We start from the raw sequence: 122,749 nt of genomic DNA, 5'->3' as shown, positions 1-122,749 counted from the left end.
TGTAATAAAATTATTCACATCAGGTATAATAGAGTTCAGTTCTAGCTGCATCCCATAGTATGCATTCTCATACTTTAAACGACTTGTTTTTTTCCAATAGACAATCTATGTAAATTCCAAAGACAGAAACTCATCGTTTTAATAGTAGAAAAAAATAACCTTACAATTTCTACTTTTTAATTTGGTTTCTGTATCTTCTATAGTATTCTTTAGTCTCAATGCATGATCAAACCAACCATTGTCAGTTCTTTTAAGAAATCATCCTTTATAATTTGATCTACGATTCTTTCTAAAGAACAAATATCCGGTATTCCAGCTATGAAATACACGATTTTCAGACCGTCTTTATCTTTGAGATCATCATATGCATATTTGCACCACGTTTCCAAGCACCTTCTCTTTGAGTTTTGCTCTTTTATCGATTGCTTTCCATGTCTCTGATGTTAACCATTGTTTATTACTGCCCATACGGAAACCAATGATCTTTTCACTTGTGTTTTGATGCACCTCTTTGATTTTTTACATTTCTTTTCTATGGAATTGTCTCCAGTTGGATCAATTATTTCTAGAACTCGAAATCTGTTTCTGAGTTCCATGACACACTTTTGTTTGATTTTAGGTTCTTTCAGACGGTTGATATTGCGTATCTTTTTCCAGGTTTGTTATTGTCTGGTACCTTTATCAGCTGTAGTTGAAGTTTAGCTATAACTAAATGATGGGCGCTGTTCACATGCACACGTATAAAAATTGTGGTTTTTATCCAACGCAACCATAGGTTTGAAGTTCTTTTTCAATTTAGAAATGTTTATGTGTTTTCGTTTGGGCTTTTAATATAAATATTTGCCTTACAGTTTATATGATCCGTTCATCCTAATTTTATTTCGACTCTTTCACCTTCCAAGAGTGTATAGTAAATTTAGGTGCATAACAGTCCTTTTAAATACAGTTTCAATTCCTAACATGGAGAGACATTCATATTTACGGTATACCACCTTTTCCGCAAGTTTATTGTTTTCTGTTTGGTAATAAATTAATAATAATATTCATATTGTTACATCTGGTGGTCTGTTAATTTACCAATAGCAGATGGCAGTCAGCAGGGTTTAAAAACATCAGTTGTTCGACCTCGTGGATGAAGTTAAGAATTCGATCGACTCTAGCATCTATCGTAATATATGACAGTAGCATTAAATACAGGGTGTTATAATGTCGATATTCAAAATGTCTCAACCATTTTCATTTCAAAATATATATACATATATCATCATCATTTGGAAGAAAGTTTAGGTTCAATATGGTCTGGTTTGATTTAAAGTATATTTTAGACAAGGTATCACTATAAGTCTGAAAATTACATTAGTCACATATAAAATATAGTATTTAACAAGCCTTTTCATACTTTAATGGGCTATTAACATATACAATAAAGTAACATCTGTAAATTTTGTTCATGTTAACTTGTAATATAATATCATATATTTTAAAATCTTTTAAATTCTTTTGATCAAAACATTTTTTGTAATCATGTTTTCCTTTAGAACTAAACAGATTTTTTAAAGGTATATCCTACCGGCTCTGATATGAATTGATAAAAATCTATATTTGATATATTAAGGATTTATTCGACAAGGTCTAACTCTTATTAACAATTGATAATATAGGGTTATTGCATGAATATTGGGGAATATTGTCCCGAGTAGAATTTTATATTGCATGAACTTGCGAGTGCAATATATGTTCTACGAGGGACAATATTCCCCAATATTCATGCAATAACCCTTTTATTGTATAGCAATATAATATTTGAAAGTATAAATTGGTATAAACTAACGTTTTGTCGTTGATGACGTCATGAATTTTGAAGATTTATTGCACTAGTGCAATAATAGAATTTATTGCACGCTAACTTTTGGTTACTTTCTGTGGAAAATATTATATTGCTATACAATAATATATAAAACCAGACAACAATATGGTTCCACTGCATACATAAAGATAGTTAAACAAACATTTAACTACAGTTTTTCGAAAACAGTTGTGTAAATGAAAATATATATGATTAAAACACACTCTGCGCCCCTACCTCCAATTATTTGTCAGTTTTAATGAAATCACCATTTAGATAGTATTCGCACAAATGCACAAGTTACATACACAATAAAACTACATACAAAAGTTATTCGTGTACAATTGACAACATCAAAGGTGAGTAATTTGGAATTTTGCAGAGAACTGTGGGAATTTTTAATAGAATCAAAAGTATAATCTTGTGAAATTTATGAATCCCTTCAAGAATTTTGAATTTTAATAGGGGATTTTAACTTGTTAAGACTTTCTATGAGGCATTGTGTTTACACTTAAGATTTCGAATAGACATGAATGTGCAATACTAACTAAAACGAACATTTTTTCTAAGGAAAATGCCTATCCGTAAAATAGATAATGAACAATAGAACACCCCAAGGAGTTATGTCAGGAACTCATCATGCTGCCTTAATATTCGTAACATTAAACAACATTTTTTTCGAATTTGGGCGTTTTCCGTCAAGTTTTTTTGTACGACATACCAAAATGTTTACGTGTAAATTATTAAAAGAGGGACGAAGGATACCAAAGGGACAGTCAAACTCATAAATCTAAAACAAACTGACAACGCCATGGCTAAAAATGAAAAAGACAAACAGAAAAATAGTACACATGACACAACATAGAAAACTTAAATTAAGTAGACCTCTTGCATTATGTTTTCTATTTTAGATATTTTCATATTGAACACACAGATGTGCAGATACAATAGAAAGCCCGAACACAACGTACATTTTACCAATTGTAAGACGTTATGTAGAAAATATATACAAAATGATAAAATCAACGGGATACCTATTAGAGGAAGAATAAATACTGATGATTCGACGATGAAGCAGAATTTTCCATTTTAAATGTTAACTAGTTTAGGTTAAAATGTATGATTTGATATTTTCTTGAAGAATTTACTGTAATCATTGTTAGCAGAAAAATAAAAGTCAAAACTACTTGATAGCTCACAAAAAGTATTAACCTAACACATTGGACTGAGCTTTATTGTGCGCGTTGTTGTGTATATGTATATTCTACGTTGGTTGAGTGTATAAGGTGACGGTTTAAATCTCAGAAAACATATTTTACTCTTGTCTCAATTGAGGAGTCTATAGTAGGTTTATTTTGATAATTTTTATACGTTTATCGTTTGGATTTTAGTGTGACTTTTCACTGAACAAGTACACATTTTGTTAAGGTCCAGATAAAATAATATCTCGCTGTGTCGTAAGCTGCTTTCTGTTCATCCCTTCGTAAATTTTACGGACGCAATCACGAGTTGGTTGACCGTTATGGAATAACCCTTTCACAAATGATATCGGATATGTTCCTTACGTCGTAACTACAATCCCCTTCCCTTTCATGAATTTGACCTACCGAATTAGACTATTTACCGGATTTGTAATCACATAAGCAACACGACGGGTGCCGCATGTGGAGCATGATCTCCTTACCCTTCCGGAGCACCTGAGATCACTCCTAGTTTTTGGTGGGGTTCGTGTTGTTTATTCTTTAGTTTTCTTTGTTGTGTCATGTGTACTATTTTTCTGTTTGTCTTTTTATTTTTAGCCATGGGGTTGTCAGTTTGTTTTAGATTTACGAGTTTGACTGTCCCTTTGGTATCTTTCGTCCTTCTTTTGATAGGGATGCTGTCTCTTTTACATTTTTATATTTTCATTCTCAATCGTGTCATATAATATATATATATAAATACGTCTGAACCAGTGACAACTCTCCAACATATTTTATCAATCGGATTACCTGTGAAGGCTGAAACACATTCTGTATATATAATTCGTCTAAATAACAGCCCAACAATGTGAGATCTGTACATTAGCGGATATATACGGGTTTTTTTGGCTTGTTCCACACACATATAGGTGTACAGTCATGTGATATGTGTGTAAACTACATAAAAACGTCTCATCTGTTTGGTCCTTTTCGTACTTTTAAGTATACTATTCATGTTCGGAATTAATTTATACCACACACAGTGCACACGTATATATCTTTAACAAGTTTTCAAAATATTTTGCTTAAAACAGGGAAAAAGAAAGGAAGAAATTATAAAAAATAGTGTCGACAGCTTAAAATTAAAAAAAAAGCTTTATTGAGACAAACTACATTACGTTCTACTTACATGTATTACAAATTGAAAGAATGATGCTGATTGGATCATTTTTCAAATTCTAATATTGCAACGTAAAATTAAACTTGCTCTACCTCAGAGCATTTTTCATTTTCAGATTTATAATGGCAATATTAAATTGAAAAAAGACCCAATCTGTATAATTCTTTTAATGAAACAGTTCATTATCTATTGTAGAAGTAGGCTTTTCCCCTAGAAAATTCGTTCATTTCAGTAAAGATGGTATGGTCACGTCTGTTCGAAATGTGAAGCGTGAAAAGCAATGTCTCAAGGAACGTCTAAATAGCACACCCTTCGATGTTGTCAACCAGTTTTGCATGAATTAATTTTAAATGTTGTTTGTTTATCGAATAGTTATGAAATGAAGACCACTGGACATGATGCGTGAACAAAACAGACATTATAAATAAAATAGTCAAAATATGGGTACAGCAGTCATTTCTGTGTTACAATCTTAAAATAAACAAATTTACAAAAAAGCACAAACAAATCTATCAATTTTAAAACACATGCATGGCTTCGCGTGTCTGACGTCAGAAAATTTTACGTTACATAGAAAAAAATTGTGTTGTTCAATGTTTATAAAAAATTTATATTGCTAGTAAGGTGAGGGAATTGATAATTTCTAAATAGTCCCACTTGTTACATGTATAGATCCTGGTGCTGAGATGACTGTGTACGTCAAATTCGAGATAGAGAATGGTCTTTTAATAAATATATATATGATGATAGAAAATTTAAAGGGCATGCGTCTAATATGCATGCCATATCGCTGATCATGAGGTAAGGGATTATTCGCCTCACTTTGAACAACCTCTTTAAAGATACGTCCTTGTATTTATTTCCAAAGGATAGTGGCTTGAATCTGTAATCAGATTTGACGAGAAATCGCTTCTCATATCCCAAACTTATATATGAAAGTGATGGAGCTTTTAACTCTTTATGATTACGTTATACACGTTATATTATTATATCAACGATATAAGTTGCATTCAGATGGAACATATTTTTAATATTTAATTTTGTTTTTGGTCCGTCTTGTCATACTCAAATTCCGTTTAGTATACGTCAAATGTCTGCTAATAAAAAAAATGCCCCATAAAATACCGATAAAACGATTCGTGTAGTATTTTCTTGTGACTGTGATATTGATGTATCTATTATACTAAAATTACGAGGTCCAATTTGTCAGCCGTCATCACGTAAACACGACGAATCAAAGAATTCAACTTTATATATAACTAATATAGCACAAAGGTGTAGATTAAAAATTACACCACTCCAGGCCCTTTTGTTTCCACGTAATTAATATTGCCAATAATTAAGAAGTTCCGGGTCGAGTCCTATACCGAAACCATGCAATAGTATATTCACCTGTTACTTATTACCTTATCTGTACGTTCCGCATCTGACAGGCGCACCAACAAACGGTGTATTTAGGATTAATATGCTATATACACGGGTCATAATCACAGGGTTGACACTACTATATTGTCAAATTGTTACCTATTGTAGTATTTTACAAAACATTAGAAATTATTGGAAATTAAGGAATGTATCTCCCTCATGCAAAGCTCTGATTCCTTTCAAGGATTTGGCTATTTTTTTTGGACCTTTTGGATTATAGCTTTTCATCTTTTATATAAGCTTTGGATTTTAAATATTTTGGCCACGAGCATCACTGAAGAGACATGTATTGTCGAAATGCGCATCTGGTGCAAGAAAATTGGTACCGGTAATGTTATTAATCAGTAAGGTTTTCTAAGATAACAATACGAATACTAAAAATCTGGACTAAAAATAAGGCATAAGAAGTGCTACCCAGAAAACTATTTACCCTGTATGCATATGTTCACCAAAGAATATATTGTGTCAACTGTAGCAACTGAGGTATACTGTTTTACATTGTTATTGCGGTAGCGATGACTAATAGTAAACTAACCCTTTGAGCCTTCCGTAAGCATTGAATTTTACCCAAATTCCTATTGGTTCCATTTGTATCTTTATATAAACTAACTATCTGCATAATATAAGAAAATTGAGAGATAAGGCAGGTCTTACCTTCACCCTGTCTATAGTAACTGACTTTTTGATATTTTTTAGCTGAAAAGTGACAATTTCAGCTTTTTATTTTCTTGCTTTCTATAATTATTTATTTTTTAATCTTTAAATATTACTGAAGTGATTGTTCTTGTTTTATTTCTAGAAATATCATGTATAAAAGAACATCTCTGATTGTGATTTTTGCTTAAAAAATATATTTTATAAAGATAAATCAATAGATACTTCTTTTATCTATGAAAATCAAATCTATTTATGTTATCGAGTTCCTAAAGTTTAGTGGTTTTTATTACCGCAGTCCCACTAGGCCACGATCGTGTATCAATGCAGAGAGACTGCACTACGATCTCATAGCGATGTTGTCACGACCTCTCTGCGACCATTACGTTCTCACTGCAACCCAACTATGCTTCTACTACGACTATATCTTGTTTACACCATGCTTTGGTAACGTCTCCAGTACTTTTCATTTGAGAATATAACTGAGGACAAGTACTAGTACTTTATTTCTTCCATAAATATCTAGAAGCGACCTTAAAAGTCGGAGGAAGTTGGAGAGAACTGTCTGAAAACCATCTTTAATTTGTAAGTGTTTGTTTTACTTTAACTATACATGCATTGTTTTAATCAAGCTTCATATTATGGAGCAACACATATGTTGAATCTTACATATAACAACTGACTTATTTGGACTTTTATACTACATGTCTGATATTTTTTCTGATCTTTCTGATTACTTATATATTTCTATTTCGACTATTGTGACTTTTATTGTTATCGATATTCACTCTGTGGCGCCTGTCCGTTGTACGCACAGGAAGCATATGTGTCTGTTATTACAAAATGCAGCCTAGTATATGTATCCTGTCTTCCATATTCTGAATCTCTTTTCTCTCTTCTGTTTACGTTTATTTTTATTCAACTAGAACACACCCGTGATATCGCTGGTCCGTGACTGAATTAAAGAATATAACTATGTGCAAGCCTTATTTTAGTATGAGTATTGTCATCTGATAAAGTCAAGCCGATTATAAGGTACACAGCTTTCAATGCTTTCAAATCTTTCTGTTTGAACCCGTCGAACTGGAACTTATCAATTATAGGTAACATTAACTATTTGGAAAACATAAGGTCCTGGAATGGAGTATTTGTCTAATCAAGAGCATTGTCCTATATTAGTAATAAATGAAATTAAATTCTTTGATTTGCTATTTTACGTCATGCCGCTAACAAATTGAAAACTGGACCTAAACTGTACCGATACACCTTATTTTTAGTCCAGATTTTTAGTATTCGTATTGTTATCTTAGAAAACCTTACTGATTGATAACATTAACGGTACCAATTTTCTTGCGCCAGATGCGCATCTCGACAATACATATCTATCCAGTGATGCTCGTGGCCAAAATATTTGAAATCCAAAGCTTATATAAAAGATGAAAAGCTATAATCCAAAAGATCCAAAAAGTATAGCCAAATCCTTGAAAGGAACCAGATTTGCATGAGGGAGATACATTCCTTAATTTCTAATAATTTGTAATGTTTTGTAAAATACTACAATAGGTAACAATTTGACAATATAGTAGTGTCAACCCTGTGATTATGACCCGTGTATATGTACTGTATGTACTCTAAAAGACCTTTGGAATTTTTAAGGATCCACATCTGATTCACGCCACCTCTAGAATAGGCAGTTTCACAATAACTTTGAAGCCCGTCTTTGATTGCTGATAAAATAGATGTTAATAATTTAGAAAGGGGTTTCGTGGATCACTTGGAATACCCAGCAATATACCTTTGTTTGTAAGGAAACTTATGTAGTTTATGTATCCAATACAGTGATGGAAGATCCAGTTCTTCATCTTTGGTTGAAATACCAAAGGAACAAAGAACAGACCTATGATTATCCAGGATTTCCTCTTTGGTAAGTGTCGTGAGGGTATATGTTGGGTTTCCAAGTGAATTGTCAATACCTAATTCGTTTTTCAAGCAATTAATGTAATGACTTTTACAGACAAAAACGATGTTATTTGGGGCTTTGTCTGCGGGGACAACAACATATTTATCATGGAGGTCAGATAGGTGTTTAGCAACATTTGGGTCTTTGAAGATTGACGTAGCATGGGCATTGATGGACCCATTCAGTTTCTTAATTCTGATTTGTATTAACGACCTCACTGCCTTAATCCATTCGGATAGAGTGTCTACGTCTTCCTTCTCGCGCTTAGCCCATTGCCTGGCATAATCCTCGACTGAATCCATCAAAATTTTAAAATTGTATTTCCAATTGATGGATTTAGGCTCACGATATTTCGGACCTTTCGATCACACGTTTCGTAGAGAAGTGTTATTAACAATGTTAAGGTCACCGGTAATAACGTGGCCAGCACGATTATATGTGAATTGGGAACTAGCACAAGTGCAATCAGGAGGTTTAGACTTGAAGTCGTCAATGTAGAGATCCTGGAAAACGCGTTTGTAATTGAAAATTTTAGTTGCAATAGGTTAAGTTGTGTACAGGTTAGGACTGCACCCATCTGTATTCATTTTCTTAAAATTCAGACGACCAAGTGTGGACTTTCTCGTCACTGGGCGATCGTCGTTCGTTGTCGTCCGTTGAATTTTACAAAAATCTTCTCCTCTTAAACTACTGAACGACATAATACCAAAATGAGACTAATTTGTCCTTATGGTTTTATGGTATCTAGTTTAAAAATGTATCTGACGAGTGGTGATCCCACTTATTATCTAAATTGGCCACAATGACTAAAAGTAGAACATCGGGGTAAAAAGCCGGATTTGGTTTTTTTCTCTGAATCAAAAGCAATTTGATAAAATTTGCCATTTGCGTTATATTGATCAATCTAGGTCTATCTGCCGTTTAAATTTAAGACACACCAGACACCCCTTGTTGGTTTCCTGCCCAGGAATAAGTTATTTTGAGGAAATTTTTCTGTCGTTAGTTTTTATTTGGAATATTATAACATATAGATATTAACCGCAAATAGCAACACTGTCCAGCAAAGTCAGCTCTATAAAAAAAAAAATCGGCGTGATCAAAATTTTGAATTGGCCTCATCCTGAGTTTTTGCCCTTTTGTCACAATTTTTTGCATTTTTTATGTAATTTTTAAAAAATGTTGTCCTCATAAACTACATGTGTATAGAGCCAAGTTCATTATAGATAGATATAATTGTAAACAACCAAAAGGTTGAGTAAAGTGAAATTACAACCTAGTCACCGCTACTAAAACAGAATTTTGTAATAATTTCTTTTCTTGACTATAATATTTGTGTATTATTGATGTGTGTGAAAGAAAGTGTGTAATTTTTATACGGAAATATGTTTGCTTGATTTGATTAAGAATAAACAATGAATATCAAACTAAGCAAAGATATTTTAAAATAAGGAATTGTAGGTATATAATATTCATTGTAAAATAAACAACAACAACTAAATTAGTTGATTAGATTTTGGCTGCTTAGTTGTCATGGCAATTTAATTTTCTTCAAAATAATAATACTAATTGTTAACAATTTACATTAAGATGACTATCAAACATTGACGGGTATTTTAGTCAGTGTGTAAGAAATGTCTCTGCTGGGTCAACCAAATAGTGAATTACGAAAAACCCGCCATCTCAATAGTCAATAAAGTCCAAGCAAGTTCTGTCATGACGATTTTTTGATGATCTTTTTTATGTTCATGGCTAGAATGTCCAAAATATTAATGAAATCTGCAACCTGCAAAATAAATTTAGAAACAGCAGAAATATGTTTAAAGGGAAGGATTGGAGGGTATTTTCGTCCGACTCTTGAATGATTTTCTAACAACTAACAATATGTTTCACTGAAACTGTGTATGTCTATTTTAATTTTAAAGCAAGAAACGCGTGCTTACATTTAGCGCACAACATAACGGCCTTGTGCAAAATTTAGACATTGTTTGTATAATTTTTATCTGAACATAATTAATGATAACAATGTGTAAAAGTTAAGCTTGTTTGAATTTGACAAGTAATACAATAAATAAATTAAATAAATGAATGAACGATTGAATTATATCAATACACGCATATACAAAGGTGAGAGACCAAGGTTCTTTGTTGCCTCATGTTTTTTCCTTGGGGTTCAGTGTATTTGTTTTATCTTTTTAATACCAATACCCATATATACCCATATATACTTCTAGGATTTCGATTTGTTAATGATGCGTCGTGATATATATATAACCGATGGTTACTAATTCGTATATTCTAGCGTTGTCAATGGCACGACGATCAATACCTTATACATGTAGCACATTTTCAATGAAAGCATGGAAAATTCTACATTATGGCTAAATTGATCTATCATAGTAATATACACTCATACAAAAACTTAGGTTTAGTTTCAATGAATTTGGCTTATTTTTTTCGATTGTGTTCTGTGTCGTTGATAAATGTAAAAATCTATTGTGTGTTCATAATTAGTATTGGTTATTAATACAAATATAAATTAATTTACAGCAGCATATACTATCCCTTTAAATACTACCAATACTAACGTCAGTCCCAGGTCTGGTGAGTAAATTTCTTTGATAAGAAACTTATTCTTTCAAGGCTGACGGTTTAACATGGCCTGTTATAACATCACGGAATCAATCCTTCTTTTGTGTGCTGGATTAATGCTGCAGTAGCAACATAAATACTTTATTTTTCACATGTGATATAAGTGCAAGGTTTAGCTAGCTATAAAACCAGGTTCAATTCACCATTTTCTATATAAGAAAATAAATGTTCCAAGTCAGGAATATTACAGTTGTTATCCATTCGTTTAATGTGTTTGAACTTTGCATTTTGTGATTTTTTTTTTTTTTTGATAAAGCTAGTGATTAGGTTGATTTTCGATAACTCATTTTGATTAATTTGGTGATGTTGTAAACGCTCTTTCGGTCGATCGATCACGATTGAGAGAAAGGGAAAGGGAGAGAGGGACGCATAATTAGTTTTCATGCCTCCAGTCAACGATGATGTGTAATAACATATTAAGGTAAATGTTGTTAATTGCCTATTTAGGTAGAGTCATGGTATACTACCATCTTGGTTAACAAATATCAATTTTTGGGGTTTTAAAATTCTTTTTTTCAAATGAGCCATTTTAGGGGAGATTTATACTGGTCTAATATGGATTTTTTTAATTTTAATTCTAGCAAGAAAACAAATTCGGTAACACCATGTTTTCTCTTTATTTTCTTAAAACATATTATTAAACCTTTCTTCTCACAATTTATTTCAAATTCTATCTCATAGAACTTTTTTTATACACACTAATGTGTTTTTTCATGATCAAACTAACCAAATTTTTTTCAATGACTCATAGCTTGAAAAATAGCACGGTGACCCATATTTTTTAATAAACTTTTGAAAAGAGCATAGTAAAATCTTCATTTTTTCTATTTCTTTTCTTAAAACATATAATAAAACCTATATTCTCACAATTTTTTTCCAAATTCTATCTCATAGAATTTTTTTGATGCACACAAATTGGTTTTTTGCATGAACAATCTTACAAAATTTAGGCAATTTTCAACAACTCATAGCTTGAGAAATTGCATGGTGACCCATACTTTTTATTATATTTTTGAAAAAAGCATAGTAAAATCTTCATTTTGGCAAATTATAAGAAAATTCTGTCTCAAAAAGTATATACATATGATCTACCTTAATAAAGAAAAACCAGACATGTGAAATAAGTGTTTCGTTTTTTGACAGGTTTATAAAACGAAAAATATGACATCGTCAGATTTTCCTAAAATTACATTGATTTAATGTCATTGATGATGTTGTGAAAAAACTTGTTGACGGCAAAGTTTGACAAAAAGTTTGTTGAAGGCTTTTTCAACAAACAAAAAATATCAAATTAAATATCTAAATTCGATCCAATTAAGGTGATTGCGAATTTCAACTATGACTTAAAGCCAATCTACGTTTTGAAGGCAGCACTCTCACCGACTTCCACCCTGCGTCAATTGATGAAGTGTCGAAAATAATTCTAAAAGCATCAAGTAAATCTTGTGAACTCGACCCAATCCCGACTACGCTTTTGTAAACAGCATTGCCAGCAATATTACGATGATCAAAAACAAGTCATTATCAACTTCTACTGTACCAGTATCGTATAAAGGGGGCTATTGTGCGACCTCTGTCGAAGAAACACAGTTTAGATAAAGACACATTGAAAAACTATCGCCCGGTTTCAAACCTTCCTTTCGATTCTAAAGTTCTCGAAAAAGTTGTTGAAAGTCGTCTAGAAGAGCATCTATTGTCAAACCCTCTTCATGACCCTGCTCAATCTGCCTATCGTGCGGGACACTCAACCGAAACAACGTTACTTCGAGTTCACCATGACATTGCAAGTGCGCTAGACAAAAACTGTTGTGCCGTTTTATTGATGCTCGACCTTTCTGCGGCGTTTGATGTGATTGACCATAACATTATCGAAGCTAGATTAGAATATGCTTTTGGAATCTCAGGTTCTGCTCTGAAATGGTTACTCTCTTACCTCCGAGATAGGACACAGCGTATAGCAGTAGGCTCGGCCAACTCCAATCAATTTCGTCTTAATTGCGGTGTGCCGCAGGGCTCCATGCTTGGCCCACAGCTATATACTATATTTTCGAAGCCGATCGGCGAAATCTGTAGACGTCACAACATGTCTTATCAATGCTACGCCGATGATACGCAGATCTATTTTTCGAACCTCTTGATAACTGGAAAAACACATCGAATCGAATTGAGGACTGTTTGGCCGATATAAGTTCCTGGGTGTGTGTAAACATGCTTAAACTGAACGAGGACAAAACGGAACTGATGCTTTTTGCTCTGAAAAACCGAGTGGAGGATTTGAAGGATTGCAATCTCACCTTTAAAGGAAACATCATTACAAGTTCTGAGTGTATTAAAAATCTGGGTGTTCATTTTGATAAGACTCTGTCAATGCACCAACAAGTCAGTTCAGTTTCGAGATCATGTTTTTATCAAATACGTCCTTACATCAACGAGGATGCATGTAAAACTCTGGTCAATTCGTTAATCATTTCTAGATTGGATTATGGCAACGCTTTACTATATTGACTACCAGCTTACATGATTCAGAGACTACAAAGGGTTCAGAACACTGCTGCGCGAGTGGTTACAAAAAAAAGAAATACGACAATAGAAGATTTGATCAAGCAGCGGCCATCCTTTGGAATGCATTACCAAAAAAACTTCAAAATGCAAAGTCGGTGCCTGTATTCAAAAAGAACTTAAAAACTCACTTTTTTTGACAAGCATTTTTAATCCCTTAAATTCGTTTCTGTGATACATTGTGCCATTGACGTTAGCCTGCTTTTGATTTATCGAACCTTTCTTTTAACTGGAGATATGTTTCATTTATAATATGTACATTGTATGTTTTTAGTAGCACACATATTTTTCATTTTAGTAATTATATTTTTACATGGTAATATTCCTTTTTCATCTTTTGAATACGTTTTCAAATTTTTAACCTATATTTGACAATTTTTAATAGCAATCTTATTTTAGACTTTTTTGGCTATTTATTTTACCAACTTTATTCAGTTTAATTTTATTTTGATTCATTGATATATATATATTCCACTTTTTTGTAAAAATTTCCACATTATTAATCCTTTTATCTAGAAAAGTTTTAACACTTAAATATTTATTTTGTGTGTTCATGTTTTATATTTTTATCACTGTCTGTGTGTATATTTCGTTTAACATGTGATGTAAAGCGCTTTGAGTAATATTGTTTTAGATTTAGCGCAATAGAAAAATTGTAATAATAATAATAATAATAATAATAATAATAATGAAAAACCAATTGTTCAGAGAACAATTGAAGGTCTTCCCGCCAAAACAATGTATTTTAATATAAAAGGTGTAAAATAGGTTTAAAATGTCATTTCAATCGTCAAATGATAGCTTATTGAACGCTGATTCCAAAAATATATGGTTTCTAAACAATATTTTTTAGATAAGGGAGATAATTTCTTACTTCCGGTTTGAGAAACTCTATTTCCGATAATATTTGACTATTTACTGGACACTGATTCCAAAAATATCTTGTTCTATATACTTTTATATAATAAAGTACAATAAATAGCTACTTCCGGTTTACACAAGGTCACTTCCAGTTGTTTTGTCAAGGTCAAATGGTTTGATACCGTTTGTCAAAGGCTCATGACTTTATTATGTATACAAATGAGGTAAAAGCTAAGGTCAAAATCTAGAACGTCAAATTAAGCTATGACCTTGAGATCAATTTCAAGGTCATTAACCAAGAACCTCAAATCAAAAGACCATAGGTCTTAATTATGTTTATTTAATGAGTTATATCACCATACGCGTATTTTTAAATACCGAAGGGGAGAAAACTCCCTTTTACATTCAACGTACCCTTGCAATCAAAATTTACGTGTTACGACATTCGCAACAAACAATTTAGAAAAATAATTTGTAGATATCTTATACATTTTCTGGAAATGAGTGGAAATGAGCCTTATTCAAAAATTAGAATATGACCTTGACCTTTGACCTTGACCTCATTTTCATTTTTTTGGACCAAGGACCTCAAATCAAAAGATCCTAGGTCTCTATCAATTATGGTTTACCAGTTAGAAATGCAATTCACTTATATCAAATGAATAAGGGGAAATAACTCTCATATGGAGCATTCATATCACTTCGGTCAAAATAGGACAAATCATGCGAAGGATATAACGAGCAATTTTGTAAAATAAATTTGTCATAATATTTTACGGTTGCGAAGGAGTTGCGCTCACAAGGAAAACAGTGTTTGGGGAGATAACTCCTACAAAGAAAAGTTTTTGGTTATGCAGGGTAAATTTCAAAAGCGCATCAATTGTTCGATATCATATACCAAATATCTAAGCGACATATTGCGAAACAAATGTTTATCGCAAGAACAAAATTAGGCGGAAGAAAAAAAAAATAATCAGAAGAAAAACAATAGGTCTTTCCACAGAAAAGTGGAAAGACCTAATAATAGTGTGAATCTTATAATTTTTATTAGCAAATAATCATATTGTACAGACAAAAATGCTATTTTTCGTACATGTATTATAGACTAAAAGAATTGTGTGATAACCCGATGTACGTAACCCGATTATTTAAAACTAGTACCCAATTGCTAAAAGCTGTTAGTGGGTTCACAGTTATTCGAATTGATATTTGGTAGCTTCTTTATGCCATTTTGATATCTTTGAAATCAAGATTCTTGGTACCTCTGAAATATTTTCGATCATTAGTACAGGTAGTTTTATATGTCTTTGAAACGGTCCCTCTGTGAATGATTCACTAACATATTTCATTTGTAGATCGGTAAGTAAAATAAAAGACTAAGATTATTTATATTTTGTTACCTATTCGACTTTTGACAAAGCATGTGTATTATTTAATAATGCTCATACTATAAGACTTTATTTCATATAGTGATATTAACTGATAACACATTTATATTATTCATGTTTTGAAATCATCTATGTACGCGTTGTGTGTGTTGTATTTAATACAAAGTGCTGATGTGACAACAAACCTGTGATAAGTTTATCAATAATCGACATGATATATAAAGTCCCATAAAAACTGATTATTTCGGAATGTTTTCTACATTATATTTTGTATTTCAATCATAGGCTGGGAAAAGTTTGGTCAAAAAGCATGAAGAAGAAAATTTACAAACGATATTCCTGTTATAAATATTTATCTTTAAAAGTCGGAAACACGATTATTTGAAAGCAGAAAGATAAATAAACAAAAAGTGGTGTCTGTCAAAATTTAAAATACATGTATCATAAAGATATAGATATCAACAGAATAAGAGAAAATTCATACAAAAAATATTTAATCCTGACATTTGTTTAGACAGTGCTATAATTGGCATTATCATTTTGATCAACAATATACAAAAAAAAAAGAAATGTGGTTGATATGTAAGTTTTAGCTGAGACAATTTATCCTGGCATCTCAAAAAAACTTAGTTAACGTTTTACAAGAAAAAAACACACATTTTTTATTTACTACGCTAATTATGCTATACTTTACATTTTATTAGAGATTTCCAATAAAAAACAACATACATTCGTTACTAGATGTATGGAAATAATTGGACTAGTTATTGTCAACATTTGAATTTGATGAAATACCTCGCTCCGGTTCAATCAAAATATTTTGAGACTTTCAAAATCACACATTCTAGTTTTTGTCCTTCAAAAATAATTTTATCATGATGAAAAAACATAGCAATGTATCATTTTTATGTGCACGTGGTTTTCCGGATTTCTGCCTTTATTTTCAACGATATATTACCTTAGCCGTATTAAGCACATTTATTGTAATTTTGAGTCCTCAGTGCTTCTCTTCAATTTAATACTTGTTTGTCTTTGGATCAATTTTGATCTGAATGTCACTGATAAGTCTTATATAGATGAAATGCACGTCTAGCGTATCGATTTATAAGCCTGGTACCTTTGATTTTTTAATTATATTTGTTGTTGGGAAATATTTAAAAGGATATTTTTCTGACAATTTCAGAAATATCGAAGCATTGATGAAGCTTTCATAAACTCAATGAGGCAACAGCCTCTCCAAAATTTGACCATAAAAAAAAGGAAAAAAGAATTTTCAACCATGTATAACATAGTATAAAGTATACTGACTGTCGATGTTTTAAAACGTTGACTGGTTTACTCTTTACCCACTCATTCCTCATTATTTACGTCTTGAAAAGTTTCGTCCATTAATCGACCATGGTAGATGCAAATATCTTTTTCAAGTAACCGACAAAGTATGCCATGAAAACCCCCTCTCAAGCATGATGCCATAACAGTGAAACTGATATCATGATTGATTTGTTTTTACAACGCACTTGTTACTTTTTATTACAAAGTTTTTGACAGCCACTTGGAATCCCCACATGTTCTACCTTGTTTAATATAAGCATGACTAAATGTTTCATCCAGTGATTATCATCCATACATTATGACAAAAATTAAACATTTAAAGTTAAAGACATAGTAGATCTTTAACTTATTATTTCCAAATCCGTACAAAAGCTTTTAAGAGAAAGTCATTCATATAAAAATGTCAATTCTTTTTTTTTTGTGTTGACCTCTCTTTTATTGAATATATATTGAGAATATAATCTTTATAATTAACAGATATTGATAAGATGCGCACTAAAAATATTATTTCATAATAAAATTCTAAAAAATCTTGATTTTGCATCGAGCAGATTTTTTTGTCCAGTGTGTGAACTATCAAGAATATGATCACCACACCTACTTAAATATTACATGCCTATGCAACAGGCATTGGTATATACATCTTTGCGACAGTTTTTATCCGGGTCAAACTCTAAGATGGTATATAATTATAAATGTTTTATATTTTGAATAGAATAAAGAACGGACTGTCACTAGTAAATATAATATCTCCTTGCTATCAAAAGTCATTAAACAAAATAAAAATCATACTTAAAATCAAATACTAGTATTCCGTACAAGTATTCAGTACTTAGTACTACTGTAATAATTAGCGTAGCAACACCGATGTTGTGTGAGTTCGAACACCGCGATTGCAAGTGCACTCGACTCCGACCCTTATTGACTAGAATTGTCAGTTTTCCTATCGAAGGTCGTTGCTTTTATTCGGGAACTCTACTCATAAACACTGACCGCCATGAAATATCAAAAATTTGACGTTTAAATTGTCGTTAGAACACCAACAATCAATCAATTAATTATAAAATTCAGGTATCATTATAATCAAAGACAAAGTATTAAAAAACAACTGATTAAATAAAGTGTAATTATATTTTTCTTTAATATGCGTCCTCATAAATTCCATTTGATAAAATAGAACGGACATGTGAAAAGTACTATCAAAATGATGAAACAGTTATCTGAATGTTACCTTTGATACAAGTGTCTTGAAAAGTATACTTAAGAAAATGAAAGAAGAAGAAGCGAGTCGTTAACCATTTACATTCCGGTGTGTTTGAAATTATTCTTTGTTAAAATATAAAAACTTTTTATCATTATTGATAATATGATTTCGATTTGATCCTCTATTTTTTTTTATTTTTCCAAGCTTAATTTTGATTTCAATTTGGTAGTTTTTTTAAAAAGAGTTTTGAGTAATAATTATATGGGTCAAGTGAAATGGGGTAGCATTTTATTATCGTTACCTTAATGAATCATTCCCTTTAAGGGTTGCTGTCAATAAAATAATTTCCGATTTAATAAAACAATATATATATATTAAGAATCAAATAGTAGTGTGTGCTAAGTTTTAAATGTCATCTTTTCCAACAAAGTATGTGTTTTCAAAGAGCCCCGAATTAATGCAGTTTATACTCGCTTCTATCATCTTTCAAATACAATAGAAGCGCTTTCTTAGATTGACCTTCATCAGAAACGGTCAAAGCCAACCATTTGAAATCTGAGGATGTATAAGTAACGAAACCGTTGAAGAGCTATATGTCAGAACAAAAAAACCTACAATAAATAGATAAGTTCAACTTTGCCTGAGGGGTTGAAACCTTAGTTTCTAAATGTCAGATATACCTAAAATACCTGGAAATGTCGAATATTGACATGTAATTTGAAATCTCTATTATGTGTATTTCTTAAGTCTCTGCTAGTATAGGAATTTGTACTATATATATATTTATATATACCATATAATTGAAAGATTTTAGAAGAGATTAATTTGACCAATAAAAATATCGCCAAATAAATACTTGTTTGTGTTTCTTGATAGTTTATTTTGAATTATCGAGAAAGTTTCATTATCAGTACTAAATGTTATTTAGTTTTTTTTCATTGTTATTTTATTATTATTGTTATGAATAATAATCTTTGCAATATAGAACAATTTAGTAATTTAAAATGGTAATGAATCCGGAGTCAAAACACTTAAAGTCGGTAGTTTGACATCCGAATTCAACTATTAAACATTAGGTTTAAGTCAAGGTTAAATCTGGGTCATTAGTGCTACTGCTTTCTATTTACTATTTCTTGATCAAGGAAACCAGGAACATGCATAAACATTAATGTCTTTCGCGAATGTGAACTTTCGCAATTCTAGTCAAAATTCAGTAAAAGAGGGACGAAAGATACCAGAGGGACAGTCAAACTCTTAAATCGAAAATAAACTGATAACGCCATGGATAAAAAAATTCAGTAAACGGCAGTAAGAGCTTTATGTGTAACTTTCAAGCATAGTCCTTTAAATTTTATGAATTCTGATCTTTAAATTTTTCTCTTTTCTTTTTTAATGACTCTCCTATTGTAACTCGGAAATACTAAGGATTTTCTTCAGTAATAGTTATACACCGAGGGAAAGGTCTGTCTGGATAAGAAACCCCGTCGGCCGGAGGCCGTAGGGGTTTCTTATCCAGACATGCCGTATCCCGAGGTGTATAACTAACTTACACCCCATTCTAAACTCTATATTGTTAACATTGATTATAAAATTTAAAAAAAACGAAAGCATATATCTTATTGATAATATCAAACCATGATTTATAAGATTTTTTTGTTATTACATCAAAACCCAATAGTAACCCTTTTTGGTTATCTTCGTTTACACTTTGACAAGTGAGTATGTTTTACCAATGTCAAGGTTGTTTTGCATATTCCAAATAAATCCTTGGGTTGATGTGGATCAGCAGGTCAAGGTTGACTGTATCGTGTATTCATATGAAAAACAAAAAATACGTCATGCTCCTTGTATGCATATGTCAAAATGGAAGGGTATGAGACAGACAATATTTCTTAGCAAGCGTTGGATTTGGTAGATGAAACTAATTTAAAAGATAAAGGCTATATTATAACCAAAAGTACTTACCTGTATCAGTTTAATAAAGGTAATCATAACTATAATTTTTATTTTACGGTTTTATTGGAAAAAAAAACCTCTTCTCGAGAATGAATTAACATTCATATTCGGACCTACAAAGGGATAAGTGTGTCTGCAATAGAAACCCGACTTCCAGGCACGCTCAGCATACAAAGATACAGATTTAGTTTTTCGTAACTCTTTCTTTTGCGGAAGAGGGGCTGATCCAGCTGGGGTTCCCAACTCAAAAGAAAGGGGCCGGGGTTCCAATAAGTCAAATACATTCATTTGATCTTTTAAATCTGGTCCAACAATCAGACACCTACCCCGGGTCGGCCACTGGATGACGGAGGGGGGGGGGGGGGGGGTCGAGAGTTAGAATCCCCCCTTTTTTTATAATAGAAACATATGACTGGGTTAAAAATATTACTTTCAGCAAAGGAGTAATTGAAGGGTTTTTGTAATTTAAAATAAATGCTTAATTTTTTTTCGCTATTGGAATTTCCTTAAATGTTTTTTTTTTAATATCTTGAAACAATTTGTAGTGAACACTGTAAGTAATTTCTTATGGTCATGCTATTTAAAGAATAATCAATTTCTATTGTTACGAATAACAATGGACTTTGTTTGCGGGATGTAGAAGCAGGGGTTTCCAGAAACCCCGCTTGTCACAGCCTGTGGTAAAAATCCATTGTTATTCGTAACAATAGATCTATTCAATTTACACGTGTTATAAAAATAGAAACTATGAAGTATAACAATAGAGCTGGGGTGTAAGCAGAAATAGATCATTCTTGATGAAATTACATAACCATTGTTTCGAGTTTTTGCGTCCTTAATGTCTTAAAAATTAGTTACAAATTCGTATTCATTCGCGCGTCGCTGGTTTTTTAGACATAACTCACGTCTAGCGTACATGTACAACATTTCAATGTTTGTATTTCAATAAATATAAGTATCTTTATATAAATTAGTTCTTTTGTGAGTATGCTCATGTATATAAACTATGAAAATTTCTTCAATTTCTACTGTGGTATAACTTTAAAAAATCCTGATGATTTAAGATGTCCATGAGTAATTGTCAGTGTATTAGAGGTCCGAAATAAAGCCTATATATTTTTCCTCTAGGAAAAACATTTTATAAGTAGAATACCGCAGTTTTCACTTCACGTATTTGTTTTTTATTTAAACAACATTTACTATGTTTACATACGGTCTTTAGAAGCCTCACAGGATACAAAAAGGTAGACATGAAAGGATAAAGAGATGCAAGTCCATCTCCGAATTTTCGCGCTGTGTTGAAGATTTATTGCTGGCCTTCGTCTGTTTTCTGCCCTTTGGTCTTTTTTATTTCCCTTTGACAATAATGAAAAATTCATGTTCAATTTGTTTGTGCAATTTGCCCAAGACACACGGATGCAGAAACTGGGATTTTCAATAGGATTAAGAAATATCATATACACTTCACTGTCATAAATAGAATGATGAAGCTTTAAAAGGTAAATTGAAATAGTAAACTGTATGTATACACTTTTCTATTCACAACTGAAATCAAATTTTGGTTTCAATAGAATCTACACACAATTACATAATTTCAATAAATTGTTTAAGCATCATCATTACGATACCTTTTACTAAAAACAGTCAATTATTTGAAGAAAACCAAACTAATTCAGAAACAACATTTAATGACCAATCAGTTGTATTGGGTTCATGTAGTGCTTCATTTTTTAAAGAATGCATCTTTTTGTCGACTTTGACTTTATAAGTCGAACATTTGAATTGCATGGAAGACGAAATTAATTTTATATAATATAGAAATGATTGGAAAATAAATACATTTTAGACATTGATTCGGTTTTCAAGTATATATTTTGAACACGATAAAATATGCAGACGGAATTATGTTAACACAGAAACAGAGGTTCAGTCGGTAAGCTAATAAATAGACATTATCAGATGTAAACTTTTTTAGAATTAAAACCTTAAGCAGATGTCAATAACTTTAAGAGTCAACATAATAAAAAATCTTTTTTTTTTAATCTGAATATTTGATTATAAACTATAATTTAAAATTTAAAAGAAGACGTAGTACGATTGGCAATGAGACAACTCTCCAAAATAGACCAAATGACACAGAAATTAAAAGCTATAGTTCACTGTGAGACCCTCAACAATACACACAGCGCAAACCGCATAGTAAGCTATAAAAAGCCCCAAAATCACAAAATTAATGTAAAAAATTCCAGACGAAGAAACTAACGTCCAAATTAATTTACAAATATATGAAAGAAAAACAAATTTATCACACTCCTTGTAATTCATTTCATGGCAGCTGAAACACTTTCGTACTGTGAAGTTTTAATAAGTTTAACGAGAGATAGTTCTATTATTTGGGAAAACCTTTCGGAAATTTGGGTCTTCAATTTTACTCAACCTGATGTTGAGTGGTAGTCGTTTATTGATGTGATCCATAAGTGTTTCTCGTTAACACCCTGTTTTTATAATATAGATTGGACCTGTAGGTTTCCTGTTTGAATGGTTTTGTAATAGTCTCTTTTCTTGCTTCGGAAGAGGGGGGTCCCCACGTAGCTTTATGATCGGTGTAAGACAATGCTTCTCGTTGAAAACCGTACTTTGACCTATAATTGTTTAATTTTATAAACTTGAATGGAAGGTTGTCCAGATGGCACTCATGCCACATCTACTTATATCTATCTTCAACGTAAATTCTTTGAAGTTTTAAATTTGTTTGATTTGAGCCTCACTGATGAGTATTTTGTAGACGAAACCAACTTCTGACATACAATCTCTTAATCCTGGAATCTATGATGAGTTTATATATATTAACCCATGTGCATTTCCTAACTGTCAATCAAAAATTCGCTTATTTTCAGATAATTCTTGCACTAATAATATTGTTATTGCTCTGACGATCCATTTCTTGCTTTTATTGCCTTTATTATCAAATTAGTTTACTATCAAAAAGAGAAAGAAAAAATAAGACACTGCCATAGACGGAAATCATCAGTAAATCTCGTCCTCCTGCTATTAAAAAAAACTAGACTACAACAGGAAGTTAGGAAGACTTCATATTTCACTCTGAAAGATTTTCAATATTTAATGGGCAATTACAATTTTAGCAATATTTGTTTTTATTATGTTTGCTCCCAGAGTACTATAGCAATTAATTCTTGAATATAAGAAAAGATATTAACTACTTTTTGAAGCCTCAAATGATTATTGCGATGCTTTGTCTGTCTATGGTTGTAAAATGAATACATTTTAAAAGTGGACTGAATATAAGTTGGACTATTGTCTTATGAAGCTATTCATGTATAGCGTCATTTGGTGTTGTCGGTTGTGCACGTTTATTGTGCTTTTCCCAACTTTCTAAAATCCCCTAAAGCAGAGTATATTAATTCTTCTTCGTAGATATACGTATATTGCTATCGTCTTGTTTTTACTGCAAACTCTGCACAAATGTCCAAGGGAAAATCCGTACTTTAACTTTCAAATACTTGAGCAAAATCTATATCTTCTTTTTCTTCTTCGATAAGCTGTTTACATATTTTTTCCAATAACAGATTAAAAGGAAGCTGTGGTGTAGTGGTTAGGTCATCGGACTACTAACACAAAGGTCCCTGTTGCGATTCCCGTTCTAGGATGAAATTTCAAGGACTAAATTTTCGGCTCTCCCTTGACACCATTTACGAGTATGGTCTCTATAAACCGATTATGGGCCGTCGGAATGGGACGATAAATGGCTGACCCGTGTGATGAGAGAGTCATATCTCTTGCACGTAAAAGACACCTTGTAGATTTCGAAAGAGTACGCTATTGCCGCAAAGTGGAAAGAGAATAATATAAGTTGCAAGACGTGTTTCCCAGTCCACTATTAATAAATATGTGTAAAAGAGGGACGAAAGATACCAAAGGGACAGTCAAACATATTGAAAAAAATGTAAATGGAACTTTGCATATCTTTGTATCAATGTAGTTTGTTTAAAGATGTCGAACTGTCATTTTCTTTCTCTGACTATTATAACATAACAAAGTGTCAGCATGCAAAGTCAATCCGATGTTGTCAGTTAAAGAACAAATTTCTGTATATTTTGACAATACTGAGCTACCCGGAAATTCGTGTTTAATTATAGTCAATTGTGTAAAGATGTTAATATCAGTGAAAATACACCTACTTCAGGTAATTGTAATAATTCCGAATATATTTATGGACCCATTTCTTCGAGGGTATCACAAGCCCAGTAGTCAGCACTTTTTGTGCTGACATGAATCGTCATTGATATTGTTATATTTATAAATTTACTGTTTACTAATTTTTGAATTTTTTGAAATACTAAGGCTTTTTTTACCTCAGGCATATATTACCTTAGCTGTATTTTAAAATTTTAGGAATTTTGATCCCCAATGCTCTTCAACTTCGTACTTTATTTGGCCTTTTTAACTTTTTTGGGTTCGAGCGTCACTGATGAGTCTTTTGAAGACGAAACGCGCGGCTGGCGTATACTAAATTTAGTCCTGGTATCTATGATGAATTTACTTACAACCACTGGGTCGATGTCACTGCTAGTGCAGATTTATTTCCACGAGGGTATCACAAGCCCAGTAGTCAGCACTTTTTGTGCTGACATTAATTTTCATTGATATTGTTATATTCATATTTAACTGAAACTTATAAATTTTTGAACTTTTTTAAATACTAAGGCTTTTCTACCTCAGGCATAGATTACCTAAGCTGTTTTGGCAAAACATTTAGGAATTTTGGTCCTCAATTCTCTTCAAATTTATTTGGCCTTTTTTTACTTTTTTGGATTCGAGCGTCACTGATGAGTCTTTTGTAGACGAAACGCGCGTCTGGCGATTACTAAATTTAGTCTTGGTATCTATGATGAGTTTACTTCCCATGTTATAAATGGAGATCTTAACATCGTTCAAGACCGAGAGCTAAAATCATTTCTCAGTAAAGGACCTAAATATCGTCCCCCCGTCAATTATTAATTGGAATGAGTGTCGTAATATCATCTGTATGATATGGATAAAACGAGTAAATGCTGACAAAACATCTGTGGACTCTTTTTTTAATTCAGTAATGAAGATAGTTGATTTACGTATTCAACATTTTAAAGAACATTTTACGATCAGCAATAACTACAATAAACATATTTCTCGTATCAAACATAAACTAAAAGAACTAGCTAAAGAATTTGTTTCTGTCCCGGCCTTAAAGCTGCTAATAATATTATTACTGTTTGACATACAATTTACACTGAGGTTCTAAAAAAGAAATCAGCAATTCCGCAACATTCCAACTGACTCCATTTTCAGAAAACGACATTTGTAACAAACATAAACTTTTAGCTACCGCTCTACAAGCAGAACCAAATACAATGAAAGTCCCAACTATGTGTTGGCTTCCAAAGCTACACAAAACACCTGACAAATATAGATTTATTTCGTCTGCAAGCCCATGTTTCACTACTAAATTGTCTATTCTTCTTACCAGCACACTTTGTACAATCAAAAACTGATAATAAATTGTTCAAATAAGGCTTTAGAAAATAGTGGAATTAATTACTATTGGACTGTCAAGAACTCGTTGGAAGTACTTGAGAAATTGTATGCTTATATTGGTGATTTTGAATCTGTCCAAAGTTTTGATTCTTTCTACCCTGTATACCACATTGCCTCACATTCTCATTAAGAAAAAATTCACACACCTAATTAAATGAACATTTAAAAAGTCAGAATGTGAATATATATGTTCAAACTCTTTTAGATCATTTTTAGTAGCAATAAACAAAAAAACTATGTCAGTTGGACATGCTTTGATACTATAGATGCCCATGAATTTTTACTAGATAACATATTTGTTCGCTTTTGGGATTCTGTATATCATCAGGTTATCGGAATTCCAATGGGGACTAACTGTGCACCACTTATTGCGGACCTGTTTTTGTATTGCTATATTGATAGGACTGTTATTAAAGTGAGAGTGTTAGCGCTATAGAACCAGGTTTAATCCACCATTTTCTACATTTGAAAATGCCTGTACCAAGTCAGGAATATGACAGTTATTGCCCATTCGTTTTTGATGCGTTTTGTTTTTTGATTTTGCCATGTGATTATGGACTATCCAAATTGATTTTCCTCTGAGTTCAGTATTTTTGTGATTTTACTTTTTACAATTGATGACAAAAATCAGCAAAGACCCATCAAAACAACATCTGATAAACAAATTAAATAATACTTTTAGATATTTGGATGATATTTTGGCTCTCAATAATGACAACTTCAGTATGTATACTAAAGAACTTTATCCTGTTGAACTTACTAAAAATAAAGCTAATACTAACAATGACCACTGCCCTTTCCTAGATCTTGATATCTATATCACTAACGGAAAGCTGAATACTAAAATTAATGATAAAAGAGATAATTTTTCATTTTCTATCGTTAATTATCCATTTTTAGATGGTGACGTCCTCTTGTCACCATCTGACGGTGTTTATATATCTCAACTTGTACGATTCGCTCACATATGTAACAATGTTTTAGATTTTAACGAGAGAAATTTATGTATTACTGAAAAAAAATTACACCAGGCTTTTCGATATCACAAACTAGTCAAAACATTTACTAAATTTTATCATCAACTATAGCTCAACATGCAGACTTCTTATACGTTCAGGTATTTCACATCAATTTTTTTATGGAAATATTCTTTTTAAAGCACAAATGTGTCAGTATTCACCTCAGAAACTAACACAACCTTTGAATGCACTTATTAGGAAGGGATATAGTTACGATACTGTTGTCAGGTCATTAAAGATTGCATATTTTGGCGTTAATATTGAGTCACTTATAGGGTCTTTGCATCGGAACACATATATTCAAAAACCAGTTGTTGGCATGACACTGATGATGTTCTTCTCATATGTTATGATGGTATGATACTAAACCCCTAACGGGAAGGGTTGTGCCTGATGTTCATATGATGAAATCATAATCTTTCAGTCAGTTTAATGGAAGTCTGGAGCTGGAATGTCAGTTAACTGCTAGAAGTCTGTTGTTATTTATGTATTATTGTCATTTTGTTTATTTTCTTTGGTTACATCTTCTGACATCAGACTCGGACTTCTCTTGAACTGAATTTTAATGTGCGCATTGTTATGCGTTTACTTTTCTACATTGGCTAGAGGTATAGGGGGAGGGTTGAGATCTCACAAATATAATTAACCCCGCCACATTTTTGCGCCTTTCCCAAGTCAGGAGCCTCTGGTCTTTGTTAGTCTTGTATTATTTAAATACACACAAACTGATCATAAATTAAAATCAACATACAAAGCTAAATGTCTTTGACGTTACCAATTATCTTTGAATACACACAAACTGATCATAAATTAAAATTAACATACAAAGCTAAATATCTTTGACGTTACCAATTATCTTTGAATACACACAAACTGATCATAAATCAAAATCAACATACAAAGCTAAATGTCTTTGACGTCACCAATTATCTCTTAATACACACAAACTGATCATAAATTAAAATCAACATACAAAGCTAAATGTCTTTGACGTTACTAATCATCTTTAAATACACACAAACTGATCATAAATTAAAATCAACATACAAAGCTAAATGTTTTGACGTTATTAATTATCTTTAAATACACACAAACTGATCATAAATTAAAATCGATATACAAAGCTAAATGTCTTTGACGTTACCAATTATCTCTAAATACACACAAACTGATCATAAATTAAAATCAACATACAAAGCTAAATGTCTTTGACGTTACCAATTATCTTTGAATACACACAAACTGATCATAAATTAAAATTAACATACAAAGCTAAATATCTTTGACGTTACCAATTATCTTTGAATACACACAAACTGATCATAAATCAAAATCAACATACAAAGCTAAATGTCTTTGACGTCACCAATTATCTTTGAATACACACAAACTGATCATAAATTAAAATCAACATACAAAGCTAAATATCTTTGCGGTACCATCAGACAAGGAACTCTCATATAAATAATATCACAAATAAAGCAAATGCGTCATTAAGATTTAACAAAAGAAATGTAAAAAATTGCAACGTGCTTACAAAACATTTGTCAAATCAAAAATTAGAACTGGTCGAGGATCAATAACAAGGGCAATGCAGAACTAATTAAGTAATGATATCTTAATAAATTAACAGATATCTTAATAAATTAACAGATATCTTAATAAATTAACAGATATCTTAATAAATTAACAAACAGGTTGATTTTAAAAAAAATTTACAGGGGGTTTCCTTTCAAAATATTTTAATATGTTTTACCTAGAAATTGAACTATCAAAATCTGGGTTTCCTTTTATGAGCTGCAATGTCACATGATATGGTGCTGTTTGGGGGTCCTGTTTGGAAGTGTCTTCGACGATTATTGATGTTTGGAAGGGTACAGAAAACGTAATTTTACCGTGTGTTTACTTATGTTTTATAAGTCCCAAAACAGACTTCATTCTATTAAGAAACTATTCGGATACATACACACTTCTACATTTTGCAATGTTTCATCTCCCAATTTAAAAGTTGAAAAAAGAAAAGGCTTTCTCAATATGTACAAGAGTAATTAATGGAGTGAAAAAACACTGCCGAGGCTTGTCGCATGGTTGTCCAACGATTTAAACCATTTACCAACGAATATACCACCCTTCAACGATTAATACAAAACAATATGGAGAGCTGATAGAGACTGTGTCCATCAACATTTAATGCATAAAAGATTTTTTTTTAAAACTAGGCCAAACATTTATGCAATAGCAACGTTAACATATCAACACAACAACAAACATAGCATACGTCAACTTTGACAATGATACGATAATAACCATTTAGTAACTGGTTATTGACTTGTGGACTATGACACTAAAGTAAATGTAAGGATAACAAGAATGTGTCCCAATAACACGGATGCCCCATCTGCACTATCATTTTCTATGTTCAGTGGACCGTTAAAATGGGACACAATCTCTAATTTGGCATTAAAATTAGAAAGATCATAGCATAGGGAAGATTTTTCAAGTTGATTGGACTTCATCAAAAACTACCTCGACCAAAAAATTTAACCTGAAGCGGGACATACGAATGGACGAACGAACGGACGCACATACCAGAAAACATGATGTCCAAAAATGGGGAATAAAAAAACATATTACTCTTTGTAAGATGGGGGAGGGTCATCATAGGTCATATGTTGTGATTTAAAGTTATCTCCTCCTTGGTCATAGTGCTCCGTAACCTCATACTGGGATGCCCGGCTGTACTCTGATTGCCTCTGGAACTGTTCAGTGTTTATGTCATTCCCGGGTATATGAGTTTGTGAAGAACTCATTATCCTTCCTTGCTGATTAGAACTGAAGTAAATCACCTTAAGTGCAAAAGGAAAATTGTTACAAAGAAACAAAAACAATTTTAACCTTATACGTACGCCAAAAATGTGCATTATGGTTTTTTTTACATAAATTTAATATTAATATTGACCTGTGGGTTAAATGTCATTTAGATAGCGCACAAACAATTAAGTGCTCACAAAAATGCTTTAATCGTCAAATTCTATATGTGCATAGCACATGTCTGGGGCTTGATCATTGGTTGATGTTGGTAGCTGTATGTCATATTTATTTTTCGAATCAGACCTTTCGATTTTTCGTTTTAGTCTCACATTTCACGATTGCTTATACTTTTAATGCTCACTAATCGGTATGTGTTTTACTCATAGTTGAACTTCGTACAAAAACCTTTAATTGCTTACATCCGCGTCGTTTTGACTTGATGGATTTTTGTTTTTTGTTTTTCCCGTTTGAATGGTTTTACACTAGTAATTTTAGGGTCCTTGGGAGACAACAACCCGACCAAATAAAAAAACAACAGCAGAAGGTCACTAACAGGTCTTCAATGTAGAGAGAAATTCCTGCACCCGGACTTGTTGTTTTCTTAAATCATTTATCTATTTCTATATTTACAGATGACATCTTGCTTCAAAATATAACTTCAAAATATAACTTCAAAATAGTTTTGTCGATGAACAAGTGATACATCTTACTTGTATTCGGCATTAATTCTCCACTAACAATAAATTTAAAAAAAACATGTGAAAAACAAAGTGACATTAAAACTCCTAAAATCATGACAAAAAAACAAACAACAGTATACGAAACCCCACATAGAAAACTCCTAACATCATGACAAAAAAACAAACAACAGTATACGAAACCCCACATAGAAAACTCCTAACATCATGACAAAAAAACAAACAACAGTATACGAAACCCCACATAGAAAACTCCTAACATCATGACAAAAAAACAAACAACAGTATACGAAACCCCACATAGAAAACTCCTAACATCATGACAAAAAAACAAACAACAGTATACGAAACCCCACATAGAAAACTCCTAACATCATGACAAAAAAACAAACAACAGTATACGAAACCCCACATAGAAAACTCCTAACATCATGACAAAAAAACAAACAACAGTATACGAAACCCCACATAGAAAACTCCTAACATCATGACAAAAAAACAAACAACAGTATACGAAACCCCACATAGAAAACTCCTGACATCATGACAAAAAAAAACAGTATACGAAACCCCACATAGAAAACTCCTAACATCATGACAAAAAACAAACAACAGTATACGAAACCCCACATAGAAAACTCCTAACATCATGACAAAAAAACAAACAACAGTATACGAAACCCCACATAGAAAACTTCTCACATCATGACAAAAATACAAACAACAGTATACCAAACACCACATAGAAAAAAAAAGATTAAGCAACTAGCTATGAAAAAGAAGATGTAGTTGTCAATGACACATCGTCACAAGAGACCAAATGCTGCAGAAATTAACAATTAAAGGTCTTCGCCAATGAGCAAAGCCCATACCGCAATGGGACATATGTTAAAAATCTTGAACCCTGCCAAAATCTAATGTGAACTATACACAGCTACTTTTGCAAAGGTACTATTTCCGTACTAAATAGTTATCAAAAGTACCAGGATTATAATTTTATACGCCAGACGCGCGTTTCGTCTACATAAGACTCATCAGTGACGCTCAGATCAAAATAGTTAAAAAGCCAAATAAATACAAAATATGTAGTACTGGAAATTTACTTTTAATATTTAGTACTATTTCTTTACTCTAAAATTATTGTAATATTTAGGTACTTGTATTTTACAGTACTTGATTTGTATTAAATATTTTGGTACAGAAACAATACAATATTCCATGTTTGAAAATCATAATTTTAAGAGATTTGAAATAGAAAAACTTTCAAAATGCTGAAAATGTAACGGTAGTAATCAAAACAAAAATCTGTAGTATCTAAATTCAAGTACAAATTAAGTACTGTAAAATACAGATACCTAAATATTACAATAGTTTTAAAATAACAAAATAGTACTGAATATTAAAAGTAAATTTCCAGTTCTACAGATTTTTAGTACAGAAATAGTACCTATGCAAAAGTAGCTGTGTAGTGCTCCGTGATGACTTTGAAAGCAACGAAAATATATATTATTTGGAACAGGATGAGTAAAGGAATTTGTAGCATCCTGTTTTTAATACCTGTAAAATCTAAAATACTAGTAAATGTATATAACGTAGGAAGACTTCTAAACTTACGGTGGGTTCTGAAACTTCCCATGGAGAACAACAACAGCAATAAGACGCTGAAAGTATGCCCACAACAAACTGAGCAGCAGAAAATATGGTCAAAAAGGCTGACAACACTACTACTTTTCCATTGTGGAATTCTCGCTGAAATAAAATTTATAATCATTTCTGTTATATAATATATCTTTTTGAAACACGTGTGTTATTATAAATTATAAAAAAATATATAGATAAAGCATTTATATTTCCAAAGGTAAAATATTTTTTAAATGTATTAAATATATCAATAAATTAATGTATAAAATTGAGAATGGAAATGGGGAATGTGTCAAAGAGACAACAACCCGACCAAATAAAAAAACAACAGCAGAAGGTAAAAGTAGGTAAAGGAGGCGGCGAAATATGTTTTTTTCTCCGAAATCCATCTACAAAAATCATTTGTACAAAACGAAAATACAGAAATTCCCAAATTGCCATACTCGTTAATTCAAATATTGTGCTTAATATCTGCCACTGAATGGATACCATCTGGTGATTTCAAGTGTTATTTACGTAGTACTTGTAGTTTAAAGATTTAATATGCTTGCTTGCTTCATTTCTATAAATCTTTGCTCAAGCATTGAAGTTAAGGCATCTGCAGTCAATAGAAAGGCAGGATTTCAGCTTATACTGCTATTAAAAAACAAAGGACTACAAAGGAAAACATCGCGCCCAAAATGACAAGGTCGTTTTTAGCGTGGGTGAAGTCGGAGGTCGTTTTTTTTCCAAATTTTACAGGTCGCATGTCGTTTATAGAAGGCCCTCAGGTCGGAAGTGGCCTCTAAAAAGTCTAGAGATCGCAGGTCGTTTTTGACCCTGTATGAGCCTCAATAATGCATATAAACTGACGCCCCACCTATCTTTTGATTGCAGATGTCAATATTAATTACCTATAGACATAATCGTATTGTCGACTCATACTTACGTAAATGGCTCCAATGACTCCAAGACTGAATATGATTGGGACAAATAGAGCCGATCCAATAATACTACATACCATAAAGGCAATTTTCTGAATAATAAAGCAAGTAACGTTGAAAGAGCAAAATAGTCGAGCACAACATAATACAACATAATCAGGCAAGTTTTATTCTTTACGTGTCTGGCGTTCTAAATTATAATCCTGGTACCTTTGACAACTTTTACACCACTGGGTCGATGCCACTGCTGGTGGACGTTTCGTCCCCGAGGGTATCACCAGCCCAGTAGTCAACACTTCGATGTTAAAATGAATATCAATAATGTGGTCATTTTAATAAATTACCTGTTTACAAAACTTTGATTTTTTTTTAAATAAGGATTTTCTTATCCAAGGCATAGATTACCTTAGCCGTATTTGGCACAACTTTTTTGATTTTTGGATCCTCAATGCTCTTCAACTATTTACTTGTATATTTGTTATTCTCATCGGATTTTGTCTAATGCTTAGTCTGTTTCTGTGTGTGTTACATTTTTTATGTTGTGTCGTTGTTTTCCTCTTATATTTAATGCGTTTCCCTCAGTTTTAGTTTGTAACCCCAATTTATTTTTTTGTCTATAGATTTACGAGTTTTGAACAGATATGAGCGTCACTGCTAAGTCTTATGAAGACGAAACGAGCGTCTGGCGTACTTAATTATAATCCTGGTACCTTTGAAAACTTTTACACCACTGGGTCGATGCCACTGCTGTTGGACGTTTCGTCCCCGAGGGTATCACCAGCCCAGTAGTCAACACTTCGGTGTTGAAATGAACATCAATAATGTGGTCATTTTTATAAATTACCTGTTTACAAAACTTTGATTTTTTTTTAAACTAGGAATTTTCTTATTCCAGACATAGATTACCTTAGCCGTATTTGGCACAACTTTTTTGAGTTTTGGATCCTCAACGCTCTTCAACTATTTACTTGTTTGGCTTTACAAATATTTTGATGTGAGCGTCACTGATGAGTCTTATGTAGACGAAACGCGCTTCTAGCGTACTAAATTATAAACTGGTACATTTGATAACTTTTACACTAGTGGGTCGATGCCACAGCTGGTGGACGTTTCGTCCCCGAGGGTATCACCAGCCTAGTAGTCAACACTTCGGTGTTGGCATGAATATCAATAATGCGTTCATTTTTATAAATTACCTATTTACAAAACTTTGATTTTTTTTAAAACTAAGGATTTTCTTATCCCAGACATATATTACCTTAGCCGTATTTGGCGTACCTTTTTTGAATTTTGGATCCTCAATGCTCTTCAACTTTTTACTTGTTTGGCTTTACAAATATTTTGATATGAGCGTCACTGATGAGTCTTATGTAGACGAAACGCGCGTCTGCCGTACTCGATTATAATCCTGGTACCTTTGATAACTTTTAAACCACTGGGTCGATGCCAATGCTGGTGGACGTATCGTCCCCGCGGGTATCACCAACCCAGTAGTCAACACTTTTGGTGTTGACATGAATATGTGGTCATTTTTATAAATTACATGTTAACAAAACTTTTATTTTTTTTTAAACTAAGGATTGTCTTATCCCAGGCATAGATTACCCCAGGAGTAGATTACCTTAGCCGTATTTGGCACAACTTTTTGGAATTTTGGGTCCTCAATGCTCTTCAACTTTGTATTTGTTTGGCTTTTTTAACTATTTTGATCTGAGCGTCACTGATGAGTCTTATGTAGACGAAACGCGCGTCTGGCGTATAAAATTATAATCCTGGTATTTTTGATAACTATTTACACCACTGGGTCGATGCCACTGCTGGTGGACGTTTCGTCCCCGAGGGTATCACCAGCCCAGTAGTCAGCACTTCGGTGTTGACATGAATATCAATTTTGTGGTCATTTTTATAAATTTTCTGTATGCAAAACTTTGAATTTTTCGAAAAACTAAGGATTTTCTTACCCCAGGAGTAGATTACCTTAGCCGTATTTGGCACAACTTTTTGGAATTTTGGGTCCTCAATGCTCTTCAACTTTGTATTTGTTTGGCTTTTTTAACTATTTTGATCTGAGCGTCACTGATGAGTCTTATGTAGACGAAACGCGCGTCTGGCGTATAAAATTATAATCCTGGTATTTTTGATAACTATTTACCTTAGCCGTATTTGGACAACTTTTTTAATTTTGGATCCTCAATGCTCTTCAACTATTCAACTATTTACTTGTTTGGCTTTACAAATAACGATACATTTATAATAATTTGTTTTTATATGGCAACCAGACTGTTTGATTCGAACACCCCTGATAAGTCGTATTTCAACTCGTCAGGTGTACCAATATGTGAGAGATCCGTGGTGCAGTGGTTAGTACATCGGACTACTAACACAAAGGTTCCTGGTTCGATTCCAGTCTCGGATGAAAATTTCTGGGACACCATTTGCGATTATGGTCTTCAGGAAACGATGATAGTCCGTCAGAAGGAAACAATAAATGGCTGACCCGTGTTAAGAGAGAGCCATATATCTTGCACGTTAAAGACACCCTTGTAGATTTCGCAAAAGAGCAGACTAATGACGCTACAAGCCCGCACTCTTTTGCAAGAATTTGTAGATACCAGAATGGCAATAAGAGCATATTTATAAGCAGGCCTGTTTACTCACCAGGTTTTTCCAGTTATTTATTTTCTTTCGTGACATACAAATGGGAAAGAATCCGGTGAATAAAAACTAAAAAAGAAGTTAAAATTCATGTATTTTAAATGTAACACCGGCTTGCTTTTTTTTTTACTGTTTTACTCAATGTGAACGAACAGCTAGTCACACTAGAACTTACAAAACCTTTTTAATGAACTAGAATGCACGTACAAAATGTTGCTAGATTAAACAATTTAGCAGAAGCCAAACCCTATGCCTAGCATCGGACAGTGGGATAACAGCACAACACATTACAAACCTGTTCCTTTACTATCTTGAATCACTGTTTTGGCTAAGCTTCATATAAATCCATAAACAAACAGCTACAACTTAGTATTGACCTACCCATATCAAATCAAAGTCCGACATATGGTAACTGAACAACAAACAGCTACAACTTAGTATTGACCTACCCATATCAAATCAGAGTCCGACATATGGTTCCTGAACAACAAACAGTTACAACTTAGTATTGACCTATCCATATTAAATCAAAGTCCAACATATGGTAACTGAACAACAAACAGCTTCAACTTAGTATTGACCTATCCATATTAAATCAAAGTCCGAAATATGGTAACTGAACAACAAACAGCTACAACTTAGTATTGATCTACCCATATAAAATCAAAGTCAGACATATGGTAACTGAACAACAAACAGCTACAACTTAGTATTGACCTATCCATATTAAATCAAAGTCCGACATATGGTAACTGAACAACAAACAGCTACAACTTAGTATTGACCTACCCATATCAAATCAGAGTTTGACATATGGTAACTGAACAATAAACAGCTACAACTTGGTATTGACCTATCCATATTAAATCAAAGTCAGACATATGGTAACTGAACAACACATACCAAATCGTGAGAAAAGCTTTAATGACATCTAGAAAGATAAGTTCGTACAGCTGCCATTAGAAAAAAAAACATTATTTTCTCGTTCAAATTATTCATAAAATTATGAACATATTGTGTATGTATCTATGCGTGTGTCACGTGTGTGTGTTTGGTTTGTTGAGTGTATGTTTTGTTCAATTGTATAAAGTAGAAAATCCACATGTATTACATCAAAATCATGGGAAGTAGTTAACTAAACATACCCATCCTGAGCATATCAGACAAGTAAGATCAAATGCAAGCAAAGGTTCTGTGTATCTTCTCCATATCCAGCACTGCCAGAACCAGGGATCATGCACACCATAGTAACTTTTGTATGAGTGACGACAGTTCCGGTTCATTTCAATGGCATCTAGAATTACACCAATGAAGCTGTGAACCATACAAACAATAGCTAGAACAATCTGAGATCCTCCAAGAATCCGGAATGTTCTCACAGGAAAAATCGGTTCTTGACTAGGTGCAACCAAATTGTGGCCTATATGAGCAACAGATGGGTGCGTGACAGTTTGTACGACTGGGTCATGTATTATAGCTGCAAATCCAGGTTCATTGATAGGGTGTGAGATCATACTGGTAGCTAGAATTAAAGAATACATGGAAAACATTAAAAGTCAATTGTTCATGAACAATTGATAGGTCTTTCCTTTTTTCTTTTATTAATTGCCTTCTTAGTTAAAAAATATATGGTTTCTAAGGACTTTTATGTTCATAACAAGTGGTTGCTAAGGACAAAAATCATTCATAAGGATAAAAATATTACTGCAAGTATTAAAAATGTCATATGTACTATTCATAGTATTTAAAGATAAAAAAAATAAGTGATTGTTAAGGACTTATATGTCGTTGCTAGGGACAAAAATGTCATTTCCAGTGTTAAAAATTTCATATTTATATTATTCATAGCCTTCTAAGTTCAAAAATATATGGTTGCTAAGGTGTTTCATGTCGTTGCTAGGGACTTGACCTCTGACCTTGACCTAACTTTGTAGTTCTTATTATGCTAATCATTTTTGCAATTCAAAGTTTCTTTCTATCTCTAACCACTTTTGGGTTATAAGCAAACAATCATCATTTCGGACCCCAAAAACAGTTTTGGTGCCCTAGTTCCATAACAGTTGGTCCAATAATTTTAAACCAAACATAACAAATGTAGATCTCGACAAGACACACATTTTCTTCGTTACATTTTATCAGCCATCTTTTACGGTTATTGAGTAAATCCGATAACAAGCTAAGGTCAAAATCTAGGTTATGACCTTGACCTTTGACCTTAGGTCAATTTTCATGTATATGTGAATTGATGATCATTGGTGATAATCCTAGGTGGCTACAACTTACAGTTTCTGAGTTTTAGTGGCCAACCGACTTTTGTTAATTTTCAAAGGGGCATAACCATACCAATGAGTCGTTAAATCTTTTCAATTCAAATGTAACAAAGCACCAGGGTCTGTTCTTGAACAAATTCCACCCTTTGTTTTTTTTGTACCTATTATGGTTATGGAGTTAGAGTGATAACAAGGTTTTCGGTGTTAGGGGAGATAACCCCTATAAAGGAAATGTTACGGGGTCGTGCCCTCACCACAAGATAGCTCTTGGTCAACCGATACTAGATTCCTAATATCATTTCAATATGTCGCGTACTTTTTTTGGGAAATTTCGTTAAAGTTTGGCGGAAAGAATAATAATAATAATTAAACTGTCAATTGTTCTTGAACAATTGAGAGGTCTTTCCTTTTGTAATGTAAAATACATGTTCAAATAGACGTAGAATGTATTGAAAAGCTTTAAAACACACTGAAAAACCTTTAAATAAGGTTAAAAACACCAAATTCGCTATATGGGACATGACCTTGACCTTTGACCTTTTGACCTTTGTCAAGGTCATTAGTCCCCAATGTCATTGCCGAAGACCCCATGGGTCTAGGACCTTTGGTTATATAGTAAAAGATGATTTTGTCTTTCCAGAAACCTAAAACAGGTGTTATGCCCCTTAAAAAAAGGTCAAATCTCTTCGGTCAAAATGTAACAAAGTTGTGCCGTAATGACCCAAACATTTTCCACTATTTAAAACTTCTGTAAGTATAATGGTTTCTGAGATTATCCCATAACAAGGTGTTAGGTCAAAGGTCAAGGTCAACATACAAATTTGACCTTGAGGTATTTTTCAAAGATACATAAATTGATGATGATTGGTGAAGATCCTAGGTGTCTACGACTTACGGTTTCTGAGTTTTGGTGGTCAACCGACACCGGTTAATTTTCATAGGGGCATAACCCTACCAATGAGTCGTTGAATCTTTTCGATCCAAATGTAACGAAGAACCAGGGTCTGGTCCTGAACAAATTTCACCCTTAGTTATTTTTCTACCTATTATGGTTACGGTGTTGGAACGATAACAAGGTTTTTTGGTTACGGAGGGATTACTCCGAACCGACAAAATATTTCGACTAACAGGGTGAGTTCCAGATAGGTATTCATGACACCGATACAAAGTGTGAACATGAAAGCGACACGTCTTACGGTTTAGGCTGCTAACTTCGTCAAAGTTTGGCGGAAGAATAATAATAATAATTAAAACGTCAATTGTTCTTGAACAATTGAGAGGTCTTTCCTTTTGTAATATAAAATAGATGTTCCAATAGAAGTAGAATGTATTGTCAAACGCCCCCCTTTTGATCATCCACTGAGATCTGTACTTTCTGTAGCTTTTGTTTTTGTAGTATATGAGCTTTCGTACATGGTCCGAGTTGTTTTAGAATTGGTCCGAGTGTTCGTGGTCCGACTTGAATTTGGTCCGAGATGTGATGATTATCTATCCCAGAATTCAGCGTAGAACTTCCTTTCTGAAACGCCATTGTAAGTGGGAACCCTGCACATTTTTTTCTTGGACTTATTCAAGTAAAACCTCCCCTTGTGATTTGTTAAATGTGCTTGAAACAAAGCAAATAAATTATTTCTAAAGGCCATTGATATATTATCATAAATTAGTGAACAGTGTATGTAATATAAAAGAAAGGATGTGAGGTATCCATCCATGACACAAAAAAATCATGATTCATGCATATCAAACACACAAAAAGCAAAGGAACAGTGCTTTTATTGCTGTTCTTCATCTCAAAGTCATAGTGAGGACTTGAACAAGGAATAAAATCTCTCACTTCGCTGCAAGTTTAAGACGGCCCCTAGCACCAGTTTGAGCGGAATTCTTGGCAAACTGACGATCATAACACAACTGTAATTTGAAGAACAAATTAATAAAGAAAATCAAACAATAACTGTCATAAATTATTTAGCCCGCCAATCACAATCAGGCGTGCAAAAACAAGGATCTCCTGTACTTGGCATTCGTAGGCGAAGATAATGAATTCTGTGCTTTTAACTTGAGTAATGTTTTACCAATTCTTACGAAATTTTAACAAATGTTAATTGCCACAATAATGACAAAATGTGTTACATTCTCTGCCTATTTTGTTCGGCCATATTGAATCTCGTGGTGACGTCACGAAAAAACAAGAAAAGATAACTCTTGTAGGAAAGCACGTGTTAGTTTGTTTACGTTGTCTTTTATTTTATTTTCATGACTTTTTGAATGAAAGTACGTTTAATTAAGATTATAAACTAACGGAAATAATAATTATTTCATTGAATTTAAATTTTTAGTATGAATAAATGTTTTAAAGTCTTTTAAACACTTGATTCTCGCTTAGAAATAAGTAAACAAACTAACACGTGTTTTTCTACAAGAGTTATCTGTTCTTGTTTTTCGTAGGCGTTCCTCACCTCCAACATAGGAGATCAAGGAAATTGGAGTTATCTTTTCTTGTTTTTCGTGACGTCACCACGAGATTCAATATGGCCGAACAAAATAGGCGGAGAACGTATACAAATGGAAATAATTAGATAATATATAGTGTTAAGGAAATGAATATTCAAACATAAATACGTACGTCATATCCTAGAAAAATATCTAACGGAACGAACTAGATATATTGACAAGCTTTGCATGGATTCTAAAGAATAAATTTTAGGGAAATAAGTGCGACCTGAACCTGAGTCGCAATTCCGAACGTTTTGAAATAGGAAAAATCCGTAGCTCTATGGTCCGCAAATAGTCAAAAAATAACATAAGGACCTAAAGAGCTACGATACTGCAGCTAGTGAGCCAATTACAACTAATAAAAAAAATCATGCATCTAAAACTTAATTATCAATCAGTACACATCCAACATCCAATGAATTTAGTGTAAAGACGTCATTAACAGTCAGAAAAAACAAGCTTGGGGTGATTTGTTTGCATTTTTGACATGACGGGAAATAAAAATATAAAGACTTACACTAAGCAGTAAATGCATGAAAAAAGATGATAAATACTTGAGCAATATTGAACAACATTTTAAACAAATCTGTTTATTGTTTAATTTAAAAGTACTGGTCAAGGAAAAATTAATTTATTTATTAATACATGTAGATAATGTCTGGTTCTTTTTTTCTTTTTTCATGTACTGATAGACAAAAAATAGACGGAATGTTATTTATAAACTTTATTGAAAGAATAAAATCAATGATGTATTAAACAAATATATTTGATTGAATTCAACATTGAAATCTGGATCATAGCTCTTCATCTTTTTAGCTCACCTGGCACGAAGGGCCGTGCCAAGTGAGCTTTTTCAATCACTTGGCGTCCGTCGTTTTTAATGTTTACAAAAATCTTCTCTGAAACTACTGGGTCAAATTTAACTAAACATGGCCAAAATCATCATCAGGGTATCTAGTTTGATAATTGTGTCCGGTGACCCAGCCAACCAACCAAGATGGCTGCCATGGCTAAAAATAGAACATAGGGGTAAAATGCAGTTTTTGGCTTATAACTCAAAAAACAAAGCATTTAGAGCAAATCTGATTGAGGTTTATATCAGGTCAAGATCTATCTGTTCTGAAATTTTCAGATGAATTGGACAACTGGTTGTTAGAGTGCTGCCCCTGAATTGGTAATTTTAAGGAAATTTTGCTGTTTTTTGGTTATTATCTTGAATATTATTATAGATAGAGATAAACTGTAAATAGCAAAAATGTTCAGCAAAGTAAGATCTGCAAATAAGTCAACAGAACCAAAATGGTCTGTTGACCCCTTAAGGAGTTATTGCCCTTTATAGTCCATTTTGAACCATTTTTCGTAAACCTGTTATCTTTTACAAACATTTTCTCCTCTAAAACTACTGGGCCGAATAAAATCAAACTTGGCCACAATCATCATTGGAGTATCTAGTTTTAAAATTGTGTGCAGTGACCCGGCCAACCAACCTCGATGACCGCCATGTCTAAAAATAGAACAAAAGGGTGAAATGCAGTTTTTGGCTTATAACTCAAAAACCAAAGCATTTAGAGCAAATCTGATTGGGGTTCATATTGTTAATCAGGTCAAGATCTACCTGCTCTGAAATTTTCAGATGAATTGGACAACGGGTTGTTAGAGTGCTGCCCCTGAATTGGTAATTTTAAGGAAATTTTGCCGTTTTTTGTTATTGTCTTGAATATTAATATAGATAGCGATAAACTGTAAACAGCAATAAATAAAGCAAAGTAAGACCTAAAAATAAGTCAACATGACCAAAATGGTCAATTGACCCCCTAAGGAGTTATTGGCCTTTATAGTCAATTTTTATAAAATTTGTAAATTTTTACTAACATTTTCCACTGAAACTAATGGGCCAATCATTATATATAGGGATAATTGTATGCAGCAAGAATGTTCAGTAAAGTAAGATCTACAAACACATCACCATCACCAAAACACACATTTTGTTATGAATCCATCTGTGTCCTTTATTAAATATTCACATAGACCAAGGTGAGCGACACAGGCTCGTTAGAGCCTCTAGTTTACAGGAATGTCCTGTACTCCCATAGTTTTCAGATTTTGTATATAAACATAAGCCCCTTAATTGATTAAGATAATCGATAGAGAGGAACAGCATATAGAACATTATATAGCAAAATGTTCAGTACAATAAGATCTACAAATAAGTCGACATGATTTCATCTGACCTCATTTTCAAGGTTCATGGGTCAATGTAAATTTTTCGTGTTTTGGTCTGTTTTTGTAATACTATAAGCAATAGGTCAACTATATTTGGTGTATTGACTAATTGTGAGGTAAAAATGTCTCTCTGGCAGGTGTCATTTGTCCTTGACCTCATTTTCATGGTTCATTGGTCAATGCTTAGTTTTTCTGTTTTGGTCTGTTTTTCTAATACTATAAGCAATAGGTGAATTATATTTGGTGTATGGAATGATTGTAAGCTGTACATGTCTTTCTGGCAAGCGTCATTTGTCCTTGATCTCATTTTCATGGTTCATTGGTCAATATTAAGTTTTTATGGTTTGGTCTTTTTCTTGTATACTATAAGCAATAGATCAACTATGTTTGGTGTATGGAATGATTGTAAGGTGTACATGTCTGTCTGGCAGGGTTCATTTGACTTTGACCTCATTTTCATGGATCATTGATAATTTTAAGTTTATGTGATACTAGTATTAAACTTTTTCTTTAGGACTATCAACGTAAAACCAATCATGGTTAGTAAAGCAGGCGAAAAATTTCAGCGTGTGCACTCTTGTTTTTCTTATTTCTATTATTTTGCCAATTATTATGAAAGCTTGAATAGATACATGTAAGTATAAACTGGAAACAGTAAAAATGATCATCATTACAATATCTACATAAAGTCCACTAAATAAGATTTACAAATAACATGAACAAGGAAACATAAATGATTACAATCACAGAAAAATAAATATCAAATAGCATATTTTTACAAGGTGAGTGATACAGACTCTCAAAAGTCTGTTGTTTATTAACTTGTTGATTTTCTATTTTGACAGAAAATGGGTCGTAAAAGAAAGAGCAAAGCTACTGTAGCTAGAGAGCAGAAGGAGAGAATGAGAAGTAGACGACAAAGCAGTGTTGCCTCTATAGAGTTGGCACCTCTAGGTGAGGAAGAACTCTTAGCCAGAAGGTTGGCTTCTCCTTGTGAGAAAAATCCTTCAAATGCCCAGAGGTTAGAACCTCCTCTGGGAAGCCTGTCTATCCAAAGCATGGATATGCCACTGAGCTCTGACTCCCCACCGTGGGTTTGTACTCCGCCGAGAGTACCCTCACCAAAAGTTGGTGTTGCAGGACAGACGAAACTGGTGGTAGAAACATCATTAGATGTCACCAGTATAATTGAAACAAAGCAAAAGGTTCAAGAATACAATACTGAAACAATACTAAGAATAAACAGTACTGAACCAAATACTAGAATATACAATACTGAGTCAAATACTACAATATACAATACTGATTCAATACTAGAAATCAATACTGAAGAATGCAATACTGAATCTAAACAAGAAATTAACAATGAACTAATGCAAGAAATGCAAACTGAACCTATACCAGAAGTAAAAACTAAACCCAAATCTGTGTACAGAACACAAGAAATAAAAGACATAAACATATCAACATTACAAACAGACCAGTCAGATTGCGAGATCGAATCCAAAATAAGGCTAACGTTAGAATTTGATGAACCACCAAAAACAAAAAAAGCAAAGTTAGAATCTGTATGTAGTTCAGGCTTTAAAATGTTGCCTCCTGATGTTCATTTAAACATAGCTTCAGGGAGTGAAGAAAGCAATAATATCAAGTCAGTAAAAGTGAATGGTAGTTCAAAAAATAAAATAAATTTTATAGGTGGCAAAGTTGATATTAGAAACAATAAACATTCCTCTGATTCTTCTCATTATAGCAAAATAAGATCAAGAAAGCTGATTCAGGGGAAAATAGAAAATGAAGAAACTGACCTTAATTTAGTAGATCAAGAAAAAACTAGAAATGAGGTAAGGAATTTAGAAAATACATGTTCAGTTAATCAACCATTTATGATGCAAGGTAGTTTCCATCAAGGTGATGACAGGTTCAGAAACAATAGTGGTAAACAATGTGTAGCAAATTCATTAACAGCCATAGCTTACAGCAAACTCAGTTTGATTGAATATTGGAATATGACTTTCTTGGACAAAATCTTGATAGAAGGGAATATTTTGTATACTTGGATTCATGGTGATAATGAAGAGTTGTTAGTAACAGAATTGCCGAAAATGGTGGAAATAAGAGATATGATTGTTAAGTGTAACAGAAAAGAGTCTATATTTGCTTTGATAGATAATAATGGTAAAATTGAATTTAATGTTCTTTCTTTGGATCATGCTCTTCAAGAGGCTCTTATTGATTCAGATGGATGTTTTGTTTGTGTAAGGGGTTTTACTAGTGCCATTATTAGGCAAAATGGGAAAATGTATTTATTTGATTCACATGCTAGAAATTGTTTTGGCTTACAAGACAGCTGTGGTAAAAGCATTGTTATTCAGATTAATGATGTGAACAGTTTGTACCAACACTTTTACAATTTTGTGCAAGGAGATGTAAATGCAGAATTTGAAGTAACAGGAATCAACATCGAAATTCAAGATGAAGATTCTGCCACTAACAATCTTGACAAATTAATTGGAAATATTAACAATAGAGAGGTTTTAGAGGATGAAAACAACTCTGACGTAGAATTTATTGGTGTCCCAACTCAAACATGCTATTTATTTAATCCAATTGATTATTATACAAAAAAAAAACTTTGTAATATTTTAGATATTAAATCAAAATTTGTTTTGAAAAACCGGCTAATGCCAACACACAATATAGGTACACCTTTAAAATCAAAACAAATCACTGCAGACGGCAACTGTTTATTCAGAGCTATTTCATATGCAGTATCAAGCAGGCAAGAAAACTTTAAACAAATAAGAAATGAATTAGTGCGCCACATCTTGTGTCATTCACATCAGTTCAATTCTTTTCTTGATTCTGAAACAGTCAATGAGTATATGAAACGTACTAATATGATAGAAGACAATGTTTGGGGAACTGAGTTGGAAATATTAGCTGCTGCTGATTTATTAAAAACTGACATTTTTACATATTTAGAAGGTAAATGGATTAAATACTCCTCAAAGCAAATCAGTAGCAAGAATAATGTGAATGATCAAGCAATTTATCTTAATAATGTAGGTAATCACTATGAAGTTGTTCTTTCTGTTTTACCTGGTGGTAAAGAAGCGGTAACATTAAACAGTAAAGAAAGTGCCAAGAAACGAAATCAATCTGGTGCAGAGAAAGACAAAATGAACTTACACTATGAACTATCTCATGAAGGTACAATGAAGAGAAAATATGAACAACATGAGTTGAATTTTCCAAAGAAATGCTTAAAGGAAGATGAAAATAGTTATGGTTTAATTAAGAAAAAAACTTGTTTGGAATGGCCAGGTAAAGGTCTAGCTGTCTGTAAACCTCGAACACCAAACCAAGGTTTGACAAAAAATGAAAAAGATAAACTAAAGTATCAGTTGGATGGTCAGTTTAGATTCAATAAAATAGAAAAGCAAAATAGTAAGTATGAACAAGACAGATCATACAGGGAATCAAAGAAAAGAAAAAGTATTCAAAAGTATGCAAATGATAAAGAACACAACAGCTATGTCAGAAAATCAAGCATTCAGAAATATGCTGATGATGATGATTTCAAAAGTAAAGTCAAACAGGCAAGCATACAGAAATATGCTAATGATGATGATTTCAAAAGTAAAGTCAAACAGGCAAGCATACAGAAATATGCTGATGATGATGATTTCAAAAGAGAAGTCAAACAGGCAAGCATACAGAAATATGCTGATGATAATGATTTCAAAAGAGAAGTCAAACGGGCAAGCATACAGAAATATGCTAATGATGATGATTTTAAAAGAGAAGTCAAACAGGCAAGCATACAGAAATATGCTGATGATGATGATTTCAAAAGAGAAGTCAAACAGGCAAGCATACAGAAATATGCTGATGATAATGATTTCAAAAGAGAAGTCAAACGGGCAAGCATACAGAAATATGCTGATGATAATGATTTCAAAAGAGAAGTTAAACGGGCAAGCATACAGAAATATGCTGATGATAATGATTTCAAAAGAGAAGTCAAACGGGCAAGCATACAGAAATATGCTAATGATGATGATTTCAAAAGAGAAGTCAAACAGGCAAGCATACAGAAATATGCTGATGATGATGATTTCAAAAGAGAAGTCAAACGGGCAAGCATACAGAAATATGCTAATGATGATGATTTCAAAAGAGAAGTCAAACAGGCAAGCATACAGAAATATGCTAATGATGATGATTTCAAAAGAGAAGTCAAACGGGCAAGCATACAGAAATATGCTGATGATGATGATTTCAAAAGAAAAGTCAAAGATCAGATATTGACTAGAAGAAAGAATGCCAAAGAGGACAGTAATGATGTTACAAAAGTTATTGAAAACTTTAGGAAAAATGTAAGTAAGGGTCCAGAATTTGTTTGTTCTTGCTGCTTTAGACTGTTATTCGAAAATCAAGTTGTACAATGTAGAAGAGAATTGTATAAACCAGGTTGTGGCAAAGATATAGCAGACATATGTATTTCTGAGAAGTATTTACATAGATGTTCAGAAGAATGCAAAGATGAATGTTTATATCAGGGAGCCAGCAGAGCTACACTTTGGATTTGTTACACATGCCATAGAAAGATTCTTAAAGGAAAAATACCTGCTGAATCTTTTGCTAACAACTTGGCTCTAGAGGATATTCCACTAAAACTTAACAGATTAAATCAACTAGAACAACATCTTATTTCATTAAATATACCTTTCATGAAAATTGTTGCTTTACCTAAGGGTGGACAAAAAGCTGTGCATGGTCCATGTGTTTGTGTACCATCAGATATTTCAAAGGTCACAACAACTTTGCCTAGATCAGAAGATGATAATTGTTTAGTGAAAGTAAAACTCAAAAGAAAATTACAGTACAAAGGTTATGAGGAATATCAGTTTGTGGACACTAAACATTTAGAAGAGGCCTTGTCCTTTTTAAAAGAAAAGAATGATTGGTATTCAAATGTTGAAATAAATGGAGAGTGGTTGAATCCAATTCCATCATCGGAGAATATTTGTGTCGCTGAAAAAAAAGACAATAAAAGTTGTACAAGAATTGACAGAGTGAAAGAGGATAACTTGGAGGACAAATCAGATAAAAAAGAACAGGAAAATGCAGTTGATTCATATTTAGATGATAGTTTACAGGGTGTACAGTTGGACACATGCTTACAGCCTGCTGACATTGCACAGGAAGCATTGGATTTATTGTTTGACCAAGAGTTTAATTTATCTCCTGCAGAAGGAAATAATCCAGTCAGTTTACTGAAAGAAAAGGGCATTGAAGCAAAAACCTTTCCAGTGCATTACCCTACAGGTAAAAACACTTGGAATGAGGACAGAGAAGAGAAACTATCTTTATTAAGATATTTTAATCTGAGATTAATGAGTGTCGAAAACAGGTTTGCCAGAGATACTTCCTACATATTCTTTAGCCAGTATATGTCTGAACTAGATAGGGTCATGTCAAATGTACAGATATCGTTACGGAAAGGGTCAGCTTTTTCAGATGGACAGAAAGTAACAAGTAAAATGCTGTGCAATAAGGAGTCATTAAATGGATTATTTAGAAAAGATGAAGCAATCAAGTTCATGAAGCCTGTCCGAGGAACACCACCATATTGGCAATCTATTCAGAAGGACATTTTTTGTATGATTAGACAGTTAGGTATACCCTCATTCTTTGCGTCATTCTCATCTGCAGATTTTAGATGGAAAGAAATTGTAGAAACCATACTGAAGCAACAAGGAGATATTCGTAATGTTGACAGTCTTAGTTGGGATGAAAAATGTAAAGTGCTTTGTAGTAACCCTGCTACAGTGGCAAGAATGTTTGATCACAGATTTCACAAATTTCTTAAAGATGTGATAATGTCAGATGCTGAACCAATTGGTCATGTGATTGACTACTTTTATAGAGTTGAATTTCAACAGAGAGGTTCTCCACATACTCATTGTGTATTTTGGATAGAAGATGCCCCCAAATTTGGAGTAGACGATGATGATACTGTAACAAAGTTCATTGATAAATATATCTCTTGCAAATTACCATTGGAAAGTGATGACCCAGAGCTTACTGACATTGTTAAAACCGTTCAACAGCATAGCAAAAACCACTCAAAAAGTTGTCGCAAAAAAGGAACAGAGTGTCGGTTCAATTTCCCAAGACCACCATCTGAAAAAACTTTTATATCCTGTCCAATTGAAGACGAGGAGGATAAGGAACATGATGAAGATGCTGATGATAGTAAGAAGTCAGATTCTGAAAGCAGTAAACCATCTGAAAAGACATTTATACCATGCCCAATGAAACATGATGATGAAGACCATCATGATAAACATACTGATGGTAATATTAATGAGAAATCAAAATCTAAGGGCAGTATCTTAAAAGCAAAACAGATGTTAGCATGTTTATGGGATGTAATTAAAGAGTGTGAAGATAAAACTTTGACTACCAGTGAATTATTTTTGAAAGCTGGATTGTCTCAAGAGGATTTTCAAGAATGTTTTAGATGGATAACAAACAGAAATACTGTAGTATTAAAGAGAAATAAAGATGAGTTGTTTATTAATCAGTACAATCCTCATCTGCTAAAATCATGGAATGCAAATATGGATATTCAGTACATTTTGGATGCATACTCATGTGTGGTTTACATTATAAGCTATATAAGCAAATCAGAACGTGAACTCGGCTTGTTGTTGCAGCAGACAAAAACTGAGGCAGCTGATGGAAATTTGGATGCACAGCAGACTATGAAAAAAGTAGGTACAGCATACTTTCACTTTCGCGAACTTAGTACACAAGAAGCTGTTTTCAGAGTCATAGGTTTACGTTTGAAAGAGTGTTCAAGAAAAGTGCAATTCATTCCACTAGGAGAAAACCCATGCAGAATGAGTATACCCCTCAAAGAACTTCAACAAAAATCAAAAACATTAAAGATGAAGAAGTCTATAGATGATGGCAGTGATGATGATGATGGTGATAGTGATGATATTTGGCTGAAAAGTATAACTGACAGGTATAAAAATAGGCCTGATTTAGAACGATTTGATCAGATGTGTTTAGCAACATTTTGTTCCGAATATTCAGTGTTGGCAGAGACACAGATACCAAATAAAATTAATGAGGACACTACATTCAAACTTAAGAATGATATGGGGTATATAAGAAAGAGGACAAGGACTTCTGATGCTGTTATCAAATATGCAAGATTTTCTGTAGAGTCAGCTCCTGAACAATACTACCAAAGTATATTACAGTTGTTTTTGCCATACAGATTAAATGAACAATTGAAACCACCACAGTTTTTATCATATGAGGATTTTTACAACTCTGGATTTATAAAGTACAGTCAGATGGAAGACCTCAGTTCAGTTCAAAATATAGTCAACTTTAACATGTCAAAATTTGTGAAGAAAGACAAGGAGCTAGAGATTGCTGAGAAACAATTAGAAGAAAGAGGATATCAAGAGGATGCATGGGCACAACTATGTCCAGAAACAGAGAAAGAAAGACATGAATGTAATGAAGTTGGTGAAAACACAACCACTCAAGAGGTAGATAGTCCTGAATTAGGAATACCAGATTTGAACCAAACTGACAAGTCAAGTGATGAAAATGGAATGGTTCAAAAAACAAGTTTTTCAAGGTCTGAAGTTATACCATTGTTGAGAACTTTAAATGAGAAACAAAAGCGCATATTTTTTAAGATCAGAGAGTGGTGCAATTTAAAAGTGAATGGTAAGAATCCACCGCCATTTCATGTTTTTGTAACTGGAGGAGCCGGAACAGGCAAAAGCCATTTGATTAAATGCTTGTATTATGAGGCCACAAGAATTCTTGCGCACTGTTCCCCAAATCCTGATGATTTGACTGTGTTGTTAACGGCACCAACTGGCACGGCAGCTTTTAATATAAATGGATTGACAATTCATAGTTCACTTTCCATTTTTAAAGGTTTATCTGTTGAGAAAGCTATGCTAGGAGAAGATAAGCTGAATAGTTTGAGGTCCAAATTAGAGAATTTACAAATTCTCATCATAGATGAAGTCTCAATGGTCAACAAAAGGTTGTTATTTTTTATTCATGAAAGGTTGCGTCAAATTAAGAAAAGGCCTGAGAAGTATCCTTATGGAGGAGTTTCAGTGATAGCAGTGGGTGATTTCTATCAATTACCACCAGTAAAATCAAAAAGATCAGATAAACTTTATGTTAATGATCCATCAAATCCTTTGAATTATCTTTGGAATGATCTTTTTTCTGTTGTGGAATTAGATGAAGTCATGAGACAGAGAGAAGATAGTTTGTTTGCCCAGTTGTTGAATAGACTAAGGGTCAAACAGAACAATTATCCACTAAAATGTTCAGATCAAGAAATGTTGAAAGAGTGCATAGATAGTGGACCAGACGAAGCTCTGCACATTTATGCTACTAATAATGAAATTAACATGTACAATAACGAAATGATTATGAAGTTGTCAAGTGAGCCCAAATTAATTGAAGCTCAAGATTTTGAAAAGGATAAGACAACAGGGAAACTTACGAAGAGAAGACAGAATTTTGCAAAAACTAATATTTGTCTTCCAACATCAATCCTGTTAGCAGAAGGAGCTCGTGTGATGATGATAAAAAATGAAGCCGTCAGTGATGGTTTGGTGAATGGTGTTATGGGTACTGTTCTCAGTATTTCAGAATTTTCAAAAGGAGCATTACCAAAAAATATATATATTCATTTTGATAATGATAGAGTTGGAAAAAATGCAAAAGTACAGAAGATAATAAATGGAAAAAGATGTGTTGGATTAGAACCATCTACAGAAAATATACCATTCAGTAATGGAACAAGAAAACAATATCCTCTGCAGCTAGCATGGGCATGTACTGTTCACAAGGTTCAGGGTTTGACAGTGCAACAGGCAGTTGTCTGCTTGAATAAATGTTTTGCATATGGTCAGGCATATGTTGCATTGAGTAGAGTTACTTCAAAAAATGGGCTGACTATATTACCAATTGATGATAAAACTTTGAACAAAAAAATATACAGTGATCCTGATATAATGGAGGGAATCAAATCCATGGATAATTTTTTGTCTCAAAATGACACCATAGTTTCAAATCATAAAGCCGGTTTGTCAATAGTTTACCACAATATTCAAGGTCTAAAGGCTCACCAAAATGATTTGAAAGCCAATTCAGACTTCCAAAATGCAAATTATATCTGTTTGACTGAAACCTGGTTGGAATCTTGTAGTGATGATGTTCACCTTCCTAATTATAAACTTCATCATTTGCCAAGGTCAGCAGCATTTGCATCAAATAATCCTTTGTATGCTTCTTTACAAGAAATGAGTCATGGTGGAGTTGGTGTATATGTTAAATCAGATTCTGAGTATGAAGAATTTGATATATCTCAAAAAAATCTTGAATGTATAATTTTCAAAGTTCCGAAAATGAATGTTCTAATTGCTACAATATATAGAACTCAAAAATACCAAATTGAACTATTTTTAAGAAATGTTTGTGCTCTTTTGTCAGAATTGACACAGCTTTCAAGCAGTATTATTGTTTTAGGAGACTTTAATCAAGACATTATGAAGGGTGGCAGATCAATACAAGATTTTATGGCTTCATTCGGATTTGAACAGTTAGTACAAGAGGCAACAACAGAGGGTGGTACACTGATTGACCATGTTTATATCAAAAGTTGTGAAAAAGTACAAGTAAGTGTTATTCCAACTTATTACAGTTATCATGATGCAATATCTGTCATTTTGGAAATAAACCCTTCTACTTGAAAGCTGTATAGTATTAATAGCAAATGATAAGAGAGCCTTAAACATGTTTAAGGAAAATTCATTTTGTACAAAACGATCAAAAGTTTCCCTACATATTATTTTTCAAAATACTAAGCCAATACTAACAACCTAGTTTTGTATATATGTTCTTTATGTGTTTAAATTTCAAGTTTATTAATAGTTTCCCTTTTTTTTAGCTAAGTATCAAACTCTGAATTATATTATAAAGTGGAATTGTTTTCTTAACTGAATATTTTAAGAGTTTTATATGTTTACTTTAATTTCAGATCAAATTCATGGTCGTCAGTAGTAAAGAATTTAAATCAATTGTCTAACTTTTTGTGCATGCTTTGGTAATTTAAATACAGCACTTGCCAATGGGTTAGATAGTTGATAAATATATATCATCAGCTGAGAAATGTCTATTTATAATTAAGAAGTAAAAAGAAATAGGAGATAGAAGATTAAAATACAGCATTATGTAAAGGTATGTTCGATCAAATAGTATTTACAAAAGATAACTAATGCAAACTGTCTAAGGGCCAGTGTGAGTGTTTGACACAATTTCAACTGTCCTGTGTAGTCTGACATCATATGTTTGAAAGCGTCATCTGTTGTCTGGAAACTTTTTAAAATTTCTCCCCTGAAACTGCTGGGCCAATTTAAACAAATCTTGGCCTGAGTCATTCTAAGGATGTCTAGTTAAAATGGTATGTTTGTTCAGCTCGCCATCCAATTAACATGCCCCATGTTACTCTAAAAAGAACATGGGAGGTAAAACACTACTTTTTCTTTCTCCAAGATATTACAAGGCTATTGAGACCAAATGTTTGTAAGCATGATTTGTATTGAACCGTTTGTTAAACATAGGCTATAAAAAAATGGTTAAAGGTAATGTGTCTATATAAAAGTTATTTATCCCACTTAATATTGCCTCTAGTAAAACTAAATAAGTAGGTTGTTTCATTACAATTTTATTAACAATTGGTTTCATGTCGAATTCAAATTGTAATAATCAATGTTAATATTTATCAAATTGCTTTAACATAGGATGCACTGCTAAATTACTATCACCCCCTGAAAACAGATTTTGAAGCTATATATGTCTGTCTGTCTGTTTCATGGGCTTTGGAATTCAATAAAGCAATGTCAGGTCACACTGACCATAACTTAGACCTTTAATCCCTATTAAAGTAAATGTTTGTCCAATTCATGTCCAGCTCACAACTATTGTTTCACAAAACTAAGACAAGGTGGGTGGGGGTGGGGGTCCTATATCAAGTCAGGTCACTCTGTTTGACTTTGACCTTTGATCTTTATGCAAGTAAAGCATTGTCTGATTTGTGTACTGTGCATAACTTGTACTGTAGAATTTAGGTTAAATAATCTGGTTGCTGATGCACCATGGGATGGGGGTTGGGGGGATCCTATATCAAGTCAGGTCACTCTGTTTGACTTTGACCTTTGATCCTTATGCAAGTAAAGCATTGTCTGATTTGTGTACTGTGCATAACTTGTACTGTAGAATTTAGGTTAAATAATCTGGTTGCTGATGCACCATGGGAAGGGGGTTTGGGGGGGATCCTATATCAAGTCGGTTCACTCTGTTTGACTTTTTGACCTTGACCTTTGATCTTTATGCAAGTAAAGCATTGTCTGATTTGTGTACTGTGCATAACTTGTACTGTAGAATTTAGGTTAAATAATCTGGTTGGTGATGCACCATGGGATGGGGGTTGGGGGGGGGGGGGGTCCTATATCAAGTCAGGTCACTCTGTTTGACTTTGACCTTTGATCTTTATGCAAGTAAAGCATTGTCTGATTTGTGTACTGTGCTTAACTTGTACTGTAGAATTTAGGTTAAATAATCTGGTTGCTGATGCACCATGGGATGGGGGTTGGGGGTTCCTATATCAAGTCAGGTCAATCTGTTTGACTTTGACCTTTGATCTTTATGCAAGTAAAGCATTGTCTGATTTGTGTACTGTGCATAACTTGTGTACTATAGCAAATAAATAGACAAATCTGACCTTGACCCTTGATTCCAATGTTATTTTCTCAAAATTGAATTTACTACAGTAAACGGCTACTTGTATGTCCTGGGTTTTAGATGTGCTCATTTTTTTAGATGTGTGTTTTTTATTGGTCAGATGGACGGTATAGTTTTGGTTGAGAATGGAATGTAATAGATATAATATGTGTATACTTTGTAAATGACTGCATAAGAAGAAATGATGTCCTTATATTGAATAGCTCAATTGTTAGAGTTTTAAAGCTTGTATGCCATGTAATGATGATGTATTGAAGGTTTTTTTTTACAGTTAAAAGACAATGCATAGTTTTGTTTTTTCCAGTAAATTTATTTGTACTGTTTATAAAGCTTATTTCCTGTAGCCACAAGCATTTATATATCAGTTAAAATTTTAAATGTAATTTGCACAATTGCAATTAATGAGTATGTACCATGTTTAAATTTTCAATGAACAAATATTTTATTTGCATTGCTAACTTTGAAGAAATACATTATATAAACATGATTAACTGACTGTAATATTCTTGAAATGGAAAAGTCTAATGAAAGTATCAAAACTGTCAGTAGTATAAAAACTTTAAATCTTAACATAAAATAATAGAGAAATTTTTCCACCTACAAAACAACAGTAACACATTTCCTTTGTTTTCACTGTAATTGATATTTTTCTGTATTTGTTGTATACCATATACTGTTTCTTCACAGCTGTACAACTGTATCATTTGCTATTGATGTATTTGTCTGTAAACCTTTTTATCAGCATGTTTTTTTTTCAGAATATAGCATTTATAACCTATATATATAATATATATATATATAAGTACATTTAAACAAGTGACAACGCTACGACAGATCCATCCATTGGATCATTAGTGAAGGTGATACACAGCTGAAAACACATCTTGAATTCATAATTATTCTAAATATCAAGACAACAATGTTAAATCTGCAAATGTTTGGAAGCAAATTTGTGCTTCCCCTGTTGGGATTCGAACTCATGCTATTGGGATATCGAGACAACTCTGCCATCACTGTATCTAGCGCTCTAGACTACTCAGCCATATATATATACATATTATAGACAAACAGCAATCTATGGTGGTATTTTATTTTAACCTTGATGATTTGTGCATCCTAGGCGAAATGGATTTAAATCCAAAACATCAGATTGTTTTTGTTCAGTAAAATGAAGATAGAAATTGAAATAAAAAACAGACGAAATATACCAACAATAAATTCTGTGGCTTTGTGGTGATTACTGATCGTTTTGTCTACTTTACTTCTCTCAGACAATACTATTCCAATGTTTATCTTGAACAATTTATTGGCATTAAATCTTTATTGAAGATATATATATGCAAAGGAGGAATGGTGGAGCGGTGAATAATTAATTTGAATTTTCATTTTGGACATTGACAATATTCACATTAAAATGTGTTATTACAGGTACAAAGTCCTTTTATACCCAAAGACACCAGACAAAGTATACTATTAAATAATTTTACATATTTTTATTTAAGTAGGAACAATTTTGAAAGTTCGACTAATACTTAAAATGTTTCTAACAAGTACAAGAAATTCAGGAAATCAAAATTTAAGGATGATGTGCTTGTCATGTTATGTATTTAAATTTAGGTGTTTTTCACAATTAATACACAAACTTGCTTTCACTAAAAGAAGAATCATGGTTTAGCTAGGTTGAATGTACACTTTTACTAGGAAAATTATTATGTTTTTACAATAATTTTGTATTTGATTACCATATGATTAAATGTATTAACTGTCTTTACATTTTTGTTATTCATTCACCCTACCAGGATGCTCTTTTGCAAACGGCAAGAACCATTTTTTTTTAAGTATGTCCCTACCATATTGAAAGGGGCATTAAGTTTTACCATTGTCCGTCTGCATGTCCGTACATCCCACAATTTGTTTCCTGTCTCTAACTTGAGTTACCTCAAACAAATAATATGAAACTTATACACTATGCTAATTACCACAAAACACAGATCAAGATTGAATTTTGGTGGTGTCACTCTATCCGTTCCATAGTTATGCCCCTTTCAAATAGAAAAATTACTAAATTTTTGGAATCCATTCTCTAACTTTAGTTTGCCTTAACCAAATGTTATGAAACTTACACACAATGCTTATTATCTTAAAACACAGACCAAGTTTGAAATTTGGTGGCGTCACTTTTACCGTTATAGAGTCATGCCCTTTACAAATGGAAATATTGCTGAATTTTTCGTAGCTGTTCTATAACTTTAGTTTGCCTCAACCAAATGTGATGAAATCTATACAAAATGCTTATTACCACAAAACACAGATCAATTTCGAATTTTGGTGCGTCATTTTTACCATTCTAGATTAATGCCCCTTTACAAATGGAAATATTGCTGAATTATTGGTTTCTGTTCACTAACTTCAGTTTGCCTCAACCAAATGTAATGAAACCTATACGCACAGCTTATTACCACAAATCACAGATCAAGTCTAAATTTTGATGGTGTCACTTTTACCATTCTAGAGTAATGCCCCTCTTCAAATGGAGAAATTGCTAAATTGTTCGTTTCCGTTCTCTAATTTAAGTTTACCTCAACTAAGTGTTATGAAAAGTATACACAATGCTTATTACCACAAAACTCTGATCAAGTACAAATTTGGGTATTGTCACTTATACAGATCTTGAGTTATCTCCCTTTAACATGGGGCATCATCTGTCCCATGAACTCATTCCCCATTTATTATTTCATTTTTTGATACTGTGACTGTTAACACAGCTAGTAATATTTTCACTGTCAATTATGGTTATACCCTCAAGGAAAGGTAAAATATCTTTGGGCTAAATATTACAAAGTTGAGCCTTAATGATCCACCATTTTCCACTTCAAGACTTCCAAAACTATCACAAATGATTATATGATCCAGTCAAAAATTAACATCCTGTATAATCTAAACTCTTTAGGTTTTGTCTACCTATTATGATTCAGGTAATTGTTCTTATTTGGGCAGATAACTAAGCAACAAACTTAAAGGGTAACGCCCACATAAGTAAAAAACTCTTAAGTTCATTATCTTGGACCTGTCTTCTTCATGATGTGAAATATGTTTTAAAAGATATTGAATGTATTGAAAAGAAAAGCATTTAACACATAAAAGTCCTTAAAATATTGTCAAAACCATAAAATTGGTACTCTAGGGTTTGACATGTGACTGTATGAGATTTGCCAAGGTGGTTGGTCCCCTGTATGCTTGTTTAAGACACAATTGGACTAAAAACTTTGTGGTTAAGGAGTTAAAGCTATTTTAAGGAACTGTTAACAGGGTTATGCCACTTATGAAAAGGTCAAATTTCTTCCGTCAACACCTACCAAATTTGCGCCTTTTTGACAAAAACAATATTTCAACTATTGATAGGTCCTATACATATGAGGGTTTCTGGGATATCACAAAACAAGTAGTGAGGTCAAATGTCAAGGTCAACCTTAGAAAGCTTTAACACACACTTAAAATCCTTAAAATAAGGTTAAAAACACAAAATTCGTATCTGAGACATGAACTTTTAACCTTTGTCAAAATCATTGCCATTGGTCCACGATGTCATTACAAAAGACCCCATGGGTGTAGGACCTTTGTTTCGAGAGTTAAAGGTAATGTTTTTTTTTCAGAAACATAACAAGGGTTATGCCCCTTACGGATAGGTCAAATCTCTTGTCAAAATATAAAAAAAAGTGCCTTTATGACCAAAACATTTCTCAGTATTTACCATTTCTGTAAGTATAATCGTTTTTGAGATATCCAGTAAAAGGTTTAAAGGTCAAAAGTCAACCTTAAAAACACACTAAAAATCCTTTATATAAGGTCAAAAACACAATTTGCTTTCTGGAATATGACCTGGATCTTGTGACTTTTGTCAAGGTCAATAGTCCCCAATGTCATTGCTGAAGATCCATGGTTCTAGGACCTTTGGTTATATAGTAAAAGCGGAAAAATCTGGTATTGTCTTTTCAGGAACCTAAAACAGGGGTTATGCCCCTTACAGAAAGGTCAATTTTTTGGTTAAATGTAAAAAAAATGCGCCTCATCCACCTTTACGTTTTTTACTATTTCTATAAGTACAATCGTTTTTTAGATATCGACTAAAAAGTTGTAAGGTCAAAGGTCAAGGTCAACCTTAAAAAGTTTAAAAACACACTGAAAATCTTTTAAATAAGGTCAAAAACACACAATTCGCTATATGGGACATGACCTTGACCTTTGACCTTTTGACCTTTGTCAAGGTCATTAGTCCCCAATGTCATTGCTGAAGACCCCATGGGTCTAGGACCTTTGGTTATACAGTAAAACCTGATTTTGTCTTTCAAGAAACCTAAAACACGGGTAATGCCCCTTAAAAAAAGGTCAAATCTCTTCAGTCAATATGTAACAAAGTTGCGCCGTAATGACCCAAACATTTTACACTATTTAAAACTTCTGTAAGTATAATAGTTTCTGAGATTATCCCATAACAAGGTGATTGGTCAAAGGTCAAGGTCAACATACACATTTGACCTTGAGGTATTTTTCAAAGATGCATGAATTGATGATGATTGGTGAAGATCCTAGGTGTCTACGACTTACCGTTTCTGAGTTTTGGTGGCCAACCGACACCGGTTAATTTTCATAGGGGCATAACCCTACCAATGAGTCGTTGAATCTTTTCGATCCAAATGTAACGAAGAACTGGGGTCTGGTCCTGAACAAATTTCACCCTTCGTTTTTTTCCTACCTATTACGGTTACGGTGTTGGAACGATAACAAGGTTTTTGGGTTTCGGAGGGATTACTCCGAACCGACAAAATATTTCGACCAACAGGGTGAGTTCCAGATAGATATTCATGACACCGATACAAAGTGTGAACATGAAAGCGACACGTCTTACGGTTAAGGCTGCTAACTTCGTCAAAGTTTGGCGGAAGAATAATAATAATAATAATAATAATAATAATAATAATAATAATAATAAACAGAAGAAATACAGTAAGGTCTTTCCTTATAGAAAAAGGAAAGACCTTAATAATAATAATAATAATAATAATAATAATCAGAAGAAATACAGTAAGGTCTTTCCTTATAGAAAAAGGAAAGACCTTAATTACTAATTTCTACTTTTTCAATGTGACATGTTTGTGTTTTATTGACGATTATATCTTGTTCTTACAGTTTCAGTTCATCCCCCTCCCTCCAAAAACTGATTAAATTGCAATTATTCTAAAAAAGGTTAATTTAAAAATACATTTCCAATACTTGTACAATGTGGAATAGTACAAGAAACAACGTGAAAATATAGTTAAGATAAAAAAAAATACATAAGTAGTATTTACACTTCTGTTTGGTGGATTTGGATACGGGCTAGCTAGTTTTTGGCTGCTGCTAAAAAACAAAGCTTTATAAGTGCCAGAAATTACGGATCTTCTGTAGTCCCCAAGGAACTGTAGCTATAAGAGAGCACGAAACATTCCAGACACGGTATACTTTATAGATGTTTTTATACTAAAATTATTCTGTGTAAACAATCTTGATTACATTTATTTTGTGCACAGAAAATACTACCTTATTAATATCCTTGTATATCTTACTTATTATACTACGCATGTAAACATTTCTGTCTAATAAATCCAAAAAAAATATACGCGCTAAAATTAATAATGCTATTTTCACAAATAAAACAAAAAACGTAATTATATATTCACTTACAAATGATTAACTGAATATCTAAATGGAGAAAAGACTATACCAATGAATAAATATATACTATGAACAATGAATGTTTCACAAATAATACGCGACAACAAAGCAAAATCATTTCTTAAAACACTGCAAAAAAATAATTCTGATTGATGCAGTGGTATTGTCATAAATTGCACTGGAGTGAACAGTGAACAGTGGTACAGCAAACGTCGAATTCCCTCACACAATCTTATCACACACTATATAACATTTATTCTGTTTCATTTGTATTTACCTTTTGCTCTGTTGGTATCAACTTGTTACTCGTATGTAAAGTTTGGTAAGAATCAGTAGAAATATATGTTTCCATCTTCTATAAGTATAGATGTAACGACCATTCATACGTACAGAAAGTGTACTAACATGACGTGTTGATGTTAACTAACCTTTCCAATGACATTTTAAATTAATCTCAGCATGATTTCATTTGAAAAAAAAAGTTCAATGTTTTCACACTGTGTTAGGATCGCCAAATGATCGTCATGATTGGAAAAGGATAAGGAGTTCAAGGTATAGATAAATGTGCTGTCACAGATTTTGGGGGAAAAAATCCGTTCAATGTTTTCACACTGTGTTAGGATCGCCAAATGATCGTCATGAAAAGTATAAGGAGTTCAACTTTATCTAATTGAATAGTTTAACCGAAACTAGAAAAAAATATTGCATTTATCTTTTTCTTCTTCTGATATATTATGAATTTGAAATTCTTTTGAAATAGGTACACTGAACAACGAAAGTTCGTCTATCATCAAATGTCCAATAACAAGCTAGTTTTCAGATTTTTCTTGTTTTGTTTAAAGTGCAGTGGAAACTATTGAAAACAATTAAAGATCGGCACTGTATATTGAAAAAGGTCATAGAATATCAATAAATCTGTGTGGTATGGTTGACAATTTGTTGACTCTTGATCCATTTTCTCTTTTTAATTTAAATACAGTATGGATATTTTAACGAATGTATAAACCTCTCTCCCTTATTTTGTACATATTGTAAATATAAATTGGTTGTACTTTTTATCTGTGTATCGATGTAATGCATTGGCTTTATGTTAATAACGATGTCTACGAATCCCGATTTTTTTTTAACATTTGACGCTAATAGTTGCCGAAAATAACCATTTGACCCCTGATGGAATTAAGTTATACTTTTGGATCTAAGTATTTCTGTTTTCGATTTTGGGCTCATGCAGAACGAATTAGAGGTTGCTGTAGCTGTTATTCATATGTCTTCTGATTATCTGTGTCATTGGGTTGTTGCCTCTGCTACAAATGACGTTTACCTCATATCTCCATTCTCATTTCTCAATGACGTGTGATCCACATACCCCACATCTTCTTTCACACCTTATATCTAACATAGCTGTCAGTTGTAGTCTCAATGACGTATGACCCACATACCCCACATCTTCTTTCACACCTTATATCTAACATAGCTGTCAGTTGTAGTCTCAATGACGTATGTCCCACATACCCCACATATTCTTTCTCACTTAATATGCTTAAGATCTTATAATATCTTATAACGGCTTACTTTGTGTAACTATCGATTGTATTTATAATAAATTATATAAATCAAAATAACAATAGCATATGATACACACCTTATTTGTTTCAACTGTGCTTGTTTGTTTCACCTATGCATGATGATGTAACAGTGGCGGATCCAGATATTTTCATAAGATGATGCCCACTGACTGCATAAGAGGGGGTCCGCTCCAGTAATACTTCAGCGATTCCCTTTATAATCGACCGATGGTTTTTTTTCACAAATGGGAAATTTCGGTCTACCTGGCGGCCCCTCTTTATCCGCCTCTGGATTACAAGATCAGGGTAAAAATCAATGAGGATCTTCTGGTAACGTAATATTGCCAAAGTAAAAGTAAGAAATGGTGTGTGGCGATGTGAGGGTATGACGTAACATATATTTCAGACGCAGTTTCAGGTTTTAATCTCCTAACAAAACAAGGGCATAACAAGGCTTTTAACAATTCGAAAATTGCCTGTCATTTTTAATCGGAGTACAGTACATTTTCCCTGGTCTTTTTCTGGTGGTCTCAACCAATATTCTTAGTTATACCAAATTGCTGTTAATATTACACGTGTCGTCTAATAGAATGTATTATGACATCGTGCATTTTCTAATGAGTTGGTATTTATTTTAGCTCTGCTGGTTTTCCCTCGTAATATATTTGAAACTATTTGCACCAAGTTTCTTTCGGATATACAAAAAATTGAATAGCTTAAGGACAGGACAAAAAAGTACGTAAAAAAAACCCAGCAATAATCTATAAAAGAGAAGCGTAAGATATCAAAGAGAAGCGTAAGATATCAAAGGGATATTCAAACTCATAAGTCGAACATAAACCGACAAAAAAGACAAACAGACAAACAGACAAACAACAGTACATAAAACACAACATAGACAACTAAAGACTGAGCAACACTTATCCCACCAAAAGCTGGGGGTGATCTCAGGTGCTCCGGAAGGATAGCTTAAGTAGATCCTGCTTCACATGTGGCACCCGTCGTGGAGTATCATGATTCGTATAATTATCATGTTTTACTTATTTGACAATAAACAATTATTCATTAATTCAATCATTCGATTAACTACGATATGAAGTCGGTCTATATGTTTAAAAACACGATCTATAAAGAAACCCCTTTTCTTTAATATAAGCTTCTATATATAGTTCGTTAATGAGATTCTTTAGATATTAAAATCGGACTATAGAAAATATGAAATAAAGTATAGTTTGAGATAGAAAAGAACCTCGTGTGCGATTGTAGCTGAAATGTTACTTTTGATTTAAAACTGAGATGGAAACGGCACAATGGGAAAATTTAAATGGTATATATTTAGTCAATCTGAGCACACATCATACCTATGAATGTAGACACAAATCAGTGTAGGAAATATAACCCGAGAGCGCGGTTCTATCAGAAAATCGGACCACTAAAAATCATCAACCGATACATTGTAAGAATACATTACATGTTAAATTCAAAAGAAAGAATTAACGTTTTTTATAGAAGATATCTTAACTACAAGTAACTAGGTGCTATATATTTGTTTATATTTTCTAACCGGTGGAAATTAAACTAGAACAATTAACTTTGCCCTTAGTTTGTCTCACACAATATGCACACGGATATGTTTTTCAAAATGTCTATAAATCTTAAATTAATTCACAATATAACATTCGCCCAATAGGTGTAACATGACTTAATATTTTACATATCATCGAATAATAATAAACAACAGTAGTTGTATATATTAACTAAATAGCGAAAGTTTTACATATTTAGTAAGACTGAAAATGTATAAGAAGGAAGTGACTTAGTCGTTAACTTAATCCAAAACTTTGTTTTAAGTTAAGTGTTTGTTGTCTATCTGATCTGTGACAAATTGATACAATTTGGTAAGCGACGTCCTTTTAGGCGCTTTACTCGAGAAAAACTATGCAATTTTGTATTTTGATAAATCATGTATCTGAATGACAATTTGGTTTTATGGAAATAATTTAAGTCAAATATCCTAAAAGAATATGATAAAGACAATTTAAAATTATTTTGATTGTAGGATTATATAGTACTTTCAGATTCTACCTGAATCAATCGGATTAACACAGTGATATTGTTGGCTTTTTTCAAAACTACCTCTACCCTTTTTTATTTGGAAAATATGCGTCATTTTCATCAAAATGGGAATTTAAAATAAACCATGAATTTGACAGAAACTTTAATTTACAGGCCCATTTTCAAGAGTCAAACCCTGATTCAAAATAAGACTCCATTTTGTGAGTGATGATACATAAATAGACCCTCAAATGTGCACGTATAGTCATTTTAGGCAAGAAAATTGTTTAAATGAGTGTTTTTTTGTTTGTATTCATGAACAATTACTACTGAGACTGCACTGTTTGGGTAAAAAGTCTTTTTGGGAATAATTTCAAGCATTTTTTTTTCAAATTGGAATTCTTCTCAAGGGGAAAAAGCATTTATTCTCCATTAATTTAAGGCAAACAATATCACTGTAACATGTAGACCTATTTAAACTTACGTACTCGTACATACAAAAAGTACATGTCACGTAGTATAAGCAATTTTTTCTTGCCTTGTGAATGTCCCTTTTTCGAAAATACTTTATTTTATTGTGTTCTATCCATTTCAATTCTTTTGCCGTTTTTCTGTATTATTTGAACATTTATATCCTGTGTATTTGCTATTCACTATCAATTCCAAGTTTACTATCCACAGCGCTCACTGATATATTATACAGGGGGCGGGCAATATTTCTGCTTATTCAAGTCGATAGCTACTCAATACAATATGCATGGTATGCAAAAAGTAGCCTCCCACTTAGGAATTTGAAGCTTTGTTGAATAGAGGCAGACATTTTGCTTCGAAAAAATCTATCTGCAGAAACCTCAGAGACAGAACACAGAATTAGATCTCGTACGTAAGACGAATTTAATTTTATTGACGATGTAGATTTTTTATGTTTTGACACAATCATTTTTTTTTCAATGTAGGTCAGACTTTGTTTATTTAAAAGAAAAAGTAAAATAACAAAAATACTGAACTCAGAGTACAATTCAAAACGGAAAGTCCGTAATCAAATGGCAAAATCAAAAGCCCAAACATCGAATCTTGTTATAGCTTAACAAGGTATAAACAATTTTGCTTTTACTATCTGATTGTGTATTAAATGTTGAATAGTCTACGGTAAAACTCTGTACATCGAGCTGGTTAAACATGCTGAAGTTCCTATCGACGACTAAAGCGTATAGTTAACAGATTTTATTTCGCCTGACTCACTTCTAAAACCATGACTGAGTAATAACACCACGTCTGAAAATACCCCTGAAAGTTGGTTATCTGTCCAGCAAGTTTAATTGTATAAAGCCGACACTTGTTCTGAATTAAGTTATTAAATAAAAAGTTATGAGAAAGTTTGGATAACATATCATCTGTAGCTGAAACATATGTAAATGTAACATTGTAAATAGAAATGGGGAATGTGACAAAGAGACAATAACTCGAACATAGAACAGACAACAGCAGAAGGTCACCAATAGGTCTTCAAGGCAGCCAGAAATTCCTGCACCTGGGTGCGTCCTTCAGCTGAGCACTCAACAAATATATATATACTAGTTCAGTGATAATGAACGCCATACTAAACTCCAAATTATACACAAGAAACTAAAATTGAAAATAATACAAGACTAACAAAGGCCAGAGGCTCCTGGCTTGGGACAGGCGCAAAAATACGGCATGTTTAATGTGTCCACTTACCCCATTCTCATTTACTAATTATTTCAAGTGCATATGTTAATGGAAACTAGTTCAATATAGGTACCATCATGGATTAGCTTGTAAAATATAATCATGTATGTTCAGAGGTTGATCCGGGATACCCCCCTCCCCAAAGTCCGCAAGGCCAGTCCGTCTGATGAAGAGGGAAGTGGCAGTCAAAAATCTAATGCCGAAAGTAATAATTAAAACTCAAATTTTCCGACAGCAAAAGTCATCAGGCGGCCTGGTCGCCTAGTCCTCCATGATTCCGGTCCCAAATTGTTGATTTGACTCAGACAGTGAACAATTTTCATGATGGTATGTTTACAATCAATACTTCTACGTTCCTCCTCATTTCTGAAACAATGATTGAAAAACATTGAAAAAATATTGATCCGGTAGAAGTTTCGACTGTGCGTCTGGCATAAGAAAACAGAGAGACGGACCACGGTAAACACTTGTTAATGTCAAACAAATTTCACTGCGTTCTCATCAAAATGCTGAAATAAAAGTTGATTAAAAATATATTCCAATCAAGAATGTGTCCAAAGTACACAGAACCCCACTCGCACAATCATTTTCCATGTTCAATGGACCGTGAAATTTGGTAAAAAATCTAATTTGGCATTAAAACTACCTTGACCAAAAACTTTAACCTGACTGAACTCCCACTTTCATTTTCTATGTTCAGTGGACCTTGAAATTGGAATCAAAAGTCATATTTGGCTTTCAAATTAGAAAGATCATATCAGAAGCAACAAGTGTACTAAGTTTCAAGTTGATTGGAGTAAAAATTCAGCTTCATCAAAAACTATGGCTTGACCAAAAACTTTAACATGTCAGTTTAACCTGATGCGGGACGAACGGATGGACGAACGAACAGACGGACGGACGCACAGAGCAGAAAACATAATGCCCCTCTGCTATCGTAGGTGGGGCATAAAAAGAAGACATCGATAATGATCATGACAATGCACATCATACATGTACATAGGCTTTCCGGCGGAAACTTTTTTCACGAACTGAAAGATGAAAACTTTCGGCGTGTAAATTTTCTATTTTGTAAAATAACTTTAAATGCTGTGATTTGTGACAGTTGGTATTATCGTTAACCATTCAAACTAACTAAAAGTGGATATTTGTTTCCTAGTTTGTTTCATCAAAAATATTTTTACCAATAACACATTTTTAGTACGTGTCACATGATCCAGTGCTTCGTTAAAAGTCGGGAAGTCTCGGCACGGATTTAACATGGCTGCTGTGACGCCATGTCGGTGTTGAAAATGACAATGTAAAATCGTAGAAATTTCCAGATGCCAGGCCAACAGAGGCCCCATATGACTAATTTACTTTATAATTATTGTGCAGAGAGTGTATATAGTGGACTAAGAGAGCTTCAAACTGATTTGGGGCTTTCGTTTTCAGTTTAATGGAATAATATGAATCTTGACTCATTATCTTTTGCCTTGGCTGAAATAAGTTATTCAGTGGCCAATTTGACAAAGAAAAATTTTAAATCGAGTATAACAGAAATAAGTCATGTACGTATAATCATAAGATTAATTCCAATATCGCATACACTCTGTTTTTAACCAGTGATTTTGTCAAGAGTGTCGATATCAAGGGAGATAATTTCAGCTCGTGTGATCTTTCCCAATATGTGCACATGGTGTACTTGTGAATACAGCTAATAAGTGATGTTGTTATCACTTTGAAATAAACCATGTCATTTGTTTGTATTGTATGCATTGCCCCATGATAGATTTATACAGCATTTTAGCTTGACTGCCTGAACTTTGTAAGAGGTCAAGTGCTGTGATCATGTGGAATCAGTTGCTCCATAAGTTGGCATAACACAAAATTATATGCACTTGATATGGTTGAATCCTATATTTATTCAAATCTTAGGTTAAATTCATTTTCTTGGATTGTTTTGGAGGGTACAAGTCAAATCGGCACCCATAGAAAAAGTCAAATCGGCACCCATAGAAAAAGTCAAATCGGCACCTGGTTAAATCGGCATCTAGTCAAATCGGCACCTGTTTAAAGTCAATTCGGCATCCAATAATATTGGATATGAATGTAATAAATGTGCCTTGATTTGCCTAGGTTAATTCGCCTTAATTTGGACAGATTAATTATTTAGTATTTAAATGTTTATTTTAAGTTTAATTTTATTTAAACACAGTAAGATAAAAGTAAGGATTGTTAATTTAACTGTTTTAGTATTTAACTTTCGATGTTTTTATAATGTTTTATGAATATTAATTTATTCAACTTTTCTTCAGTACCGTTTCAGTTAAAGTTACCCTGTTTAATGACAACTTTAGAAAATCATTTGTTGTTCAGTCGGTGTTGGCCTAATACTCGCCGGACTGAATCAGTGTAGAGTTAGCCACCAATTTGGTGCAGTTCGCCAGAGTTAGTCACCCCTTTATGGTGCAAATTTCACTACTTTAAAACACAACGCGAAGCAAATTTACATACTTTTAAGACTAACTCTGGGATCACTTCATTTTCATTTTAACTTTGAAATTACTCTATTTTTGAACATCAGTTTAGAAAGTTTTCTAACTCCTATTTATATCTGAATTTGTTTAATACATGCAATTATTGTACTTTTGTGATTAAAATTAGTTTCGTTTGATTCATTGTTTGTTGTTAAGCCATAATCTGATATCAGGTATCCCAATGGTAGAATAGTGGCGAAGTACTGGCCGCTACACGTCCCGGAAGGTGTCGTCACCGACCCCCTCCATTACATAATATATGAGACTGGGACTACATGTATTAATTATAATAGTCCAAGATATTTATAAATAATTATAAAAATTTATAAATTTGATCATGAGGGGTTGGATTTTATCATGCATTACATGTTAAAAAGCAGTAAAAATACAAAAGTTAATCATTTAAAGTTTTCTTAAATTTTGTGACTGATGTTTTGGTAAATTTTCTTATCAATTAATCAATAACTTTAATCAAGTACACCGGCTTAATACAAAAACATTATTAGACCACAAAAAGACTTTTTATGGATATATATGCGATTTGGTATAAGCAGAAAATTATAATCAGAATTTAAACCATTCAGGTATCCTCATTTCCATTGTGAGGACAAGGATAATAGCACGAAATGTTAGGTTAAAGTATATAAATTTAAATTTAAAGATTGAACTAGAACATCTTTAAAGATAAACTTGTATCACCTGGTGTAAGAAAATGTGTGTCAAAAAACTTATAACTTGTACAAAAACCGTGTACAAATTATAATTTGTACAAAGTTACATCTTGTACACAACCGTGTATATATTAAACAAATTTAACATGGGTGCCGAATTGACTACATCAAGTGCCTATTAAACCAAGTGCCAATTTGACTAGGTTCCGATTTGACTATACTGGGTGCCGATTTGACCGAGTGCCGATTAAACCAGGTGCCGATTTGACTAGAATTCGTTTTGGAGATAATACCAATATCATTAATACTCATTAAATATCAATTTGAAGGGCTTATCTCTCAAAAGATGTAGTAACAAAAATGAACAAACACTGAACATTCACTAAACAATAAATTTGATCTATGGTTCCAGGGCTCACGCAACCAGACGACTTGGGCAAAAAAAGGCGCTTTCCCGACTGCCACTTTGCTTTACACGACCTCCAAAAGCGAAAACAAGTGGCCCTGTTGTTTACAATATTCGCTTTCAGTCGCTTTCATCATCGGAAATTTTCAATTTTTACCAAGTCAATGAAACATCAATTTTTTATTGATAATTTAAGAAATTCAGACATAAACGATTCATTATCTTAAGAAAAGAGGTTGAAGCAGGTTATTTGATAAAAATACAACTTTTTATCACTTCGTGGATTTCCGCAAGAACCAATGCTTGTTACTCGAAAACATACATTAATTAACCTTAATCTCGGCGGCAAATTAAGTTTGTTACTTCAATTAAACGTTATAAAAGTTGCCACCAGTAAATGTTTAATCCATTGATTGCATTTAAAACTTCATGTTTCTTTCCAAATAACTCTTCAAACATTGTTTATTTTTGTAAATTTTCTTGCATTTGTCCGCCATTGACTGATTTCTAAACTACGGATCTGAACTGGAACAGCTATGACCAAAATCTGTACTTGTATTTTATGTTTTAAAATTGGTTATTTATTTTCAGCTTGTAAATCAACACGGAGCAGAAGCTGATAGACATTTATTTCGTTGTCTTTTTTCTCATGTTGACTTTAGTGGTGATGGTCGTAGTAGTGGAAAAGACTTTCACCAGGTATTAAATTAGAACGAATAAATATGTACAACTGTGAGTCCAACTTCTGCATGGTGACATTAGAAGATATAAATACATGCTGAGGTTTTGAATAAAAAAATGCATTTGCAAAAGAATGAATAGAACAGTGTTTGAAACTGTTAAAAAAAGATTGAATACTTAAAACTTACAAAAAAATCTAAGGTTCACTTAAGGGTAGGGGAGGGTGGAGTATGATATGAATTAGAAGCATTTCAACAATTTGTTTGCTTAAAATAAGATGCAGCATATAATGCATGTTAATACTTTAATAACCTACATGATCAATTTAGTAATCATTTAGTGCAATCATGGCAATTTAGATCTAAAGTTATTTATAGTTGAAATTAAAATTTTATTTACTAGTTTTCACTTTTTTATTTTTCAGACTCAGTTTTTGATTCAAGAGTGTTGTTCATTGCTGAGTAAACCCAATTTTGTATCCATTTTGTGTTATTCTGTTGACAATCCATTACATCATCAAAAGGTTAGTACTTCTAGAATATGCTAATCAAAATAGGTCAACTTTAGTCAACTTTATTTGATCACTCAGACACAATACATACGTGTTAGAGTACAAGTGATAGGGACACAAAATGAGTTATCACATAGATGATACTAATTAGTATGCCGACCTCACTTGGTGTTAGGACTATATGGCATTAGTATCACTCGTTCTTAGTCTAACAAACAAAATATTTCTGTCACTCTTTTTTTATACCATGCATACTGAATAGAATGATAATATTTGTAATCTAATCTATCTAAAACCTACTTTCTGTTTTGAATACTTGAAATTTCACTACAGATTTGAATGGAGAAATCTCTAGCAAGACACATAAATTCTTGTCAAAATTGCCAGTTTCATCTTTAACTAAATACAGACATTGAGACACTTTTGGAAGCAGAAAAAAATAGAACCCAGGGATCTCCATGGCCTGTTTAACGATGGCGCACCGCCATCGTCAAATGTCTTGCGTCATTGTTGAATGACTCGCGCCATCGTTAAATTGTCTTCGGCCATCGTTCAAAACTTCATCCTTTTTTCTAGCCCGACACCATTTTTTTTATCAATTATAATCAAATGCATGTAATTACATAACCCTTAGGCTGTTATGTTATAATCCAATACAGTTCTAACGCCTGAGGGATATCTGGATTAAGTTCGCTTATCACTTGTACCTGAGCTTGTACAGGTAGATCAACAAACCAGACAGGAGAATACTAATTGAGGATAGACGATCCATTTGTCGACTTAATCAACTAAGTTTCAGCAAATGATTATGATAATTAAGATTAAATAAGTAAATTGATAATCCAGTTACAAAGAAAACAGTTTAACAAGTGGAACACGTGCTTTATTTTGACTAACGCAATCAGCATCCCCCTTTTTAAGAAGTACAAAAAAAGATGCAAACCAGTAAATATTATTTCATCGCAAATAAATCAAGTACTGCCATGACTGCTGTAACGATAATAAAGAATTACATTAAAAGTTTGAAAGTAAAAACTTAAATATTTCCTGTAAAGAAATATCGTATCGTAATTCCGAATTTATTTCGTTTATTACAATCAAATTGATACATTAGCGTTTCCAATTTTATTCAGACTCAAAAGATGCATGTTGCCCAGCATCAATTTGCCAGATAAAGTCATTTAAAACCTTTTAATTTCTCAACGTTTGCTTTACAAATCTCTTTAACCTTTAACATAACCTGTACGAATCGTTTTGTTGTTGCTGCAAATCAGCCATACCGGTAATGAATTTGACAGCGTCCATGAAAAATAAGCTCCACATCATATGATTTTTAACCCCATAACAATTATCAAAAATACAAGAAATCTACATGGGGACCTTCATGACAGCTTTTGGTCATTCTCGACTAAGGGGGGACGATGCAGACTTGGCATTTGAATGGTAAAAAACGGCAATAAATGAAAATATTGATACTTCTAATTCTATAATGAAAATTCAAATAAATATAATTTAAATAAGCAATAAATTAGCATGTTCACCATTCCTTATATGGAGGGATATAATACTTCCGATCACGCTACACTGTACAGCGTAGACATGGTTTGTAATGGTGAAAGTTCCTCCATCGTTCAATTTTCATCCATGGAGATCCCTAAGAACCATCAAGCAAAACAGTTGTAATAAACAACAGTTACCTGAGTTAGAAATCTTAAAAGGTGAACTGAAAAATATTTCAGGGATAATCAGAAAAATCAGATTTGTGACTAGTATGTTAGGTTTTCAAATTTATTGCCTTTATTGTGAGTCGATGCACACTATTGTTCACTACTGTTCAACAATGGTTTAATGTTTAAAACTATTTAGTTACTTTTAGATATATTTTTAGAAGTTGTTATATGTACCCTGTAGCTCAGAAACCAGTACTTTTCTTTTACAGAATTTGAAACCCTCCCCTCATTTGCTGCCACAGATCAGCAAAGTTATAAAATTAAATCGTGTTCAAGAAGTAACATTTGGCATTGCACTTCTCCATTCTTCAAACAGCGAGACTCGTCAATACGCAAGCCAGTTTGTCAGACAGAAGCTTCCTGACCTTATAAGATCCTATGTCGATCCAGGTTAGTAGCTAGCTATACCCAATAATAAAGATTTATTGTGGGAGATAAATCTGTAATGCCATGAAGTCACTTAGCATTGAAAGTTCAAAATTGGAAAATGTTTATTTAAAATGAAAAAAAATATGATTTTCCTAAAATTATTTAATATAAATCCCCAGGATTTGCCTTAATTTGTAAATCAGTTGTAATATGAATTTAATACATTGTCATTCACCTGCTTGACTATAAAATTAAAGAAGCTGTTTAAAAATAGTGCTATTATCATGATTTTTAATATACAAAATGATTTTCTTTTTGTAGAATCAAGTTTAAGACAAGAAGGTGGACTACAGGACGTTGCCATAGAAGTTTTACATCTACTCGTGGTTCACCTCATTCGTAACAAGGATAACTTTGGGATCGGAAACGATCAAAAGGAAGTCTTTTTGTCAACATTAAGGAAAGGTAGAAAGCAGTTTTAAAATTATAAACATTTAGAAGGAGCATTTCATTAACCTATAGATTTGTAAACTAGAGAATACAAGCAGATAATTTATCAATTGTAAAACTCAAGTTTCTAAATTGTTAGATTCATCATCAATTATTAGTGTTAAGTGTTGTTAAATCGATAGTTGCCAAGTTCCAGAAATTTTTAAATTACCTCCATGAGTACACAAAGGATATAGCGTTTACTCAACTCTAGTTCACTTGAACCATTCTTATTCCATTATACCTGGTTCCCTTGCTACAAGGCTTATGGGAAAAAGTTTTGTATTCCCCCCGCTATAGAGAAGTTAGCATTAAGTTTTATCCTTGCCTGTATCTATGTCTGAACGTTCTGAGATAGGTTTCTATTCTCTAACTTTAGTTTGCCTCAATAAAAAATTATGAAACTTTATACACAATGCTTATTACCACAAAACACGGCTCAAGTATGAATTTGTTTGACATCACTTTGATAACTCTTCATTTTAGCACATAAATTTAAATGATCACATCAACAAAAGCTATTTTTATATTGTACAGATTTCCCACACGAAAGAGTTCCAGTTATTTTGGGACCTTTATTGTATCCAGAATCTGAAGATTTAGCTGTTGATAAATTGACAGACATATCAAATATGCCTAAATCAGTGGTATGTAAATCTAACATGCCAAACTCAGTGGTATGTAAAGTTAGAAACATTGTTACACCAGATTCAATTGCTTTCTCTTATTCTTTTCAAATTACATTTTCACTTGTTCTAGGCTTTTTCTTGAAATTAAAAAAAAACTATCGCATTATCAAACATAGTGAAACTGAAATTGGTCCCACCTGAGATTGTTATTTTTAAAAATTATAAAAGAATTCTAAGCATGGTACCCATAGAAGATATTTTGAAAATGAGGACCATGGTCCCCTATAAATGCTGTTTTAAGAAATTTACTGTATGAAAAAACAGTTGAAAACCAGCCAATATAAAGATTTTGAAGTGCCTTCTCTGGGTCAGTGGGTCCCATGTTTGATTTAATGAAACATCTCTAATAATTTTGGTGGATACTGTGGATTCATTATTATTCCTTGGATACCAATTTTTCTGGATTTAGGGGGTTACAGTCAAACCACAAAATTGAACATTTAATGAATGATAAATTACATATAGGCTTGTATGAAGATTTGGGGGAAAATCAAAAAATCTTATATTCCTCAACATGCAATGTTTTCTTCATCCATGATAATTGGAACCAATGGAAATAAATGCTGTACTTGATTTCCTGGTTTTCCAAAATTAACTCATAGGCCTTCATGCTATTTATATTTTGTTGCATCACAAAAAAATCCACTATATAATACCCGATGTATTAATGATAATGAATTGCAAGTACAGTGAAACCTGATTAAACCGAACCCTGAATAAACCAGAAAAATGTCTAATCTAAACTTGTTCTGAAGACCAATCATATCACATTTTATGCATTGTGAACCTGATGAAACCGAATACCTCCCAAAACCGAACAACATCTCATGTCCTGAAAGGGTTCAGTTTAGTCAGGTTTTACTGTATGTGATAAATTGTATAGAATACTTTTCTGATTACTATTGTTCTACTTCAGTTTGATTCCTCCTTGGATTACATGATCTTAGAAAGAGGATACAGTTGTACTCAAAGGTAATATTAACAATAACATTGATAAATACATGTTCTTACATTCAAATGTTTGACAGTTTAAACTACATGGTACAGTTAATAGATTTTTATGCCCTCTCAAATGAAAGTTATTTCTTTTTGTTTACACCTTGGCAAGTCATAGAACAAGTAAGACTTTTGTTCTAGTATAATGAGTCTTTCCCTAGGAGGGGACTATTTTATGCCATGCAATACTCCCAGAATGCTTGTTATGTACAGTACGCCCAGAGAGTTTGTAATCGCGAACTTTTATCACCGATTTCCGAGTGTAGCGGTGTGACACCGCGAATCACGGATTCTACTCCCAATTTCCTCCAAAGATTCTCTCCCAACACCGCGTGGCTGTTAATTGGTTTATTGCCCATCGGATGAACTGAAAATTAATGACGCGTGACAACATAATCGGATTAGCCAGATTTATTACCTTTGTACATTAAATCGATCTTGAATGCACCTGTGTGCTTTAAAATACGTTATTTAAATGTCCATTCATTGTCAGATAAAAGTGTGACATTTTTATTTAAAATAAGATAATTATTCTTGTATGTATATGCCCATGTCATTGTCATATGAAATAAAACGTAAAAACGTAAAAAAATACGAATAAAACACTTTAAAAATTTAGTATTTTCATTATAGTCCGATCAGTTCATAATTTTTGTTTTTTCAACAAAGTTTCAACAAAGATGATTTTACCACAATTAGAACCTTTTATGACCCACTCAGTGAGCAATATCCGGTTCATTAATAGTTCAATATTATACAATTAATATCAACTGGCTTAAAACAAAATGATGTTTTACGGTAATTTGTCCAATCTAAATCAAACCCTAGAGTTAATTTATCGGACCAACAAGTGAACTCTGTTACTTTCAATTTATTTTGAAATGTAAAATATTATGTTTCACTTCCTCGGTAGATTACCGACTTGAAATATTTGAATTTAAAAAAGAAACTGTAAAGTGACAAATAGTTTTGTATGCAATGTGGCAGTCCTATATTCATAAATACTGAGATAATTCCCCGCCCAGACACAACACAATAATCACAACCTTATTTAATTATATGAAGAAATAAAATCATGTGTTCTTTTATCTGTTATGATCTGTTATTGATCTTTTATTATTTAAAATAAAATTGGATTGTCGCAATCCGTATTTTACTGCTCGTTAAAAGTCCTCGGCGAAATATAAAAAGAAGTATTTCAACAATTTATACTATAGAATACTAAAATGAAATTATATCGTACAAGAAAGAAATATGTAAAAAAAAATGTGGATCGGATTTTTACGATCGACACATTTTCACAGAGGATCTCTACCAACGCCCATCAGGAACTGAACGACATGCATCCTGTTTTCATGTACCATTAATGTATAGTGTTGACTATGGAAGTATAAATAATGTCCAGGTTTATGTCCTCTGTTGACTGAGAAACGTATAAATAAATGGCTGATGTTCGTTTATTCAGAAAAGGAATAAAATTTAGAATCCGGTTAATCAATTGTAAAAGGACCTTCTAGAGCCTCAATCTTAACGCACACAAATGTCCATCATTACAAAGCAAGTTTAAACCTTCAATGAATTTTCCCACGGTTATCCAGAAAGGTCACCTGAGTTTACTGTTACATGATACTATTTCCCGCTAAATAAAAATCTCGTGGACAAAATTGATGTCACTATTTTTAGCATTCAATATTGTGAGCGAAGTCAAGTTCAAGTTCAACCACGCACTGTTGATCACTGAGATGCGTGTCGTCTTCCCACGGCAATTAATTGTTTTAAAAATATTTAAAGATCACTGTTCTAAATACAACACAAAAGTTTACATTCATTGTGCGTAAATGAATATTATGCAACGACGAGTTGATGCAGCTATAGAAGTATTCCTGTTGTAGCCGAAATGTATTATATATCCTAAATAAAAGTAATGCTAATCGTGAAGAGAAAATGCCGTAGACTTATTAAGCATAACGAATGGTGAATAGTATTTTCTTTTTTACTTGCATATACAAGTTTTAAGACACGTAATTTTCTTTTAACTCACTGCTCACATTTTATACCTTCAGCGTTAGTTTCCGTTTATTTTCACGCAAGTATGTCTCTTTTCGTAAGTTATATCAATTACCGATAAATAAAAAACGAGGTCATAATCAAGTATAGATTTTTTTTTATAAAACTTTATTGCAATTGAAAGCATTAACAACAACGTTTTGGATTTTAAACAGTCAGAGCTCAGACATAAACAAGTCTATTTTTGTTTTTGACTTAAATAAGTCGAAACATGTATTTATTATAAAAATGTAGTTTCAATTTTAGACTTATCTAAGTCAGAAAATGACAGACTTGTTTAGGTCTATTTATGTTGGTGAAAAAACTTAATGTTATTTTGTGGCCAAACTACACCACCTATGACAGCAAAAACCTGTATGAGAGTTCACAAGGACTTGAGCTATCTATATTTAATTATCTGATTGAACATCCTTACTAAATACAGATGTTTTACCTCATTAAGTGTGATTCCAGGTGGTTGCATTGTAAGGTTAATTAACATTATCTCCGATTTTTTAGACTCTCATTCATATTTTTCTTTAGAAGACAAAGCATTGGCTTTCAATGTTGTCATTATTTGATTTAGATGCATGACCTCCTTATAAATATGCGTGGGTCTTGAAGTTAACCAATTTTGATCACTTATCGACCTGTAGGAGTCGATATTTGCAACTTTTTGATTCTGGTCAATTATTTCTTGTTTAACAATATTGGACTTATTCAAGTCGTATTTTGTCTTACATTAAAGGGAGACAAATCCTAAAACTTACAAATTTAGACCTCTATGAGTCAAAAGCAGATTCAGACTTGTTTATGTCTGAGCTCTGACTGTTAAAACTTTTATTTTGTAATCTAAAATGGAAATGGCGTAGAATTATTAGCATAACATATAGTGAATAATATTTTATTTTTTACGTGTAGTATAAAAAACTTTGAGACGTGTAATTTTTCTTTAAACTGCCCTCTTTTATTCAGCGTTAGTCTCCGTTTATTGTTGCACAATTATATCTCTTTAAGTAAATTAAATATTTATTTACTGATAAAAAAACGGAAGACAAAATCAAATATAGTTGTTTAAAAACTTGATTAAAATGTACAGTGTAATTGAAAGAATTAACAACAACGTTTTGCTTTTTATTTTAATCTTTCATTTGTTTCAAGCAATCAGATATAACCTGATAATCAATAGACAGGAAATACAATTGTTTAATTACATTAGAAATCTCACATACCTTGACTGTCGCGTGCCGGCATAGATCAGACGGATTAGGGCAATTAATTACCTGGTGTCACACCGCGTCACACCAGACTGGGAGAGATGTCGCTAATACAATAAACAAAAGGTAGCGGATTTACGCGGAAGTCGGAGGGAATACTCCCAAATTTCTCCGAGAATTTTGGGAGGGATGTCGGAGTTTCCTGGTGTTACACCAGCAAAAATATCGGAGTATGGAGTTTGGGATTACAAACTCCTTGGGCGTACTGTAGGTACTTTGTAACAGTTGATTACTAAATTCAACTTAGAGATCATTCTTATACATTTTGCTGCATTGTCTTTGCTATTTTCTTAAGAAATTAGAAAAGCTGCTTCTAAAAAACAAATTGACTTCTACATAAACATTTGAACAAGAAAACCTTTGACAATAAATTAAATGTTACCATTGGACTTTAGGGAAACCACCAATGGCACCATCACACTTCAACATGATGAAAAATTTACTTCAGCTTCAAACCATCCAAAGTTATACACTTATATACATTTTAAAATACATTGTGCTTTTCAATTCAGTCCTGAAGAATGCAGACAAATGCTAATGCAGTTTGGAGTAAGGGAAATAACACCTGCATCAGTTGCCAAGGTACTTGGAATGATGGCAAGAACACCAACAGGGCTAAATGTGGACCAGGTAGTTATTTCTTAATACCAATTAGGTGAACATTGCATTTGGGATTTTAAACTTAATCTGTTTTAAGTACATAGTTTCAAATTTACAAAAAGATGGATGAATTATAATCTTCAACTATTTCGATTCTTAAAAATACATGACTTACATATGTTTGGGTTTTAGGTTCTGATGAAGAAAAATGAGGAAAATGGCTTCTGATGCTTGAAATTTATAAATGATTGTTTTTATTTTTCTCTACAGGTGGCTTCTGACTGGGATATGTCAGATAAAACAGAGAAGCCTGGGGTAAATACATGGAATGTTGATGTCTTCATTGGAGTGGTACAAGAATTGGTATGTACCTCATGGAACAACAGACAGGTGAGTTATTATTTTAATTGGCCGTTCTAGAATCTAAAGCATCATGGGTAATTTCATTGTTGGTACCCCAAAGTGAAAATAATGTTTCGTCATTGGTTTATTTTCCATTGTTTATAACGTTTTAAACCAATCAAAACTCTTTGGTGTATGCTTTTGAAAATATTACCCAGGATGCATTAGATTCTGAAACGGCGAATTATTGACCATTAGAATGGGTGATGGATTAAGGGATAAGAGTATTGAAATTGGGAATGTGTCTTAGAGACAACAACCTGACCATAGAGTAAAAAACAACTGAAGACAACCTGTGTACTATTTTTTGTGTCTCACTTCTAATATTTTTACCATTAGAATGAGTGGTGGTCTTAGTGGTAAGCTACTTTATTTGTGTGTCCCTCATGATATTTTGAGAAGAAGTCCTAGTTAAGTCATATATTGAAATTGCTGTTTAACTCAGAAGTTCATTGCCAAGATGTAATATGTTATTTTTTCATTTGTTTGTGTGCGGAAAACTTTTGATAATCAGACATTTCAATTAGGAATACAAAATTTTAATTTTTTATGTGTAAATATTTTTTTCAAATAACTATTATTGGTGAATCTTTGAATGTTATTATATTTCATAGTATATTTTTATACAAAACCTGGCATGAAAAGTTGTATGTGCTGCACAATAAATTTGTTCTATGGTTAATCACTGACCCCCCTGCAGATTTTTAGGGGGGTCAGTAGGAATTTAGGAAACATATAGTGTATACATGTTTTAATATCACATATTACACATTGTTACAAGTTGAAAATAAGTAAATGTTTGATTATTTTAACATTTACCCATAAAGAGATGATTATGTGTTTGCTTTACAGCTAATTTCCTAAAGCATGTAGAGCAAGACTTTAGTTAGCTTGCTTACTTTGTTTTTATTATTGTACAATCATAAGATAACACCCAATTAAATTCAAATATTATATATACAAGTTAAACTTTGCCTATATATATTATTTAAAGATGTCAATCTTATTAACAAAGCTTGTATAAGCAATTATACAAACAAACCAAGCAAGCCAACCAAAGTTTTGCATTACAAGCATTAGGAAATTAGCTGTAAAACAATATGATTACTGAGCTTTGATAGTTTATTTAATTTTTTTTTTAATGATAGAATTCTTTGGGTTATGATTTCAGGCTCCTCACTTTAACTGGAGAGATGTTGTTATAGAACTTGATCACCCTAACTTCATGGTCCTCAACAAAAAAGGACTAAGGTTACTTGTACAGGGACTGATTAAAGGACTACAGGAAGTGTTCCCCATTGATTACATATACAGACCCTGGAAAAATACAGAGGGACAGGTTTGTTGATCAATCAATGTTTCATGAATATGTTGTTTAGAGAAAAGTTGCTAGTAAGTTAAGTTTCAAAGATTTATATCCAAACCTTAAAGCACTCTTCTATAAGACCTGTCTTTAATACTGAAATTGTTTCTAAAATTATATTTTAATACATTTTACTTCCAATCTAAAAGAGTACATCTGGTTTGAGTGTGGAGATAACTTTGAGAAGTAAGTAATAGAATTGATGATACCTGAATCCTAAACAAGGCAAATTCCTTGACCACATATTTCCATCATTTGGCGAAATAAGTGAGAATTAAAAAAAGCACTTCTACTATAGCTCAACAATTTTTGCTTATTTTAAATGAGTGTTTTTTTTCAGTTGTCATTGATTGTACAGGCGTTACGTAACCCAGATGTGTTCTGTTTTGCTGATTACCCTTGTCACACAGTTGTAACAGACATACTTAAGGCAGCACCAGATGATGACAATAGAGACATAACAACATGGTAGGCTAAAATTAGACATATTACTAATTTAAGAGTTGAATGCTTCTTTTGTACTTTTATTGGTTGTCAAATCCTTGAAGTACATTTTGTTTGAAGAACTTTCACACATTATTCTGAAAATGTTCGCATTGGAAGCTTTTACAACCCTGTAAGTTTACCAAGAGAGGTATTGGATTCACATATACATTGAAGTTACATTTTTAGGCTTCTTTCATTAAATTTGGGGATAAATCAAGCCATATGGTTGTTTTTCTGTGCATGGTTAAAATTTATTGAGAAATTCTTTATCTGCACTGCTTACAATGTGATGGAATATTTTATAAGTGCAGCTGACAATGTCTTGCTTAAGATTTTCTTGGATGGATGATATAAGTTCAAGATTCAAGATTCTTTCACTTTCTTACTTAAAGAACACTAATAAAACCTGATTACAAGTTGGATTAGTTTATTTTTAAATATGCAGGAAATACAGTTGCAAATTTTTTGACAAACAATTGCTGTAGTCCTTTTAAGACCTTCTGCTGTTGTCTGCTCTATGGTCGGGTTGTTGTCTCTTTGACACATTCCCCATTTCCTTTCTCAATTTTATTGCATTTCCTATGAGTAACATAAACACTATTTTTTAGGAGATCATTGGATATGGTTGAGACATTACTGAGGTTATCTGAAGCAGGACATTACCAACAAATATCAGAGTTGTTCAAGTTCCCAATACAAAACTGTCCAGACATGCTGGTATTGGCATTACTACAAATCACAGTAAGTTTTACAATCAGATATTTTTTGGTTATTTTTCTGCAAGATTTTTATGATTTGCTTGTTCCACTGGTAGAACAAGTTACCTCAACATGACCTTGTCTCATTAATTTTATCTTTTCAACACAAATGGCTGTATCTGAGTGTGTTAAATTACGTGATGATAACGTAAATGTTTCTTCATATCATAGAATTCAAATATGTATCATAAGTAGTCAAGGTCATTAAACACCACATAATAGTATGTACATATCTTCACTCATTTAGGTTGATTACGTTACTTGAATTGAAGCATTCATTCTTTATGGACATTATAAAAAAAAAACATATTTTCTTGCAGCCTACATGGAACACGTTGAAACAAGAACTAATCTCTACTTTGATGCCAATATTCCTTGGAAATCATCCAAATTCAGCTGTTGTACTGCATTATGCATGGCATTGTCAGGTAATCTATTAATGTTTTATTAACAGTTAATTATTTATATTTAGAGAGAGATCACAAGCATATGCAAGCTACATGAATTTCTTCATTTGAAGTTTCAATTGTTTTATTGAGGAAAAAATGAAAAAAGCTATTTGTCATATTTTATATGCTGAATGTTATGTATTGGTCAGAATGACACATATATTCTATATTTAAGCTTTATTTATCAAATTTCATTAGCTTTAGTACAATTACAAAATCTAATTAACTGAAAATCTGGTTAATTGCATGCTGTGCTTACATCTTTTAAGGAATAACTGTTGAAAATATAAGTTGCTCTTTAATTTAGGTATTTTAATTGTCAACTTTTAAAAGAGACATTTAATTCCTAAGTAAAATTTTAAACACACAGACCAAGAGATCCAGTGCTTTTATTATTGTAATTGTTGAAAAATATTCACAAAAATACAAGATCAATTATTTTAGAAAATGCTTTATACAATTCATACTATCAAAATCCAAAATGGGAGTTCTAAGTTTGTGAAACCTGTCCTGTTAAAATTTTTGCAATGATAATAAAAACATTGCCAAAATTTCTGAATTTACAATAACTGATTGTATTCAATTACAAAAAATATGAACTTTTGTTTTAATGACTTTTTCTTATCTATGATGACATCATTATTGTGATGGAATAGTTAAGGACTGGCTTTGTTTTTTTCTGCAGGGTCATTCCAATACAATACGTACCCTGATTATGCACTCTATGGCTGAATGGTACATGAGGGGAGAGCAACATGACCAGAACAGATTATCTAGAATCCTGGATTGTGCTCAAGACTTAAAGGTAGTAACTACACTGGACCGAATTATTTCACATTCACAGTTTGGATTTTTCCAATAGGAAGAAATACTAAAATTATTTTAAGAAAATTTTAATTTCAAGATTTTATCTCTGAATGATTTGAATAAAAAGAGATTTCTTTTTTTGTAGATTGATAATTTGATATATTTAAGAAACAAAATTTAAGATACTATTGGGTAGAAACTTTATTCCTTTACGTTATTTAAGGATGCTAAATGGTTTATTGCAATATTTTTGTTTTCAGGCATTGTCAATGTTGTTAAATGCCACACCATTTGCCTTTGTGATAGACCTAGCTTGTCTTGCCTCCCGTAGGGAGTACCTCAAGTTAGACAAGTGGTTATCAGATAAGATCAGAGAACATGGAGTGAGTATATAGATTTTTAAGTGGTTTATATTTCAAGTGAAATGTCTAAATAATGTTTGTGTATGTATTTCAGTTGCATTCACATGTAATTCCAAAATTTAATAGAGCTATCTAGGAATTGTGTTGTAGATGTTCTACACTAGCTTTAAAACTTTGTGTTTTTTGCAAGTCAAAGTAAATTTCTTTACACTGAAACATGATTTGACAGTTAGTATGTGAAAACTACTTTAGTACATGTACAAATTATTAAATTGACTTCATAGCAGCAGGTCATGGAGAACAACAGATTTATAAAAAACATATTTTTTGTCCATTACATTTGTACCATATTTTTATTTTTGGATTCATTTATTTTCTTGGATTGAGGAAAACAAGGTGTTTTCAAGTATACTTGGTTTCTAATTTGACAAATTCTTCGGAACAAATTAATATTTGTTGAACATTTACCTTTACCCACAAAAAATGGTATCCCTCGAATGATTATGAATCCACAGTAGGTAAATTGGATATTATTTTTGTGAAAGACAAAAGATATATATGTTTTCAGAATTTTCCCTTATTGTTTGCAATATCCTAAACTTAATGCTTATTTTTTTTTTTTAGGAACCATTTATACAGACTTCTGTTAACTTTTTGAAAAGAAGATGTCCCCAGTTGATGGGTGGACCACCAAAGGACGACCAGCAACAGATCAAAAGTCAAATGCTACCTCCAGACACTATAGGGACAATGTTGGCATGTCTGCAGCAGTGTGCTAGGTAAGAATACAAAAGTCAAATGCTACCTCCAGATACTATAGGGACAATGTTGGCATGTCTGCAGCAGTGTGCTAGGTAAGAATACAAAAGTCAAATGCTACCTCCAGACACTATAGGGACAATGTTGGCATGTCTGCAGCAGTGTGCTAGGTAAGAATACAAAAGTCAAATGCTATTTCCAGACACTATAGGAACAATGTTGGCTTGTCTACAGCAGTGTGCTAGGTAAGAATACAAAAGTCAAATGCTACCTCCAGACACTATAGGGACAATGTTGTCTTGTCTGCAGCGGTGTGCTAGGTAAGATTACAAAAGTCAAATGCTACCTCCAGACAATATAGGAACAATGTTGGCTTGTCTTCAGCAGTGTGCTAGGTAAAAAATATAATTTAAGTTAAATAGTGAACCCATGACTGTTATTGAAATTGATTGGTTATGTGCACACAATTATAATTAAAAAAAATGCTTAATCACGAAGTTTTCAATTTTTCTGATTATTTATGATACCTCTGGATTCTTCCTAGGCATTGTACTCTTTATGGCTAAATTTCTAGTGGTTAAGATGCTTGTTTGAATAAAACAAAAACATACCAATCTATTTTCTTTTAAAATGAATGTACTCTACATTCTCTATTGAAAAATACTTTCATTTGTAAATGAGTTATTTTTTATGTCAGCAACAAATATTCTGAACACAATTTTATAAGAATCAGCTGATTACTGCAAAATTTGGAGATTAATTTGACTTATATATGAAAGTTACTAATATGACAGGGCGAAAATTCTTATTGTCTTCAACTACAAAAATTTCTCAACGTTATGCAAACATACATTTTAATGTGCAAATTGTTCTTTTTCAGTCAAGTATCACAAGAGCTGTCAGAAGCCATATTAACAATGGTTGCCAATGCCAATATTTTGATGAACAAGACTAGACCAGTTGGTCCTGCTGGAATGGGACCAAAGCCTACTATACCAAATATTGGTCCATCATTAGGAAATCCTGTAGGTTATTTACAAGACATGTTATAGTTTTTTGATGACCTTCAAGTTCAAATTTAAAATGGAGCTTTTTTCTTAATAGTTAAATGTTTTTCAGATGGATAAATTCAATCCTACATGTTGAAAGCGAAAAATAAGTTTAAATTGATAAAAGTCAAATTTGTATGTTATATAGGATTCAAGTAAAAAAAATGTCATTTCAAAATTTTAAAAAGTGAATAAGGAAGTAAAAAAAGATTTTATTTAAACAAACATTTGTCTCTTTCAGCTGGATTCAATAGAGAATTCAAACCCATTAGGAATCCCAAAATCTTGGGGCATGAGTGGTGGTGGTTTTCCACAGACTCTGCCTACCAGTGGAACAGGATTTCCACCCAGTTTGTCTTCAAGTGGAACAGGATTTCCACCTAGTTTATCTACTAGTGGAACAGGATTTCCACCAAGTTTATCTACTAGTGGGGCAGGATTTCCACAGCCTTTGTCAAGCAGTGGTGCGGGATTTCCTCAAAGTTTATCCAGCAGTAACTCTGGATTTCCACAAAGTTTATCCTCCAGTGGTTCTGGATTTCCACAAAGTTTGTCCACTAGTGGCTCAGGATTTCCTCAAAGTATATCTAACAGTAACTCTGGATTTCCTCAAAGTCTTACTAGCAGTAACTCTGGATTTCCTCAAAGTCTGACCAGCAGTAACTCTGGATTTCCTCAAAGTCTGACCAGCAGTAACTCTGGATTTCCTCAAAGTCTTACTAGCAATAGCTCAGGATTTCCACAAAGTCTATCAACCAGTGGATCAGGATTTCCACAAAGTCTATCAACCAGTGGCTCAGGATTTCCACAAAGTCTATCAACCAGTGGCTCAGGATTTCCACAAAGTTTGTCCACTAGTGGCACTGGATTTCCTCAACCTTTGTCTAGTAGCAGTGGAGCAGGATTTCCACAGAGCCTGGCATCCCTTACAACATCAACCACACCTGGTTCCCCAGCTAAGGGATTTCCTCCTACAAGCGCTAGCTTTGGTGCAATACAATCTTTAACATCACAGCTACAAAGTAAGTTATGTGTATAAGTATAGATTATAATTGACAAAAAATTGGCATTTAAATGAATGTATTCATCTACATGTACATGATAGGAACTAAACCCTTTCACCGATTGCTGCCCTGGCAGAAGTTACTCTGTGACGATGGCTTCCCTGGCTACTATAACTCAAGTGGGAGATCTTCATAATAAATGTCAACAAAAACTTGTTTATAGCTATTTGTGTATTTATTTCATTCACTAACACCATGTTCACAGTTTTGTTCATGTTTTGACAATTTTTTCTTCATAAAATATTCAAATTTTAAAATTTTCGGCATTATTTAGGTGAATTTTTCAAAATTCAGCTCTTTCACCCCCAAATTGTAATTTTTTAACCCAAAACGGCAAAATTGGGAAAGTTTTTATGAGGCTGTACAAATTCCTCATACTGATCGATGTCTATTCTAAGTGTTTTGTACATAAAACGACAATTAATGTCAAAAAAGTATACTAGTTTGGCTTCAATTCTTCCATTTTCCTTCTAAAAAAATGTTCCCTCATTTCAAATTCTCGTAAATTCCATAAATTTCCTCTGATTTTGACACGGTTTTCAACAAACGGAACCGCCATGTTTACACTTTCATCCCGGTTATTCATTAAAGAAAGATAACTCATGTTTGCACTGTTTGAGGGGGAAATATAAATGAGGTATTCCGATCCCGGTAAAATGGGACTCATCGTCAGCTGTCTGAAGCGTGAATCCCGGTAAACCGGGACTCGTCGGCGAAAGGGTTAATCAAGAGCATAAACTGACTTTCATTGGAAATTTTATTAAAAATTGGAAGTATATCCTCATTCTGTGGAAAGTGACACTTTGGAATAATTCTGCAGCCAACCTTTCTACTACACAAATTTTTTAAAAAAGTAAGGAAAGATTTCATGAAGCAATAAATGTATAGAGATCTTGCTTCTGTTGGGAGCATTCTCTATTGAAAAATACTTTCATTTGTAAATGAGTTAATATACCCCACGCAACGAGTTGCTGAGGGTATAATGTTTTTGACCCGTCCGTCAGTCCTGTTTCTTGTCATCGCAACTCCTCTCAAACAACACAACAGAATTTCACGAAACCTTTTCAGATAGTAAGGACATACTGTGTAGTTGTGCATATCGACAGAAAATTGCGATTCAATTTTTTTTCTAGGAGTTACGCCCCTTTGAACTTATTTACTTTAATGTACTACTGCAACAGTTTGTCATCGCAACTCCTCTCAAACCACAAAACAGAATTTCACGAAACCTTTTCAGATAGTAAGGACATACTATGTAGTTGTGCATATCGACGGGAAATTGCGATTCAATTTTTTTTCTAGGAGTTACGCCCCTTTGAACTTATTTACTATAATGTACTACTGCAACAGTTTGTCATCGCAACTCCTCTCAAACCACACAACAGAATTTCACGAAACCTTTTCAGATAATAAGGACTACTATGTAGTTGTGCATATCGACGGGAAATTGCGATTCAATTTTTTTTCTAGGAGTTATGCCCCTTTGAACTTATTTACTTTAATATACTACTGCAACAGTTTGTCATCGCAACTCTCAAACCACACAACAGAACTTATTTGCTTCAATGGACTTCTGCAACAGTTTGTCATCTCAACTCCTCTGAAACCACACAACAGAGTTTCATGAAATTTTGTAGATAATAAGGACATACTATTTAGATGTGCATATTGGCAGGAAATTATTTTTTCTTATACAATTTTTTTTCTTTCACTTATCTAATTTCTCCAATGACAATGTGGGGACGTGGGGTATGTGAACGTGCTCACTAAGGTTCTTTAATTTTTTATGTCAGCAGCAAATATTCTGAACACAATTTTATAAGAATCAGCTGATTACTGCAAAATTTGGAGATTAATTTGACTTATATATGAAAGTTACTAATATGACAGGGCGAAAATTCTTATACTTTCTAGTTGATCTTTTTAGATAGTCAAACAAATGTTTTGAAAAATGGATTTCTGAAAGTTTTGATAAAATGGGAAGTACAGAAATTGGTCTATAATTTGTGGCACTAAAATAAAGAGTCTTTGCAGTCTGCCTTTTAATCATGACAATTTCATTCATAAAAATTCAAAGAGCCCTGTTTTTCTTAAACTCATCAAATAAATTTTATACTTTCCTACAGTGTATGAATTTAGTATATTTATATATATGATTTATAACAAATCTTCTCAATAAAGAGGGGGGTAAAGGGAGGTTATCTGCACAGAAGAATGCGAAATAATATTGCCCTTTCACGATGAATGAACAATTAAAAATGTCTTGCACATTGATTTTTTTACTGATTTCATGAAACACAGTGAAAACGAAACTTGTTCACAGCTGCACGTGAAATAAAAATGGCAAAACATGTTGCACAAAAATAATCCTTTACCACTCTCAATAAAGATAGTATTTTTCAGATATATCAATGGGGAACAACCCTATAGGAGCCCCTAGGAGCTCTGTTAACTCATTAGGTGCCATAATGGCTGGAGCTGGGATAAAACCAACACAGCCACAGCAGCCACAAACACCACAGTCAACACAGCTTCCAGGTCAACAACAGCCACCCATTAGACCAGGTAAGATAACACTATTACTGGTATATATCATAATTAATAACATCAAAATATCCAATTTAGAAAAATCTAATGATCACATCAAGCAGTTGTATTTACTTGTTTAATGAAACTTTTTTTAAAGCCCCTGATGATAAATTAATTGTACTTGCTGTTTATGCTAAAGACAATTTTACTACCGATTAATTTTAGATTTCCAAGGTAGTTTGTGTGTTAACTGAACCATTAAATCTTTTATTACTGACTATCTATATAGGGTGGACCAAATTCTCTACTGTATTATCAAATGGAGACAATACCAAAAATATTTAGGTTTAAATTGAGAAAGCATTATTTCACAAGTTGAAAAAAATATGACAAACCAGTTTTCATTCCATGTAATTAAAAAAAAAGTGGACTTTGACAATTTTTTGAATAAAATATGTACAGCAAAGATTTTATATTTTTCAAGCATATGATTTATTTTTCTTCTTTAATTCACAGCTCCATCTGGTGACATGACAAATATATTTGCTGACATATCCCAGCAGTTTTCTACTGAAGTAGAAGACGAAGCTAATTCATACTTCCAGAGGATTTATAACCAGCCTCCACATCCTACCATGTCTATTGATGAAGTCCTGGACATGCTCAAAAGATTTAAAGACTCTCCTAATAGGAGAGAAAAGGTTAGTGATTTATCTGACTGTCAACATAGAAAAATAGCAAGTGTACTGAACTCCATGGTAAATTCCAATGGGGGATGTTGATAAAATCTGTCAAAATCAAAAGCTATCATTCCACAGAATAAGTGAAAAAATGACTGCCATATTCATGACTCTGTGCAGTTATTTTCAGAGAATCCATGCTTATTATTTAACTGAGCATTTACAAATGCCAAAAAGAACTAAAAAAAATCCTGCTTTGTTTATGTCAATGTAGCCTAAATTATGGTTTTTCTTGAGTTCTCTTATTTTAGTTATATTCGATTATAAAAGTCAACTTTCATATTTTATTCCAGATTTTGTGTCATTAGATTTAGTTTAAACATGTATACCTATGATTTCAGGATGTGTATGAATGCATGCTGAGAAATTTATTTGAAGAATACAGATTTTTCCCACAGTACCCTGAACGAGAATTATTAACCACTGCATACCTTTTTGGGGGTATAATTGAAAAGGGGCTTGCAACGTAAGTTTGAAGATAAAGGATGATATCGTTTCTTATTGCAATAGCATTAGCGGTAAAGTTGATTAGAATTAAGAATATTCAATAAAAAATAGGAATAATTAATTAAGTTTTATAATATATACCAACAATATTTTTATCAATTTGAAGGAAGTCAACAACTCAAGAAACGATAATCTTAAAAAATGATTTTTATTTCGATAGGAATGTTCAAAATTGGTAGTATAATTTCATCCATGAAAATGGTTAATAAATTTCAGTAAAACAACCACAGAATACAAAAATGATAAGTGTTTTTAGTATCTATCCATATTGAGAAACTTATTCTATAGTACGATTGAATTATTGATATTGTTGTAGGGCTTTATAATAAAATTATTTTAACGCTTCCAGAAAGAGATTATGATTATATATAGAATCTTACCTACTAGTTCAATCATTTCTTACAGGTATATGGCTTTAGGCATTGCATTGCGATATGTTTTAGAAGCCTTGAAGAAACCACACAACACAAAGATGTACATATTTGGTATTGCTGCTTTAGACAGATTCAAAACCAGGTAAAAAAAAATTTTTAGAGTAGACTTTTTTTTTTTAAGTAATGCCTTTCAGTAGCATTGAAATTGGGCATAATTTACATGTTAAAGATTGAAATTATGTCAATTTTTGCATTTCTTATTTGCACAGAATATTTTTGGCCAATTACCTTCAGTCATAGTTTATTTACTTAAAATAGTTTACAAATTACATACAGGCAAGACATATCTCTGTCTACAGTTTGTTAATTGTTTACACAAAAGTTCAAAACTGTTTAAAGATAGTTAATTTTGGGCCATTTAGGTACAGAATGAATTATTTTGACTACATGATATGATTCTTGATGTTGTAATTATGTGTTCTCTATCTGCCAATAACTTGTAAATAATTGTACAAAATTTCTATTTCTCAGATTAAAGGATTATCCTCAGTATTGTCAACATCTGGCAGCTATACCTCATTTTAGTCAGTTCCCTCCTCATCTCATAGAGGTAAGTCATTATTTCTCTATTAGCTATACCTCATTTTAGTCATTTCCCAACATCCATTAGGGCTATTCCATTTAAATGTTTGTGGGAGTGTAATTATTGAATGTGGGTAATGGGTATTTTTCAGTATGCATCTTTTACCATTGTTACAAAATTATGTATATAATGGTTCTTGTTTGTAGGGATATTTTGCATGTCCCTTCCTACCCTCCCACATGCATTTTAATGGAATAGCCCACATATAATGAGAATCAATAATTTACAATAATTATTTTACTTCATCCTATTTTAAAAATATTTAGATCTTTTTTATAATTGTGATATTTTACATGCTCTCTAAACATAGATTGCCATTTGACACAGAATTTAATAACAAGTTAACAGTACCTTGCTAATCTCAAGTTTATTTTTATTTTTGTTCCAGTTTGTTGAATATGGTGCTAGATCTCAAGAACCCCCTCCACATACAACATCATCTAGAAGTTTGACTCCAACGGTGCCAGGCATTTCTAATGCCCTGACAGCAGGACTGACCAATAACCTTGGTATAACGTCAGGCACTGTAACACCGACTACAACATTGGAGAGTATGGTGGCCACTACAACAACCTTGACAACTTCTGTAACAACAACAGCAACCACATCAGTAAAACCAGCCGCAGCTCTGCCAAAAGTAAGTCTCACATGAGCTGCTAATCCAAACTTGTGTAAGTGCACACATATGTGCAGCTCTGCCAAAAGTAAGTCTCACATGAGCTTCTAATCCAAACTTATGTAAGTGCACACATATGTGCAGCTCTGCCAAAAGTAAGTCTCACATGAGCTGCTAATTCAACCTTATTTAAGTGTACACATATGTGTACATGTATGAGACTTTGATTGATTTTGAAACATTCAAATACGAAATAAAAGATGACTATTGGTCTGTTTTGTAGGGTTCTTATGATAATTCAATTTTCTAACAGTTACAGACTTTGCAGAGATTAATTTTCCATAACAAAATAGGATAACAGATATTGATATTCATTTGTATACGTTCTATTTCTATCTGAGGCACATTATATTCACACTTTTACATTGTGTTTAATGTATAGTAGATCTTTTAAAGATGCACAAATCAGGTACCACAAAGGTTAGAAAGGTCAATGTTCAAGACTAATTTAATAAAGGAAGAGGTCCAGTAAGACACCTATTGGCAGTAAGACCCCTATTGGCCCCAAAATATAGCAGTTTTATAAAATTGTTAAAATGTAAACTTTTACTTATTTATTGGAAAGTAGAATGCTTCTGCTACATAAATATTAACTGTTTTAATAATAGAATGCACATATATAAGGTACTTCCATCATTAAGTCATGCTACGTTACTGAAATCTTCAAAAATTTAGCATTTTAGTTAAATTTTAGACGGTTTCCATCTGAAATGAAAGTGTTCATCTTAATATTGAAATGTAAGTTGTATTTGATAATAATACATAACATATATAAAGGTTGAGGATGAACACGAATGCGGCCACTTTCATTTTTGACAAAAAACATCTGAAAAGTGACATTTTTTTGCATATTTGATAGATTTTTCATATTTAAGCTTGAATCAGAGCGTGGTTTTTTTAATGAGTAAATCAGTTAAAATCGTTCACATTAACTATTTGAATTAACTGAAGTAGATCATTAAGTGTTAAAAGTGTGTCCAAAATAGTTCGTCAGATGAAGCTGAAATTTGAGGCCAAAATCGGCCCTTACCTACTCCTTTGTTTGCCAATTTTAAGTGCTGCATTTTAAATATAAAAATTATGATTGCCAGTGAAACAACTCTCCACAAGAGACCCAATGATACAGAATTAACAACTCTAGGTCACCACATGACCTTCACAATGAGCAAAACTTATACTACATAATCAGCTGTGAAAGGCACAGAAATGACAAATGTATAGTTAACCCTACCCAACTGCTTGGAGACTTTTTAACGGTATTTTATACAATCAACACTTTTATGGATTAATAAATAACTCATCACAAGCCGTAAAAACTTACCTTTGTTTTTTAATTAAGACTTCTATGTAAACGTGATTGGTATGAGATGTATATTTAAAATTAATTTAATTACTCTGTATTTGAAACTTAACTTTAATTGTTTATTTTACAATTTAAAGATAGGCAGAAGTTCGAGCGCGCCATTCAAACCCAAAAGTCGAAAATAAACTGATAACGTCATGGATAAAAAAAGAAAATCAGACAAACAATAGTGCAAAAAAAAAAAAACACACACAGAGAAAGTACAACTAATTTGAAGTCCACTATTGTTGTTGACAAATAAATGGACAAGTCCCATTATAAAAAAACACCAACTCCTCAGGAACAGATGACACATATCTTGTCTACTTTGTCAGACTTTTTTAATATGCAAATATATTTGATTTTATTGGACTTTTTTCATGAACACGTTCACAAACAATAATTGCTTTTATGATATAGGGTATTGTAAAAGCAGCTGTCGGTAATTCATGTGTAATTGACACAAAAAACAACCAAGGAAATCAAATATGTTTGTAGTACATTTGTCTTTCGGTGATATGTTTATGAAAGGTAATAACAAAAACACTACATCAACTTAACGATAGATTTAAAATTTATCCAAGTACATGTGAGTACTTGAGTATCATGACCGAGTATCTGAGTTAAATATTTCAGATCTTTTGACATCCTAACTTTATATATAAAGGATTTAATTGTTCACTGACCATTTCTTTTTGTGTTGCAGCCATCAATAGCTAGTGCTACAAATATTGACACATTGTTAGCAGGACAATTAAAGGAAAACATACCACCTCCTCCAGAATCAGTTCAGGATAAAATATTTTTCATATTCAACAATCTATCTTTGGCTAATATGAATCAAAAGGTGAGTAATTCTTTTTCTCAAAATTTCCAATATAAGTGTGTTCCACTATTTGCCATCTTGACAGCATGCAAGAAATGTTGTCTAGTCAATTGGGAGGCAATTAATCTGATATTCTTACTTGGGAGAATGCCAATTCAGTTGAATGTACAAGAGCAAAGGTAATGATGTTTCACAATTTTCATGCCTGTCTGACTAATATATAATTTCCACCACCTAGAGTGATAAGCAAGATATTTGTTACTATGAATTCAGAAATTATTGCAATTTTGTCAATTTAGAATAAAATGCGATTTAATTTTTGTGATATTGAGAAAAATTCTGTTAAATTTATATAAATATTTCAATGGCTGTTATGACCCTGTTGCATTTTTTTTCCGTGTGTTGATTTTGTGGCTAAAGGTTAACCAGGAATTTAATTGTAAACATAAAATAAAAGTTTACATTTACTTCAAGCTTTTTATCAGACTTGATGACCAGGAAATCAAATATTCTTAAAAATGCAATGTGTTCTCCATTCATAAAAATTTGTATCCAAGAGAAAAAAGATCCACAGTTTTTGTTATAAATTGTAGAATTTGACTCTCACTTACTTCATTTTGTCTACCTTGAAAATCAAGATTTCATGTGGCTAGTAGTACTACCTAGACAACAGAAAGATAAAATCTGTTTACATAAAAGAAAATATAATTTACTACGTTAAGCTTTTTTTTTCTCCATTTTTGACCAGGGTGAGGAATTGAAAAAGGAAGTCTCAGAAGATTATATGCCTTGGGTTGGTCAATACCTTGTCATGAAGAGGGCCAGTATTGAACCTAACTTTCATACATTGTATGCCGCCTTTGTTGATGTACTTGGAACTGGAGAATTTCAACAGCAAGTTATCAGAGAGACTTTTAGAAATATAAAGGTAATAATCAATATCAGAATTTTTGGTTACATTCAAAGACATTGTGAAATGATAGGACACAAACGAACATTCTGAAATGATGAGTTTAATTACATGGTGCATGTGCTTAGGGCTGTTCCATTAAAACATACATGTTACCCAGGGAAGGCACCTAAAACACAGTGACCACCTGTAGAAGCAATTTTAGAGTCCTCCATACATTTAAAGCTCATTAAACACAATATTTCACACCCACCCATAGTGGCAAATTTAAGTTGCCTTCCCTGGTCCCATGTATGTTTTTATGGAACAGTCCCATGGAAATTTACCTGTACTTTGATAACTTTTTAGTCCAGTCTTTCATAAATCTTTTTAGAATGGTATTACTGTTTCGTTTTATAGTCTATGTAATTATGTATAATGTTATGTTTTGTAATATTATTAGTAAGACATAAATAAACTATTTGATTGAATTGTATTGTATCACTATTACACTTAAGCAAACTCACACAGCAAGCTAGGCTAACCATCCTTGCCCCATAAAGCTTACTATTCTACTAACACACCTAGCTCACTATCATACATGTAGATAAGCTTACTATTCTATATACAAACCAAGCACACTATCCTACATGGAGATTTGTAACTGTATCATACACTTTTTTCAGGTTTTATTATGCAGTGATAAAGGAGATGCCAATTTTTCAGACCGAACATTACTGAAGAATTTAGGTCATTGGATAGGAATGCTGACGCTAGCAAAGAATAAACCTATTCTTCAACTTGTAAGTAATCTTCACATCTTAACATTTCATATCAGTCTAAGTCAACGAGAAAGCAAGACATCAACAAAAATTACCAACAGTCAGTTTGATAGTCATCTTTTGTGTTTACCTCAGAGTCATCATTTATTAGTCTCTTCCGGAGAATTTGAAGGGAACTTTATTATTACAATTTAAAAGTAGAAAAATGGTTTTTGAATTTGAGTCATACATTCATGACATGTGTTATATGCAAAAATGAAAATGTAGTATTAAAAAAAATGAACAGTTTCAACATTTTTTTCTTGAATTTCTTAAGTTCAATTTGAAAATTGATTTAATTTAAGTAAAACCATCATCTTATGATTATACATGTAATTTTTATTTAACAGGAGATAGATATCAAGTCCTTGCTGTATGAAGCTTACCAAAAAGGAGCAAGAGAACTACTGTATGTTGTGCCATTTAGTGCTAAAATAATAGAATCATGTGCTAAAAGTAAGGTAAGAACATTGGATAACTAAGTATGGTATTGACATTCATTTCTAGGAAGAAGACACAACCAAAAGTATTATTTCCCAAGCTAAGTGGTAATAGAAAATTATTTTCCACATGTCTATCATTCTTTACTACTATCATATAGCACAGTTGTCTGTTCTTTGTTTATAACAAGCCTTCTAGTAATCATTAATTAGTTGTATGATGATGAGTTCCAATTGAGTTTGTTTTAAAAATAGGAGATGCAGTCCAATTGCCAATGAGACCAATCACCAACCGATACCTTAATGACGTAGAAATGTTGTTTCCAAACATACATACTCTTCACTTCAATTATCTCCCTTGTTTGTATCTCCCTTCTGATATTAGGGGATGATATATCTAGTCAAACTGAGAAATGCAATACATGAATGGCAAGTTATGTTGTGTTTTTAGCTCACCTGACCTGAAAGGTCGTGAGCTTTTCTCATCACTTGGCGTCCGGCGTCCGTAAACTTTTACAAAAATCTTCTCCTCTGAACTACTGGGCCAAATTTAACCAAACTTGGCCATAATCATCATTGGGGTATCTAGTTTAAAAAAAGGGTCCGGTGACCCGGCCAACCAACCAAGATGGCTGCCATGGCTAAAAATAGAACAAAGGGGTAAAATGCAGTTTTTGGCTTATAACTCAAAAACCAAAGCATTAAGAGCAAATCTGACATGGGGTTGAATTGTTTATCAGGTCAAGATCTATCTGCCCTGAAATTTTCAGATGAATCTGACAACCCATTGTTAGGTTGCTGCCCCTGAATTGGTTATTTTAAGGAAATTTTGCAGTTTTTGGTTATTATCTTGAATACTATTAAAGATAGAGATAAACTGTAAACAGCAATAATGTTCAGCAAAGTAAAACCTACAAATAAGTCAACATGACCAAAATTGTCAGTCAACCCCTTAAGGAGTTATTGCCCTTTATAGTCAATTTTTAACAAATTTTCGTCAGTTTTTGTAACTTGTACAAAAATCTTCTTCTCTGAAACAACATGGCCAAATTAAACCAAACTTGGCCATAGTTATCATTGTGGTATATAGTTTAAAAAATGTGTCCGATGAAATCGCCTTCCAAACAAAATGGCCGACATGGCTAAAACTAGAACATAGTGGAAAAATGCAGTTTTTGATTTATATCGTTAAAACTAAGAGTAAGACATTTAGTGCAAATCTTTCAAGATTTAAATGTCAATCAGAATCAGATCTATCCCCTCGCAAATTTTCAGATGAATCTGACAACTCGTTGTTAGGTTGCTGCCCTAAAATTGGTAATTTTAAGGAAATTTCGCAGTTTTTGGTTATTATCTTGAATACTATTATAGATAGAGATAAACTGTAAACAGCAATTTTGTTCAGCAAAGTAAGATCTACAAATAAGTCAACATGATGAAAATTGTAAGAGTACCCCTTAAAGAGTTATTGCCCTTTATAGTCAATTTTGAACAACTTTTCGTCATTTTTGTAACTTGAAATCTTCTTTTCTAAAACTATGGGCCATATTAAACTAAATGTGGCCACAATCATTACTTTGGTATCTATTTAAAAAAAAGTCTCTAATGACCCCACCTTCTAACCAAGATGATCGACATCAGTAAATACAGTAACAGGTGAGCGACACAGGCTCTTGAGAGCCTCTAGTTGTTGATTTCTCATAGACATAGTCAATTCGCCTTTTCAGAATCTAATGCATCCTGGGTAATATTTTCAAAAGTGTACACCAAAGCGTTTTGATTGGTTTAAAACGTTATAAACAATGGAAATTCAACTAATGACGTAACATTATTTTCACTTTTTGGGGTACGAACAATGAAATTACCCATGATGCTTTAGATTCTGAATCGGCCAATTAGCCACCATGTGTCATTCATATCTACTCTACATTGTTCACAACACACGTTATCTAAAAGCATGCGTTTGTTTTGTATTAATTGTTTATAATCCTTTTCAGGTTTTTAAACCTCCAAATCCATGGACAATGGGAATAATGAATGTTTTGGCAGAGCTACATATGGAACCAGATCTGAAATTGAACCTGAAATTTGAAATAGAAGTTTTATGTAAAACTCTAAGCATTGACCTCAGTGTAAGTGTCAGATTAAAACCAAATTATTTATACAACCATACTAGTTTTGATGAATGAAACAATTCAGAAATTTCTCTTCCATCCTTGTAATTGCACAATCTTAATAAATGATGTCTAGAATATATATCAGAACAGCAATAATCTCCATGCATCACCATTGCTTAATGGGTCTATTATATAATCAGTGCCATGTAATTATATGAAAAGATTCATTTTTGTTGCGTCAGGGTCAATTTATAAGTTAAGTAAGATTGATTAATAGGACTGCTCTACAATTTATCTGGTGGGGGAGTCACTTAAATTAGTTAAATATTAATGGCTGCATTCTTCTCAGAATTTTGTCAGAATTATAAGGGAAATATTTTACAAGTGGTATGGTTTTAAAACATGCCTCCCATGCTCCATCCAAAAAGTCTCTATTTTACACCAATGAAAGCATAGTCAAAAGTATATGTATTTTTTCACTTTTGATGAACAGGACTGTCGACCAACTTTGTTTCTGAAAGATGTTAGTAGAATATCAGATATAGAGCCCCAGTTGTCACCAGGTAGTAAACTGCCACATCCACTGCCAGACTTGACCCCACAGCCTGGGGACCAAGCAGCCATGATGACGGCTGGAACACCAACTGTTCCTACAACAGCCAGAGGAACAACACCAACAACGACTCCTAACTTACCACCACGTCCTCAGTTCTCTTACGACGATGTCAATACTGCTAACATGGCTACCATTGGTAATCTGTGTACTATTAACGATCAGGTATTATTATTTTATGGTTGACTGAAGTATGTGTTGAAAGATTTTTTTTTAGGCATGAGTAAACAATTTTGTTGTGATATGTTTGCATGTCTGTTCTGTTCCTTAATTAAAAAAAAGATTCCTGAAAGTTTTTATTTTTGTCAAATATTTCTATCTGGACAAGCTCCATTACTGCAATACTATAAAAAGTATGATCATGTTAGTTATTTAATTATTTATTTTTTTGGGGGGAAAAAACGACAAAAACCTTCATTATGTAGGTCTAATTATTCAATAATTTATTATTAGAATTACAGAATTAATGTTGTTTTTAATTATTATATTTCAGATTGCACTATTCCAAGCCAATCCTCAGCTGAAACAGCTGGTCAAGATTGCAGTTGAAAAGTCTTTACAGGAGTTACTTCCCCCTGTTGTTGAAAGAACAATCAAGATTTCATTGGTGACCTGTGAACAAATCATCAAAAAGGTAGGGATTTTTAATTTAAAGAATAGCAATATGAAGGAAGAAAGAAAAAAAGAACTGTTTTACTACAATATTTATAGTGCTTAAAATTATTGATTAATTATGTGTAATGTAACACAGTGAAAAACCTAAAAATTAAACTAATAAAATTGAGAATGGAAATGGAGAATGTGTCAAAGAGACAACAACTCAACCGTAGAAAAGACAACAGCAGAAGGTCTCAAATAGGTCTTCAATCCAAAGGTCTCCTTCAGCTGGCCCTTAAACAAATATATATATACTAGTTCAGTGATAACAGACGGCATACTTAACTCCAAATTATACACAAGAAACACAAAATTTAAAATAATACAAGACTAACAAAGGTTAGAGGCTCCTAACTTGGGACAATGGGAAAAATGTGGCGGAGTTAAACATGTTTTTTGCTATCTCAACCCTCCCCCTATTCCTCTACCCAATGTAGAAAAGTAAGCGTACAACAAAATGCACAGTAAAACAATGTTTTGATGTATTCAACATGTATTTTTCCAATAATTTGGTACCATTAGCATACATAACTTTTCTGAATGTTAAAATTTGTGCAAATTTCACTGGAAAACTCTTTACAACAAAATCAAAACAAAAATTGACTTAACCCTATTCTAATGTTAAGTGAAACTTGAGCATTGTTATCAACATATATATTTAGTTTTAAAAGACACGATTGCAGAACTGTTTTAATGTATAAAATTTATTTGCATGATACTGTATGTTATAGAATTATGATATAAAAAATTTCAGGATTTTGCATTGGATCCTGATGAAAGCAGAATGAGAGCAGCTGCACATCACATGGTGCGTCACATGATTTCTGGACTGGCTTTAATCACTAGCAGGGAACCAGTACTTGTTAATATCAGCAACAATTTAAAAAGTGCTTTCCTGTCAACACTAAGGGTAAGAAAACTAAGAAGTAATGTTGTTTTGAGAATAAACTGAATATTACGCCCTGTATAGAAGAAGGGCATTATGTTTTTTGGTCTGTGAGTCTGTTTGTCTCTCTGTTCTGTATGAGGTGAAGTTTGGTAAAGGGCAATTTGTGGTCACTTCAAGTTTTAACTCCTTACACATGCTTATAATGATGTACTATTTGGTATTTTTGTCATACAAGGATTTGGACCAAGAGGATACATTTCACTGGTCATGCAATGTGATAGGTTGAAGTTTTAATCTAGGGTTGTTTGTCACATGAACTGGAAGCTTTATATACATAATAATACATGATTTCTACTTATTATATTTGTAAGCTTATTTTGGGTATTACTTCAATTTGATGTGTCAGATGTAGCTATTAAAAAGAATGTTTCAAACATCTATCTTTTAAATATTTGAATACTGTGGATTCATTATTATTCGTTGTATATCAATTTTCGTGGATTTCGTGGGTACAAGTGAACTACAAATTTAAATGTCCAACGAATAACAAATTTTCCTTAGAAATGTATTTAGAAAACGGCAAAAATCCACGAAATCAAATATCCACGAACAAGCAAATTTTGCTCAATCCACGAAAATTGGTACCCAGGAAAATAAATGAATCCACAGTAGCTGAGAATGTCTGGTAATTAAGTTTACAGATAATGCAAAGAATGTTATCTTTTGTAGATTGATGCCAATTTCCAAGGAGCAACACCACAACAAAAAGAAATGATAGAACAAGCTGCACAACAAGTAGCTCAGGACAATACAGAATTAGCTTGTGTCTTCATCCAGAAAACTGCCATAGAAAAAGCAATACCCGATATTGACAAGAGATTAGCTACAGTAAGTTTGACATTAGACAAGCTTAAAAATACTCTCATTCCGTTACCATTCAAAAATAACAAATTTTGGAGGAAATATGAATCAGCCTGTCCATCTGTCTATATGTCTTGAAAATATAATTTGTCCTAAACGGCTCGATGGATTTTGATAAAACTTTTTGTGTATCAGTGCAGTGTGTCCAGTATTGATTTTGATGAGTAATGAAGTTGAAGTTAAGTGTTAAAGAAAGATGAGGAATTTCAGGTAAATAAAAAGGACACCTCAAAAACATTTCATAAGTTACCTCCAGAAACATGAAAAAAATACTAACTGTTACTCAAATAAATAATGATGACTAAAATGACTATACAAGATTTTTTAATACCAATACAAAAGTTTAATTTGATATGGTTTTCATATGACATTACATACATAAAATATTGTAGGAGTTTGAACTTAGAAAACATGCTAGAACAGAGGGTAGACGTTATTGTGATCCTGTTGTACTGACATATCAAGCTGAGAGAATGCCTGAACAAATCAGATTAAAGGTAAGTAACTCTTAAGTCAAGTTCTCAAAAGGAAAATAATATGCATTTGATATCATTTATGCCTTCTTGCTATTGACATGTTGAAATCGTATATTTTAAAACACTTAATAAATTTTTGTTGTGTAACTATAACATATATTTGTAGGATTAATGAGATACGATTAAATACAGTTAAAATCATATGCAGCATCAATATTTCCCAACCCCCTATTCTGAATTACTTCTGTTTTTATGCCCCATCTACAATAGTAGCAGGCATTATGTTTTCTGGTCTGTGTGTCCGTTCGTCTGTTCGTTCATCCTTCTGTCCTGCCTCATGTTAAAGTTTTTGGTCAAGGTAGTTTATGATGAAGCTGAAGTCCAATCAACTTGAAACTTAGTACCCATGTTCCTTATGACATGATCTTTCTAATTTTAAAGCTAAATTAAACTTTGACCCCAATTTCACGGTCCTTTGAACATAGAAAATGAAAGTGCCAGTTTCATGTTAAAGTTTTTGGTCACAGTAGTTTTTGATGAAGCTGAAGTCCAATCAACTTGAAACTTAGTACACATGTTCCTTATGATATGATCTTTCTAATTTTAAAGCTAAATTAAACTTTGACCCCAATTTCACGGTCCTTTGAACATAGAAAATGAAAGTGCCAGTTTCAGGTTAAAGTTTTTGGTCAAGGTAGTTTTTGATGAAGCTGAAGTCCAATCAACTTGACACTTAGTACACATGTTCCTTATGATATGATCTTTCTAATTTTAATGCCTAATCATATTTTTTACCAATTTTCACGGTCCATTGAACATGGAAAATGATAGTGCGAGTGGGGCATCCGTGTTCTTTGGACACATTCTTGTTATTTCTGTATATTCATATTACATGAAAGGGATATTAAGTGTTATTTTCCACCTTCTTTTAAGTATGAAATAGATAATAACATGTTAAAGTTTATATCAGAATAAGTTCGTGCATACAAGAATAATAGTTATTCATGTATTTTTTTTAACGAAACACCAAAAAATTATCAAGATTATATTATTCTCAAAATTTTACTAATAGTTGGCATTGTAGTGTGGTGTGATTTTGCATTCTTTGACTTTAATAACATCTAACAGTATAAAATTTATCATTATAGGTTGGAGGAGCCACTCCAAGTCAGTTATCTGTATATGAAGAGTTTGCCAGGAACATACCAGGATTTCTACCAGCTGGAGATCCCTCCTTTCCTCCGGGAGCTGTACCTGCTAAACCACAGCCTGTAGGTTCATCTTTTATTGTATAAAGTTTCATCAATTTTACCAAAAAAAGCTCGTTTTATGGAAACTTATATACTATGAGATTTTTTTTTACTACTTCAGGCCACTCTTAAAATTTATTATAGTATGTCCATTGATTAAAAAAACAAACCTTTCTCATCAGGACAATAAAGGATTTAGGGTTGGAAGCTATTTTCTTAGTAGGTAGGGTTGGAGCAAACAAACATATTCTGTTTTATGGCTTGAAATCAGTTGTTCTATCTAAAACATTGAGTGCTCAGTACACTAAAGCGATATTAGCGAGATTTCACAGTAAGATTCCTGATTTTGCAGTGAATACCTCTCTAGGCAAAGTTTATTTTTCCGTCAATGTTCAGAGAAGATGCCCTGCGTTGCTTTGTAATTTTGAAAATGTTTTCAAAATACTGCTTTGCTTCTTAGTATAGTTACAAGACTATAGAATGAATGACTCCCAATTTCAATGAAATAAATATGATCCATCTTTAAGCTATGTTGAAAACTATCCAGACTGATTATTTGACATATTTACAATATAATAGTATTGATATATATATCCTATACCATTCTATGTCATGTGTCAAGGTCATCCATTTACCTGTGTGATCAGGTTATTTTGTTAGCCACCATTTGCCAAAAGAAAGTGGCTATAACCATAATCTGTATTCTTATGATGAAATGAACAGATGCATATAGGACTTGGGTGATAAAAGAAATATATGTGCTTTTTCTCGCTACATTGGAGACCTGTTGGTGACCGTCTGCTGTTATTTTTCTATTGTCGGGTTGTTGTCTCTTTGACACATTCCCCATTTCCATTCTCAATTTTATTTAAGATGAGGAAATAGAATCTGATGACCGATAAATGGACTCGGCTTTTGAAAGCAACATTACACTTTCATTCTTACAGCAACTATCCCAGGCGAGACAAAGGGTTCTTTGGAACCCCTTTACATATTTTTTTTATTCATAGGAAGGGACAAGAGTTTCTTCTTAATGTCAATGAATGTGAAAGAAGTCTTTGATTATAGACAAAACATTTATAAAAGTATTTCCATTACGTAAATTTATTATTTTTCTTATACTTTCATATAGGGACCATGGGGTAGATCTTCATGTGTCTACATTGCTGAACTACATTAACATACCAAAATTAATGTAGGGACGTTGGGTAGATCTGCATGTGTCAACATTGCTGAACTACCATAAAATACCAATCTTCAACCAAGTAGGCTATTGGTATTAGAGATCAATGTCAAAGTGTAATACATGTATTGGAGGGGGGATTGCTAACCAAACAAGATAAGAACAGTTTATCTAGTAATATATGTTATTACATCCTATAAATAAAAGTATTAACAAGTATTTTGGTCAAGATTGCAAAGCAGGCATATCTGACAACTAGGTATATGTACCTCTAATACTTGAGACAGCACAGATGTCACATTAAGATCTATTGGAGTATTAATAAGGAGTGAATTATATCTGACACACATCTTTGGTCTTCTTTACTTCTACCTTATGATTTACTGAAGTCTTCCTACCATTTCATGCATTCTTCCTTTGCCTACCATGTAGAAGTCAACCCTTTTCATTTTGAAGGGAGTTGACGGAGAATAGAGGAGTTTTCAATTTCCATTTTATGAATAAACTCTTCCTGTTGACTTGGGATCATTAGGTAGGAAAAGCTCCATAAGGCATTTAACATTGTAACCTGAACATGTTTGCTTTATGAAGTCAACTTTGTCTGGGAAAACGCTTTATCTAATAGATTGTGGATTAATTGAGGACTAAAATATAGATATATAAAAATGTTTCCTTTGATTTTATTAAATTATTTTATTGAAAGAATATTTTTTACGTCTTAAAATCAAATTTTTAATAAATTTAAATGCTTGCTCCTCTTTTACGAGAGGAGTTTAGGAACTAGGAATTAATTTGTTTTGCCATACCATTGCTGATTAAGTGCAAACATTGAATGGAAATAATTTACAAGAAAGCTGCAGTGTACACTTTATATTCAATTTGTATTTCAAGCATTTACATTTTAGTAATTAGCTTTCAATGAACAATATGTTGTAAACTGAAAAATAATAACAAAATTAGTTCTAACGAAAATACTGTATACTATTGTTTGTTTTCTAGACGTACAGTGATGAATCCTTCCAATTGTTTGAGAGAATAATTCGTGAGATAGAGCAACATGTACAACAGTTACAGATTATGTTCCCTGCCAGTAACCCACAGATCAATCAGCTCCACAGTCTTCTGGAAGCCTTGACCATGCTCAGGAATTCCAGGGAACAAGTCACAGTAGTCAATCTAATACAAAAAGTATGTAATCCTGTCAAATTATCTTATTGCTGCAAAAATTCATTTATTTTCAAAGGTATCAGTTTTCAATGATTGAGGAAAATTTACCTGTTCATGGATGTTTAATTTTCTGATTTTGCTGAAGTCTGCACACAATCCTATAGTTTATTTTTCATTCACTGAACATTTGATTTGTGGTTCACCTACATCGGGGAAATACATGAAAATCGTTATCCAATAAATCCACAGTACTCTTTGGTTAGAAAATCAAAGTTTTTTCCTTTAAGAAACTACTTATACACTGGAACTCAACCTAAGGGTAGACATTTTAAGTTGCATTCATACAGCACAAGTTGTTAAGCCCCCAGTAAAAATAGCTGATTTCAAATTGGATCCATTTCATCTGGCATTGGTTAGTTCTTGCAGCTTCTTAAACAGTCTTAGCTTATAATATTATTTGAGGTGACAACAACATGAACAAACAAATGAAACTATGCATTCATAAATATAATTTTAAAAAACTTATTTTAAATATGCTTATGGCAAAAATCACACAAAAACAAGAAGATTAAGATACCTTCATTGCAATCTGTGTCACCTTGTTTTACTTTTCAGTTCTAGTAATTATTACATCATCCTATAAAATTTCAGCATTCTCAATTTTAAAAGGTGTGCATTAACCCAACCAAACAAAACAGGTCTTAAACAGAAAGTAGAATGGAGCGATTTCTGATACTTAGACACACAGATCTGTTTATTTATCAGGTAGCTTTTAATCTTTTGAGTAAAAATTTTTTTGTTTACTTTTGTAGGCTGTTGAAGGTTTATTAGAACATCTGCAAGGATTGTCAGCTGATCAGGAACTAACGTTGAGGTTCAAGGAATGTAACTTGACAGTTCTGAGAGCACTACAAGAAATGAGAGCTTTTGGATTTGGTGGATCCTGGACAAATAAACAAGTCACTAGGTCAGTTACATATTAAATAGGTTTGTCATGTTAATAGTTAAAATAAAGGTATTTCCTTTCTCCAGGTTTCTAAGCTATTTATCAGTTTCAGATCATCAGACAAAAACTTTACTTTTTTGTCATTCTGTGCAACTACATCTTGGATGAAATGCCTGCCTCAGATGTAATACAAGGCTATATTCTTTGTCTTTGAAATACAGCAAAAGCATGAATTAAGTAATGTTCTAATCAAATCTATTGTTGTGGAATTGTAAAGCACAAAAAAAAAGATTTTTAAAATGTGTCATAATAAAAATGCAGAACATATATTAAAATATTTATAAATATGGGGAAAAGACTATAAAAAAATTGTGGAATTTTGAACCTATGAAAATTAATCGCTGATACCCCTGCATTCAATTATTCTATTAAAAAATTGATAAATTTAGTAAAAGCTTTTTTACATCTCTCTAAGAAGTATTTTGTTTAAATTGTAGATCATATAATATTTTAATATGTTATAGGTGTATGATAGAAGCTAACGAACAACACAAATATACCATAGAAGCTGTAGATTGTCTGATACGAAGTCAGCTAGTAAATATGCCCCAGTACGACATGTATCTAGCCCAGCTGATGGAGAATGGTATGAACTATATGGCTGTTAATCTAGCCATGCAGGTCGTCCAAAGATTCTGTGTTGATGATAAGGCTTCAGCTACTGAGGTAAACATTTATATTATATGTAACAGAAACAATATACATGTAATATATAGAAATGTTAGAAACCCCGACATGAAAAATACAAACAATTCAATTGGGAAAATAACCCAGTTTATGAAAAAACGATAACCACTGAACTCAAGGCTCTTGACTACAGACAGGCACATAAAGAATGTGGCAGGGTTAAACATGTCTGTGAGTGTGCCAAGAATATTTTTAAATGAATATAATATTACTATGATATATATTTAAAACTTTGAATGGGTTAAAAATAGATTTAATTGAAAAATTAGAAAATAGAAAATGAAGTACAAATTGTGTATGTTTTTCTTTTTACAGAGTGACTTTACAAACACTATAGAAGCATTGACAACAATATCGACCAGAACAAGACAATCCCCAGAAGGGTAAGTACTTTTTACCATGGCATTTTACATGCAATGTCTTACATGCTAAGTGTGGAAATGACTCAAAATAGTTATAAGATTTTCTTGACAAGTTAATCTTTATCACATTTCTGATTGAAGTGACTAATAAATCTGCTTGTATAATCAAGTGTGTATTGGGATAGACTGATATAACCACTGTAAACAAACACATGCACAGTAGAGGTGACGGTGAATGATATTTTCGTGAAATATACCATTGTTTAAGCCTTTCAGATGAGAAAATACTGTTTGGGAATCCCAAAATGAACCATTGAAATTCTGTTTTACAAATGAATAATCTGTCAACTCCTTTTCTTTAGAAGATTTTTGCATCCATTACAGTTAAAATAATAAAGCATGCAAACCAAGAGCTAAAATTCTTTGCTTGCTTACTTTGTTTGGTTGTTTACTCTGGCATTGTAATTAAGATTGATACCTAAATTTAATAGGTAGGTGGAATATAACAGTCTGTTTACTAAACACAAATGTTTGATTTGTCAATGAATATCAAAATTGTTTCCAATATAATATCCATTGTCCAATCAACTCTTTTTCGCTCACCTGGCCTGAAGGACCAAGTGAGCTTTTCTCATCACTAACATAGGACCCTATTGGAAATGCATACAAAAGGCTTCTTTTAGAGAACCACTGAATGGAATGAAACCAAACATGGCATGAATGTTCCTTATGAGGTGTTGAAATCTTGTAATCAGAAATAGAAAGGATGGAACTGTATTGATATGGAACATGATGTTGACGTTATTGTTGAGAATGTAGTAAGATTGCAATATGAATGTACTATAATTGTGGTAAGAACGTGTTATAATCATACTTGCCAACCTCTGACAATAGGAAATCATGTCATGACATGACTTGTCAAAAAGTGTGTGGAAACACGTGACGTAGATGTGGACTTTTTAATATATGGCGAATGTGAATGTTCATTATTTTACATTATACAAAAGTGTTGTTATAAAAGAACAATATATATTCTTCTGTAAACTTTTATTGTATCCTACAGTGGTCTGTTATGTTGCTTTTAAAGCAACACCACATGACCACTAGCTATATATAGGCACATATTGAAAACCAAAACAACTGCCAGTTTCTAGTTCAGTTAAATTTATTTGATACATTGTAACAGCACACAATATAAGTAACATTGTCAAGTTCTGATCAGAATTCAGTGTGAATTTCTTTATAATTGAAAGTGCTCTCTCTCAGTAAGAATTGATATTTGGCTCAACTCAATAACCTTTATCAAGCTTTGGAAGAATGTCATAATGTTTTGGTTTTTTTTGGCAATGTAAAATGTCATCTATTATCTCTGCCATTGCTCCCATTGCTATAGCCTGGTCACAACTGGTAAGTTTATCAGAATATAGCTGGCACTTTGAGAGCTGATCCAACAGTTCTGCGATATTTTCATCCCATGGCCCATGGAAATCTTTTGGCTAGATTTGAAACTGAAATTGAAAAAGAAAAATGTTTTATAACTTGATTTCCAGAATGCTTATTCAAATAGCTAAATTGTATTTCCCCTCTCATGTATATCATTGCAACATAAAATGGACAATTCATCACTCGATCATTTAAACTGGAACTTTAAAATATGATTTATAAAATTTTTGAATCTTGGTATGTACACATCGTTTTTGGCTTAACAATCAGCAGCTAAGACGACAGTATAGACCCTGAAAGCGACCTATTTATGTGTACATTTCCCCAATAAAGTGAATTTGAAAGAAAGTCACAAAATCGTTAAAACTTATCACAAACTACTGACCTTTTGCTGTTCGTTCATATAGAAAAACAAACAATGGCAGCCAAACAATTACTTCGAAATTTTCGGCATTTATCCCCAAATAAGGAAAAAACCCAAGAAAAGCGATATCACTAACGACCAAAAAATGAAAAGAACGAAAAAGCGTGTACACGCCATGTGACAAAATTCACCCGTTTAAATCGTTGAAAAAGCATGTATTACACACGAATTTCATGTCACTTGGCAAGTATGGTTATAATCGCAGTAGAAGCATGGTAAGATCGTGTTGCAATCGGATAACTCTTGGTATGGTCGTAGTGAGAATGTGATGAGCGTAGAAAGATCTTGATATAAAGCTTAGTGAGGTGGACCTAGCATAATGTCAGGTATATACCATTGTATCAAACAACCATGATATCATTCTATTGACATGTGGAAACTACATTGTGTGACATTGTTCTTAGTCAGTGATGCTGTCATAACCAGTCCCAAATTAGTAATATTCCATTACTATCTACTGTTTCTTTAGTCATCCTCAAGATGTATATGGATAATATATATTTTTGTCTTTATCTTCTCATTAATGAAAGTTTTGTTTGAATGTATATTGTAGCTTGAGTAACTTACTGGAGAACTTGAGACCAAACACTGACTTTGGCTTAGAGAGAGCATTGGGAGGTCCCACTACTATGATGCAGACTGGTATACTACAAGCCAGAGAGATAGATGACCCTCCTGGACTCCATGACAAAGCAGAACTGTTACTGCGAGATTGGGTGAACATGTACCACTCACCCCAGGCAGGACGGGACAGCACAAAGGCATTTACAGCATTTGTTCAATCGGTCAGTATTATTAAAAATAATTCTTTGATATTTTGCTTAAGGTGGAAATGATACTATTTTACCAGGATTTCATCTGTTTGTTTTTATGTCCCACCTACGATAGCAGAGGGGCATTATGTTTTCTGGTCTGTGCGTCCGTTCGTCGGTTCTTTCGTCCGTATGTTCGTCCGTCTGTCTGTCCCGCTTCAGGTTAAAGTTTTTGGTCAAGGTAGTTTTTGATGAAGTTGAAGTCCAATCAACTTGAAACTTAGTTTACATGTTCCCTTTGATAAGATCATTCTAATTTTAATGCCAAATTAGAGAATTTATTCCAATTTCACGGTCCACTAAACATAGAAAATGATAGTGCATGTGGGGCATCTGTGTACTGTGGACACATTCTTGTTTGTTGAGCATTCAGTAAAGATTGAGAGGTAAAATGAGTTGAACAAAGAAAAAATATTTTTGAAATAGTCACTAAGTATGATTTTAATATTTTTAAACATTTGTCACATTGCTTAAATTGTTTCTCAAGTCGACTTTAGAGAAAATCATATTTCTGCTTCGACTTCTTCTCAATTGAAAAATTAAGTGCAATTAGAGAAACATTTCATCATATTTTGATGTTTCAGCAGTAAAGTACATGCACAATGTTATTATAAATATATCATATGTCAAATTGAGAAATATGTTTTTCTACTTTTAGATGCACCAACAAGGAATACTAAAGACAGATGATCTGATTACACGTTTCTTTCGTCTTTGTACCGAGATGTGTGTAGATTTGTGTTACAGAGCCTTAATAGATCAGACCCAGAACCCTGCTATTGTTAGGACTAAATGTTTCTATACACTTGATGCCTTCGTAAGGCTGATTGCACTGCTGATCAAACATTCTGGTGACACTACAAACACAATCACAAAGATTAATTTGTTAAATAAGGTAATTATATTGCAGAAAAATTGTGCCATTAATGTTATTGTAAGTCGAAATTAAAAACATAAATGATTAGTATTACTGAATGTTGATTTTGATAGCAAAATCAACATTTGATTGGTTGAAACATTCACAATTGAGGTCGAACAAAACTTCATATTCACCTCTGAGTATCATATTCCCCTCTGACATGTTGGGACTAAATCCTGCGACGTTATGCACGGTTTATCTACATAATGTCTTGAACTTCTTAATTTCTAACTAGCTTTAGCAATATCATTATCCTGTTCAAGTTTATTTCAGACGTTAAAACAAAAAGACTAATTAAATAATTAATGTTTATCCGTACTGTTAATCAATATATATGTCGTGTTTAGTAATAAAAAACAAGCGGATAAGTCGGAAAAAATGCTGGTTTGCAAACTTATATTTGTTCAGATAGTATACAAAGCTTAGGCAGTGGAAAAAAACATTCATTTCCCTTGGCCTCTGTGAAGATTCGTTCACCCTCCAAAAATCATATTTCCCTCGGGCAGAGCCCTTGTGAAATATGAATATTCTTGGGTGAACAAATTTTCTTATCTCCCTCAGGAATGGGAAATAAATGTATAATAACTCACAGAGAAGATCCATTTGTTTGAATTTTATCTTAAGATCAAATCTGACTTGAATATCGAGAAAAAAAAACAGGGATTAGAATAGAACATTTATAGCACTACTTGATTGTACATCTTGAAATTTTAGACAAAGTTATAATGTATATTTATTAGTTAAGCCTATATATTATATGATCTTTGAAAATTCATGAAATGGAACAGCAATAGCAAGATTCAATTTCTTAATGATTTTTACATGAAGTAGCCAATGTACATGTAGACAAATCTTGTCATGACAACCAACAATGAATCTGACCTATATTCCATGGTTGAATGTTCTTGTTCTATGTTATAGGTACTTGGTATAGTAGCTGGTGTATTACTACAAGATCATGCAGTAAGAAACACAGAATTTCAACAACTACCATATCATCGTATATTTATCATGCTATTTATTGAACTCAATGCACCAGATCATGTTCTGGAAAATATCAACTATCAAGTCCTTACAGCTTTCTGGTAATAATTTATTAGTATACTATAGTTATTTTACGTTACACACTGTGGATTAATTTGTTATCATGGGTAACAAATTTCGTGGATTACAGAAAACTTACATGTTCATAGATATTTAATTTCATGGCTTTGCTAAAACCTACATGTAAATCTTTATAAAATGTGTTTTTAAGGGAATGTTTAAATTTATGTTTAACATTATATCTAAGAATTCCACATTAATTTGTATGAATCTACAGTAAATTGTTTCAACTGTGTCTTAGTTACCTTTAAACATTAGATTCAATAAAAATGAATGTTCAGTTGCACATGTTATAAATCACAAGGGTTGACAGAGCTTTTAGTATATAATTGATTGATTAAATTTCAGCAATACCTTCCATGTGTTGAGGCCTGCCAAAGCTCCAGGGTTTGCCTATGCTTGGTTAGAGTTGATATCTCACAGGGTATTTATTGGAAGGATGTTAGCACTGACCCCACAACAGAAGGTATGTTATATTAAAAATATATATATATATATATATATGCAACTCGTCTAAACATCAACCCAACAATGTTAGATCTGTAAATTTGCTTTCGCAAATTTTTGGTTCTTCCCTCGCCGGGATTCGAACCCATGCTACTGTGATATCGTGACACCAAATCGCCTGCACTACAGCCGTCCCGCTAGACCACACGACCACCTGGGCTCTCAAAAAAGAGCTGTCGGTGGGCATGTGTTACCTTTCCACGTCAGTTTTAATCTAGCGGCGTACTAAAGTACATGCTATATAAGGCATGAAGATGTTATTGTTAAAGATCAGCTAAATTATCTATAGTAAAGGATCCTACAAATTAATGTAATATACAGTCACAGAAAATAATTATATTCATAAGTTCACATATATATATATATGTATATTCCGCTGCTTTTACGATGTATACAAAAAATATAAACCATTTGAATCATAAATGCACTACAATTTAGTAAGAACGAAGTAAGGGGTAGGCACATCTTATATATGGGTGGATGTTAAGTACAGTGAATGTAAGAGAAATACAAGAAGTTCCTCTATGGAGAGATTGACAAAACACCAATTTTATAGTGGCTTCCCTCAGATCAGTTAATAGGAATAGTCTTAATTATATATTTTTGTTCAGTCTTTAGGAACACAACTATTCCAGGAATATAGATAACATGGTCTTTTTCTTTTGGATAATTGAACAGAATCACTTGAACAATTAATTAACTGCTTGGTGTCAAAGAAAACTTATCAGGTAGTTTGGCTCTAATTATAGTGTGCATACTTTATTCTTATTTTGTTGTGTTTGTCATTTTAGTTATTTCAAATGTAATATGTATCTTTTCAGGGTTGGGGAATGTATGCTCAGCTTCTGATAGATTTATTTAAATTTCTGTCTCCATTCTTGAGGAATGCTGAACTTACCAAACCTACACAAATGTTGTATAAAGTAAGTAATATTAATATAATTTGTAAGGGATGTTAGATAACACATTTGTTAATTTTTCATACATGTAAAATTTCTTAAGGCAGATTTTAGTATTGATCATGTAACAGAAAGATATTAAATACTCCTTTTGAACCGAGGATTGTTTAAAGTATATTTTTGATGCCCCCATCGTAGAGGAGGTGGCATTAAGTTTTACCATTATTTCAACTGACCATAGAATTGTTACTTATTCGATCTCTGTTTGTAAATATCACAAAATTATGTGATTGTGTGAAATGTAAATTCCTTATGGGTATAAACAAACCAACCAGAATAATCTTTTGTTGTCAAAAAGTTTTCAATTTACAATATACTATTTTATATGGAACATGTGTGAAATTGGTATCTTTCATATTCTTGTAATATTTTGCAGGGAACTTTACGTGTATTATTGGTGCTACTTCATGATTTCCCAGAATTCCTCTGTGATTACCATTATGCTTTCTGTGATGTGATACCACCAAACTGTATTCAGATGAGAAATCTAATCTTAAGTGCTTTCCCTCGCAATATGAGGTTACCAGATCCATTTACACCTAATCTCAAGGTGGATATGTTGGCTGACATTGCTCATGCCCCAAGGATACTTACAAACTTTGCAAATATGATTCAGCCAGCACAGTTTAAAAAGGTATAAAACTAATCTAAATAGCGTTGTGGTCTTCTGGTAAGGTGAAAACCTAAGCTTAAGGGGGTTGTGTTTTAGAATCCCAGCTGGGCCCTATCAAATACTTTGTTATTTGCTTTTGAAGTATCAGAGTCAGTATAAAGTGTCTAGATAAGGTTACTATAAAAATCTGCAGCAAAGTGTTGGTCTGCTACAATGTAGCATTCAAATTCATTTCACATTAACATGTTCTTTTCTTGAATATTTATTTAAATAACCACTAAACATTAAACAGCCATTCTTTCTCATCTTCATCAGTTCTGAAATTGGATGATATCATTTAATGATAAACTTTTAATATTATGCACTTAAAAATCATTCGAAACAAATAAATAGAAGAGGTGCAGCGTGTTCACAAAAATAAATCTAACGTGCAAAAGTATAATTTAGAATAGAAGTAATGCCTTTTGTTCAGGATATTTGCAAGATGTATTAATTTATTTGAATATGCCTTTTTTGACTGTTTGTTTATTTGTAGGATTTGGATTCGTATTTAAAGACCAGATCACCAGTCACTTTCTTGTCTGATTTACGTTCATATCTACAGGTAAAAAATGTAAGAGCAATCGGGAGGACATTATACAATATGTACAACACACTTTTAAAGACAAGTTCTGTATTAATTGTGAAAGTTACATTTATGTAAATGAAAAAAATCTGGTCTGAAACCATTCAAAACCATCAAAAGACATGTGATTTTAATATCAACCATTCAAAACCATCAAAAGACATGTGATTTTAATATCAACCATTCAAAACCATCAAAAGACATGTGATTTTAATATCAACCATTCAAAACCATCAGAAGACATGTGATTTTAATATCAACATTATCTATTATTCAAAACATTCTACTTAATGCTTTAAACATTAGTATGAACATTTAATTCATAACTTAATAGACTGGAAATGTGCAAGAAGAACCAACAATAACTTTTGACTGGTCCATTTATTTCTTTTTCTATTTGAAACACCCTTAAAAAGATAGTTAGTGATTGTGCTATTTTCATATGCTTTTCTTACTATACATGCTAAATGGGATAGTGTAAATTCAGAAGTTATTGCAAAGTTTCTCTTAATGACAATTATGTGAGTGGGTGGGTATCTCAATAATAAGAACAAGCATTCTAATATCTTATACATATATCTGTTTTCCTGAAATTGCAATAATTATTCTCTCATTTTTGTCTTTTCTTCAAAAATGAGAATAATGAATGCTCACAATAACTTCTGAATTTACAGTATCCTTAAATTTTATGCTTGTTGGTTATTTTTGAAACATAATTTTCTTTTTCAGTCGAATGAGCCAGGAATGAGATACAACATTCCTCTGATGAATGCTTTAGTATTATATGTAGGGACACAGGCAATAGCTTTCATCAATAGTAAAGGACAAACACCTAGTATGAGTACCATAGCTCACTCAGCTCATATGGACATCTTCCAAAACCTTGGAGTTGATCTGGATACTGAGGGTAATTGTTTATACACAAATAATGGATTCCATACAAAGATACTTAGGGCTATTCCATTTAAACATAGCTCATACCCACGGACGGCAAAGAAAAAAAATTCTATCCCTGGCTGTTGTCGGAAATAAATTGCTTCTATCCAGGTGTGTGTATTGATAAAAAATGCATCTCTACATGGCTATTGTTAGCTTGAATGAAAATGCTTCTCTGGGGGGCTGTTTTATGAGTGGTGAGAGAATCATTTGTGGTTTTTTTTGCGTTTGTTTGACAATTTCGGCCAAACCAAAACATGACATCCGAATCAGTTTACCGCTTTGAATCACGCAGGAATCCAGGTTTAGTTCAAAGCGCATTTGCGACCGGGATCAAAGTAGAAGAGAAAAAGGCAATCGGATACGGAAAAGAAACGAAAACAATCCGGATATCGATTTTTTTTCAATAAAAATTTTACAGTCGGGAGGCTCTCAATCGGCTCAGTCAGGCTACCTCAAACAAACATTATTTTTTTTTAATTTTGGTCCTGCCAGGTACAGTGTAAATAATATATTTGTCTATCTGTAGGTTTGGGATGATGTTTGGTTCATGTTCCTATAAATGAATCTGCCCCACATCTTCTCAATTTCTTTCTCTGACAATCCCAAACTTTTGGTCCTGAAATAGGGGAATTGGGTTTAAAAAGCTAATTTCCTAGGGGAAGTGCTGCCCAAATTTTTTTTAGGTTTGGACTTAGGTTTTTTTTCGGGGGTATTTTTAAAGGGGTAAACTAAAAGTTATTTCAAATCATTGATCCATCTCTGATTGCAACTAGGGGTATGTGATTTTAACAAACAACTCAACTAAATCCAATCATGATGTGCAAACAGTTGCATAAATTCATTGAACGAGTGATAACAAAAATATACAGGTATACATGGAGTATTTGAACAGAATACTTTGTATGTCTTGTATTGCCTTACAAAAAAAATGACAAAATTATTTTACAAAATGTAGTTTAAGATATCAGCAATATTCTGTCGTTAGAATTGAAAATAATTTATGTTTTGCTTCTTCCCATAAATTGGATCTTGAAACTTTTTCCTTTCCTCTGAAAATAATAATAATATAGTGAACTTGTACCCTTGACTTTCACATGATTCGGACAGTGTATTATGCCATTCCACATCCCAGAAACATAGGTACATACAGTATATATAACAAAACAACACGATATACCCAGCAAAAGGTTTCTGACAGTGATTGTTGTAATAAAACCTTTCTCATCTCAAAATTAAATTAATTTTGATACCCTCCAATTTTGCCTTTACAAAAATAAATTAAGAATTTTAAATTTGCCTCTGTTGGTGGTAGTAAATTATAAAGAAAAAAATTGCTTCTGTAGGAGGTGTCTGCATTTAAAAAAAAAACCACTTCTATTGGTGGTGGTGGAACAGAAAAAAACACTTCTCTACCCTTGCCGAACTTGTAAAATATCACTTCTATGGGGGGTACCTTGAATTTTCAGGTGCCTTCCTTGGGGTTGAGCTATGTTTAAATGGAATAGCCCTTAGCTATGTACAAACAAAGCTTTGTAAACCTACAATGAACCTTGTGAAATGATTTAAATATAGCTAGGATGATGTACATGATATGATATACCCACAGAATCTTTAAAAAAAGATCAACTTACTGTATACCATTACATATTGCTAATATACCTTTGTAGTAACCAGTGGTGGATCCAGAACTTTTCATAAGGGGGGCCCGCTGACTGACCTTAGGAGGGGCTGCTCCAGTCATGCTTCAGTGATTTCCTATATAATCAATTAACTTTTTCCCTGGTAAGGGGGGAGGGCAGGAACCCCCCCGCCCCCCTGGATCCGCCTATGGTAACTAGGACAGTGGAACTTGAACATCTCTTTAATTGTCAAGAAGAAGAAAAGTAATTTTGAACAGTCTAAGGAAATAGATGGACTGCATTAATGTTTGTTTAAAATACAGTATGTAATAACATTATAAAAAAAGGAGCGAAATGAATTTGTAAATTTATCAACCTGTATTGATTGTCAGATTGTTGATGTATTCTGTTTAATTATTGTTGTCTATTTTTCAGGTCGATATTTATTCCTGACAGCAATAGCCAACCAGCTGAGATACCCCAATAGTCACACTCACTATTTCAGTTGCACGCTCCTCTACCTGTTTGTAGAGGCTAATATTGAGGCTATTCAGGAACAAATTACAAGAGTTCTATTAGAAAGACTGATTGTTAATAGGCCACATCCATGGGGCTTGTTAATCACATTTATTGAACTTATTAAGAATCCTCAGTTTAAATTCTGGAACCATGAGTTTGTCCATTGTGCTCCAGAAATTGAGAAGTAAGTGTTTTAAAAATATGACAACTTTTCTCAGATCATAGTATTTTATGAGGTACTGAATACTGGTCATTCATTTTATTGTTTTTGAATTGAGAGGGAAAAATGTGTGTTCAAGGATACTTGATTTCTTTGTTTGACAAATTAGCACGGAAGCCATTTGGAAATTCATATTTTGTTGAATAAAAAGTTTAATAATCAACCTATAGTCCCTGAATAAGTCCATGAACAGATCTCTCTTAATAATGAAGAATCCATGGTATTTAGTGGGCTTAATATACAAACAATTTACAATCAATAACCTTACAAAATTTAATGCTTCAGTATGATATCAGTTCTTTTTGTTTGAAACTTTTAAATTTGTATAATTTGATACCAGCGAATTTTATGATAATTGAAAGAAAAGTCTGGCGTTCTCTCCAATACCACCAGGATTGAGGAATAGAAATTAAGACTATTTTTTAATCAATGATATAGATTTAATGATGATAGAATTTTTGCACATGATTTCCAAACACCAAAACGATATTGAAATCTTCCACATTGTTTTGAGAGACTTGCACTGAATGGTATTATGAAAATATCACTGCATCAGGTACGTGACAAATATTAGAAATAAGGAGATCTGATATGATTGCCATGAGACAACTATTCAAATGAAGTGGATTTTACCCACTATAAGTCCCAAATTGGCCTTCATCATGAGCAAAACCTAACTGTATAGTTCGCTTTAAATGGCCCGACATGACAAAATGTGATACAATGTCTGGTTTTATTTTTATGATTGACATTGGATATTTTCAAATGTATTTCTTTTTGTTTTTCAGATTATTTGAGTCTGTAGCCAGATCTTGTATGCAGCCAAAGTCCGGTGGAACAGGCAATACACAAAACCTTAGAGAGACTGACACCACAGAACTTCACTGATTTACAAAATCATGGCGTCACACAAGACAATAAATCCGTCAAAATTTCGTTGTTGTTAATTGTTGTGAACATTTTTAAGAACATTTGAAGGATTATGAAGACTTTTGTATTTATTTTTGTGAAATGACATCAAGAGAGGATATATTTTGTTGAGAGTACATCGGGCCACTAAGTAACTTGTTTCATTTGTACATATGATGTCAGATCATGACTCTGACTACAATAAGTATTGGTGACAAAGATGTGTTGAGTGTCAATACTTCCCCAAATTTGTTTGAATAAATTATAAAATATTAGAAATCTTTGTTTTTTTTATGTTGTGTATATTAATAAACTTCATTGATATAAAGTGCCTCTAAAACATACATTTTATATCTAAACATTTAACAGAGATAAATTACTGATAAATTTAGAATTTATTGCATGGTTTTTATTTGTGCAAATTATGTGACCAAGTGAGTGTTGCAATAATGAGAAGGTATGCAGCCTTTTCTGAAATCATAATTATTTTGCTCGAACTATTGGCAAACAGGAACTGGATACATAGCTGATGTACAAATTGGAAAATGGCTACAACTCAAAATTATAAAACTGCAGACCAATTATAACAAGAGTGCACACACTTAAATGTCTCGCCTTCTTTACTTATCATTGAAATTATGTTGATAGTCCTAAATATAAAGATTTATTACAACTGTCACATAACTTAACATTACCCGAGAAAACTAAACATTGACCAATGAACCATGAAAATGAGGTGGTCGTGTGGTCTAGCGGGACGGCTGCAGTGCAGGCGATTTAGTGTCACGATATTACAGTAGCATGGGTTCGAATCCTGGCGAGGGAAGAACCAAAAATTTGCAAAAGCAAATTTACAGATTTAACATTGTTGGGTTGATGTTTAGACGAGTTATATATATATATACAAAGTAGGAAACATTCAGGTCTTCCACCTATGTTGAGCTTTCTGCGACAAAAGTCACAGTCTCGACAAAAACCAATCTCTCTTGTAGAAGCCAAGAAAACTTTGACCAGAGACATATCATACAAATGTATTGTACGTTTCTGCTTTTATTTCTTTCAGACAAAGTAGAGATATCTATTTTGGGTATATTGATTTCTTTCAGACAAAGTAGAGTTGTTACTACCCTTGTGTGCGCCTTCAGCAAAGCCGGTAAAAAGAAGAAAATGTGATATGATGGTTAATTGCGATGAGACAACTATCCAATAAAGTCTGTAGTGTGTGTATGCAAGTAGCTAGAATGACTGTTCTGCCTTTAACAATGAAAAAAAAACAATACTGTAGATTATGCTATAAAAAGGTCAAAATGTGAAACAAATTCAAACCAAAAAACAAACGGCTTGAAATTATGACAAGGAAATAAATGAAAGACAACATTGGAACAATTTATATCACTTTAGCATGTATTTTTATCTGTACATTGCATATTATACTTCAACACGGGTGATATTTTGAATATCTCATTTGTGTGAATTGGCTGTTTTGTGTATTTGTTTAAAGCTTTATATTTCAAGAGAAAGAAAAACATTGCCGATTCATACTTTGTACAGAAACCTTATGTAACGAAGTTTCCTTCAGTCATATGTCCATTGTCATTGACCTCATTTTTCATAGTTCAGTGACTTCTTGAAAAAGTAACAATTTTTGGTTAAGTGAAGTACTCACTTTTGAGAAATAAAGATATCTATTTTGGGTTTATGGATTCCTCACAATATCTTCCTGTCTGTCGGGTAAGATTTACCTGACCTCGACCTTATTCTATGAATCATTGATGAAGGTTAATGCTATTTGGTCAAGTCTTATCTCATCAGATACTATAAGCAATATGTCAACTATATGACATAATGTGTTAAACTGAATTATTGTGAGGTCCGACTGACATGTTTCATCTTACCTTGACCTCAATTCTACGGTTAATTTGACAATTTTTAGTTTTTGGGGTTAAGCTTTTCTTGGATATTATAAGATAAAGGTCAATTATATTTAGCGCATTGAAATAATTGTGAGGTGTACAGATCTGTCTTAACTTTCAGAGTTCATATGACCTTGATCTCATTTTCATGGTTCATTGGTCAATGATAAATTATCGAAATTTTGTCAGTTTATCAGATACAATGTACTAGAAGGTCAACTATACTTGGTGTATGAAATGATTGCAAGTGGGTACATGTCTGTATTGCAGGGTTCATATGACCTTGACCTCTGGAGGCTATGCATGCTAAATCAAATACCAATTTGAAAAACAAAGCCTACAAATGAGTAAGATTTCAATTGATTACGATTTAAACCGTGCAATCTGCTTATGTATAAAAGAGGGTTTGTAATTGCTTACATTTACTTACCCATATTTTGACAATTTAACTTATTATGTCTATTTTGTTCACGAATTGTTGTAAATATAAGGGAATTTGATCCGACTGTCATACAAGTGAGAGGTTTGGCGCTATAAACCCAGGTTCAATCCACCATTTTCTACATTGTTGTCCATTCGTTTGAAGTGTTTTATCAATTGATTTTGCCATTTGATTAGGGACTTTCCGTTTTGAATTTTCCTCCGAGTTCAATGAATATTTTTGTGATTTTACTTTTTACTAGTATTCGAACTTGGGTGGATAGTTGTCTTATTGGCAATCATACACTATCCCCTTGTCTTTATATTATAAAAACTGTACCGAATCCTAGCGGAATTAGACATTTTCCTACAACAGATAACAAAATAAATTTTAAATTACCAAATGAAAGTAAGTATACCTAATATTTGGATTAATTTCATGACTTCATAAATATACACAGAATTGCAATGAGGTGTTTACAATTCTCAGCAACGTCTGTTCCTTGTGTTATGTACATGGTAAATCCTTGTTGACGTTACACATAAACTGCACAAATCCCCCCTTTGCCGTTTTCTGCAGGTGAAATATATAAGTTATAAAGTATAAATATCAAGGAGTGAACTAATACTTAACATTTACGGCTTTTACATTTATGCTAGCAAGACAATTCTTTATTTGGCTTGCTTGCTTTGTTTGTATCAATGTTTGCTCAATCATGGCAATTAAGATAGGTGGGGCTTAATTGCCATGATTGAGCAAAAATTGATACAAACAAACAAAGCAAGCCAAACAAAAAATCGTCTTGCTAGCGTTAATGTAAAAGCTGTAAATTGTACCACAGATTACAGTTGGAACCAGACATTTGATTTCAGTAGATTAAGATAGAGATGTCGAGGATATTTTCAATCTTCATCCTTTTCATACAGGTACGACTTGATAATATAGAAATATGTGAATCATCCATAAACGTATTTACACTTTTGGTATTTAGCTGAATCTTGCCTCCGAATGACCTTAGATCTACTCCGAATCATTTTTTGACGTCGAGCAACAATCACTTTTAAATTGTGACGTCAAATATTCTAAATTATGATGTCAAAGTTTACGGGAACCTGTGTGATTTTACGTAATGGCGCACAAATGTGCATACAAGTGTAAATACGTCTATTGAAATATATAAAGGATTACGAGGTCAAATTATCAATTTTTACTACATTATAGATCATCACTGTTTCTGCAGTCACTATTTTGGTCTCAATTTAAATGATAAGTTTCTTATTTTATTTCCTTTTCGTGTTTGAACTAATATGATATTTCAAAATTGTATTTTAAGTTGAATATATGTTATATTCTTGAATGGTTAAGCACTCTTAAACAAGTGCACGTGAACTTTCTTGTTAAAGAAAATCCTTTCATCCAACTTTTCAGAATATACTGCAATTTAATTATTGTCTTCCCGTATATAATTTCCGTCTATACTTTTCTGTATGCAGTCAACTTTTGTTCAAACTTCAGCCATCGCACAGCGCAAGTGTCGAAACACTGTTCACCGGAAGGTAAATATAGTAATTATCGATACTAAAATATGAAATATATAAAAGAAAAATTAGCATCGCTTTGTTAATTCACTGATTTTTCATGTGGTTCACGATTCTCTGTTGGTTGTTTAATAATTTCACGATCCGGAAACTTCGCTAAAAAACTGACAATCTAAAAAAATAATGATCTTTAAAAAATAGTTTCTGTATGACATATTATTAGTTGATAATATATTA

General features: G+C 32.7%; 2 protein-coding genes across 5 annotated transcripts; one reads left to right on the top strand and one right to left on the bottom strand.

Annotated features, from left to right (window-relative positions):
- Positions 1-29,424: 29,424 nt before the first annotated feature.
- Positions 29,425-61,940, bottom strand: LOC134723199 (uncharacterized). The gene is made up of 6 exons (XM_063586827.1): positions 61,743-61,940; positions 36,680-37,056; positions 35,538-35,603; positions 32,885-32,971; positions 31,930-32,064; positions 29,425-29,652 (listed from the first exon to the last, which is right to left on the bottom strand). Exons 2-6 carry the CDS (start codon positions 37,046-37,048, stop codon positions 29,437-29,439), a joined length of 873 nt encoding a protein of 290 aa, XP_063442897.1. The 5' UTR covers positions 37,049-37,056; positions 61,743-61,940; the 3' UTR covers positions 29,425-29,436.
- Positions 61,941-66,661: 4,721 nt separating this feature from the next.
- Positions 66,662-118,919, top strand: LOC134720818 (CCR4-NOT transcription complex subunit 1-like). 4 transcript variants are annotated; one of them, XM_063583347.1, is made up of 49 exons: positions 66,662-66,980; positions 69,618-69,725; positions 70,132-70,230; positions 72,158-72,338; positions 72,639-72,782; positions 73,344-73,453; positions 74,412-74,467; positions 78,327-78,444; positions 78,685-78,804; positions 79,988-80,155; positions 80,520-80,647; positions 81,274-81,406; positions 81,744-81,851; positions 82,558-82,677; positions 82,940-83,062; positions 83,666-83,820; positions 84,681-84,825; positions 85,091-85,871; positions 88,317-88,478; positions 88,959-89,143; positions 89,524-89,648; positions 90,095-90,205; positions 90,595-90,673; positions 91,095-91,343; positions 93,431-93,571; positions 94,299-94,478; positions 95,126-95,242; positions 95,611-95,721; positions 97,698-97,832; positions 98,311-98,595; positions 98,924-99,064; positions 99,842-99,997; positions 100,706-100,864; positions 101,290-101,394; positions 102,522-102,644; positions 104,806-104,994; positions 105,786-105,940; positions 106,444-106,645; positions 106,982-107,049; positions 109,449-109,680; positions 110,366-110,602; positions 111,548-111,711; positions 112,079-112,196; positions 113,059-113,160; positions 113,573-113,830; positions 114,345-114,422; positions 115,164-115,341; positions 117,428-117,695; positions 118,520-118,919. In XM_063583347.1, exons 1-49 carry the CDS (start codon positions 66,879-66,881, stop codon positions 118,617-118,619), a joined length of 7,812 nt encoding a protein of 2,603 aa, XP_063439417.1. In that variant the 5' UTR covers positions 66,662-66,878; the 3' UTR covers positions 118,620-118,919. The 4 variants fall into 4 exon arrangements, with proteins under 4 accessions (XP_063439417.1, XP_063439416.1, XP_063439414.1 ...); XM_063583346.1 differs by having other exon boundaries at positions 73,344-73,483; positions 114,345-114,413; XM_063583344.1 differs by having other exon boundaries at positions 73,344-73,483.
- Positions 118,920-122,749: the final 3,830 nt, after the last annotated feature.

The sequence above is a fragment of the Mytilus trossulus genome, chromosome 6 (assembly GCF_036588685.1).
Source record: "Mytilus trossulus isolate FHL-02 chromosome 6, PNRI_Mtr1.1.1.hap1, whole genome shotgun sequence".
In the NCBI taxonomy this organism is placed as follows: Eukaryota; Metazoa; Mollusca; class Bivalvia; order Mytilida; family Mytilidae; genus Mytilus; species Mytilus trossulus.
The sequence above is the reverse complement of the archived record's forward strand: the minus strand, read 5'-3'. Positions and strand labels throughout refer to the sequence as shown.

Coding starts and splice junctions, on each gene's coding strand:
- LOC134723199 (XM_063586827.1), bottom strand. CDS start 37,048: ATGATCTCACACCCTATCAATGAACCTGGATTTGCAGCTATAATACAT. Junction 35,604..36,679: donor GTCTGATATGCTCAGGATGG/GTATGTTTAGTT, acceptor CTTCTTTTTTAG/TTTTTATTCACCGGATTCTT. Junction 29,653..31,929: donor GGGAAGTTTCAGAACCCACC/GTAAGTTTAGAA, acceptor TTTGCACTTAAG/GTGATTTACTTCAGTTCTAA.
- LOC134720818 (XM_063583344.1), top strand. CDS start 66,879: ATGAATCTTGACTCATTATCTTTTGCCTTGGCTGAAATAAGTTATTCA. Junction 98,596..98,923: donor TGTGTACTATTAACGATCAG/GTATTATTATTT, acceptor ATTATATTTCAG/ATTGCACTATTCCAAGCCAA. Junction 99,998..100,705: donor CTTTCCTGTCAACACTAAGG/GTAAGAAAACTA, acceptor TATCTTTTGTAG/ATTGATGCCAATTTCCAAGG.